Below are 107,822 nucleotides of genomic sequence, written 5' to 3'. Positions count from 1 at the left end.
CGGCGGTGTGACCTGTTATAAGGGGATGCTTATTCCTCCTGAGCGCATGATTCCACCTTTAGTTTGCAAGGGATCAGTATTTGTACCACTCTTTATTTTGTATTCTTTATAAGATTGATGAGATTGATCACTTTTCGTCATGTTCACTTCTTCATAGGTAAAAAGTTGAATATGCATGTAGTGAATATGCATCTTTTAGAGATTGCCAGTATCGCTGCTGTGATTCACTGGACCTTTAAGCTTCAACAGAAGGAAGACACAATATCAAAGGCCCACTGCTTTCTGCGAAGAGTCTAGTAAATTTCCATTTTTATCGCCCCTTCTAGGAAGAGAGGCATATTGCTTTGCACCTGTCGGTCAATTCGTCGTTCGGTAGATTATATATGTTGTCCGCTCAATATCTTGAGAACTATTCACTTGACCGTAATGCTATTTCATGTGTAGGTTGGTTATGAGTAGTAGAGGACAAATTGATTTTCAGGTCAAAACGTCAAAAGTCAAAGGTCAATCTGCTCAGATACTGCTTGCTCAAAATTTTGACAATCATTTGCTTGACAGATATCAATCTTTTTACACTGGTACATCCTAAGGAGTAGATTACCCCTGTTGATTTATAGGTCACATGGTCAAAACTCAAGGGACAACTGGACATAGTAATGAAAGATGAAGATAACGAACACTGATCAATCAATCTCATAACTCTAATAAGCAATAAAAATAAAGAGTAGGGCAAACACGGACCCCTGCATATACCATAGGTGGGATCATGTACCTAGAAGGAGTAAGCATCCCCTGTCGATCGGTCACCCCCGCCGTCAGTCCTATATCTTGGTCAGGTAAACGGAGTTATCCGTAGTCAAAATCAGTGTGCCAAGAACGGACTAACAATCGGTACGAAACAAGTCAGACAGCATTTGACCTAATGATAGGTTGTATTGGCAAACTATATCGTTATAACAACCATACAATTTGCAAAATTCTGAATTTCAAACGAGACTGTTGAAACCCCTGCATCATCAAATTATTTGTCAATATCTTCTCTCGATTTAAAAAACTGACCATATACAGAACAAGCTCTTACATATTGTATCAGTTGAGAGATATAAACATCATATGCAGGTAATAATGGAATATTGCTACATAGATATGGGAAATTGACGATGGAGAACCTGAAATCATCCCGTGTGTCATAAAGTTGAGTTGCTAGTTTGCCATTGATATATATTTCCAATAAAATATCTAAGTATGTAGCGGAAGTGGACGACTCTGTGGTGTCCTTCATTTCACAGAGACATATCGAATCGACATACAATTTATGAATGAAAATTATTATTATCATTCAATGTATTTTCTCTTGTATTTGCTTGATTGGCACCAAAAAGGAGTAGCCTATCCCTATTGATTTCAGGTCACAAGGTTAATCAACTTTAGACATAAGGAGACATTGTCTACTCAATATCTTGAATCGTCTTGACAGTACTGTCAATGAAATTTTGCATTTTTATAACCCTTTTCAATTTAGCACCACCGGGGCATATGATTTTCAAACATTTCTTGTATTGAAGTAAACTTAATCAGTAGATATATATCACTATGTTAAATCTATACTAGTATTTAATAGGAGGTCAGAAGTATAAGAATATGCGTCTGCATAAACTGAAAGCGGGATCCTCGTTTACTTTAAGGGATCTTAGATACCAAGAATTACTTCAATATATCATACATGTGCAATAACTATTTATTGAGTGGCGGGAATGTCTTTTTCCTCCTGTTTTTTTTTTTTTTTTTTTTTTTTGCATATTTCCTACATTTTGTATCATCGCAACAATCTGATTGATCTCTTTGCATTTATTTTAGCATGGCAATATCTCCTGAATGAATCTTTACTCGAACAATGTAAATTATATTCTGAAACAAAAGGAAAATATATCAGAAATGAATTTATGTATACAAACTTACACTCCATATTGTTCGTTTTCAGCAAATAATCTCCAAACTCTTCATCTAAAGAAAATCTATTGATCCGATAAGCACATGCGTCGAAGATGACAGAGAGTTGTCGTACCTGCCATAGTTGTTGGCTTTGATTTTTGATTCGGGTTAGAGATCTTAAATGGTAAATTTTTGCGCAGTCTGGATAATCCCCATATTTCTGTAAACTCCCTTAAACGTTTGGATGTTCGAGTGATTTTTTTCGGGCTTTATTGATATTCAGGTAAAACACTGATTGGCTAGTTCAAAAGGGTAATTGAAACTATACTGTACTTTTACGCGCAATAAAGATTTTCTATTGAAAGATAAAAACAGATTAAGCGTTCTTTCCTTCGGGATATTGAAATCATTACCCGTACCTTTTGTAGAGCAGTTCTGTAATTGATGCATGCATTGCTTCATGTTACAGTGAGATGTAGGAATCTCGTAAACACCTTGTCTAAAAATGCCGAGCTTTGGTTTGGGGAATGCGGACATAAGTATCGCCTCAGTCTCTAAAATGATAAAAAGTTCATCGTTAAGAAATTTCTTATTTTCAAAGACAGCATCTACAGCAAAGTATTATTTACTTATGGAGTTGTTGTAAATGTTCACCATTCATTTTGTTCTCACTGGTACCTGGGCAGTTGACAGAAAAACAATCTGAAATTTTATAAAGACAATTGATGTAAAGCCAGACAAATATTTTGTTTTCTTCATTTTAGCCATACGTATTTCTACAATTGTCAGTTTAATTTATCAAAACAAAGGGATGAAAGTCTTACCTTGAAAATAAATTGACTTTGGTCGTTTGCAGAATTCCTGTAACTTATCAATGCTTTCTGTGCATCGTGCTATATCAATTGACATCGTCATCATTGTCCTACACAATGGCCGCTGGTAAGCGTCGTGAATGATACACTTTTTGATTTCTTCCAACTGCATGTCGTCATATGAGCATGAAGACTTCCACACATATATAAATATACCTGTATACATGTATATTGAAATACATATCAATGCAATACTATGCTCTTGTTCCTGTTGTTGTCATGCAATGCATTCTCAGTAATTGGTAATATCTTTATTATGAGTATGACATACCTGTATACATAGTGTTTGTTGTGTTGTCGCTGATTCTAAAACAAATATCCTCTAACGTCATGGGACTATTGGTATCGGTGTGAATATACGAGAAACAACTGAAATATTGCAATTCTAAAATTATGGTTATTGAGTACAATTGCATAGCAGGTGTATGAAACAACGCTCTTTACAAAAAAGAACTGTGCTCTTATAACATTATTATACATTGGAGGATTTTAATTTTTTATATAATGCTTTGTTAAAGTATTCAAAAAGCGTAAGGCAAATTTTTAAACGGTGCCTGTGAACATTCTTCTGCGTATGAACAGGACTCACCTGACAGACAATGAAGAATATCAGCAACAACACACCTGTTGATTTGGACAGTAATGTGTTGTTAGTTTGTTTCAGAATACGCTAATTGATGTGGAAATTTGAAACAGTAGTTACACTCAAATTTATGATATAAAGAATGCCCGGGGCACTATCCCTTGTTAATTGAATGAAGACAGCGTTGATAAATCGATCCGTGTAGAAATATTAGCGATCAGTAACGGCATTGCATTTCATATTTTATCAATTTACCATTGTGTAATATATATTGCATATATTACTTCTATATGACACACGTTCAAATAAAATAAGCGGTATGCGTAATGAAATGAATATCTATACTTACAGTACACAGAGGAGGTCTTCTCCATGGATAACATTGATAAAAAATTCACTCTTACAGTGAAACTGTTAATGGTTTATCAACCGAGTGGTAGATGAAAATCATGTCAATATTTTCAAACACTGACAAAAATAGTTCATTGAAGTGGTTTTATTTCATTTGAATTTCCTGGCAATGACCATCATCATAATAACTACAACCGGGTTTTTGTCATGGAGGAGACTTTTTGTTTATGTCTATTTCCTGTATTTGTGAGTGAAAAAACATTTTTAGGTAGTAAAGTTATTTTCCAAAAACGCCAAATGTTGAATTAATATAAGTATTCCAATGTTATATACGGAAGCCGATAGACACCAGGGTATAGAATATTCATTTAACTGGCCGTCGCAATTTCATTCATGTGGCGGCTGCAACTTGAATTATCTGGCGGTCGCCATTCAATTTATACATGGCGACTGCCAATTTCTAAAACAATTTTATTCAAATTGCTGAGTGATTATTTTGGAAAGATTTAGAATAGTACGCAAACACGTAGCATCGGTTTTCAAAGTGTAGGGATCCCGAGGGGATCCGGGTTAGAGTAGGTCCTCAGTATCCCTTGCTTATCGTAAGAGGCGATTAAATGGGGCGGTCCTTCGGATAAGACCGCAAAAACCGAGGTCCCGTGTCACAGCAGGTGTGGCACGATAAAGATCCCCCTGCTCAATGGCCATAGGCGCCGAGCATGGACCGAAATTTTACAGCCCTTCACCGGCAGTGGTGATGTCTCCATATGAGTGTAATAGTTTCGAAAGGGACGTTAAACAATATTCAATCAATCGATCAATCAAAGTGTATGGACAGTCGGAAAATTGTCTGCTACAATTGTTGACAAGCAGACAAGGAACCTAAAATGCTTCTTTTTTTTTGCCCAAACTTCATACTCCTACACTGGAGGTTGGGGGCTCCGTTCGTCCTTCAGTTCATTCCTTAATACATGCTTACCATTATGTGCTACCACTAAAGGAATGGTGTGGGGGCCAATCCGGCAATTAATCTTATTTCACATGTGAAAATAACTTACTTTGCATATGAAAAATAAAAGAAACGAACGATGTCAAAAAAGTGAAGGGTCAGCACCCTGGTTCTACGTGCCTGATACGCTGGTATATTAAGTTAGGTTCAGTTCAGTTTATCAACACAAAACCATACGGTTTACAGGCATAAAGACTTGCTCATGCGCGAATCTGTCGATATTTTATATCGTGAACATTTATATAAAGTTGTAAATTAACAGCACAATCGCAAATCATCAATGCTCTTAATTGTATATCACATACACATTACTAAGAATTGGAGAGGGGGGTTACAGGGATTACATCCCTTTGGTTTACAGAGAGAGAGAGAGAGAGAGAGAGAGAGAGAGAAGAGTTGAATAACTGGCAGCAGAAATATAAATTAAGTGGTGTCCACCAGTTAATTTATGTGGCAGATAAATTAACTGGCGGCCGCCAGATAAAAAGTGGCGGTCGTCATATAGATTAAGTGGCGGCCGCCAGATATATTAACTTACGGTCACCAGATAGATTAATTGGCGACCTTCTTTTATATTGCGACCGCTAGATAATAAGTGGCTGTCGCCAGTTAGATTAAGTGGCGATCACCACATGAATTAAGTGGCGGCCGCCAGTTCCAATGTATATTAATTCTCTACTCTGGCACTTATCGGCTTCCGTAAAATTCAGAATTCTGAATCTTGAGGTATCATTTGCGACTCAAAGACAAGTATTTCATATGTACACGATCAAACATAAGGCGAAAACTGCATAGATTGGTTCTCCTATGCAATAAGTATGCAGTTCTTCTCAGCTTCGTGGGAAAGCAAAAAGCGTCGTGAAGATATATCATATTGTATATGGAATGAGAGTACCAAATCCCCGTATGCGTAACCCGGACGCAGTTTACCCAAGATTGAGCGGAGGTATAAATGTCTAGGTGTTGCGTGATTGGCTAATATCAAGAGTGATATTATTTGGAATTGAGAGAAATGTTATAGAGGTTCAAATTAATTGTCAGGATGAAAAATTATCGCACAAAATCGAGAAATGACTGCGGAAATTACCATGGTAGGGGCGTGCTTAAAATGAAGTGTGTAATTTACTGCAGATTGCTATGTATTGTAAAAAAAAAAAAAAAGTACAAATTTTGCCTTTAAAAGGCACGGGACCCTATATATTTTTTTGTCATTTTTTATCAACACTTGGAATGAACTTTGAAATGTTTGCGGTCATTTGTTTAAAATAGATATATAATTAATTAGTGAGAGGGCCAAAGGTTAACATTGAGGTCTATGGGAAATGAATTGGTACTCTTTTCCCTATAGAGGCCTCATCAGGTAAGTTTTCAATCCGCAAATAATGCTTATTTCACTTTATTTGAAACCAGAATCACGTTTTTCATACATTTTTATGAAAATTGGATCACACAAGAGCCATTGGGATTGAGATCACAAAATTTCAGTTTTTCGAAGTTCTATAACGATAAATTAGTATGGGGTTCTGAAAATATCCCAGTAAAGGGGGAAGGGTAATACCAGAGAAGTACCAGGTGCCGCGCATAAAGTACAGAGATGCCTCACCAGGTGTTAGTATCTTTCATATCAACCATTTCTGTCATTAAAGGCTGTGTATCAGCCTGGAGATCCTGCTTTGTCTCGGAGGCAGATTTCTACGGAAGGGGGTGGGGTACAAGTTTTATAGATCGGGAAAGTTGGCTACTAGTAACCAGCGACTAGTAACTGGCTACTTAAAACGAGAAAAGTTGGCTACTGGTAGCCAGCTACTTGAACCAGGAAAAGTTAACTACTAGTAGCCAGTTACTTGTAGCCAGCTACTAAAAGTATGAAAAGTTAGCTACTCGTAGCCAGCTACTACAAAATATAAAAGTTATAATTACAGATAGCTCGCTACCAGATAAAGGTTAATGAGTTTGAAAATTATTATCGATCAGATTTATTTCTAAATAGGACGGGGAGTCGTATGAAATTTCATGCTCAATTATCTCCAATTACATAACGTTGCAATGTAAAATACGAATAAATTTTTTCAACTGAGTGTTTACTTTTAAAGTGATACGGATTGAATTCAGACCTTCAATCATTTGATATACCATCCATTTTGAGATATCTGCTACTTTTACAATTTGATTCGAGTTACCCTGAAATTTCAACATAAGTGTGAATACCGTAAGAAACTTTATGTTTGTATTAGATATCTGACGAATTTACGACTATACATATGGCAAGAAGTGATAGATGGTGTTTAGGTACTCCACGAATTTTCAGATATCGCTCTTTAGGAAATCTGTTACTTATACATTTTGATTATCGGTACAATGAAATTTGAAGATCCGTGTGAATACCTTAAGGAACTCCGTGTTTATATCATATATTTAACTAACTTACAACGATACGTATGGCGAGTAGTGATATTGGGTATCGTGATATGTCATCAATTTTCAGATATCACGCTTAAGGAAGTCAGCTACATATACCTTTTGATGGCAGGTAAACTGAAATACCAAGTTTTTCGCAAATATCTTAAGGAACTCTGTGTTTGTATTAGATATGTGACTAATTTACAATTATCAAAGTGAAGAAGAGTGATATTAGGTATCTTGACATGCCATAAATTTACAGATATCATGCTTAAGGAAGTCAGCTACTTATACATTTTGATTCCTGGTGTCCTGAAATTTCAAGTTTTTCATAAATATCTTAAAGAACTCTGTGCTTGTATTAGATATCTGACTAATTTACAACTATCCATGTGAAGTGGAGTGGTACTAGGTATCTTGATATGCATTAATTTTGAGATATCACGCTTAAGAAAGTCAGCAACTTATACCTTTTGATTGCAGGTAACCTGAAAATTAAAGTTTTTAGAAAATATATTAAGGAACTCCGTCTTTGTTTTAAATATCTGATAAATTCTCAATGCACATATGACAAAATCTGATATTAGGTATTTTGATATGCCATCAATTTTTAGATATCACGCTTAAGGAAGTGAGCTACATATACCTTTTGATTCCTGGTAACCTGAAATTTCAAATTTTTCATAAATATCTTTTAAAAATATGTATTTGTATTAGATATCTGACTAATTTACAACTATCCACGTGAAGAGATGCGATATTAGGTATCTTGATATGCCAAGAATAATCGGATATCATACTTAACGAAGTCAGTTACTTATACCTTTTGATTCCAGGTAACATGAAATTTCAAGTTTTTCATAAATATCTTAAAGAACGCCTTGTTTGTATTAGATATCTGACTAATTTACAACTATCCATGTGAAGTGGAGTAGTATTAGGTATCTTGATATGCCATCAATTTTGAGAAATCACGCTTAAGGAAGTCAGTTACTTATACCTTTTGATTCCAGGTAACCTGAAATTTCAAGTTTTTCATAAATATCTTAAAGAACTCTGTGTTTGTATTAGATATCAATCTAATTGAAATTAGATGTTGGATCCGCTGGCATACTCGCTACACAAATATCTAAAAACATCCTATAGAGGGTCACGTCAGAGGTCAAATTCGGTATCACTCTAGACTTATCGGCTTCAACAAACATTCAATGATTTTGCGAGCGGTGATTTCATTGGTCAATCGAATTTGACCTCTGACGTGACCCTCTATGGGATGTTGTTAGATGTTTGTGTAGCGAGTATGCGAGCGGATCCAACATCTAATTTTGATTAGATTGTATTAGATATCTGACTAGTTTACAACTATCCATGTGAAGTGGAGTGGTGCTAGGTATCTTGATATGCCATCAATTTTGAGATATCACGCTAAAGAAAGTCAGCTACTTATACCTTTTGATTGCAGGTAACATGGAATTTCAAGTTTTCTACCAATATTCTAAGGAACTCTGAGTTTGTATTAGATATCTGACGAATTTACAAGTATCAAAGTGAAGAAGAGTGATATTAGGTATCTTGACATGCCATAAATGTCCAGATATCACGCTTAAGGAAGTCAGTTACTTATAACTTTTGTTTCCTGGTATCCTGAAATTTCAAGTTTTTCATAAATATCTTAAAGAACTATGTGCTTGTATTAGATATCTGACTAGTTTAAAACTATCCATGTGAAGTAGACTGATATTAGGTGTCTTGATATATTATCAATTTTTAGATATCACGCTTAAGGAAGTCAGCAACTTATACCTTTTGATTTCTGACAACCTGAAATTTCAAGTTTTTCATAAATATCTTAAGGATCTCCTAGTTTGTATTAAATATCTGACTAATCCGCAAGTACATATATCTGCGATTAGAAAAATAGTTACGGACAGAATTGTGGTTGAGAAGTACTTGCTGCTACGAAACTGTAAATATGATGAATATGAAACTCACTGGCAGAGAATATGTGAAAATCTATGTTAGTAATTAGGTCTATTTATACTTTTTCATCAAATAGGTTTGTGCTTCTTTTTTGTGTTTGATCAATAGATATATTATATCTAGATCTATTATACTTATCAAAATTTGTTACCAAGAAAATAATACCTTATGTACCTCTCTCTCTCTCTACCTACCTCTCTCTCTCTCTCTCTCTCTCTCTCTCTCTCTCTCTCTCTCTCTCTTCTGAAAAAGATTTTTACATCATGCATATACTTACATAAAAGAATAAGGTAAATATGAAATGTAGACAGTATATTATTGAGTTCGTATTTTAAAATGAATTTAATATGTTGTGAAAATATCCATGTAACATATCTCCCACATGTATGCAACAGTGTATGTATGAAGTGAAAATTTTGTAAATAAAAAAATTATAAAAAAAAAAAAAAAAAAAAAATCTGACTAATTTACAACTATCCATGTGAAGTGAACTGATATTAGGTATCTTAATATGCCATAAAATTTTAGATATCATGCTTAAGGAATACTTTTGATTGCAGGTAAACTGAAATTTAAAGTTGTTAGAAAATATTTCAAGGAGCTCCGTGTTTGTTTTAGATATCTGATTAATTTACCAATGCACATATGACAAGATGTGATATTACTTATATTGATATGCCATCAATTTTCAGATATCACGTTTAAGGAAGTCAGCTACTTATACCATTTGATTCTAGGTAGACTGAAATTTCAAGTTTTCCGTACATATCTTAAGGAACTCTGCGTTTGTATTAGATATATCATTAATTTACGATCTCACATATGACAAGGAGTGATATTAAGTATCTTATTATGATATAAATTTTCAGATATCACGCTTAAGGAAGTTAGCTACTTAGACCTTTAGATTCCTGGTTACCTGAAATTTCAAATGTTTTGTAGATATCTTTTAAGGAACTGTGTGTTTCTATTAGATATCAGACTAATTATCTACTATCAACCTGAAGAGGAGTGATATTAGGTATCTTGATATGCCATCAATTGTCAGATAGATGTGTTAGATATCTGACTAATTTATCTTTGCCGATATTACAGAGCTTTATATGAACTGTCTTGATATGCAATCAAGTTTGAGATATCACGTTCGACGAAGTCAGCTACTTATACCTTTTGATTCCAGACATCTTGAATATTAAAGTGTTTTGTATATAGCTTAAGGAACTCTGTTTCTGTTAGATATCTGACTAGTAAACTACTATCCACTTGAAGAGGTATGATAATAGGTATCAAGATACCTAATATCACTCCTTTTCACGTGGGTGGTTGTAAGTTAGTCAGATATCTAATACAAACGCAGAGATCCTCAAGATATTTACGGAAAACTTTAAATTTCAGGTTACTTAGAATCAAAAAGTATAAGTAGCTAACTTCCTTAAGGGTGATATTTGAAAAATGATGGCATATCAAGATACCTAATACCACTCCACTTCACATGGATAGTTGTAAATTAGTCAGACATCTAATACAAACAAGGCGTTCTTTAAGATATTTATGAAAAACTTGAAATTTCAGGTTACCTGGAATCAAAAGGTAAAAGTAACTGACTTCCTTAAGCGTGATATCTAAAAATTTATGGTATATTAAGACACCTAATATCAGTCTTCTTCACGTGGTTAATTGTAAATTAGTCAGATTTCTAGTACAAACACAGAGTTCCTTAAGATATTTATGAAAAACTTAAAATTTCGGGTTACCTGCAATCAAAAGGTATAAGTAGCTGACTTCGTTAAGTATGATATCCGAAAATTGTTGGCATATCAAGATACCTAATATCACACCTCTTCACGTGGATAGTTGTAAATTAGTCAGATATCTAATACAAATACATAGTTTTTTAAGATATTTATGAAAAATTTGAAATTTCAGGTTACCAGGAATCAAAAGGTATAAGTAGCTGACTTCCTTAAGCGTGATATCTAAAAATTGATGCCATATCAAGATACCTAGTATCAGATTTTGTCATATGTGTATTGGTAAATTAATCAGATATCTAAAACAAAGACGGAGTTCCTTAATATATTTTCTAAAAAACTATAATTTTCAGATTACCTGCAAAAAAAAGGTATAAGTTGCTGACTTTCTTAAGCGTGATATCTCAAAATTAATGCATATCAAGATACCTAGTACCACTCCACTTCACATGGATAGTTGTAAGTTAGTCAGATATCTAATACAAGCACAGAGTTCTTTAAGATATTTATGAAAAACTTGAAATTTCAGGATACCAGGAATCAAAAGGTATAAGTAGCTGACTTCCTTAAGCGTGATATCTGTAAATTTATGGCATGTCAAGATACCTAATATTACTCTTCTTCACTTTGATGATTGTAAATTAGTCACATATCTAATACAAACTCAGAGTTCCTTAAGATATTTGCGAAAAACTTTTTTTTTTTTTTTTTTTTTTTTTAAACATACACACAGTATATATATATACATACATTCTGCAAAGAAACTTGTACAAAATGTTTATAAGAACTATCAAAGGTATATGTATATATTATTTTCTGAGAGAGAGAGAAAGAGAGAGAGAGAGAGAGATGAGTTCAGTCATTATTTAATATATTTTAAAAGGGTACATATATATTGAAATTTATAAAAAAGATAATTTTTAAACAAAAAATAAACAGCAACAGCAAACAAACGCTCAATGAAATAAATGATTCCAGCGGTTCCAGCAGGTGTCAAACAAATCTTTTTCACCATATTTGCGAAAAACTTGATATTTCAGTTTACCTGCCATCAAAAGGTATATGTAGCTGACTTCCTTAAGCGTGATATCTGAAAATTGATGACAAATCACGATACTCAATATCACTACTCGCCATACGTATCGTTGTAAGTTAGTTAAATATATGATATAAACACGGAGTTCCTTAAGGTATTCACACGGATCTTCAAATTTCATTGTACCGATAATCAAAATGTATAAGTAACAGATTTCCTAAAGAACGATATCTGAAAATTCGTGGAGTACCAAAACACCATCTATCACTTCTTGCCATATGTATAGTCGTAAATTCGTCAGATATCTAATACAAACGTAAAGTTTCTTACGGTATTCACACTTATGTTGAAATTTCAGGGTAACTCGAATCAAATTGTAAAAGTAGCAGATATCTCAAAATGGATGGTATATCAAATGATTGAAGGTCTGAATTCAATCCGTATCACTTTTAAAGTAAACACTCAGTTGAAAAAGTTTATTCGTATTTTACATTGCAACGTTATGTAATTGGAGATAATTGAGCATGAAATTTCATACGACTCCCCGTCCTCTTTAGAAATAAATCTGGTCGATAATAATTTTCAAACTCATTAACCTTTATCTGGTAGCGAGCTATCAGTAATTATAACTTTTATATTTTGTAGTAGCTGGCTACGAGTAGCTAACTTTTCATACTTTTAGTAGCTGGCTACTAGTAACTGACTACTAGTAGCTAACTTTTCCTGGTTCAAGTAGCTGGCTACCAGTAGCCAACTTTTCTCGTTTTAAGTAGCCAGTTACTAGTAGCTGGTTACTAGTAGCCAACTTTACCGATCTAAATTTTATCATATAATCTAATCTGCAGGAAACCAGGTAATACCCATTTTATTTATTGGGTACCTATATAGTGAAAGTTTCATAATATAGTAAAAGTATGCATAATTCTCCATTTTCTACTTAATATAAGAGTATATTTGAACAATTTTTGTGGAATTTTCAGGAAATTTGGGGTCATTCTCAAATTCCGGGTAGAATCCACCCTGATGAAGATATGAACAAAATTTTATCTTAAAATGATTGTATATTCTATTACAAACAAATCACATGCGATTTACAGATATAATATTTATTACAGTCGTAAGCTAGATGACGAACTTGAGACAGGTGTCAGAATCATTCATTCCCTGTAATGGCACTGTCAGCAGACGGTACACTTGTTAAGGGGTTTCACAATACCCTTCACATTGAAGTTTCAGAACTAAATTTTCATCCATATACACTCTAGTATGTAAAGTCTTTGAAAATAACAAATTTGCCTTATTTTAAGGTCGTTAACATTATGAGTATAGGAATGAGAGTACCAAACCCCGTATGCGTAACCTGGACGCAGTTTACCCAAGATTGAGCGGAGGTATAAATGTCTAGGTGTTGCGTGATTGGCTAATATCAAGAGTGAAATTATTTGGAATTGAAAGAAATATTATAGAGGTTCAAATTAATTGTCAGGATGAAAAATTATCGCACAAAATCGAGAAATGACTGCGGAAATTACCATGGTAGGGGTGAGCTTAAAATGAAGTGTGTAATTTACTGCATATTGTTATGTGTTGTAAAAAAGTACAAATATGGCCTTTTTAAAAAGGCACGGGACCCTATATATTTTTTGTCATTTTTTATCAACACTTGGAATGAACTTTGAAATGTTTGCGGTCATTTGTTTAAAATAGATATAGTTAACTAGTGAGAGGGCCAAAGGTTAACATTGAGGTCTATGGGAAATGAATTGGTACTCTTTTCCTTGTAGAGGCCTCATCAGGTAACTTTTCAATCCGCAAATAATGCTTATTTCACTTTATTTGAAACCAGAATCACGTTTTTCATACATTTTTATGAAAATTGGATCACACAAGAGCCATTGGGATTGAGATCACAAAATTTCAGTTTTTCGAAGTTCTATAACGATAAATTAGTATGGGGTTCTGAAAATATCCCAGTAAAGGGGGAAGGGTAATACCAGAGAAGTACCAGGTGCCGCGCATAAAGTATAGAGATGCCTCACCAGGTGTTAGTATCTTACATATCAACCATTTCTGTCATTAAAGGCTGTGTATCAGCCTGGAGCTCCTGCTTTGTCTCGGAGGTAGATTTCTACGGAAGGAGGTGGGGTACAAGTTTTATCATATAATCTAATCTGCAGGAAACCAGGTAATACCCATTTTATTTATTGGGTACCTATATAGTGTAAGTTTCGTAATATAGTAAAAGTATGCAGAATTCTACATTTTCTACTTAATATAAGAGTATATTTCAGCAACTTTTGTGGAATTTTCAGGAAATTTGGGGGAGTTATCCGTAGTTAAAATCCATGTGTCAAGAACGGCCTAACAATCGGTATGAAGCATGTGAGACAGCATTTGACCCAATGATAGGTTGTATTGGTTAATGTACTAGATACAGTGCCATTTTATATGTTTTGGTAAGTAGTTATATAGAAAATTGAAGTGCAATCCTATTTTCATGGCTAAGTTTCCTAGGGCAAAACTTAAAAAACGCTCAAGTGTTCTTTAAATTACAACATGTATTTCCAACCTTTACAGGTTGAAAGAAGAAATGTACGCTGATGTTAAAGCTGACATGAATTCATAAATATAGTATAATTGTATATGCCCGCCATATTTCTTTGCTAATCCGCCATATTAGTTGGAATTTCTATTGTTATATGTATCGGGGTTCGCATGGTATATAAGAGGACGAGCTTTGCTACGCTTCACTTCACATCAGTGTCTTCGATTTACCTGTGCGGGTAGCTTCGACAGGTAACACGTACATCTCCGATACTAATTTATAGGACATCAAGAAGAAATGAAATCACGTTTTGGAACACCACGCAGTGCTCAAAATTATAATAAACATATCGTACAGTAGTAAATCAATCTAAATATATATATTTGAATAAATATATATAGAATGCATTTTCTTTACGTGAACGTGCGTACATTTGCAGTAAATATGTCAAAACTATACAAAAATGAGGAGAAATATTTCATCTTTTATCTATTGATAAAATGGAATAAGCAAAGAGTATACAATCTATACCATTCACAATTACTTCAAGTAAAAGGCAAAGACATAAATACTACTGTACTTATAAAAATGGCATGTATGCTCGCCATGAAAACGCATCGAATGCGGATGTCTATATACCTGGGCCTACTCGTAATATCTGTAAAGGACCGCAGATGTACGTGTACACTTGTCGAAAATACTCTTAGTAGTAGTAAAATTCCCTTTATTTGCATAATCCATGAAACAAAACAATAAACTCCATTTGCATTCCAACAGTAAACAACATTGTCCATTGTACAGACACACTTAGCCCGTGCCGATCAGCTATCTTCAATCAGGGGAAGTATCAGAGTATAATATTTACCCTGTATTGTGCATGAATCCTTATACCATATAATTTACTGATCAGAGTATTGCAGATTTATAAATCAGGAAATCATTTAGGTACATAAATTTGCATATACAACACTGTACAAGTGTATGGGATGAGAGAGAGAGAGAGAGAGAGAGAGAGAGAGAGAGAGAGAGAGAGAACCGATGATCTTGTAATAATCGTGCTCTTATTAAGACAAATGATATCGTTAATTCAATAAAAAGAGAACAGTACTAGTAACTCAATATTGCTCTCATTAACTGATAATACAGATTTATTTGATTCATTAATTAAAAATTAAATATATTTTTAAATAATGTTATTTTCAATTACTTCATTTTAAGCTAATTTGGCGCTCAATAGATCTTATATATCTATGCCATTTTGCGTTATTACATTCTGTGTCGAACTCGACGCAAATTGTACTAATGCAAAATGTAATAATCGAGTTTATCATATTATGTGTCGTTATCAAACATCAAGGGGAGAGGACAAGAGTGTCTGTCACCCACCTTTAATAACAATATCCATTTTTGTTAGCTTGTAATGCAAATAAAAGATACATTGAGTGACAACCCCTCCCCACTTACCCCAGTTTGAAAGTTCTGATATAATAGTAGAAGACACACACCACCACCAATTAAGAAAATGAAGTTATGAGGCACTCATAGTAGAGGACTCTAACCACCCCATCCGACCCCCAACGATTGACGAAAATGAAGTGTAGGGGGGGGAATTATTGAGGTAGTCAAAGTAAAAGACTCTTTAACCCTTCACCCCACATTAGGACTTTGAACATCGGACAAAACATCTTGGTTTGTTTGGGTGTTTTGTTTTATTTTATTGCTGTTTTCGTTCATCTTTTTTTATTATTATTTTGAATGGCAAGAAATTTTGAAGAATCCAATTTTCCATTTTCCCCCTGTTGTAACCCCCCCCCCAACCCAACCCCAACCCCCCCCCCCCCCCCCCCCATGAAAAATGACGATACATGTCTGGTTATTACATGTACATTTTGTTTTGCAACACATGCATGCATACTAATTGTATGGTGCATGTAGAATTGCACCCTTTACCAAGTTTTTCTTCATTTACACAGTGTTAGGAATGATAAACCAAAATCACAGAACAAAATGCATAAAGACCAAGATATTTTCAAGCATAGGAACTTCATTCATGAATACATGAATACATAAATACATGTATTCAGAAAAATCGCATGCATGCATTGCAGGACTATAGCATTTGTGTGTTTTAACGTTTCTGTAACATGCCATAATGATTACTTTGAGGCTTGAGTGTAGTTTATTCATAAATATTTTCATTTCGTAGATCTGGCGCAATGGCCATACCGCTGTACGTAGAAATTTCAAATTCAAATGTATTCGATAAGATGTTAGTATCCATAAATCAGTAAAATTCGTGTTGAGCTTTTATTTGATATGATACAATGTCAATATACTGTAATGCATTAGTAGGATATGCAGAAGGCAAGAGTATAAGCATTTTCTTTTTTCATTATCAGTATCAGTATCTATATTATCACGAAACAACATTATATAATTTATATCCGGATTCATTTATACCGATTTAGATATCAATAAAAACAAAGCTGCATAGTTTGGGAGAGGGGTTTCTAATGAGTCTGATGAAATTAAAAGAAGGAACCCACCATTTGCATTCAAACTAGATATACTTCAACATGAATTCATTTCTGCTCTGACTGAAAGCATGGTTCTAAATTCGGGAACGAATCTTGCATACAAAATAATTAAATGGGGAACACATAAATTCGAGCTCCTTTGGAATTTAATGAAATGAAGATATCCACCTTTCTTTCAACATGAATTGATATGTTGTTTCAGGCACGAAAACAGGGGGTTGAGGTGGGCAGGAAGGCTAGCCTGCTTTCCCCACTTTTTTGACAATTTACTTTCTTCCCGTTATTCTAACATACAAAGTCAGTATTTTCTACATGCACAGTTCAAACTAATATTTTTTTTTAAATTTGTAATTAATTTAATTATAAGCATCAACTCCTGTAAGTTTTCAATATATTGTCAATCACAAATTTTTAAATAGCTGGAAATTTTTAATGCTTGCAATTGAAAGCTTACATTTATATAAGTGATCAATTTTCTTTCCTTCTGTTAAATGATATATTATAAATAGAAGTAGGACTCTCTCTCTCTCTCTCTCTCTCTCTCTCTCTCTCTCTCTCTCTCTCTCTCTCTCTCTCAATGAATATGGACATACAGAGACCGTAAATAATTATGTGGTTCCAAAAGAAACAACAAAACTATATTTTCGTTTATAAATTTCCTTTCATATGTGTCTTTGTGTAATGAACTGTTTATTATGGATTGCAAATGTAATACACGCATTTGCACACAGATGTATATTTTCGATCATTATTCCCTTATTTGTAAATCCAAGTTTGTATATGATCATCGAGAAATTTTGAATTGTGCACGCAATATATCCAACCAGATATTAGATTCTCCATTTCTATAAACTGCAAAACCTCGACCAGACAAGCATTCAATACAGGAAAAATTTTCGACGCCGACATCTCCCCTGATTGAAGACACACTGTTTGGCACGGGTGAAGTGTGTCGCAGTCTGTATAATGGAATGAGAACGTTTTGTAAAGTTCTAACGAGATACAAATGGAGTTTATCATTTTGTTTCGTGGATTTATCAGAATAAAGAGAATCTAATATTTTCGGTAAGTGCATATCTCCGATACCTGTTGAATAGACGCCCGTATTTGATACTTTTTTTGGCGATTATACCTTGTGCATTGCATATTATGCATATGGCATGCACCTTTTTTTTGCAAGAATTGATATAAATAATATATTTTATGCTCTTTGCTTATTCCATTCTATTAGTATGTAATTAGCAAATGATTTATCAGCATTTATTTTATTAGAAAATGCAAATACTTGCATGCACTTACAAGTATGCAAGAAAAGCTTTTTTTTTTCTTTCTTTCTTTTTTTTTTTTTTTTTGCATTTTTGTCTAACTTATCTAAACTTCCAGAATGTTGCATTAGTATACAATCAATATTTTGTGATTTTGAGCAAAGCATCAATGTTTTAAAATGTTATTTTATTTGTTTCTCATTCCCTATATATTACTATCGGAGATGTGCACTGGTCGAGTCCACCTAGAAAAATCACTCAAGTGAGACAATCATATTTGGGGTATATACGGGTAGAGTAAATTAGGGTACCTGAAAGAAATATGGCGGATAAGATGAGAAAGGTGTACGTATTTATTAATTCATGTCAGCTTTAAATATCCATATCATTTTTCGGAATCCTTTTCTTCATTTCTTCGGTAGAGCATTTGTCTAGTTTACATTGTTTCATGGTGCAGTGAGATGTAGGAATTTTGTAAACACCTTGTCCAATATTGCCTGTCTTTGGTTTGGGAAATCCGGACATATGTACTGATATATTCAGTCTCTATAAACATGAACGATTCATCGTTTTCAAGAAGGTTTCTGATTTTAAAGGAGGAATTCTACACCAGAGAGATGTGGATGAAAAGTCGAGGATATGTGCAACAATACTTTGAAATTGAAAACTTTCGAATTTCCTTTATTTTGTTAAAAAATGCAGTTTTATCAGAAAATAACCATTAAAACCCCGCTGAATTCGAACCCATGATTTACAGTTCAGCAGTTGACGCGCTAACCTACTAAGCTACTCAGCTATGCAATGATATTTGAAATGAATAGACAAATATTGCTGCTGTTTATATTTTTAACCATGACGATGTATAGTACTTCCTTAAAGAAAACATTTACAACAAAGTATTATCTGTTTATGAAGTCGTTTTAAAAGTTCACCATTTATTTTCTTCTTATTAGTACTTGGGCAGTTGACAGGAAAACAATCTGAAATTATGAATGATCACTGACGTAAAATCCTTTCAGTATTTTTTTTTTTTTTTTTTGCTATCGTAATGTATTCTTCACTTGAGCAATGCGTATTTCTGCAGTTATCAGTTTAATCAATCAATGCAAAAGAATTAAAATCTTACCTTGAAAATAAATTGATTTTGGTTGTTTACAGAAATGCTGTATTATTGCAATGGTTTCTGTGCACTGTGTTGTATCGATAGACATCGTCATCCTTATTCTACACAATGGTCGCTGGTGGGAGTCCTCAACAATATACTTTTTGACATCTTCTAATTGCATATCGTAATATTTGCATGAAGACTTTATCACGTCTAGAAATATACCTGTATACATGTATAAGCATATTGAAATGCATATCAATGCAATGCTATGTTTTTGTTCCTGTTTTTGTCATGTAATGCATTCTCAGTAATTGGTAATCTCTTCATTATAAGTTGACATACCTGTATACATACTGTTTGTTGTGTTGTCGCTGATTTCAAAACAAGTATCCTCTAACATCATGGGACTCTTGGTATCGGTATGAATAAATGAGAAACAACTGAAATATTGCAGTTCTATTGCTATTATGTGTACATTACAAAGCAGATGTATGAAACAATGTTCTTTAAAACAAAAAGGAATATGCTATTATGAGATATCTATACATTAGAGGAGTTAAATGTTTTGAATGTATGAAATTTATATCATTATGATTTGTTAAGGTATTCAAACAGCATAGAGCAAATTTTCATTCAGTGTCTTTGATATAGTACGTACCTTACATTCTTCTGTGTTTGATCAGGAAGCGCCAGACAAACAATGAAGACGATCAGTAACAATACACCTGTTGAAATAGTTAGCAATGTGATGACAGTTTACACTTCTGATAAATTAGATAGAAAGGTGCTGTAATGTGTTTTAGAATATGCTAACTGATCAACTATGTGCAAGACCTTGCTAAGAAAATTAACATTTATCATATAAAGAACATCCATGGCGCTATCCCATGTTCATTTGATGAAAACAGTGTTGATTTATCAACCCTTTTAGAAATATATTAGTGACAAATAACGGTATTGCTTTTTATATTTTTCAATTTACCAGGTGAATATGTTACATATATTGCTTGTATATATGACACGCGTTCAAATGAAACAAGAGTTATGCGTAATGATGTGAATATCTATACTTACGGTACACAAACGAGGTCTTCTCCATCGATAGCATTGATAAAAATAGATTATTAATGCGAAACATTCAATGGTTTATCACCCGAGTGGTAGATGAAAATGATGTCAATATTTTTAAATACTGGCAAACATAGTTCATTGAAGTTGCTTTTATTTCATGGCGTATTTGAATTTCCTGGTAATGAATTTCGTCGTACTAACTGCAACCTGACTTTTGTAATGGAGGAGACTTTCTTTGTTTAGGGTGGTTCCCTGTATTTGTGGAAAAAAAAACGCATTTCTAGGTAGTAAAGTTATTTTCCAAAAACACCGTGTATTGAATTGATACCAGTATTCTAATGTTATTATAGCTATTAGCTATGCATAGTTTTCACTTCCAAAATCGTAAACATAGTGATTAAACGTTCGTTTTGGATATCCTCGAATCAATGAGAATTAATATAGTACGACTTTCGCAGCTTCAATCCCTTAAACGATTATTAGTTGCCAAAATTACTTTATGCAAAAAAGCACTACCTTACAATTTAAGAAAATGATCAAAGAATATGTATACTAAATCTATGTAAATGGTATGCTGATTTTTCACTGGTTGGGTTGTAATGAATTTTAGTAGACCATTATATGCAATATGATTGATTGATTGTATCTTATTTAACGTCCCACTCGAGAATTTTTCAATCATATGGAGAAGTCACCATTGCAGGTGAAGGGCTGCAAAATTTAGGCCTATGCTCAACGCTTATGGCCTTTGAGCATGAAGGGATCTTTATCATGCCACACCTGCTGTGACACGGGGCCTCGGTTTTTGCGTTCTCATCCGAAGGACCGCCCCATTTAGTCGCCTCTTACGACATGCAAGGGGTGCTGAGGACCTATTCTAACCCGGATCCCCGCGGGATATATGCAATGTGCATTGTACACACACACACACACACACACACACACACATATATATATATATATATATATATATATATATATATATATATATATATATATTGTGCGTGCGTGTGTGCGTGTGATGGGAGTTCAAATGACATCGCTAGTTCTCCTAGTAAATATGTAAATATATTCGATGGAAGTTCAGAATGCTGAATCTTGAGAAATTATTTACGACTCAACATCAGGTATTACATGTGTATACCAACAAACACTTCCGATTGGTTCTCCTATACATTGAGTATCAGTTCCCCTCAACTTCGTGGGAAAGAAAGTAGCTTTGTCAATATACTTCCTATTCTATATGCGCGTTAATAGCATAATAAGTATCAAAGAATTCAATTTATTTGTTTTGGTCTGAAGAGTTACAGGAAATATACATACTTTGGTGCAGAGAGAACCACATTTTATGTCTAACGATATTTAATTGAGATTTAATAATTAAAACCGTGGAACACATATTCTGTTTCTAAATTTTAAAAAAATGAAATCATCAAAGAAGAAAAATAGAACATTTTCATTGTCATTCATCCTGCGCTAATACGATTTCGTGAAAAGAGTACACCGGACATTATTCAATAATGAACACGAAGGCATGGTTTGTGTTTTCAGAAATATAATTTTCACTTGGTATGTACAACAGAATTATCATTTCTATCCTTCGTAATCATATAATGATATCCTGGTTACAAATGATGCATGATGAAAGATAAAGATAACAAACAGTGATCAATCTCATAACTCCTATAAGCAATACAAAATAAAGAGTTGGGCATAGTCTGGATATACCAGAGGTGGGATCGGGTGCCTAAGGAGTAAGCATCCCCTGACTCTGGAAGTAATATACTAAGAGTGACGTAAATTCAAAAGGTAATATGCATTGTTTTACTTGCGGAATTCATGATGGCCAAATGAACTCAGTTTAGAGTATTAATATATGATGGTTTGTCAGAAATAAACTTTGTGTCAAGTATGACCTTCGAGTGCCTATCCATTACTGAGTAGCATTTAGGCCAGTGATAATGGACCCCTGACCTAAAGGTAGTGACATCTTGAGGCTGAAGTTCAGAAGTCAGAATTTTAAAGACTAAGTCATTTTTAAAGCTTCGGTACGAAGCAAATGTGGAAGACTCATTGATGTCTTTTATTTCGAGTTCACTGGGATATATCGAATATACAGTATAGTAGTATCAATATATCCCAGTGAAATTGAAATAAAAGGTATAACAGTCTCCCACATCTGCGTCATAATTTGACTCCACTTTTTTTGGCACGCTGTGTTTGGCTGTAATAGCTCTAAAACTTCATTGTTATTTTGGATTTCAAACATTTCCGTTGAGCATCACTGAAGATATATTATTTGTCGAAATGCGCATCTGGTGCATCAAAATTGGTACCATATAAGTTTTACATTATGACCCCTGGGTCGAGGCCTCTGCTGATGGACTGTTAGGCCCCGAGGGTCTCTACAACCTAGTAGCTAAGTACTTCGTTACTAGCTTGAAAATACGGATGTATATTTAATTGCTGTTATAAAATTTAGAAATTCATTTCAAAATTAAGGATTATCTCCCTCATGCATAGCTCTTATCCTTAGACGAATTTGACTCCACTTTTTTTTTTTTTTTGACACGCTGTGTTTGGCTGTAATAGCTCTAAAACTTCATTGTTATTTTGGATTTCAAACATTTCGGATGAGCATCACTGGAGAGATATTATTTGTCGAAATGCGTATCTGGTGCATCAAAATTGGTACCGTATAAGTTTTACATTCTGATGTTGTTTTTCTGCTTTGTTTTATTTTTAATGTTCAGTATAATAAAACAAATATATGTATAACGTGTCGGGTGTTTAACGAGTGTCTAGGCTCCTACCCGGTTTACCCGAGTTTTAATGAACAATGATCAATATGATAAATTCCACCTATCTGATGTTTATCTAAACACACGAAGTACAAGTTGCAATATATACAAGTATTCTTCACACCTGTCTGGTGTTTAATGTTTAACCCCTATGCACAACTGGCACGTGCCACTTGTCAGATCTATGCCTGTTTGTAGCCACTGGCCTCACCATTTGTATCTGCCAGTTGCAGATGCCTCCTGCCGTAACAACTTGTGCTTGCCACTTGCATACACAATTTATGAGTAAACCACTTGTCTATGGCTACTTCCTTTAATGTGCCACTGATGATTGCTCAGATATTAATAACAATGTCAATTAAATTGACACTAGAGAATATAATGAGCATCAATGTGGTATAACATATGTGTGTGTGTGTGTGTGTGTGTGTGTGTGTGTGTGTGTGTGTGTGTGTGTGTGCATACCCGTATCAACAGGCTATAAAGTTTTCCGTATCATAATCTAATTAGGACTATAAAGTCTTCCTGACCATTCACAACATGTATAACTATTTTTGTTTGTCTTTTTATTTTATAATATCAATTCTTGTGAACTCTATTTAACCAATTCATATATTAATTACAATATTTACATTGATTTAATTCCATATAGTCAAAGGGAGATAATTCACTGTCTGTTTCATATTTATTGCATGTAGTTGAGGGTAACATTGAAAATTTCCACCCCTCGAGAAACCATTGTTATCCTCCACTAGCTACGCCTTGGTTGTCAATTGTTTTCTCAGGGTGACAATTTTCAATGTTACCCTTACTACATGCAATATTTATGCATTATCACGTGTTTATGTTTCTCAACTTATTCGATATGCGAAAACATGTTCTGCATGAAAGGCGAAGATAACGAACAGTGCATATAATCAATTTCTAAATCAAGACGGGCTACTAACAAATTAATTGATGTTACAAGAGTTTTAAAAGGCTCTCTTAACGTAAGTACTTCGCAAACTCTATGCTCGTTAAAATGATCAGATTTACAAATACAGCCTGTCATGTGGTCGAATGTGGTCTGACGTGTTTCATAATTGTAAGGCCGTTTTTATATACTGGTTGTTACTACGAATTACTCTGTTTACTTGGAGATATAAAACTCACGGCGGGTATTACCGGTCATCGGGGATGTTTATTCCTCCTAGGTACCTGATTCTACCTTCAGTCCGTCCACGGATCCGTGTTTGTCCTACACATGATTTTCAAAGAAGATGAGTAAACTTGGCGAACAATAAGCCTATTCATGATTGGGCACCGGTCGCGAATCGGGAGTTTAAAATCCGCATTGATGGTATACGTAGTTATAACAGATACAGTACCGTATTAATACGCTGTCCAAAATATTTAGAATTCAAAACAAATATATAGGTCATACTTCAAAGAATATTTAATTAAAATCATCATCAGAATTTGTTCCACGGGCAGAATCATGTATATCAGACATTAAGCGGATTTTAACACACACATAATTACACTGATGCCTGGAGTACCTACTTAAGGTACCAAAATGACACTGCATATGCTCGCAAAATCCAACAGTACGTACTCCGCATTTCCATTGACATACAAGTATTAACTGTTGTGAATGAGAAACCTCACGTTTTGTGGTGTAAATGAAATGTGGAATAGCGTTTTCTGTAAAGTGAAGTATTAATGCTTTGATTTGGATTAAGTTTTTTCCCCAACAAATGTTTTTGAACAGCATTTACAACCTACTGGTACCAATTCCTCGAATATAATGAAGGCATCAGTTCTCGCCTCTTTTTGGTACAACTCTGAGGCCGGTTATACAGTTACAGAACGCACCTTTGTTGTTAGATGTCCAGGTAAACACAAATGGGACAGAAACAGACACTTGATTTGCTTTTGTTTTTCTACTGAACTGTAGTTCACTGTGCCTTTTAGACAGTCTGCACTGGTTGCATATTTGGCTTTTGTCATAATCTATTCAAGTGACTTCTTAAGCATTGCTGAAATTGTTCTCTTTAACTTCCCCATAAGTTGTCGTTTACATAAACAACATCCATACTTCACAGGAGACCCCATACTTGTTTACATTTATTCGCTAGCTGCATGTTCAAATCAATTACTTGTGATCGTCTTTAAGACTGCATGCTATGAGTAAAACTTAGCATATAATGCCAGAGACAAATAATTATTAGTACATGTTTCACACCTCGACCAAAAGATCTTTGTGTGTACCAAATAACTTGGTTTATGTTCTAATTCGTTCCACTCAAACGAACATAAATTATTTACAATATAACAACACACATGTTAAGAGAAAGAAGCGCTTATATGCTTGCATTTATTAAACGTACAAATATATTACAGTTTTCATTTCAACTTCCTCTGTAAAAATGCATATAAGTAAAAGCACATGATACTTTCATACCTAAAACAATATCGTAACTTTGTGCAAACTGTGAGTGGGAGGGGGTGTAAATGCGGCAAAGAAAAGCATTCGAATGAAGAAGATCGTGCTTTGCTTGAATACCTGTTTTACAGGTTGAATGATAAAATTAGTAACCAATGGTAGTGACTTTAATTTTAGTCATAACATAGAACACGTGTTCTAGAACATATGATAAATTAATATACCCCAAGTCCAAGCTTCATGGTTGGGTAGCCGTGCCTTTGTGGTTCTAATTATTAAACCAATAATTATCAATGATTAGTAACAATCAAGGAAGGGCGTCACGCTTTCTGTATACGGTGTGTCAGTTACCAGACTTAGTATGGAGCATTGAATATCATAACAACAACACAAAAATGTGGGTGGCTTGGGCAACCAAGAAAACAGACATCCTCTATTTAAGATATACTCTCTTTGTCTCTCTCTCTCTCTATTTCTCTCTCTCTCTCTCTCTCTCTCGCTCTCTCTCTCTCTCTCTCTCTCTCTCTCTCTCTCTCTCTCTGAGGTATCTGTTATGCTCCATCACTAACACTTCCTGATTCCTGAAAATAGTATAGGATGGGTACTCACCATCTTGTGTTCAGGCTTTCGTCACAAAGCAATGCATCCAGCAATCTATCATTTGAAACAACTTTAAAATACACAGGGACAGTTTTATATCACTCTATCAGCATATCTGATCCGTTTGTGTTGGTCACCCAAATAGTCCGTTTTCAAGATGTTTGTCAGAAATGATATCTAGGAAATGCATGGAAGTATTTTCTATCATGCCCGAAAATGTCCAAAACAATAGTTTTAGTAATTTCGTAACTTAAATTCATTTGAAAAGACATGACAGACACTCTTGAAACATGGATGAAGATGTATTGATATACGAAAAACCTAATAATACTTGAAAACTACTCACTGCGCACCCTCACCTGGCTGTTGAATACAGGTAAACTCCTCTTGAGGGCATACATGATCAAACCCAGTCACTACAAATTACACCAATCAAGATAAATGCTGATAATCTTGATTAAAGGATAAAAAATATGGAAGGGTTATAATAAATCAAATAGAGACCACAAAAAGTTTTAATTTCTCGTGTGAAACATGTACTAAATATGTTGTTAAACTTTTCTCTCGCCGCTCAATTTGGTCCCTCGTTTCGCTCGGCACCAAATCTCTTGGTACCCGAGGAAAGTGTACAAACATATACTGGGAAGTCTAATAATTCATACGAAAAAAAATAGGTAGGAAAAATTGGTATTCGAACTACAGATATGCAATCTGGGCCTGTCAAAAACTTTAGTGAGACTTCCACTGTACCAGCTCGGTTATCCATCCCATGAAGAATTTCCGAATTTCAAGCTTTCTAAAGTCACCCATCGTGGACATAGAAATTTTCTTGATGATGCGACAAACGTTATACACAAGAGGTATTTTTTTCATAGAGTGGGTCAAGTCTCCATACTTTTACTTACAGAGCATTTTACACCTGAACATGTACTAACCTATTTCACTCAGTTCACAATGGAGACTTGACTCACTCGATAGGAAAATCTGTTTGGAAAAGTCAAATTTACTGTTATTTTGTGCGTTTTTCGCGTATACGTAATTTTCAATAGGATTTCTCAATGTTCTTTTGAAATGGGCACACCGAAAAAGCGTTTTTGGAAACTATGGATTGATTGTTTTAACTAGAATGCATATTATTCTTTTTCTGGAGAGTTTCAATTTTAACTTTGATATGTGTCCTTCTGTGGGTTCTCGATTCGACAAAGTCACCCATCTTCAAATTTGCATGAAACCATAAGGAAACTAAAAACAGTGAATTCTTTTCTCAAACAATGTAACTAATAGATTTGTAACTATAAATGTACTTCTTCAACCAAAAATGAAGAAACAAAAGAAAAATATCACGATCAAAAATGAATTTATGCATGCGAACTTACACTTCTGTTCATCCACAGCAAATACAGTGTGCGTGTGCTCCGTACTCTTCTTTTATATAAAAAAAAAATATATGTTGATACAATAACCACACGTGTCGGAGGAGACGACAGAGAGTCGTAGTACAGTTTAGCTGCCGCAGTTGTGGACTTTGATTTTCGAACTGGGTTCGGTATATTAGATTGTAAAATTTCGCGTATGAGCGAACGGATATTACGGTCTGGATCATCCCAATCTTTGTGTAAGCCTTTTTTTTTAAATCTCAAAGCGACGCTTAAGATATTCTGGTAAAAACAACCACACTGATTTTCTAGTTGAAAAAGTAATCGAATCTACTTGCAAGATAACTTCAGGTATCTTAGCATGCATTTTCTTTTAAAAACAGATAAAGTGTTCAGAGCATCTTTCCTTCGGGATATCAATATTCTACAATATTCTCATGCTTAATAGAATTATTACCTGCTGGATATTATTCACTATTTGAGTTTATTTCATAGCCATACGTTTTATATATGCTGGGAAGTTTTATATCAAAATGATGATATTTCATTTTTTAAAAATTAGAATACCATATCATATATTTTGTGATAATGAACTGTAATCAATGTCATAACTCCTATAAGCAATACAAAATAGAGAGTTAGGCAAACACGGACCCCTGGATATACCAGAGGTGGGATCAGGTACCTAGGAGGAGTAAGCATCCCCTGTCGACCGGTCACATCCGCTTTGAGCCTCATATCTTGATAAGGTAAACGGAGTTATCCGTAGTTAAAATCAGTGTGTCAAAAACGGTCTAACAATCGGTATGAAGCATATCAGACAGCATTTGACACAATGATAGGTTGTATTGGTTAATTTGCTAGCTACAATGCCATTTTATATGTTTCGTAAGTAGTTATATAGAAAATTGAAGTGCAATCCTATTTTCATGGCTAAGTTTCCTAGAGCAAAACTTAAAACACACTCAAGTGTTCTTTAAATTACAACATGTATTTCCGACCTTTACAGACCACTTCAGAAGAAATGTACGCTGATGTCAAATAGTCATACCATTTTTCGTATTCCTTTTCTTCATTTCTTCCGTAGAGCAGTTGTCTAGTTTACATTGTTTCATGTTGCAGTGAGATGTTGGAATTTCGTAAACACCTTGTCCAATATTGCCCATCTTTGGTTTGGGAAATCCGGACATACTGATCGCTTCAGTCTCTATAACCATGAACGATTCATCGTTTTCAAGAAGGTTTTTATTTTAAAGGAGGCATTCTACACCAGAGAGATATGAATGAAAAGACGACGATATGTGCAACAATATTTTGAAATTGAAAACTTTAAAATTTCCTTTACTTTATTAAAAAATGCAGTTTTATCAGAAAATAACATTAAAAACCCCGCTGAATTCAAACCCATGATTTACAGTTCAGCAGTTGTCGCGCTTACCTACTAAGCTACTCAGCTATGCAATGATATTTGAAATGAATAGACAAATATTGCTGATGTTTATATTTTTATCCATGACATTGTATAGTACCTCCTTAAAGAAAACATTTACAACAAAGTATTATCTGTTTATGAAGTTGTTTTAAAAGCTCACCATTTATTTTCTTCTTATTGGTACTTGGGCAGTTGACAGGAAAACAATCTGAAATTATGAATGACCACTGACGTAGAATCCTTTCAGTATTTTTTTTTTTTTGTTTTTTTTTTTTTTGTTTTTTTTTTTGCTATCGTAATGTATTCTTCACTTGAGCAATGCGTATTTCTGCAGTTATCAGTTTAATCAATCAATGCAAAAGAATAAAAATCTTACCTTGAAAATAAATTGATTTTGGTTGTTTACAGAAATGCTGTATTATTGCAATGGTTTCTGTGCATTGTGTTGTATCGATAGACATCGTCATCGTTGTTCTACACAATGGCCGCTGGTGGGAGTCCCCAACAATATACTTTTTGACATCTTCTAATTGCATATCGTAATATTTGCATGAAGACTTTATCACGTCTAGAAATATACCTGTATATAAGCATATTGAAATGCATATCAATGCAATGTTATGCTTTTGTTCCTTCTCTTGTCATGCAATAGGAATAGGAATAGGTATCTTCAGTACTAGATGCTATACCTGTATACATAGTGTTTGTTGTGTTATTGCTGATTTCAAAACAAGTATCCTCTAACGTCATGGGACTCTTGGTATCGGTATGAATAAACGAGAAACAACTGAAACATAAGGAGGTTTTATCTTTTTTATGAAACCTAAAATGATAATGTTACTGAAAATACATAATTTGATGATAGAAGTTTTGTATGAGGTATTTGATAAAGAACGTACCTCACATTCTTCTGCGTGTGAACATGACGCGGTAGACAAAAAATGAAGGCGATCAACAACACTGCACCTGTTGATTAATACAGCAATGTCATGATAATTGGCATTTTGTCACTTTTAAAAAAAAAATCACCATGAATAAGTTGCAATTAGAAATGAGGCTTGAATTGTTTATATAGGCAAATGCGTGCAATTTTAAGGTGACCACAAGGACATCAGGCGAATGAGAATTTCTTGTCAAAATCAAATGTATATTTCTAGGTTTCATACAGTTACCTTTCCATGTTTAAAAATATCACTTGAGTTGGAAACATTTATTCAGATCACATCACTTTAGGGATACCTATCAAATACTAGTATTAAAGCCAGTCAAGAATAAAGTACTCAGAGTAATGTGTGGGGATATGTGTATACCAATACTTACATGTACAACACACGGAAGGTAAGTCACCCATGGAGACTCTTTATATGCTTTTCTTCTTTGTGGGAAAAGTCAACAGTTTATCCTTCGAGATTCAGTATAATGAACATTCTGTGGGGAAAGTTCCTGGTGGTAAAATATATAATTTTGCTCTTCGTTTTTTATGCAATAATAATTCATTTTATACATTGCGTGTCCTTTATTTCCGAATTTTCATGTCATCGGAAAGAGACAGTTAATTGTTTTTCGATGAAATAGCAAATTGTACTATTATCAACATCAGTTCTATCAGTTAAAATATCTTTCTTTGAAATAATTCAACGACTGTTTTAATACATTGGATGTTTACTTTAATTATTCAATCAGTAGTATTCAGATAGCCAACTGTGCATGTTTAACACGTAATAAAACAAAATTTTACAAAAATTATTTTTAAAACATCAAACAATGATATCTCCGAAATTTCTGATTAGCTGCCCTCAGAATTCAAAATAAACGGAATTTCAACATAAGCATCTGCTTTTTGAATTTTGATAAAATTAGAATGGCATACATCAGAGCCTTAAACAGAATCACAACCGCATTATGAAATGAATAAATTGATTTGTATAATCTTTCGCGCTCAATATCAGAAATAGCATCTGCCAATATAAACATTAAAAGAAATTCTGTCCTACTGAGACTTCATAAGAATCCTGTCTGTTTGTTTTATCAGATCATCATCAGATATGTCGCTATAGATATCCAACTGTAAGTCAATATTCTGGGTTTCCACCTTTCTACTTCCAAGTCCTAAATATCATTCATTATACTATCAGTGCCTTACTCTGTACGTTGGACTCCTCTAAATTTGCCGTGGATTATATATATCTTCGTCTGCCAAGGACTGAGATGATGTATGCAATTGCTTCACAAACTCACTAGTCAATGAAAGAAGGGAGTGTTCGATTGGACTTTTGTATAATGGCACTGTTGGATTGATTGGGATGGATGTTATTGCGTTTCCACACTGTTCAATACATTAATAGTTCAGTGCATCTTTGAGGTGCAATGTTTTTTGGGGGTTTTTTGTTGTTGTTGTTGTTGTTGGGTTTTTTTTTACATCAGATAATTAACTTAATGGTGTTGAATAGAAAACATTCCCTTGTTGGATCATTAAATTATCGTCGCTGTTACGGTAATGCGCCCCATTCATAGGTCTTTACCTATAGCTTGCGGAGTCTTTATGTGAGTGAAAAAAATTGAAATTGACGTAAAACAATCAAATGTATTGTAAATGAAACACTTATATCTACAAAACATCAAAACACAGGCTGTGAAGAGATGTAGACAATATGATACAAATAAAACGTAAAATTCTCTGAATCTGACTTCATACTAGCGAAACAATGTAGTCTTGTTTAAAAGTCTCATTTGTTGATTTAACTGACGTGTCCATAAAAAGATTAATGGATGTATCATGAAGACATGCAGCAAATTGAAATCTTTCGTTCCGTAATAATGGGAAGTAAATCGTACATGACTGTTAAAAAGCAGTGGCTCTAGCATATAGAAATAATTTAGCGAACAAAGTAACTGGTATTTTGAACAAAGTAAGTTAATATCGTGATAAGGAAGCTTGTGTTATGTGGTACCGGTCTATAGATGTTATGGATTAAATGACTGTGGGTAGTAATATGTCAGAATGTGTAACGGAACTTAACAAATCTGCATTTTGGGAATGGATTGGCCACTTCAGTTTTCATTGTTAAACACCAATAAGCTTCGACATTAAATTAATCATTTTCCATCGACAATAAATAAGCACTTTCCTTCCTGTTCGTGACGAAGATAACATCTAACTGTGAATTTTTGCTATCAGAATCAACAGCTGTATAACACTTTTTTGAACGTTAAAGGGTTTCACTGGAAATGGATGTTTGTTTTCGAAAGCAAAATTCTTATAACAAATGTTCTATTCCCACTTCCTAAAACACCAGTGTCAGAAAGGGAAGTATATACAAAAAGTAAAATGTCTTGATGTATTCCACGTCAACAAATACAATATTGCTCAGAAAACGAACTACGTGTATAGATATAAGATATATTGACCTTTTGATACTAGATACCACAACTAGTACAGCATTAATACTTAAAGCGCATAAAGATATCCCCCATGGACCTTTTTCATAATGTTGATCAAAATTTCAAAATGTGTCCTATAAGCTGATGTAATTTGACCAGTGCAGTTTACGTAATCCGCGAAGCGGATTATAAGAAGAGTAAACTGCACCAAGTTACATAATATCGTATAACATAATTCGAGATCTTCATCATTCCTTATAATATACTGTATAAATACAAAATTACACTGAACAAGTCTTCATTTTTTCAAAAAAGTAATTTTACCGTGAACAAGAGGCCCAGGGGCCTTATAGGTCACCTGAGTATCATGTAACAACCTTCCAATGTTTGAATTAGGTTTGTGTTTAAATATAAGAATTTTACTTTTGGATGGAAGAAACATTGAATAGCTATGTGGTCAGCCCCGCCTTTGCACCAGAACCCCTGACCCAGGGGCCATAAATTTCAGTTTTGAAAGAAGCATCCTTGATCATCATTATCATACTATTAGTTTGTCTACTTAATACCCAGCAGCAGAGGAGAAGATTTTCAAAGAAATAAAATGCATTTTCACTATATGATCAATAGGGCTCCACCCTAATACCAGAACCCCTGACCCAGGGGCCATGAATTTCACAATTTTGAAAGAGGCATCCTTGCTCATCATAACCAAGTTATTGGTTTGTCTACTTAATACCCAAGGACAGAGAAGAAGATTTTCAAAGAAATAATGCATTTTCACTATATGACTTATAGAGCCCCACCCTAGCACCAGAACCCCTGATCCAGGGGCCATGAATTTCACAATTTTTAACAAGAGGTACTGTGAGCAATGCTCACTAAGAATACCCCCCGCTTACCCCAATCTCCCAAAGGGTGTTGGTAATAGGTATAAGCTATCTCTTTTCTGAGTGTTGCTACTTCGATGTCCAGTGCGCATGACCTTTGACCTTTTGACCCCAAAATCGATATGGAACATCTTCACCCCGTGGGTAGTTCATATGTATGTTATAGTGACTGTAGGTGGAAAGGATAACGCTTTAGAGCCCGGAAACCATATTGCTACTTCAATGTCCAGTGCGCTTGACCTTTGACCTTTTGACCCCAAAATCGATAGGGAACAATTTCATCCCATGGATAGTCCATATATATGATATGGTGACGGTAGGTGGAAAGGATAATGCTTTAGAGCCCGGAAACCATTGCGTCTACAGACGGACAGACGGACAACCCGATTCCAGTATACCCCCCACACACACAACTTGTTGCGGGGGGTATAAAGAGGCATCCTTGCTCATCATTACCATGCTATTAGTTTGTCTACTTAATACCCAGAGACAGAGAAGAAGATTTTCAAAGAATTTCTACATTTTCACTATATGACCAATAGAGTCCCACCCTAACACAAGAACCACTGCCCCAGGGGCCATGAATTTCACAATATTGGCAGAGGGCTCAACGCTCCTTATAATTATGCCCACAGTTTGGCTTCTTGATGTCCAGGAGTAAAGAAGAAGATTTTTTAAAATTACACTCATTTTGATGGTTTTTGCCCCACCCCTCACGTCCCAGGGGGGCAGGGACCACGATTTTCACAATTTTTGTTCCCCTCCACCCACAGATGCTATATGCCAACATTGGTTGAAATTGGTTCAGGGGTTTCAGAGAAGAAGCTGAAAATGTTCAAATGTTAACGCACGACGCACGACGACGGACAAAAACAGATAGCAATAGGTCACCTGAATAATTCAGGTGACCTAAAAATATAAATCACTTGCACTACCCAAAGATTTACTTAACAACAGATGACAAAGCGTCGAGCGAGAAAACCGCTATCTTGGCTCTTCGTATAGCTTGGGCATGTATACCTTTAAAGCCATACAACCTGTAACTGACGGTATTTTTTTCAACTACCCAGGTGTGCATCAATTAACTCCTATCAGTATAACTGATATGATCCCCAAGATCTGAAGGAAAAAAAATGAGAAAAATAAACAAGGCAATACTAGATTTTGAGAGGATACCTACAATGAGCGTTTCGTATTTAAACCGCCATTGCGTTGTATACACGGAAATGAGTACGATGATTGCCGAATATAATCTGGTTGCTGAGACCGAGGTTACAATACAGAGATGGAAACTGAAGTAACTACACGTTTCTTTTGTTCGAAATACTACATCGTTTCATGAATGACAGGAAGAACTGTAAGTGTAAGAAAGTAATAATTACTCAAATGTGTCACTGAAATGAAATTTTGTTAGTGAATTTTCTATAAAATTGGCATGTTAAATTGTTTACAAATCCGACACGTACCCAGTGCCTCTCTTTCCCTTTTTTCAGAACTGGTGACCTCCAAGGTCAATGCACATCGGAAATTACGAGTAGAAATCATTGACAGGATGACAATGAATGAACATTTTCTGCTAATTTGAGGGATTTATTGCTTCAGATTCACTCTGACTCTTTTAAACTATATGCAAGGTGAAGATAACGAACAATGATCAATCTCATAACTCCTATAAGCAATACAAAATAGATAGTTGGGCAAACACGGATCCCTGGACACACCAGAAGTGGGATCGGGTGCCTAGGAGAAGTACACATTCCCTGTTGACCGGTCACACCCGCCGTGAGCCCTATATCCCGATCAGGTGAACGGAGTTACCCGCAATCAAAATCAGTGTCCAAAAAACGGCTTAACAATCGGTATGGAACACGTCAGACAGTATTTGACCCAATGAAAGGTTGTATTGACGAACTAGATCGTTATAACGACCATAGAATTTGCGAAATGCTTACTTAAATCGAGACTGTTGAAACCCCTGCACCATCAACTTGTTTGTCAGTAGCTTACATCGATTTAAAAACTGACTATACGTAGAACAAGCTCTTGCATGTCGAATCAGTTGAGATATATAAATACCATATGCAGGTGATAATGGAATATTGCTACATAAATATGGGAAGTTGACGATGGAAAAGCTGAAATCATCCCGTTTGTCATACAGTTGAGTTGTCAGTTTGCCGTTAACGTCTACTTTCAATAAAATATCTCAGTATGAAGCAGAAGTAGACGACTCTGTGGTGTCCTTTATTTTGAGCTCACAGGGATATATCAAATCGACATATGCATGAAAGTTATTATTGTTAATAGACAAAACGTCATCGATATATCTAAATGTCGAATTGAAGGCCACAGCGAGAAAGTTTTTTCTTCTCACGTAGAAGCTTTTGAATAAATTCTGCTTCATATGAATATAGAAACAGGTCAACTAACAAAGGAGCAAAATTCGTGTCCATGGGAATTCCAACAGACTGTTGGAAAATCTGATCACCAAAGACCACGAAGATATTGTCATTGAGGAACTCTAGCATATTTTTTATTTCAACTTCAGAGTACTTGTCCGTGGAATCAGAATGGTGTTTAACAAAGTAAGTTTTTGAATGACTGATCACTAGATATGAATATTTCCGTTTTCTGTTTTTGTTGAAGAAGCAACTTTTTATGATGTCCAAAAGTCTAGTCTTTAATTTATCATGAGGAATGGTCGAGGTCATAAGTTTTAATGTTATTGATTTGGGAGAAATTCTGCGATTTCAAGTTGATTAACACCACTTCTGGCATATGTTGTCGCACAGGAACTTTGCAGTTTCTCCTTCACAGCTGTTAATATTTTCGTGAGGAGGAAAGATAGGGGCTTGGTAGAGCACTTACTGGATCCAGCAATGTATCTTTGTAAGGGTTTTATGTAGTTTAGGAATCCAGTATATATAATCAATCACATATGTGTCAAATATTTGTACTTTTGTTTTTCAATTTATTTGCCGTCAGTTACAGCTTGTATTGCTTTAATCAAATTAGATTTGAAAATGCAAGGTAGTGTTTGCAACATATCTTGATAACTGAAGATATGTATTACTATATAGGTAGGCCTAATGTTTACTGCAGAGCGCAAGATCGACTAATGAGTCGCTCCGACAGAAAGTACCGGAAAGTTGTTTCTTATCTATAAATCTAAATCTGACATCACATAGAATACATCATGCATCAGAAAATATTACAGTATTTGTATTTTTTTTCCCTTTATACGCGTATTAAATTAAATTAGAACTTACCATTGCATATGCGGCATTGTCATCTATTAAATCCGACACAGTAAAATGTAAACAATTCACAGAATGCGATCCTTATGTCAATCGATTTGGCGTGACGTCATCTGGTACATTTTGCAATACATTACGCATTATAAGCGTTCATAGGTGGATCAAGTAATCCCCAAATGAAAATATATTTCATAATCAAATGGCAGAGTTGCAAGTATTTGATATAGGCTTACCATTATTTCGAAAATGATATCGTTGCCTCAGAGTTAGTATCGAGTTTTTACCGTTAATGTTTTGTGTACTTACATGTAAAAAAAAAAAAAAAAAACAATACGCCTTTTAAAAAAGTCAAACAAAGGTATTTTATTGTGCACGTTTGTTCCGTTGATTTTCTATTTCGTTGAGGGCCTATAACTTAACGGTGTTGCAACGTAAAATAAAAAAGTAGTGCTATTTGGATTGTCAAGGGGTCGTGTCCCTATACCAAGTTACATTTTGCACTATAAACTAATTTTTTCAGTGTGCTCAGCCAATAAAATTGCGTGTTACAAGTGAAATTAACTTATAATGATTAAAATTTCACGTATCAAACTGTAATCTAACTACAAAAGGATGCAGAGAATATTATGACTTGTTCTCCAAATGAAGATTGTTAAACATAAACAAGTACTCTGAAGTTGAAATAAAAAATATGCTGGAGTTCCTCATTGACAATTTTTTCGTGGTCTTTGGTGATCAGGTCTTCCAACAGTCTTTTGGAATTCCCATGGGCACGAATTGTGCCCCTTTATTAGCTGACCTCTTTTTATATTCCTATGAAACAGAATTTATTCAAAAAGAAAAAATCTCATGCTGTGGCCTTCAATTATCGACGACGTATTATCTATTACCAATAATAATTTTCATTGATATGTCTATTTAATATATCCCAGTGAACTGGATGTAAAAGATACCACAGAGTCGTGCACTTCTGCTTCATCCTTTGAGATATTTTATTGAAAGTAGATATGACGATAAACTAACAACTCAAATTTATGACAAACGGGATGATTTCAACTTCTCCATTGCCAAGTTCCCATATTTATGTAGCAATATTACATTATCACCTGCATATGGTGTTCATATCTATCACCTGATTCGATACGCGAGAGCTTGTTCTGCTAATGGTCAGTTTTTAAATTGAAGCGGGCTACTGACAAACAAGTAGATGATGCAGGGGTTCCAACAGTCTCGTTTAAAGTCAGCATTTTGCAAATTCTATGGTCGTTATAACAATCTAGTTTGCCAATACAACCTATCATTGGGTCAAATGCAGTCTGACGTGTTTCATACCGATTGTTAAGCCGATCTTGGCACACTGATTTTGACTACGGATAACTCCGTTTACCTGATCAAGATATAGGGCTCACGGCAGGTGTGACCGGTCGACAGGGAATGCCTACTCCTCCTAGGCACCTGGTCCCACCACTGGTATTTCCAGGTGTCCGTGTTTGCCCAATGCTCTATTTTGTATTGCTTATAGGAATTATGGGATTGAATACTGTTCATTATTTTCGAATTCACCTTTATCTATAAAAAATTCTTTAAAACATTGTCATTCTTCTTTCGACTAAATCCCAAGTATAAGAAAATGAAACTAATGAAATTCAAAAACTTCGTAAGAATTAAAAATTAATGGACATTGTATTTTTGTATTCAATACCCAACCGGTAGTAAATGCGATTATACTTTGTCAGTTGATAATGCTGTTAACTACAGGAAAATGATAGCATATATATATATATATATCTGTTTTGCTAGGCGGTGAGTGCCGTAGGTCGCTGGTTCGACCCCGGGCTGGGGTGATAATGTTCAGTACCTAGTTGTGATTATTTAGTGCTTTATATATATTATATATATAATTACTTGATTATCACATGTATCGTTTAGATCCTAGGGGTAAACGTAAGGTTGGGTGTTATAATTGTTTGTTTGTGCTTTATATTAAATATTCTATACAATTGCATCGAGAGATCCACTCTTCTTATAAAAATATCTTAAACACTGAATGACACAGCGACTGTGTGAGATTGCATCAGTGTGTATAAGTAGCGCTTTAGGAGCATAACAAAACTTCCTTTCTTAGGGAAGTCGTTGTGGCCGAGTGGACTTACGCACTGTTTTGAAAGTCTTGCTAGGCGGTGTGTGCCGTAGGTCGCTGGTCGACCCCGGGCTAGGGTGAAAATTTTCAGTACCTAGTTGTGACTATTTAGTGCTTTATATATATATATATATTTTTTCGAGGTCCCTCGGACTTCGAGATAGAGATATATTACTGTATATATATATATATATATATATATATATATATATATATAATCAATAGGTAAAATATTTTAATGTATCAAGTTCTTTTTTCATATTCAGCCAATCGTCTGGCATAATCTTCGTCAGAATTCACAATAGCGATGAAGTTCTATCGGCAATTGAAAGATTGAGGTTATTTGTATTTAGGACCTTTTAGAATAAGTGATTTGAGGTCCTCGTTTTAAACTATATCAACATCACTAGTAATGACATTTCTAGCTGGACTATAGTTGTGATGTGAACTCATCAATCTTATCACACACATGACGTGTTTTATAACAATTGTTAGGCCATTCTTGGCACACTGATTCTGACAACGGATTACTCTGTTTACCTGATCAAGATATATGTCTCACGGGGGATTTGACCGGTCGACAGAGGATACTTACTTCTCCTAAGCACTGATTTCACCTCTGGTATATCGAGGGTTCCGTGTTTGAAAACTCTTAATTTGTAGTCCTTATAGGGGTTATGAGTCGTTATCTCCACCTTTTCATACATAGAATGAAATGTTATTTCATCAGTGTGTTGGATATATAAAGCGAGAAATGGGATACAATGTTTAATGCATTGTCAAAATATAAAGACATATATAACCAATATTGTACATTAAAGATTGAGCATCAACAAAACAAAATCAAATAAAAGATAAATGAAATACAAATTGCATTTACTTCTGTAGTAGTGTCCATGAATCCCTGTGTATCCATTTACACTGCTGGATGGAAAATGTACGGACAGTGTCATTTTTTGCTGATAATTGTTAATAATCACTGTTATTGTGTTGTGAATGCTGATAATTACTGATATTTTTGCTGCCAAAATTTACTAATACAAGAAAATCGTGTATTGTATCACATTTGTGGTACATGTGATACATTACACAATTTTCATGGATGAATGAATTCTTGTAATCTCAGACGGCATAATAAATCAGTGAGAGGATTTGTCTGGTTCGTAACAGACGTTATTGAAATTGCATTTGAGAAACAGTACTATTTGAATCATTTGACTGATCATGAATGTCGTGATCGCTGTCTGTGTACGTGACCATTTTCTCGGCATCACAACCCTCCTCCTTCTGAAGAGTGTGGTACACCTGGGGTGAATCTTCTAAAATGATTTTTACTTCTTGCAATTTCTCCACTCTTTCATCAAACAAATCAATTGATTCAGCTTTTTCATTTTGAATTCTTTTGATTTTACTCATTTGGACAGGACTTTCGTATGTTGAATAGTGTTTACTCTTAGTATCCAGAACTGTTTCTAACGTCTTATAGCTTTCGGGATCTTTCTCAACTTTCATTACACAACTGAAAAGGTCCAGATTCATAGAATTGTCCTTATAATCCCTGTTCAAGGTGTGATAAACCTGAGAGTTTTCACCATTCACTGATTCTTTAGATCCCCTTTCCGCATTCTTTGGTGATAGTTGTGATGATATACTACCGTTCTCTTACACACTTGAACTACTTTTTGGACTTTCACTATAACGCTGCTCAGGATGATCGTCAGATAATGCATTGCTGACGCTATGTACAATAGCTTTAGCTTTTAAGTGACCCTGTGGGATTATTTTGTTTTTTATATTAATTTTGTCATAACATATGTAGTATGTATACATTGCACAATCTCATTTATATATTAGTAGGGAAAAATCTAACCGTATATAAAATGACTAACCTTTGTAAAAGTAATTTATCTTTCAAAAATTTATTTTTATTTCATTTTCTTCCTCTTCAAAATTATTCACAGTTCCTTTTGGAAAATGATAGTAAATGTTATGTTGGAAAAGAGTTTCGAATGGAATAGTATTACTAAATGACCAGTAACTAACCGGGATGTTGGTGATGTCATGATACACAGGTTCTCCCTCTTTTGAGTGAATCGATGATTTCCGTTCCGTCTCAGTTAATAGGAGAACATTTTGAGTGGAAACGGATACATCGTCCACATTTCTGGAAAATAGAAAACAATAAATACAGTATATTTCGTTCATAATTTCTAGCATCCTGAGAGAGAGAGAGAGAGAGAGAGAGAGAGAGAGAGAGAGATTATTCAAATTAACTTCTACCATATAACGGGTATTTTCTGGGGTTGTATATATTTTGCGGGTAGGAAATATCCGCAAAAAGTTACAATCGCAAAATATATGCAGGTACATATAGGAATAATGTAACTCCAGAAAATAGAAACGCAGAATATAATATGCTGCCATTTATGGATCAAATCGAAAAAATTTCCAGTTGCAAAAAATACCCGTTATACAGTAATTTGTTAATAACGTTTTTGAAAATAGAATATAATACATGTATATAGTTCACTTCATGGTGTGTAAATGGATGTGGAGTACTATGTAAATAACACTAACCTGCAGTGTCCTTTACACTTCTTCACAAGGAGGCATGCAATGGATGTGGATAAAATTCCAACCAACAGTCCGCCACCCGCACTTCCAATGGCGAAAAGTGTACACGTCTTAAATAGTCTTGATGTTTCTGTGTTATTTATTCTTGATTCTACTAAATAAAAGAGAATTAAGAATCAATTCTATCAAAATCCTAACAAGCAACTGTGAATTTCAGAGAGAATAACACTTGCAGCTAAATACAAATGTTCGTAGGTATCTCCAATATCAGATCCCTGTTACAAGCAGTATACAGTGTATACATATCTTTGAGGAAATCCGGTACTTAAATTTAGTTCCCCCTAAAAAATAACGTGTACTATTTACATTGACAAGAAAGATCAAATTGAGAACAAAGGTATGCAGTAACTTGAGATACTGACAAGATAAAGTTAAAAAATTATCTATATCTCCTCCGCGAATTTCATTAATAATTTTTTATTGGTAATTTAAAAGGGAGTGTTACTAGAGTAAAAGAGAGATGTTATATTTCTAATTGGCACACTTTCAATAAAGTTATTTATAGCAATGACATGGTATTCTAAATGCGTTTGTTACGTTCTAGGAAAACTGTCAATACCGATTAAAAGAATCACAAAGCCAATATAACCCCTTTTGATTAGTAATAGAACAAATTAGTCATCCTTGTAATTACCACATCATTCAAGAAAGGTCAAAAACTCATACCTGTCTATACCGGAAATTGAAGGAATTGGATGATATAGCGGTATATTAATAACAAAGGATAGCCTCTCTTGTGTCTCTGTCCCTATATTTGTAGATTTCCTGACTGGATACGGTTCATTATACATGTACTATTCGATAGAAGTCAAACTTTCATGACAATACGTGTTTATATGCTGGGATTTTTCCCCCCAAAATGATGTCATTTCACTTAATGTTCTTTTTAAAAAATACCACGTCAACTGTTTGATATCTAATTTAGTAGCTACAGTGTCAATTTTTAAAAAATATTTTGATAGGTAGATGTAGCCCTACTCCCATGGCTAAGTTCCTAAGGGCAAGGCTTATAAAACGCCTAAAATGTATTTTCAACCTTTAAGACCACTTCAAAAACAATGTATGCTAATATTCACTGACCAGTACCATTCTTCGGAATCCTTTTCTTCATTTCTTCAGTAAAGCAGTTGTCAAGTTTACATTGTTTCATGTTGCAATCAGATGTAGGAATTTCGTAAACACCTTGTCCAATATTGCCCATCTTTGGTTTGGGAAATTTGGACATAATTATCGCTTCAGTCTCTGTAAACATCAAAGATTCATCCTTTGAAGAAAACCTCTGATTTAAAAAAAACCCACATTAATATCAAAATATAATCTGTTTATAAGGCGATTTAAAAGGTTCACCATTAATTGTGTTCTCATTGGTACTTGGACAGTTGACAGGCAAACAATCTGAAATCATAAATGACCATTGACGTACATGTATAATCGTATCATTACTGCTTGGCAATCATAATCTTTTCGTAAGTTGAGCCATACGTATTTCTGCAGTTATCACTTTAACGTATAAAAAAAAATGATGAAAGCCTTACTTTGAAAATAAATTGATTTATTTGATTCTTTGCAGGAATGTTGTAACATCGCAATGGTTTTTGTGCATTGTGTTATATCGATGGACATTGTCATCGTTGTTCTACACAATGGCCGCTTGTGGTCATCGTGGATAATATACTTTCTAATTTCTTCCAATTGCATGTTGTGATATTTGCATGAAGAATTGCTCACAAAGAAGAATATACCTGTATATATATATATACATATCAATGCAATATGCTCTTGTTCCTGTTTTTGTCATGTACTGCATTCTCAATAATTGGTATAATTCATAATGAGTATGACATACCTGTATACATAGTGTTTACTCTGTTGTCGATGATTTCAAAACAAGTATCCTCTAACGTCATGGGACTATTTTTATTGGTATGAATAAATGAGAAACAACTGAAATATTGCAATTCTAAAATTATGGTTATTGAGTACAATTGCATAGCAGGTGTATGAAACAACGTTAATTACAAAAAAGAACTGTGCTCTTATAACATTATTATACATTGGAGGATTTGAATTTTTTAACGTAAGTTTTTTATATAATGCTTTGTTAAAGTATTCGAAAAGTGTAAGGCAAATTTTCAAACGGTGCCTGTGAACGTACCTTACATTCTTCTGCGTGTGAACAGGACTCGCCTGACAGACAATGAAGACTATCAGCAACAACACACCTGTTGATTTAGACAGTAATGTGTTGTTAGTTTGTTTCAGAATACGCTAATTGATGTGGAAAATGAAACATAGTAGTTACACTAAAATTTATGATATAAAGAATGCCCGGGGCACTATCCCATGTTAATTAAATGAAGACAGCGTTGATAAATCGATCCGTGTAGAAATATTAGCGATCAGTAACGGCATTGCATTTCATATTTTACCATTGTGTAATATATATTGCATATATTACTTCTATATGACACACGTTCAAATAAAATAAGCGGTATGCGTAATGAAATGAATATCTATACTTACAGTACACAGAGGAGATCTTCTCCATGGATAACATTGATAAAAATTTACTCTTACATTGAAACTGTTAATGGTTTATCAACCGAGTGGTAGATGAAAATCATGTCAATATTTTCAAACACTGACAAAAATAGTTCATTGAAGTGGTTCTTCTTTCATTTGGATTTCCTGGTAATGACTTTCATCATAATAACTACAACCGGGTTTTTGTCATGGAGGAGACTTTTTGTTTATGTCTATTTCCTGTATTTGTGAGGGAAAAAACATTTCTAGGTAGTAAAGTTATTTTCCAAAACGCCAAATGTTGAATTAATATAAGTATTCCAATGTTATATACGGAAGCCGATAGACACCAGGGTATAGAATATTCATTTAACTGGCCGTCTCAACTTCATTCATGTGGCGGCTGCAACTTGAATTATCTGGCGGTCACCATTCAATTTATACATGGCGACTGCCAATTTCTAAAACAATTTTATTCAAATTGCTGAGTGATTATTTTGGAAAGATTTAGAATAGTACGCAAACACGTAGCATTGGTTTTCAAAGTGTAGGGATCCCGAAGGGATCCGGGTTAGAGTAGGTCCTCAGTATCCCTTGCTTGTCGTAAGAGGCGACTAAATGGGGCGGTCCTTCGGATGAGACCGCAAAAACCGAGGTCCCGTGTCACAGCAGGTGTGACACGATAAAGATCCCCCTGCTCAATGGCCATAGGCGCCGAGCATAGGCCGAAATTTTACAGCCCATCACCGGCAGTGGTGATGTCTCCATATGAGTGTAATGTCTCGAAAGGGACGTTAAACAATATTCAATCAATCGATCAATCAAAGTGTATGGACAGTCGGAAAATTGTCTGCTACAATTGTTGACAGGCAGACAAGGAACCTAAAAATGCTTTTTTTTTGTCCAAACTTCATACTCCTACACTGGAGGTTGGGGGCTCCGTTCGTCCTTCAGTTCATTCCTTAATACATGCTTACCATTATGTGCTACCACTAAAGGAATGGGATGGGGGCCAATCCGCCAATTAATCTTATTTCACATGTGAAAATAACTTACTTTGCATATGAAAAATAAAAGAAACGAAAGATGTCAAAAAAGTGAAGGGTCAGCACCCTGGTTCTACGTGCCTGATACGCTGGTATATTAAGTTAGGTTCAGTTCAGTTTATCAACACAAAACCATACGGTTTACAGGCATAAAGACTTGCTCATGCGCGAATCTGTCGATATTTTATATCGTGAACATTTATATAACGTTGTAAATTAACAGCACAATTGCAAAACATCAATGCTCTTAATTGTATATCACATTTTGAGTGGAAATGGATACATCGTCCACATTTCTGGAAAATAGAAAACAATAAATACAGTATATTTCGTTCATAATTTCTAGCATCCTGAGAGAGAGAGAGAGAGAGAGAGAGAGAGAGAGAGAGAGAGAGAGAGAGAGAGAGAGAGAATATTATTCAAATTAACTTCTACCATATAACGGGTATTTTCTGGGATTGTATATTTTTTGCTGGTAGGAAATATCCGCAAAAAGTTACAATCGCAAAATATATGCAGGTACATATAGGAATAATGTAACTCCAGAAAATAGAAACGCAGAATATAATATGCTGCCATTTATTGATCAAATCGAAAAAAAAATTCCAGTTGCAAAAAATACCCGTTATACAGTAATTTGTTAATAACGTTTTTGAAAATAGAATATAATACATGTATATAGTTCACTTCATGGTGTGTAAATGGATGTGGAGTACTATGTAAATAACACTAACCTGTAGTGTCCTTTACACTTCTTCACAAAGAGGCATGTAATGGATGTGGATAAAATTCCAACCAACAGTCCCCCACCCGCACTTCCAATAGCGAAAAGTGTACACGTCTTGATGGTTCTGTGTTATTTATACTTGATACTACTAAGTAAAAGAGAATTAAGAATCAATTCTATCAATATCCTAACAAGCAACTGTGAATTTCAGAGAGCATAACACTTGCAGCGAAATACAAATGTCCGTAAGTATTTCCAATATCAGATCCCTGTTACAAGCAGTATACAGTGTTACATATTTTTGAGGAAATCCGGTACTTAGTTCCCCCTAAAAAATAACGTGTACTATTTACATTGACAAGAAAGATCAAATTGAGAACAAAGGTAAGCAGTAACTTGAGATACTGACAAGATAAAGTTAAAAAATTATCTATATCTCCTCCGCGAATTTCATTAATAATTTTTTATTGGTAATTTAAAAGGGAGTGTTACTAGAGTAAAAGAGAGATGTTATATTTCTAATTGGCATACTTTCAATAAAGTTATTTATAGCAATGACATGGTATCTTAAATGAGTTTGTTACGTTCTAGGAAAACTGTCAATACCGATTAAAAGAATCACAAAGCCATATAACCCCTTTTGATTAATAATAGAACAAATTAGTCATCCTTGTAATTATCACATCATTCAAGAAAGGTCAAAAACTCATAACTGTTTATACCGGAAATTGAAGGCACTGGATGGTATAGCGGTATATCAATCACAAAGGATAGCCTCTCTTGTGGCTCTGTTGATTTTGTTGCATGCAGATGAAAGTGCCCTTATTTGTAGATTTCCTGACTAGATGTGGTTCATTATACTATTCGATAGAAGTCAAACTTTAATGACAATACGTATTTATATGCTGGGATTTTATTTTTCAAAATAATGTCATTTCACTTAATTTCCTTTTTAAAAAATACCACGTCAACTGTTTTATATCTAATTTAGTAGTTAAAGTGTCAATTTTTAAAAATATTTTGATAGGTAGATGTAGCCCTACTCCCATGGCTAAGTTCCTAAGGGCAAGGCTTATAAAACGCTTAAAATGTATTTCCAACCTTTACGACCACTTAAAAAAAATGTATGCTAATATTCACTGACCAGTACCATTCTTTGGAATCCATTTCTTTATTTCGGCAGTAGAGCAGTTGTTTAGTTTACATTGTTTCATGTTGCAATGAGATGCGGGAATTTCGTAAACACCGTGTCCAATATTGCCCATCTTTGGTTTGGGAAATCCGGACATAACTATCGCTTCACTCTCTATAAACATAAAAGATTCATCATTTGAAGGTTTCTGATTTTTAAGGAGGAATTGAACATCAGAGAAATTTGATATGGATGAAAACGAGGAGGATGTGTGAAACAATATTTTGTAATTGAAAACTTGAAATGTCCTTTATTTTGTTTTTAAAAGTTGCAATTTTATTAGAAGGTAATCTAAAAAGAAAACCTGCTGAATTCGAACCCGCGATCTACAGTTCACCAGTTGACGCGCTAACCTGCTAAAGCTACCCAGCTATGTAATGATATTTGAAATTAATAGACAAATATTGCTGATTTTAATATTTTCCCATGTTTTAAAAGGAAGTCAGTCATTTTAACAATGTATAAACATTTACAACAAAGTATTATCTACTTATGGAGTTGTTTTAAAAGTTCACCATTCATTTTGTTCTTATTGGTACTTGGACAGTTGACAGGAAAACAATCTGAAATCATAAAGTACCACTGACGTTAAATCATTTCAGTATTTATTTGTTTGTTGTTGTTTTTGTTGTTGTTGTTTTGCTATCATAATGTATTCTTCAGTCCAGGCATACGTATTTCTGCAGTTATCAGTTTAATCTATCAAAACAAAAAAATGAAAGTTTTACCTTGAAAATAAATTGATTTTGGTTCTTTGCAGAAATGTTGTATTCTTGCAATGGTTTCTGTGCATTGTGTTGTATCGATGGACATTGTCATCACTGTTCTACACAATGGCCGATGGTGAGAATCCTGAACAATATACTTTTTCATTTCTTCCAATTGTATGTCGTGATATTTGCATGAAGACTTCCCCACGGATAGGAATATACCTGCATACATGTATATTGAAATGCATATCAATGCAATGCTATGCTTTTGTTCCTTCTCTTGTCATGCAATAAATTCTCAGGAATAGGTATCTTCAGTACTAGATGCTATACCTGTATACATAGTGTTTGTTGTGTTATTGATGATTTCAAAACAGGTATCCTCTAACGTCATGAGACTATTGGTATCGGTGTGAATAAATGAGAAACAACTGCAATATAGGAGGTTTTATCTTGTTTTTAAAAATTAAAATGATAATGTCACTGAAAGTGTATAATTTCATTATAGAAGTTTTGTGAAAGGTATTTGATATAGTACGTACCTGACATTATTCTGCATGTGAACACGACTGGTCCGACAAAGAATGAAGGCGATCGGCAATGCTACACCTGTTGATTAATACAGCAGTGTCATGTCAGTTGGCATTTTTCACTTTTGAAAAAATCGCCATGGATAACTTGCATTTAGAAATTAGGCTCGCATTGTTTATACAGGCGAATACGTGCAATCTTAAGGTGAATACAAGGAGATGAAGCGAATGAGAATTTCTTGGGAATTTCTTGTCAAAATCAAATGTATATTTCTAGGTTCCATACATTTACCTTTTCCTGATTCAAAATATCACTTGAGTTGGATACATTTATTCAGATCACTTCACCTCAGGGATATCCATCAAATACTAGTATTAAAGCCAGTCAAGAATAAAGTACTCAGAGTAATGTGTGGGGATATGTGTATACCAATACTTACATGTACAACACACGGAATGTAAGTCACCCATCGAGACCCTTTATATGCTTTTCTTCTTTGTGGGAAAAGTCAACAGTTGATCCCTCGAGATTCAGTATAATGGACATTCTGGGGGAAAGCTTCTTGGTGGTAATATCTATACTTTTGCATTTCGTTTTTATGCAATAATAATCTATTTATACATTGCGTGTCCTTTAATTCCGAAATTTTAATGTCATCGGAAAGAGACAATGAATTGTTTTTCGATGAAATAGCAAATTGTACTATTATCAATATCAGTTCTATCAGTTAAAATATCTTTCTTTGAAATAATTCAATGACTGTTTTAATACATTGGATGTTTGCTTCAATTATTCAATTAGCAGTATTCAGATATACAATGGTGCATGTTTAACACGTAATAAAAAGACAACATTTTATAAAAATTATTTTTAAAACATCAAACAATAATATCTCCGAAATTTGGACGCTTTCTGAATAGCTTTCATCAGAATTCAAACTAAACGGAATTTCAACATAAGATGCTTATGTTGAAATGCTTTTTTAATTTTGATAAAATTAGAATGGCACACCTCAGTTCCATCCAGAACAGTCACAACCGAATCATGAATTGAATAAATTGATTTGTATAATCTTTCGCGCTCAATATCAGAAATAGCATCTACAAAATGCCAATATTCCTTGTTAACTGTTTTAACATCAAAAGAAATACTGTCCGACTGCGACTTCATAAGAATCATGTCAGTTTGTTTATCAAATCATCATCAGATATGTCACCATAGATATCGAACTCTAAGTCAATATTCTGTGTTTCCCCCTTTCTACTTCCAAGTCCTAAATATCATTCATTGCACTATCAGTGTCTTACTCTGAACTTTGAACTCCTCTAAATTTGCTGTGGATTAAAATATATTTTCATCTGAATCCATGCCTGACAAGGACTGGGATTATGTATGCAATTGATTCACAAACTCACTACTCCATGAAAGAAGGGAGTGTTTGATTGGACTTTTGTATAATGGCACCGTTGGATATTTGATTGGGATGAATGCTATTGTGTTTCCACACTGTTCAATACATTAATAGGTCAGTGCATCTTAGAGGTGGAAAGTTTTTTTTACATCACATAATTAACTTTAGTGTTGAATAGTTTAGAGAAAACATCCCCTTGTTGACACGTTAAATTATCGCCGCCATTACGGTAATGCACCCCATTGATAGGTCTAACACTTTACCTATAACCTGTGGAGTCTTGATGTGACTGAAATATTCTTAAATGGACGTAAAACAATCAAATATACTGTAAATTAAACACTTATATCTACAAAACATCAATACACAGGCTGTGAAGTGATGTAGACAATATGATACAAATAAAACGTAAACATCTCTGAATCTGACTTCATACTAGTGAAACAATGGAGTCTTGTTTAAAAGTCTCATTTGTTGATTTAGCTGACGATGTCCATAAAAAGATTAATGCATATATCATGAAGACATAAAGGAAATTGAAACCTTTCATTCCGTAATAATGGGAAGTAAATCGTACGTGGCTGTTAAAAAGCAGTGGCTCTAGCATATAGGGATAATTCAGCGAATATCGTAACCGATATTTTGAAAAAGAGAAATTAATATCGTCATAAGGAAAGTTGTGTTATGTGGTACCAGAATATAGATGTTATAGATTAAATGACTGTGAGTGGTAATATGCCAGAATGTCTAACGGAACTTAACAAATATGCATTTTGGGAAATGGATTGACCACTTCAGTTTTGATTGTTAAGCACCAATAAGCTTCGACACTAGATTAATAATTTTTCATCAACAATAAATATGGACTTTCCTTCCTGTTCGTGACGACGAAAGCATCTAACTGTGAATTTTTACTATCAGAATCAACCGCTGTATAACACTTTTTTGAACTTTAAAGAGTTTCACGGGAAATGGATGTTTGTTTTCGAGAGCAAAATTCTAATAACAAATGTTCTATTCCCACTTCCTAAATAAGCAGTGTCAGAAAGGGAAATATCTACAAAAAGTAAAATGTCTTGATGTATTCCACGTCAACAAATACAATATTGCTCAGCAAACAAACTACGTGTATAGATATAAGACATATTGACCTTTTGATACTAGATACCACAACTAGTACAGCATTAATACTTAAAGCGCATAAAGATATCCCCCATGGACCTTTTTCATAATGTTGATCAAACTTTCAAAACGTGTCCGATAAGCTGATGTAATTTGAGCAGTGCAGCGAAGCGAATTATAATAAGCGTAAACTGCACTAAGTTACATAATATCGTATAATATAATTCGAGATCTTCTTCGTTCCTTATAATTTACTGTATAAATACAAAACTACATTGAACAAGTCTTCATGTTTTTCAAAAAAGTAATCTGACAGTGAAAAATAGAAATCACTTGTACTACCCAAGGATTCACATAGCAATAGACTGACGATGCGTCGAGCGAGAAAACCGCCATCTCGGTTCTTCATATAGCTTGGGCATGTATACCTTTAAAGCAATACGAGCTGTAAATGACGGGGTTTTTTTCAACTATCCAATTATGCACCAATTAACTTCTATCGGTATAACTGATATAATCCCATAGATCTGAAGGAAACAAATTTGCAAAATAAACAAGGGAATACTAGAGTTTGAGAGGATACCTTCAATGAACGTTTCGTATTTAAACCGCCATTGCGTTGTATGCACCGAAATGAGAACGATGATTGCCGAACATAATCGGGTTGCTGAGACCGAGGTTATAATACAAAGATGGAAACTGAAGTAACTACACGTTTCTTTTGTTTGAAATATTACATTGTTTCATGAATGACAGGAAGAACAGTAAGTGTAAGAAAGTAATAATTACTTAACTGTTTCACTGAAATGAAACTTTGTAAGTTAATATTCTATAAAACTGGCATGTTAAATTGTTTACAAATCTGAAGGGTATTCAGTGCCTCTCTTTCCCTTTTTTCAGAACTGGTGACCTTCAAGGTCAATGTACATCGGAAATTACGAAAAGAAATCATTAACAGAATGACAATGAATGGACATTTTCTGCTAATTTGAGGGATTTATTGCTTCAGATTCACTCTGATTCTGTTAAGCTATATGCAAGGTGAAAATAACGAAGTGATCAATCTCATAACTCCTATAAGCAATACAAAATAGATAGTTGGGCAAACACGGACACCTGGACACACCAGAGGTGGGATCAGGTGCCTAGGGGGAGTAAGCATACCCTGTTGACTGGTCACACCCGCCGTGAGCCCTATATCCCGATCAGGTAAACGGAGTTATCAGCAATCAAAATCAGTGTGCCAAGAACGGCTTAATAATCGGTATGAAACACGTCAGACAGCATTTGACTCAATGATAGGTTGTATTGACGGACTAAATCGTTATAACGACCATAGCATTTGCGAAATGCTGACTTAAATCGAGACTGTTGAAACCCCTGCACCATCAACTTGTTTGTCAGTAGTTTATGTCGATTTAAAAACTGACTATACGCAGAACGAGCTCTTGCATATCGAATCAGTTGAGATATATAAACACCGTATGCAGGTGATAATGGAATATTGCTACATAAATATGGGAAGTTGACGATGGAGAAGCTGAAATCATCCTGTTTGTCATACAGTTGAGTTGTCAGTTTGCCGTTAATGTCTACTTTCAATAGAATACCTAAGTATGAAGAAGAAGTGGACGACTCTGTGGTGTCCTTTATTTCGAGCTCACAGGGATATATCAAATCGACATATGAATGAAAGCTATTATTGTTAACAGACAAAACGTCATCGATATATCTAAATGTCGAATTGAAGGCCACAGCGAGAGATTTTTTCTCCTCACGTAGACGTTTTTTAATAAACTCTGCTTCATATGAATATAGAAACAGGTCAGCTAACAAAGGAGCACAAATGGTGTCACACCATCGCACTTTGGCGTGTCAGACCATCGCACTTTGGCGCATGAGTGTGGACCATCGCACTTTGGCCTGTCACATCATCGGCGTTTGGCGCAGACCATCGGGGTTTGGCGTGACCATCGCACTTTGGAGTCCCATCGCACTTTGGAGTCTTACATATATAAATATGTATTATATATTACAAATTTCTATTTAGTTACAAATAGAAATTATTCATTGAGCCTATGAATGAGAGAGAGAGAGAGAGAGAGAGAGAGAGAGAGAGAGGGGGGGGGGAGGGGGGCTGTAGCTGTATGTCAGCTACTGTTGGGGGTACAACCATTATGCAAACACTATGGCCAAAGAAACTTTGCAGACATCTCCTGGAGGCACTTCCTGTGTATATCAAATCTATACACAACAGTGTGATATTTTGGCCAGGTAAATACATGTAACAATGACCAGAGATAAGGCCAAATAAAAAATATATGTGTGATTGCGGTTACCCGACTATCCCTAGTTTTTTACCCCCGACCCTAAACTTTTTTTTTACTATTTCCAATATCTGTTACCGTAATTTGTCAAATATAATGCACACTTTTTTCATGTTTAACGTCCCTCTCGAGAATATTTCACTCATATGGAGACGTCACCATTGCCGGTGAAGGGCTGCAAAATTTAGGCCTATGCTCGGCGCCTACGGCCTTTGAGCAGGGAGGGATCTTTATCGTGCCACACCTGCTGTGACACAGGCCTCGGTTTTTGCGGTCTCATCCGAAGGACCGCCCCATTTAATCGCCTCTTACGACAAGCAAGGGGTACTGAGGACCTATTCTAACCCGGATCCACACTTTTTTAAAGATTTTCTTTTATGAGAAGGGGTGCATAATATATACCACTATACATATAGGTTTTTGACCCGTTTTCCTTCAGGTAAAGCTTGACTGTAAGTTTATCCATAGCCAATATATAAATACCGCTAAAATGCTAAGCTGTAAACACTTACTACAGGCCATCTAACATTAGACAGAAAGTGACTTAGAACTAAAGAGTGTTTACATAGACAATAGTGCATATTTCAGGTTGTTTGAATATACTGAGCGAACACTCTCCTTATTTTTTAAAAGGTTGGATAGATTTAAAACTTGCAAGGGCTTGAAAACAGTACTCTGGTTGAAATATCCATCTAAATAACTATATATATATATTGTCAAAAATAGGGTGATCCCTACCAATATTGATAGGTACATATCACACCATATATAAATGGTAAATGTAAAGAAGTGAAAATAAATTGTGTTTCCATCTAAAATCTATCATTAACAAGAATACATATTTAAAACATGAAATAAAATCCCTAATTACCTACCCTATTTTTCAAAGAAGTGTAACCGGAACCACACATATTATTTTATTTGATCTAAGCCCTGGCCACATCTAGTGATCCGTGAAGAAACCGTACGGATGTTGGGGGGTTTTTTTGGGGGGGGGGGTGCAGAGTTTTAAATATTCTTAATATTTTAATTCGAGCATAGTGCAAAACAAAACCCTTAGCTATTGATCTTAATCATAGTGTTTTATTTTAATAATTTTACAGATATAAAATCTTATGCCATACTGACATTGACTTCCATTTAATTGTGTTTTATTGTTTTATTCCTCTTCTTATAATTCGTTTTTTATAAGGTGCTGTATGATTATCATTATTATTATTATCATTATTTCAGGTACGTAGACTGCACTGTGGCCCCCATTTTGTCAGCGATATGTTTATCAGCTTCACAACGACCCTCTTTTTCATGTCCAATACTTTTTTTTCTAAAGTGCTTGTACTTTAAATCCCCGACCCCCTACCATAACCCCAAAATGCTAATTCCCTGAGAATTCTTGGTTTCAAAATATTTTACCATATTATCATATCATGTTACCAGGTGTTGAATCTCATATAAAATTGTTAAACAATCTTAACAAATCACCAATAAATGGTGATATGTATGTCACTGATATTCTTCAAAAGAATACATATACACTCTTTGGCATTGGATAAAATGCATTCAATCAGATTCTGTCTTTCTTGTGGACTTTGGTATTTTCAAAATTGTTGGGTTTGTTAACAGTCAACGCTGTTGAAGAATAAAAGAACCAGATAGAGCATACATAGAGAACTTTATTGAAGTAGCGTAGGTTCAATTTGAAATCCTGTACAATGGATACAAAATATATCCCACTTGTCTGAATTTCGCTGCTGACCTAGAGAAAAACCCATCGGATGACATGGACTGATAAATGTTCGAGTAAAAATAAACGGAAAATCGCGAAAATGGTGACGTATACGTTTACAATTTAAGACCATTTGACTTGAAATTCGATAGGCACAAAGTTAAGACATTATTAGTTATATAGACAAAGGGGTATTACGAGAAAATATGAGGTCCTTGAAAAAACAATCATATTGGACGAGACGTAAGCCGACCCCGATATGTATTTTCAAGGACCCCATATAATTCCGTACTATCCCTCTAAGTGTCTATGCATATTGAATTTATCCTGTCGATGATTTTACGTATACATTGATTAAAGGCATATTAACATTATTCATTCTTAATGCTTTTCTAATGTACAGTAATAATAATTGACTGCAATGATGCATTCTTTAGACATTTTATCAAACGTTCTAAACATCATTTCGGATCTCTTAGAAGAATACGACAAGGATGTCTCCCTCAAAATATCTCGGATCGGGAGTGAAAGCACTGAAATATATCCCCTAACACCTGTCAACGTGGTAAAAGATTTTGGGTAAGTCATTGTTATATAGTCATACACTTAAAACCTAGAGGTTAGAGCGTTCGCCCCGCATGTGGAAGGCCGGGTTTCGAATCCCGGCCGCGACAGACTTAAGTCGTTTAAACAGCTAGGGACAGTTCCATCGCCAAACGCCCGGCATCAGGTATGAATGTCACGGGTCCTCGGAGATGTCCTTAAAAACGGATGTCCCGTGTCGCAGTAGGTGTGGCACGCTAAATAACCCTCAATGGCCGTAAGCACCGAGCAAAGGCCTAAATTTGAAACCCTTCATCAATTAATCAAATTGTTAAAAATATATTGTAATAATTCACTCACATCGATACTGATTTTGAATAGCTATCGAAACACTTCCATGGTAACATGGTGTGTTTTGGTGAAGACTCATGTATACTCTGTTTAAAGGTTTAGGATTAACATATTTTAGATACAAATCCATGTCTGCATGGGTGAATAAATTGGAGTCTGATCAGGATTCCAACAATAACACAGCTACCCAGGGGAAGAATATATTCTATGAATTGAAGGTCACTACTAGATGTTACACACATAGGTTTATATAGTTTCCTACTTCATTTGATTTTATTAACGTTTTATTTTCTAATAGGGTCAACACAGATTTTTGATATCAATATCCTTTTATTGTGGAGACTCAGATGTGACCAATTGTGAATAATTCAGGAGACTTTAAGAAGATTTTGCTATTGTCCGTCTCATATTCCAAGCATCTCTGCTTGCAGGAAAACAAACTTCCACACGGAATGCCAAGAAGCTAAGAAACTAATTAAATACTCTGTCAGTTATGCACTGAATCCAAATAAATGCTTAACATTTTTCATTGTGTGGATTTCTATTTTTTAACATTTTATTTTTTTTTTAAAAATACACCCATTTTCCAAATTTATTTTTTTTATCGACTCGTCTCAATACTTTTGGAACTTTTTTTTTATTATTTTTATTTCATCCTATCGACTCCAATATTTTAGAAACAATTCCCGTTAAACAGAAAATGAAAAAAAAACTCTGGCCTCAACAATGAAAAAGTGACTGCAACATTTAAACCATCAACAACGCAATAAAACAAGTTTTTTCAACAAACTGTAAAAAAAAAAAAAATTAATTCGTTTGTTTTCGTATACCTATGACGCCATATTATGCGCTCACTACTTTCCAATGACAGGGTATACGTATTCTCATGACATAGTACACATATGTCGTCAGTAAACCACGTGTAAGGGGCATATTTGAAATATTAGGTTAGTATATAAGAGGTATAATTTCGTTGTATATAGTATTCATTTCAGCTAATGAAACTCCAAGAATTTTATCAAAGGCAGGATAATGTCATAAAAACACTTTAGCTATTAATCTTGATTATAGTGTTTTATTTTGGTAGTTTTGAAGATATAAGATATTATCATACTTTATGACTCTTCTTACAAAGCGCCTTAGAGTAATGTGTTTTATATAAGGCGCTAAATGAAAAGCGGAGATAACGAACAATCTCATAACTCCTCTAAGCAATACAAAATAAGAGAGTTGTGCAAACACGGACCCCTGGACATATCAGAGGTGGGATCAGGTGCCTAGGAGGAGTAAGCATTCCCTGTCGACCAGTCACACCCGCCGTGAGCCCTATTTCTTGATCCAATACACGGAATTGTCCGTAGTAAAAATCAGTGTGTCATTCTATTCGTAGTCAAAATCAGTGTGCCAAGAACGGCCTCACAAGCGGTATGAAACTAGTCAGACAGTAATTTACCCAACGATAGGTTTCACAGTACCCGCAACGTTTTTCTTGACATTCCTATCGTGCGTGTATCCTATCTTACCCTGCTTGTATCCTATCATATCGTGTTTTGCGATTTTCAGGTCTATTGTGTTTTGCGTGTTTCAGGTTTTCTGTTTATTGTGAAAATCGTTGATCGTGTAGCTTCGGAAACTATCGGGATCGTATATTAAATCTAATGGAAAAAGTACGATACTCTCCGAAAGCTTTATTCGTTTTGTTAAAGAAGCTATTTTTAGGAATCGTGGAAATACATTACATTTGAAGGAGAACATGAAGCTGGCAATTTTTAGGCAGAAGAAGAGCTACTTGTCTGTCCAGAGAGGATGAAAATTTATCACAATATCATTCTAAGTAGTCTGGAAAGTAGGCAGTTGTTTGCCGAGCAAACCGAGGACAGTAAATCTGAAAGCTCCTTCATCTGAAGTTCATGAACAGTTGCTTGTCTAGAAACCATTATTTGTAATTAACTCTAACAGAGGAATAGGAAGTTCCGATTTAAAAACAATCAGTCAATTGTTTATAATATATCTTTTGATAATGGCTGTTTTTCTTCCGATTTTTTCCATCTGTACCAACTACTGAACTTGTGCTCGTCCTTGAATCTGATTCCGTGTATCATCCGTGTTTGATAGCAAACATTCTCAGGGACATTGCATTTCACAGTTTTAAAAGGGTGCAAGGGTGTTGCATCTCCCAAAAGTCTGCTCAACTGATCACGACTCAGCTGCCATCGATGTTTTTTTCTTGTACATACACCTATACCATGTGCCAATAGTCGTACGGATAGATACTGGAAATTTCTTACATGGGTTGTACATACATTTTTTTGTTTGCCAGTTTTGATGATTATTTGATTTTTTTTTACATACTAAACACAAAACCTTTGAAGCGTTTCAAAAGTGCGAATTGATAAAAAGCCGAGTTTTCTTTATTCTTTTTAAAATTATTTATTCATGTTTTGTTATTAAGATATCAATTTCAATAAATGTGTTCCAATTACTTATGACTCATAGTGTAGGAATGTCTAACGTATGAAGATAGATACAGCCGTGGATTAAAAAAATTATTTACATTTTTTTTTCAATGTGCAAATTTAGAATACCCCATTGTAATGCCATAACATTATGTTATCGATATTCAAATATTTCCAATCATTTCAAAGAAATTCCAACATACACATGAAATGCCATATTCGAATTTTATATTGCAAGTCTAGAGAAAATTTTACGACGACATAGACGAGGTTGGAATTTGCTTTTGGCTAAAGTAATTGCATGTAAAATGGAAAATATGGTTACGCTCCTATAAGCATACTCTCACGACTATTGGTGACACAGAAATAGAGACGGAGAGAGAGAGAGAGAGAGAGAGAGAGAGAGAGAGAGAGAGAGAGAGAGAGAGAGAGAGAATTATCCAGTTCTGAAAATCTTAACAGTTTGTATTTTGCATTAAAACTCACCCAACCTCTCCCTCTCTCTCTCTCTCTCTCTCTCTCTCTCTCTCTCTCTCTCTCTCTCTACAAATCAATTAAATATTGTTGGAGTTATAATTTCACACCCCTGTAGATCCACTTAGTCGTATCAATTTACATGTACTTGTATCGGAAGGAAGCGAACTAGTTTCGATGATTAATGTACGAAGTAAAAAAGGGGTTGTAACAAAAGTGGGAAAGGCGGCTAAGTCGTTGATTGATATACGTTTTGCAAAAGGGGTAGGGGCTTTATCATACACACCCCGGTTCCGAAACCTACATTACACAGTCAACAGAATTAAAAAAAAAAAAAAAAAAGAATGCAGCATTTTAAAACAAACAACGGATGAATGCTCCAGTTTTCACTGTAGTGATTGTAGTCTGCAAGTTTTGTCTGCACTTTAAAACTTCATATATGAATTCCTCAAAATCGTCAACTCAAATTCAATTTCCTACGCTTGTGCGGATCTTTATCTACTTGCAGTATATGCGTAAACAAATAAAATATCCGTTTGCCTTCAAATTAATAAATGCCTTTCCAACTTACGATATTTCCACTGGTAAGAATTAATTTGCTAATGTTTATATACTTCGGTGTACGATGAGGAATTTCATTCTACTAGTGGTGAAAATTTCATGTTGAAGTCAATGCTCATATTCAATCAAAATTCTCAGTTGCGACTGAAGAAAGAATTAATGATCTTTGCAAACAACACTGTTGAATACAAACAATTGCACACAAAATATTGGCATTATTTATGCAAACACATACATTACCTTCCAATTAGCTTTTGGATATACGTGTTACGTATGTAATGTGTATTGAAATCCTTTAATATTATTAACAACATAATGTTATTATGTTGAATCAATCAAAATTTCTTTCTGTCTAAATTGTTTCTAAAACTACATTTCTATGAGGTTTTCCGTTTAACCCGCTTTGCGTTTCTATCGTGATGATCATTTATCAGATTTGGCGTTTATCGTGAAGATCGTTTATTGTGTTTTGCGTTTATCAGGTTGATCAGGTTTACTATTATCATATCGTATCACGCATGTGTGATGAACTATTGTAGAGTGAATTGAAACACACTTAATGATAGACCAATTAGATGGTGTAATTCTTATCCAATCAGCATTGTTTAGCCATCCAATCATAATCTTAAGTAGTCAATCATTGTTGATCAACCTAAGACCAAAGGGTATAAATAGAACAGTCCTTTCATCTTCAGTTAGTCTGTTGGTACTCGAACTCGATTGAGATCTTTTGACTGGTAGTATTGAGTTGGTACTCAGGACAAGCAACGTAATTTTTAGCTAGGTCACTCAGTTCCTACCCTTGGTCCTTTGTGACTTTACAATTGTGTCTTAGTGACTTGTATCAGGGATAGTGTCTCGGTGACTTTCCCGGGTGATAGGACGGTAGAGAGCTTAGATTAGGTGGCTGCAGACTGTCGGAAAACAATAGAATTGTTAAGTTATATTTGTGATTTCTCGCATTGATTAGTCTCATTATGTTTTATTTTAGCTCATGGTTTGTTTAATGATCATCCAAGTAGGACCAAGGGAAATATTATTCCGGGCTTTAGTCAGTTAGCCTATCCTGGTTTATTTATTAACGTTAATGTTATTGGTCCTGTTCGTCTGCAACGAAGATAGATACGTAACAGTAAGTGTATTATAATTGAACTTAATTTCTTAGGAAGGAAACCTAAGCGACCTCATATGATTTTCTAATCATTTGTTAGGTAAATACGTTACACATGTACCCTATCGTATCGTGCGTGCATCGTGTTCTATTGTTTATCAAGTCAAGATTAACGTTGCGGGTACTGTATTGGCAAATTAGATTGTTATAACGACCGTAGAATTTGCGAAATGCTTATTCTCAACCAGACTGTTGAAACCCCTGCATCTTCTACTTTTTTGGCAGTAGCCTGCCTCGATTTAACTGATCATACGCACAACAAGCTCCTGCGTATCGAATCAATTGAGGTATATAAACACCATATGAAAGAGATAATGGAATATTGCTACATAAATATGAGAAGTTGACGATGGACTTTAATATTCCTCTTACACTTTTAATCTATTCTGACAATGTATCAAGTTCTTCTTTTTTCATATGTAGCCGATCGTCTGTCATAATCTTCGTCAGAATTCACAAAAGAGACAAAGTTCTGTCGCCAATTGAAAGATTGAGGTTCTTTGTATTTAGGACCTTTTAAAATGAGTGATTTGAGGTCCTCTTTTTCAACTATATCAACATCACCAGCAATGACATGTCCAACTGGACTAAAGTTGTTCTGTGAACTCCTCAATCCCTTCACATACATAAAGTGTTTCATACCAATTGTTAGGCCGCTTTTTGGAACACTGATTCTGACAACGGATTAGTCTGTTTACCTGATCGAGATATAGGTTTCACGGTGGATTTGACCGGTTGACTGAGGATACTTACTTCTCCTAAGAACTGATTTCACCTCTGGTATATCTAGGGACCCGTGTTTGAAAACTCGTAATTTGTAGTCCTTATAGGAGTTATGAGTCGTTATCTCAACCTTTTCATACATAGAATGAAATGTTATTCCATCAGTGTGTTGAATATACAAAGCGAGAAATGGGATAAAATGTTTAATGCATTGTCAAAATATAAAGACATATCAAACCAATATTGTACATAAAAGATTGAGCATCAACAAAACAAAATCAAATAAAAAATAAAATGAAATACAAACTGCAATTACTTATGTGGTAGTGTCCATGAATACCTGTGTATCCATTTACACTATTGGATGGAAAATGTACGGACAGTGTCATTTTTTGCTGATAATCACTTTTATTGTGTTGTGAATACTGATAAGTTCTGAAAATTACTGATATTTTTACTGCCAAAATTTATTAATACATGAAAATTGTGTAATGTATCACATATGTGGTGCATGTGATACATTACACAATTATCATGAATGAATGAATTACCGTCAACTCAGAGGGCATAATGAATCAGTGAGAGGATTTTTCTGTTTCGTAACGTTATTGAAATTGCATACTATTCCATTTGAGAATCATAACTATTTGAATCAACTGACTGATCATGAATGTCCTGATCGCTGTCTGTGCATGTGACCATTTTCTCGGCATCACAACCCTCCTCCTTCTGAAGAGTGTGGTACACCTGAGGTGAATCTTCTAAGGTGACTTTTACTTCTTGCAATTTTTCCACTCTATCATCAAACAAATCAATTGCTTCAGGTTTGTCAGTTTGAATTCTTTTGATATGACTCATTTGGACAGGACTTTCGTATGTTGAATGTTGTTTACTCTTAGTATCCAGAACTGTTTCTGACTTCTTGCAGCTTTCTGGATAGTTCGCAACTGTCGTTACACAACTGAAAACGTCCAGATTCCTAGAATTGTCCCTATAATCCCTGTTCAAGGTGTGATAAACCTGAGCTTTCTCACCATTCACTGATTCTTTAGATCCCCTTTCCGCATTCTTTGGTGATAGTTGTGGCGATATACTTCCGTTCTCTTGCACACTTGAACTACTTTTTGGACTTTCACTATAACGCTGTTCGGGTTGATCATCGGAAAATGCATTGCTGACGCTATGTACAATAGCTTTAGCTTTTGAGTGACCCTGTGGGAATATTTTGTTTTTTATATTAATTTTGTCATAACATATGTAGTATGTATACATTGCACAATCTCATTTATATATTAGTAGTGCAAAGCAATGAACATAAAAGTCTAACCATGCATGAAATGAGTAACTTTGGTAAAAGTAATTTTTCTTTCCAAAATACATATCTATTTCATATTCTTCCTCTTCAGAATTAGTTCCTTTTGATAGTAAAGGTTTGTGTTAAAAATCAATTTAGAATGGAATAGTATTACTAAATGACCAGTAACTAACCCGGATGTTGGTGATGTCGTGATATACAGGATCTCTCTCTTTGGAGTGAATCGATGTTTTCCGTTCCGTCTCAGTTAATAGAACATTTTGAGTAGAAAAGGATACATCGCCCACATTTCTGAAAAATAGAAAACAAGAAATACAGTATATTTCGTTCATAATTTCTAGCATCCTGAGAGAGAGAGAGAGAGAGAGAGAGAGAGAGAGAGAGAGAGAGTGTGTGTGTGTGTGTGTGTGTGTGTGTGTGTGTGTGTGTGTGTGTGTGTGTGTGTGTGTGTGTGTGTGTGTGTGTGTGTGTGTGTGTGTTCAAATATATTCTACCGAAAAACAGGTATCTTCTGGGGTTGTCATTTTTTACCGATAGGATATATTCACAAAAGATTACAATCGCAAAATATATGTACATGCATACAGCTAAATGTAGGTTTAATGCAACCACAGAAAGTGGAAACGCAGAATATAAGTTGCTACTAAGTACAGATCAAATAGCAAATATTTACAACCGCAGAAAATACCTGTCATACAGAAATTTGTTTAAAAAGTTTTTAAAGACAGAATATATTGTATAGTTCACTTCATGGTGTGTAAATGGATGTGGAATACCACGTAAATAAAACTCAGACCTGTAGTTTCGTTTACATTTGTTCACGAAGAGGCATACAATGGATGTGGATAGAATTCCAACAAGCAATCCGCCAGCCGCACTTCCAATGACGTAAAACATACACTTCTTTTGTCTGGGTGGTTCTGTGTTATCTATTATTAGAAGAGAATCAAGAATTATTTCTATCCTAAAGTTAAGCCTCAATCAATGATAATGGATACATCCAAATTATGTACTTTTACAATATTATTTTTTTAAAACTAGAATAAGGTCCCATCATCGCATCTATGAAATCCTAACAGATCACCTTGAATTTCAGAGAGAACAACAATTGCAGTTAAATACAAATGTTCGTAAGTGTATCCAGTATCAGCGCCCTGTTACAAACAGTATACACTGTTATCAGAAAGTCCTGTACTTAGATTTAGTATAAGAATAACTTGCACTATCTACTTTGACAAGAAAGATCAAATAGAGGAAAAAACAATGCATTAACTGTGAGGTATTGACAAGATACATTCAGAAAATCATGTATATCTTCTCTGTAAATTGTACTAATAACTTTGTTTTTAAAATACAATCGTTACTATGATAATAGAGATATGTTATTTTTCTACTACTCAATTGCAACGCTCAATGCAGTTACTTAAAGCAATGACATGATACATGAAAAGAGCTTGTTAATTTCTAGGAAAGCTGACAATACCCAATGCATTATGTATCTGGAAAAGAATCACAAAGCCAATATAACCCATTACATTAGTAATGAAATAACTTCGCCATTCTTATAACTATCAAATCCTTCAAGAAAATACAAGAATTCAAATCATTTAGAGGACTTGTATCTATGCCGGAAATTGAAGGCATTGGGTGTTATATATCAATCATGAAGGATAGGTTTCCAATTCCTCTCCTGTGGCTTGCTGCATTGCCACTTTGTAGCATGCCGATTTACGTACCTTTATCTGTGGATTAGCTGACTGGATATGGTTCACTCAGTTTATTCCATAACAATACGTTTTTATATATGCTGGGAAGTTGTTGTTTTTTTCTATTAAAATGATGTTATTTAACTATTGAAACATTATGAGTAGAATACCATGTCAACTATTTAGTTATCTAGTTTAGTAGCTACAGTGCCAATTTATATATGTTGGTAGGTAGTTGTATATAAAACCGAAGTTTATCCGTATTTCCATGACTACGTTCCCAGACATAAAGCTTACAAAACGCCCACAACATATATTCCCAATTTTCCCAGACGACTTCATTACATATCTATGCTGATGTTTATTGACCCGTACCATTTTTTGGAATCCCTCTCTTTATTTCTCCCGTAGAGCAGTTCTCTACTTTACATTGTTTCATGTTGCAATACGATGTAGGAATTTCGTAAACGTCTTGTCCAATATCGACCACCTTTGGCTCGGGAAATCCGGACATAATTATCGCTTCAGTCTCTATAAACATGATAAGCTCATCGTTTAAGAACTTATGGCTTTTAAAGAAAACATTACATGAACGTATTTTCTACTTATGAAACGGTTTTAAAAGTTCACCATTGATTTTGTTCTCACTGGTACTTGGGCAGTTGACAGGAAAACAATCTGAAATCATCAATAAATCTTTGACGTAAGATCATATTAATATATTTTTGTTATGTTTTCTTCATTTAAGTCATACAAATGTATGCAATTGAACAAAAGTTACCTTGAAAATAAATTGATTTTGGTTGTTTGCAGATATGCTGTAATTTATCAATGATTTCTTTGCATTGTGTTGTATCGATGGACATCGTCATCATTGTTCTACACAATGACCGCTGGTGGGAGTCCTGAACAATATACTTTTTGATTTCTTCCAATTGCGTGCCTTTGTATATGCATGATGACTTCCCCATGTATAAAAATATACCTGTAAATAAGCATATTCAAATGCTTATCAAAGCAATGGTATGTTTTGTTCATGTTGTTATGCAATGTATTCTCAGTAACTGTTAATCTCTTTATCATAAGTATGACATACCTGTATACATAGTCTTTGCTGTGTTATTGCTGATTTCAAAACAAGTATCCTCTAACGTCATGGGACTATTGGTATCGGTGTGAATAAACGAGAAACAACTGAAATATTGCAATAGCTATTGTCTACATTACAAAGCAAATGTATGAAACAGTGTTCTTTAAACAAAAAAAAATATATGCTCTCTTGGAGGAATTTATTTTTTAATATAATGATTCGTTATTATAAGTATCGAAAAAGCATAATGCAATCGTTTGATATACATATAGTCCGTACCTTACATGATTCTGTGTGTGAACAGGAAGCGCCAGACAAACAATGAAGACGATCAGTAACAATACACCTGTTTAATTAGTAATGTGCTGTTTATATTATTCCAAATACGCTAATTGATAAAGTAAGCGTGGAAAATTGAATCCGTGTTTTCCCAACTCTCTATTTTTGTATTACTTATAGGGGTTAAGAGAGTGATTACTATTCGTTAATTCACTTTCATATCGTAGTTACACTCCAATTCATTATATAGCTCTGATCCTTAGATGAATTTGACTCCAGTCTTTGGCACTCTGTTTTTCTTTTTAGTTCTTACAAGTTTATTGTTATATCGGATTTCCAATATTTCGGCTTGAGCATTACTGAAGAAACATTATTTGTCGAAATGCGCATCTGGTGTGCCTATTAGTACCGTTTTACTTTTTAAAAAGTGCCAGTGGCACTATCCAATGTTACGTGAATGACGACAGTGTTGATATATCAACCCGTGTAGAAATATTAGTTTTACGTATCGGCACTACTTGTCATAGTTTGCAATTTACCATTTCATCACGTGAATATATACTACATATATCATTGCTATACGACACGCGTTCAAATAAAACAAGAGTAATGCGTAATGATGTGAATATATATACTTACGATACACAGAGGAGGTCTTCTCCATGGATAGCATTGATAAAAATGCACTCTTACAGTGAAACATTTAACGGTTTATCAACCGAGTGGTAGATGCAAATTTCGAATAGTGACAAAATTTGTTCATTGAAGTGACTTTTATTTCATGTCGTATTTGAATTTCCTGGTAATCACTTTCATCACACTAACTGCAACTTGACTTTTGTAATAGATGTTATTTTCTTTGAATAGGGTAATTCCCTATATTTGTGAAAAGCATTTCTAAGTAGTAAAGTTATTTTGCAAAAACGCCGCGATAACGTGTATTGAATTGATACCAGTATTTCAATATTATTAGCTAGTTGTGCATAGTTTTACTTACAAAATCCTAAACATAATGATTAAACATTCTTTATGGATATCCTTCAATCAATGAGAACTAATTAATGTACTAAGACGTTCGTAGCTTCAATTTCTAAACCGTTTATCATTTTAGACAACAAGAGCACCGCTTTACAATAAAACAATGATCAGAGAATATGTATAATAAATCTATGCTTTGTACATGTAATTGATATGTTGATTTTTCACTGATTTGAGGCGTAATGGATTTTAGCAGACCATTCTATTCAACATAATTGGTTCTCCTATACGTAAAGTATGCAGTTCCCCTGAACTTCGTGGAAAAGAAAGTAGAGTTGTAAATAGACATCCTATTGTACATGTGCATTAATAAAATAATAATGATCACGTTGACTTCGATTGCTTTGTTTTGGTCTGAAGAGTTAGAGAAAGTATACATACTTTGATGGAGAAACTTTCAAATAAATCAGGACTATTCAGACTCACGTAATTCAATGTATGATAGGGTGAAAATATGACTTACCACTATTAGGTTACTTGAATATACATGTACCTGTTTGTCAGTTAAAGTGCATTGTAGGTGACGTGTCGTCAACTTCTAAACATTCTTAATTCTTTTTCCAAACTACTTGACAACTTGTTAATAAATTTAGAGTTGAAAAGATCCTAGGAAAAGGGGGAACACAAACCGAATCTAATCGTCACTGACCTAGTGGTAGAACTAAATCTCTAAAAATGACGTTGTCTTTATTGATTGATTGATTGGTTTGATATTGTTTAAAGTCTCTTTCGAGAATATTTCACTCATATGGAGATGTCACCAATGCCGGTGACATAGTCTTTGACAATCTTACTTCTGAACTTCAACCTCAAGACGTCAATATATTTAGTGTCAATGACATCTTTAGGGGTAGGGGTATGAAAAAGTACATTCCATGATCACTGGCCTAGCTGTTACACAATGAATAAATGTTCGAAGGTTATACTTGACACAAAGTTTATTTCTGACAAAGTACCATGTCAAAACTCTAAACCAAGATAATTTGGCCAGGATGAAGTGCACCAGTAACACATTGTAATTTCTGTCTTAAATTTACGTCACTCTTAGTATACAACTTTCAAAGACACTTCATGGCATCTTTTGTAACTAAGATTAGTATATGATTACGAAGGATAGAAATTATATTTTACTGTGTATACGAAATGAAAATTTGATTTCGGAAAAAGCAAAACATGCCTTCGTGTTCATTATTGTTTAATTTCCGGTTTACTTTATAAACAAACTCGTATAAGCCCAAGATGAATGACAATGAAAATGCTATATTTCATAGTATATACTCTTTTCTTTGATTGATGATTTCAAAGTCTCTATATTTAGGGATAAAATATGTTTTCCATGGTTTAACATCCCCCATCATCCAAATGGAATCTGCATTAAATATTGTTACATGCAAAATGCGGTTCTAGTGATTGAATATATATCATAAAATACAAAATAGACTCATTGAGATGATAACAGAGAGGGGGAGTATAAAGATCATGACAGTGCATTAATCATCAATGCACTTTAAAATGAATTTAACTTAATTACGTGCATCTTTATACTTTATTTTCCGGTTCTGATGTGAAGATGGAAGGCTGGTAACACCAATTTCTTTTACCCTTTACTACTCCAAACTATTTGAAAACAAATATGTCAGTATCATTCAATAACATACTTTACTAAATCAATATCATGTATACTAATTTCTCCATGTATTTCTTAATTGACGTTATGAATCAAGGACCTCCCTATACTCTGTGCTTCCTATATCGTGGGATATCCAGGGCTAATCTTAAGAACAAAAACCGTTATATCAGTCATTTAATTGTCTTATCAGTATTTCAAAGTTTTCCTGGGTTTTAATGTACTGACTCCATGGTCAAATGCTGCGGAGGGATTTTAATGCCAAACCCTTGTCTAGGCACTTGCAAAATAAAATCACTTCCCATTTTTAAAATCTTGGATATTGGCACAATAATGGTCAGGATTTAATGTGTCAATTGTATCATAAAAATGGATCAGTATTACCGAAATTGTATGAAAATCAAATACAGTGAAACTGACACAATCCACATGGGGTACAAATATAGAATCAACAACGTCCAGAATCATGTAATTCATATCTAAAACCTAAATAAAGAATTCTATCCATGACGATATCATTCTACTTGCTCAAAGAATTGTAAATGACGGACATTTTTTTTTTAATTTCTCTCTTTACAATCAGTGATATGTGTTGTGTACTCATTGATGAGAGTACTTATATATGTACTCCAGAGTTTTCATGTTTGCCATTTTGAAAATTTGGGTTACTCAATGTAAACATCCCAGATACTCTCTTTACAATCTTTGATTAAACGGACTTTTTCGTATTTTTATGAGACAAAATTTATCCAAACACTTCTACAAAAGAAAAATTCTTGCCGTGGACTTCAACTAGACATTAGAATATATCGACGACGTTTTATCTATTAACAATAATCATTTAAAAAAGACAACAAAGTCTTCCACATCTGCTACAGATTTGGATCTTCATTGACGGCAAACTAACAATTCCAGTTTATGACAAATGGGATGAATTCAGTTTCTCGATATTCAATTTCCCATATTTAAGTAGCAAAATTCTATTATCACATATATATGGTGTTTATGTCTCTCAACTGATTCGATATGCAAGAACATGTTCTGCGTATGATCAAATTTCAAATCAAGACAGGCTACTAACAAATACGTTGATGTTACAGGAGTTTGAACAGTCTGGCTAAAAGTCAGTATTTCGCAAACTATGTGGTCGTTAGAATGGTCTGATTTACAAATACAACCTGTCATTAGATGAAATATGGTAAAAAGTGTTTCATAGCAATTCTTAGGTTATTTGTTACATACTGGTTGTTGCTACAGATTACGCTGCTTACCAGATCAAGATGTACATGTAGAACTCACGGTGGGTGTGCCCTTTTATAAGGGGATGCTTATTCCTCCTGAGCGCATGATTCGACCTTTAGTTTGCAAGGGATCAGTGTTTGTACCACTCTTTATTTTGTATTCTGTATAAGATTGATCACTTTTCGTCATGTTCACTTCTTCATAGGTAAAAAGTTGAATATGCATGTACTAAATATGCATCTTTTAGAGATTGCCAGTATCGCTACTGTGATTCAGTGGACTTTTTAGCTTCAACAGAAGGAAGACGCAATATCAAAGACTACTACTTTCTGCGGAGAGTCTAGTCACTTTCCATTTTTATCGCCCTTTCAAGAAAGAGAGACATATTGCTTTGCACCTGTCGGTCAATTGGTCGTTCGGTAGATTATATATGTTGTCAATATCTAAAAACATATTAAGCGTTCTTTCCTTCGGGATATTGATATTTTGAAATATGATACTTATTCAAATCATTGCCCGCATCTTCTGTAGAACAGTTTTATAGTTGATACATGCATTGTTTCATGTTACAGTGAGATGTAGGAATCTCGTAAACACCTTGTCGAAAAATGTCCATCTTTGGTTCGGGAAATGCGGACATAATTATCGCCTCAGTCTCTAAAATGATAAAATGTTCATCGTTAAGAAACTTCTTATTCTCAAAGACAACATCTACAGCAAAGTAGTATCTACTTATTGAGCTGTTGTAAATGTTCACCATTCATTTTGTTCTCACTGGTACTTGGACAATTGACAGGAAAACATTCTGAAATTTTTAAAGACAATTGACGTAAAGCCAGACAAATATTTTGTTTTCTTCACTTTAGCCATACGTATTTCTGCAATTCTCAGTTTAATTTATCAAAACAAAGAGATTCAAGTCTTACCTTGAAAATAAATTAATTTTGGTCGTTTGTAGAATTGCTGTAACTTATCGATGCTATATCGATGGACATCGTCATCATTGTCTAACACAATGGCCGCTGGTGGTCATCATGAATGATATAAAAAAAATTATTTCCTCTAACTGCATGTCGTCATATGAGCAAGAAGACTTCCCCATATATAGAAATATACCTGTATATATGTAAATTGAAACATATATCAACGCAGAACTATGCTCTTGTTCCTGTTGTTGTCATGTAATGCATTCTCAGTAATTGGTATAATTCATAATGAGTATGACATACCTGTATACATAGTGTTTGCTGTGTTGTCGATGATTTCAAAACAAGTATCCTCTAACGTACTGTGACTTCTTTGATCGGTATGAATAAATGAGAAGCAACTGAAATATAGGAGGTTAATTTATGTCTTGTTGTAAAATGATGTCACTGAAAATATATGTTTTCATTATGTAAATTTTGTTTGAGGTATTTAGTATAGTAGGTACCTTACATTCTTCTGCGTATGGACAGGACTCGACTGGCAGACAAAGAAGATTATCAGCAACAATACACCTGTTGATGTAGACAGCAAGATCATAACAGTTGGCAGTTTGTTACTTTTGAAAAATTCATCGAGGAAAACCCAGGCTTCAATTCCTTGTATTGACGAATCCTTGTCATTTTAAGGTGACTATATGTAATACGTTTTTAAACATCGAATAAGAATTTTTGTAAAACAAAAAAAAGGCTTTATACATTTACTTTTTTGTTTTTTCCAAAATGAAAGTTAAAGAAAACGAACATTAATCAATCTCATGAAACTCTTACTTCAGTTGGAAAAAAATTATTCAAAGTTAAGTCATTTCAAGGATATCTTACATCAAATATTCAAGCGTGTCAAAAATACAGCAGTTATAGTGAAGAATGGTGATATGTTGTATGTTGTTTAACGTTCCTAGAGAGAATATTTCACTCATATGGAGACGTCACCATTGCCGATAAAAGGCTGCAAAAGTTAGGCCTATCCTCGGTGCTTACGGTCTGAGCATGGAGGGATGTTTATTGAGACCTCGGTTTTTGCGGTCTCATCCGAAGGACCGTCCCATTTAGTCGCCTCTTACATGTACGAAAGGCAAGGGGCACTGAGGACCTATTCTAACCTGGATCCTCGCGGGATTTATTGTGATATGTTTACCAATACTTACATGCACGACACACTGGAGGAAATTTACCTATGGAGACTCTTTATATCCTTTTCTTCTTTGTGTGGAAAATTTAGCAGTTTATCCTTCCATATGCATCACAAAGGCTATATGATAAGTGTTTCAGTAATTTGGAAAATTCTTGTGGTAATTATAACAGTTATGATTTTGCACTTCGTGTTTTGTAGGCCAGAATGATTTATTTATACATTGCGTTTCCTGTATTTTCAAATTTGCAATAAGTGGTCAGAAAGAGAGAGGTGGGAATGTTTTTTGATAAAAAAGCTAATTGTACTTTTATAAATAGCAGCTCTATCAGTCCAAAGGTCTTTCTCTTCTAAATTATTTCAATAACGCCATCAATTGTTATGAATTGATACTATTCAATCAATACCATTTGAAAATATTAATATCTACCTGTTTACCAGTTGGATATTTATCCACCTGCCGATCAGTTGCATATCCAAATATCCAACAATACATGGTTAAAAAAACAACGTGTAGAACAATTCATTTCCAAAACACTAAAAAAAAAAGAGTAACTCCAAAATTTGAATACCTTCTGAATAGCTTCCATCAGAATTTAAATTAGAACGAAATTTCAACAAAAGCATGTCTTTTTTCTCTTTAAGCTTTGAACAACATCACGAATCGAATAAAATAACAGAATATCTAGATTTTGAATCTGGATAATTTTTTTTTTTTGGCAATGTGGATAACCTTTCGTATTAAACATCACAAGTAGCTTATGTAAAACACAAATATTCTTGTCTTTCCATCAAAAGAAATACTGTCTGAGACTCCAAAATCCTAACAGTTTACTTAACCAAATCATTTTAGATTTGTCACCAAATATTTGTTTTCTTTCTGCTTTCAATTCTAAAATATCATTCAAAACACTATCAGTGTCTTCCCCCATATCCAGACCTCTCCACTATGTATGAGAAATGTTTCTACGTTTGAATCTATGTCTAACAAGCTATGAAATGATGTAACTAATTGGTCTACAAACTCACTAGTCCATGAATGAAAGGAGTGTTTGATTAGGCTTTTGAATGATGACACTGTTAGATATTTATGGATGCATGAATGGGTCCAAGTTCGGGTTCAGTTTTAACATGATATACACCCCCTCTAAGGGCTTGTTTTATCGAAACAATTCAACACCATCTAATTTATCTATTTATCACTCATCTTGAACGCTACGGGGCGCGGTGTCTCATTAGTGAAATGAAAGGTCAAGATAACGAACAAGCGATAAATCTCATAACTCCTATAAGCAATACAAAATAGATAGTTGGGCAAACACGGACCCCTGGACACACCAGAAGTGGGAGCAGGTGCCTAGGAGGAGTAAGCATACCCTGTCGACCAGTCACACCCACCGTGATCCTCATATCTTGATCAGGTAAACAGAGTTATCCGTAGTCAAAATCAGTTGTGCCAAGAACGGCCTAACAATCGGCATGAAACGCGTCAGACAGCATTTGACCCAATGACAGGTTATATCGGCAATATAGATCGTTATAATGACCATAGAACTTGCGAAATCCTGACTTTAAACGAGATTGAAGGAATCCCTGCACCATCAACTTATTTGTCAGTAGCCTGCTTCGATTTAAAAACTAACCATAAGCAGAACAAGCTCTTGCGTGGAAGTTGAGGATGGAGAAGCTGATACTTCGCTTTGTGGCCTAGTGACCGTGGCTTAGAGTTCCAAATGTACCGTGGATGTGTCATAAGCATGGTGTGAAAATAAGTAATGATTTTCTTTTGCCAAAAATTTTCCTTTTAGAAGTTTGAATTTTAAATTGAGCCTGTTGGATGAGAACTTAAATTCGATGGGATTGGTACGTTTAATTACTGTCCCGTGGTGATGGGTTATACATGTACATGTTGAAAAGATCCTCCGTACCCCTTTTGTGTCGATAGAGGCTACTAAATGTGGCGGTCCTTTGGATGAGACCTCGAAAACCAAGGCCCCATGTCACAGCAGGTTTGCCCCGACCGAGATCCTTCTCTGCTAAAAAGCCGTAAGCGCGGAGGATAGGCCTCAATTTTGCAGCTCTTCACCGGCAATGGTGACGTCTCCATCAGAGTGGAAAATCCTCGAGCGAAACGTTAAACAGCAGCCGCTGCTACGACAATGGGTTCCATGCTTATGTCCAGTCTTTACATACCACTGATGACGCCTTAATTCTCGAAGGGATGTAAAACAAGCAAATGTACATTAAACCAAACGCTTATGGTAGTTCAGCACAACAAAATTTTACATGTCTATTTAATGACTCGTTAAAACACCTCTCATGAAATATGAATTCACCATCGAGTGAAACAAGCTCTCAATTATTCCATAAAAAAATGTGATTTTCCCCGGAATGATAAAAATAGTGTTTTGTTTGCAGATAAGACATTCTCTCTGTGATTTGATGCATGATATAATGTCTAATAAATATACCTAAAAGACTAAATATAAACGTTGTAATTGTCTAGACATACTATTTATGAAAATTGAAAACGTTATCTGTTGATATTTTGAATCCACGGATAAAAATCTTCAAAACACATGGCTGTTAAAAACAAGAGATATCGAAGATATGTATTTTAAAAACAAATTGAAATGAAATTATCAAACCTCAGATATTTCATATATTCAGACGAGAGAAAAGTACTAATCCCGATCAAAGTTGATAGAAATTACTAATCATATTGGTGCTAACATTCTGCACTTTTCTTCAAGAAAGTAGTTTTCTTTATAAATGCAGGTCATTTGTAAACCATTTTACATCATGGGAATGTAGTTTTCTGAGTACAATGTTCTTTATGACTACTTTTTTATAATTCTTAGACTTAGTTCAAATTTAGAAAAAACTTGTAATACAATGTACTTCTGAATTTTGACCATTAAATCTCAATTTCTTTTTAAAATATTATATTCTTTATGAAATATATATCTTTTTTCTAATTGACATATTTTTGAAGATTTTATCCAAATATCTAAAAAAAAAAAAATATATTAGCAAACAAGGTTTTCAATTTTCATAAATATTTTTTATTCAAAAGATCAGAACGTCTATCTGAGTCGTCCAGGCAATTTTCTTAGATATTGATATTATGATGAATAATGAATATGAGTATCTTATCTGCGAACAAAGCACTTTTTTATCACTCCGGGATAAATCACAAAAAATCATATGAAATACTTGAGAACGTGTATTACCTTTTCGACAGTGAAATCATATGTTTAACGAGTCATTAACACAATTTTAGTGTAATGAGTTACCTTAATCTACAAAACCTCAATATACAGGCTGGGAAGAGATATAGACAGCTCAACTGTATGACAAATGGGATGATTTCAGCTTCTCCATCGTCAACTTCCCATATTTATGTAGCAATATTCCATTATCACCTGCATATGGTGTTTATATATCTCAACTGATTGGATATGCAAGAGCTTGTTCTGCGTATAGTCAGGTTTTTAAATCGAGGTAAGCTACTGACAAACAAGTTGATGGTACAGGGATTTCAACAGTCTCGATTGAAGTCAGCATTTCGCAAATTATATGGTCATTATAACGATCTACTTCGTCAGTACAACCTCGCATTGGGTCAAATGCTGTCTGACGTGTTTCATACCGATTGTTAAGCCGTTCTTGGCACACTGATTTTGACTGATGATAACTCCGTTTACCTGATCAGGATATAGGGCTTACGGCGGGTGTAACCAGTCAACAGGGGATGCTTACTCCTCCTAGGCACCTGATCCCACCTCTGGTGTGTCCAGGGGTCAGTGTTTGTCCAACTATCTATTTTGTATTGCTTATAGGAGTTATGAGATTGATCACCGTTCGTTATCTTCACCTTGCATATAGACAAATGTGATACACATAAAAGGTAGTTGGCTTTATACTAATAAAGATATTAAGTCAAATATCCCTGTTGAAACTCTCATTTATTCACTTAACTGACAATGTCCATAAAATATAGACATTCATAGCAAATTGAAACCTTCAATTAGATTGTACGTAGATGTTAGAAATAAATAGCTTTAGCATGTAGGGATGATTTAGCGAACTAATTTTAACGTAATGGGTATTTTGAAAAAAAGTTAATATCGTCATTATGAAGTTTGTGTTATATGGTACCGGTCTATAGATGCTATGGATTAAATGACTGTGGGTGGTAATATGTCAGAATGTGTAACGGAACTTAACAAATCTGCATTTTTGAAATTAATTGTCCACTTCAATTTCGATTGCTAAACTCCAATAAACAAAGCTTCGACATTAAATTGATCATTTTCCATAACCATAGATATGCAGTTTCCTTCCTATTTGTGACATTAAACTGTAAATTAGTACTAAAATAACTAACAGCTGTAAGACCTATATTGAGAATTGAATCACGTTTAATTGATGGGGGTTTTCGAAAGCAAACTTCGTAAAACAAATGCTTTATTTCTACTTCCTAAAAACCAGTGTCAGAAAGGGAAATGTATACAAGAATTAGAATGTCTTGATGCATTCCATGTCAACAAATACAATATTGCTCAGAAAACAAAGTACATATTGACCTGTTGATAGCTGATACAGCATCAATGCTTAAAGCACATTAATATGTCTTCAATGAATCTCTACTCTCTATTTTGTATTGCTTATAGGAGTTATGAGATTGATCACTGTTCGTTATCTTCACCGTTCATACTGTTGATCAAACTATCATAAAGTGTCCGATAAGCTGATATATTTTGATTTCAAATTACTTCAATGGGCAGTCCACTGTATTTATTACTGCAATCATCAGAAGGTGATTAATTCACAAGGCATTACAAACACGATTTGGCCTCCGACATTTACCACATTATGCTTTACGCTAAACATAGTGTTTTATACAGAGAATTGACACTATCCAACTATAATTTACAACAGAGATTAAATTGGTAAAAGTTTATTTACACGATTAATTTACTAAATCAGAAAGGAAAGTCTTTGTTATGCAGCTTGGTATTTTTCACAAATAAATTGCATTTTTAAATCATTTTTGTGAATTTAATTTTACATTTTAGAATCACAATATGTATGGGGTGTCCAGGTAGCGCAGAGGTAGCGCTCTCACTTCTCACCGCTGCGACCCGAGTTCGATCCCCGTGATCAGCAGTGGTTGTATGTGTGAGGGTATGGAGGTCGCCCGCTCGGTTACGTGGGTTTCCTCCCGGTACTCCGGTTTCCTCCCACATAAATGACCCGCTAACGCAAACATCCGTGCATCAAAGGACCCCATTGGAAATAAGCTTTCGAGTTTCCATGGGTTATCCTTGGTATTTATGTATGTATGTATATACCGAATAAACATTTATTTATATCTGGAACAACATCAAGATACGTATAATAAGCAAGCAGGGGGTAGAAGGTTGACTCTTATCACCTTAGTAGCTTTCCTCAAATAAATGCTTGACTGAGAATAAACCTAAAAAGTAATTTCTTAAACTTTACGAGAATCTAGTTAAAATACAAATTGGATGTTTTCTTTTCAAAATAATTAAGTGCAGTTTGTGAAAACATACACATTTGTATTTCTATCTCATCAAAACTATATGACATAGATGTATTAAATTTGTACTTGTCTTAACTCTTCGTTTTATGTTTATTGGAAGGAAAATAACTAGCAAGATTATGTAAGATTACCATCGAAAACACGAGGGAAATAGGAACTAATGTCATACTAGTTTGGTCAAATCAAGAATAACAACCAAATTATTTCTGGGTCCCTGTCTAAAGCACACTTCATTCTGAGACAAAGAGCACGACTGCAAATTTTGCAATGGCGTAGTCATGAGAAAGAAGCTATGCAGTCAACCAATGCATGATAAAAACAGGGAAGGGAGTATCATAATAGAATCTGTACCTGGTGCAACTTTTGTGCTAGTTATTTCTTCACGTTTACATCCTCCCTTGTAACACAATCATTATATTACAAGAATACATTAAATTACATATACCAGGTGTGTAAGGAACTATGTATGCAGAATTCCTACATTTACTAGTAACTAATACATGGATACAATAAGAGAATTTCAGCCTTGGTTTGTAATACGTTTATCACTGGTTGTTTCTGTAATGACGTCACAAATACGGCGGTGAAATGGGGATACGTCTTGAGATCGGAAGATAAATTCTGCATTAAAGCAATTTCCGGGTACTTTTGCATGCATTTATAAAATTTACTTTTCAAGTTTATTGTTTTGTATTGTTTTGGAAATTCCTTACACTTCTGTAACCTACTTGGAAAATTTAGGAGGCGAAGTGGTATTTGACCCCGTTGTCCCATTCACTATATATGTACACTTTTTTATGAACTTGAAACAAATACTTTTGAGGTGACAAAAACTCTTAAAGAAACATTTCTACTATCCCATCGTCGTTTAAAAAACAACTCGCACTGTTTTCCAGCAACTTTTAATTGCAATATCCATGTCAGTGTACTTGATTTAGTTAATGAAAATTTGCAATTTGCAATACATTGTGTAATACTTTCAAAATACTGTTGCAGGACCAAGCGAAAAAAATCATAGCACGTGTATTTTTGTGCAGAGAATTCCACTCTTATTCCTGTTATGCGTGATCATAGGTCTCAGGAAGTGACCAAATTCGTTCATTTCATAACGCATTTTCTCGATTACAGTCTATGTGGTATAATACTTTAATTGCGTAAGAATATATATTTCAATGCAAAAGAAGTTTGAATGTATATTCATGGCATTTCAAATACATGTTTTAAGTCACTTCAGAACAAAGCAATGAGGAAGTACGACGTAAATATATGTAGCATCTTATTTTCAAACCTAATTCTTGTTTTAAAAATGATTGTACATGGTATATTATTTTTCTATCGTGTAATGATATATATTTCAATGTCAAAAGAGGTTAAAATGGTCGACAGGGGATGCTTACTCCTCCTGGGCACTGATTCCACCTATGCAGTCTGTAGAATGGTCGACAGCGTATGCTTTCTCCACCTGGGCACCTGATTTCACCTCTGCTGTCTGATATGTCCAGGAGATCGTGTTTGTTTACCTCTTTATAAGAGTTATGAGATTGATCACTGTCCGTTATCTTCACCTTTCATATGCATTGCACTTCAAATATATGTTTCAAATCACTTTGAGATAAAGCAATGTAATATGCAAGCACACCGAAAATTATTTCCGGACTTATGGCGTTTGCAATTAATGGGCATGATTTCTCAAACATTATCAATAACATTTTATACAATGAACATTTGTTTTATCATCTCAGTTGTAGTGCTAGTGGAAGACATCAAATCGATTCATTGTTTGAAATTACACGTACCCATGAAAGTTTATATATAGTCAATATCCATATATATTACCAACTTTAACTAAAGTGTCAAATACTTTAAATTCTGTTACATGTAAGTAGTTTGGTCAATGCAGCTTCTTCCCTATAGTGCCAACACTTACCATGACCTTTGATTATAATGTGTGTTCCAAAGCCAATAAACTTACACTTCTTATTCGCAACGCTTGGCAAAGATACAATAGTTACCTATATTAAAGTCAGTTGTATTATGGTTGAGGCTCCAACAAGCAACCTCCCCATAAGGCAGTATAATTTACACGAATTTTAAATGAATGTATAAGTACTCAAACGAAAAACATGGTGATATACACAAGGGTAGAAATATATTGAGTACATTATGACAAAATAGAATGAACTTCATGCATGGTTTGAATCAGAAAAAGAGGAAAGAGAGAACACATTTTATTACATCATGTATTACATATACAAGCATATATTATAGTTAGTCGAGCATGACAGATCAATGCACTTGCAGTTACAAAATATACGTTTTTAGTGATTTTCAATGTTGAATTTACACATGATCCAAATGTAACTATCATGCCTTCTATTCTGTATACATTTTCCACCAATCAATTATTCTTTACGAGTACAAAATAATTATCTGATTCTGAATTGTCATTGTTCAGACTCTTTAGGTTAAAGCCAGTCCGCTCATCATCCTCAGGCAAAGCAGAATTTTGTGTCTTCCCCTCTTCATCAAATACCTGTTTAGCATGGCCAGCATTTTGTGTTTTCCCCTCTTCAACAAACACCTGGTTATCACGCCCTGCACAGATTTCGTGTGGATTGTCATAATTGCTAATTCCAGACTCCTCAACTTTTTCGAAAAGGTGATTATACACACTTTCCTCTTCCTGTTTATTAATTCTGTCATCAATAGGAGCAGATGGTGTTGGTTCAACGACATGGTACATACTTTCTGACTACAATTCCAAGCAGAAAAAATAACACTTCAGTTTGAATTTCAATGTAACATCAAAATGTCAGCTGAAAATTAAATACAGTACTCAGGAAATATTGAAATGATAATAAAAGCTTACATACATTTAGTACCACTTCTTTGCTGATGTTATTCTTTTCCTCCACACTTCCTATTTGTTCATAGGTATCTTGTTTTGAAACCACTTCAAGTCTTTCTTCATAAACCCCATGTCTACCCTCCTGTGATTTTCCCCTGGAATATCATAATTAAATACTTAAATTTGTGTATATAGTTTACAAATCCTTGAGAGCTATAAAAGGAAGCATCGTACAATATGAATGTCTGCATTTACAAATGTCCCTAAAATGATATTTAAGCAAATTACGTGTCACAATCTTTCCTAGTTCTGCTCCTCTTCAAAAGAAACATCACACCTAAGGTCGTCATCACACCAATGATCACGCCAGTCACTCCTGATCCTACTGCAGCCCCAATAATAACCGTATCTAGATGAAGAGGGGACAAACATGTTATGTTGCACAAACGTTAAAATCTACGTTTTTTAATTCATCTAAGTAAATTCACTGTGGAGAATAAGGTTGGTTCTTATTATTCCAAACATTACGTTCTACGACAATTTACAAGTAAGCAATAGCCTATTGACCACAACAACTGACACAGTCAGGAGTAACACATGTAGGTGATCTTATTCAGAAGAAGGCATGCTTTCTTGTGAGAGTCGGAAGTTAGTCATATTTTTCAAAACAAAAATTACTTCATCATTTGTTTACAATAAATACAATAATTTGCAAGGATTGATATTCATAGGAGCTCATTTAATATTTTCAATAATTTTATGAGCTGAAGGAGAAGTTTCTAAGTATCGGTACTAATTGAAAACAGTAAAAATTATCATAAGATATGGTAAATACTGAAAATTGTTATACACATCCATTCAATATATTTATAATGAAATATTAGCGAAGGATTAAGTATCTAACTATACTAGTGGGCGGTACTGTTACTGTGTAGCTCAACTTTATCTTTCTAAATTTTGTGTTTGATTTTCCTGCATGTCTAACACTTTCCTCATTCTGATTTGCCTCATCTGAATGACCTGAGTGAAGTCAGACTTTATTCCGATCAGCCTTTGGTTAATTTTTTTATGTTACGATGGTACAATACATCGGGATTTATTTCATGTAAGAATGAATTTCAAGACTTTAAGTAAATCAAAAACATTAATTCTTGTCGTGATGTTTCACTTTGTCAAGACTTTACCAACATAGTTTTAAAAGATACATACATTTTGACTGATTTAACTGAACGAATACAACAGATACTCTACCAGATGTCCAGCTGTGATAGCTGAAATGCATACCTTCTGATTCACTTTGCTGCATTTCTGGCCCTCCAGTTTGTTTGACATCTTTCAATTTAAGAATATAATAACATTCAGTAAGGTAGTTTTTAAAACAAACCTTTCACTAGCTTGAGAACGGTGTATGAAACGTTTATATTTCATAATCAAGGTCGTCAAATGTGACAAAACTGCGATATTGAACGTGTTAAACATCTAAAACAACTATCAGAAATTCATTTCAACAAATAATTACAGATCTGGAACGAGAGTAAGATGTTGGCCTTGAGTGGATCAGAAGCAGAGAGAATTGGTGGTGAATTATTCGGCGCATATCTCGACTTTCTTTTCCGATATTAATCAAGGTTCTGGTATGACAACTCTGACTGTATGAAGCTTTTGTTTTGTTATTTCCACTAAAGACCAATTGAAATTACAATCGCAGCAATTCTACATGTAGAATAACCACAACATTTAATCGTATATATCGTGATAATAATATCGTGAATTGCATACCTTACCAGGGCAGAATTTAAAGTTATAATATTATACATTTTTCTCTATCACTACCTTTTATACATGTGTATGTGCTGTCATCATAAAAATATCCTGGTGAACAGACACAACGCTCATTTGTATCACAGATTAGCGGAGACGGAGACCCAGAACACTGGCGTGATATCATACATGGTGTGCCGAAGTTTAGTCCATCTGAAAATGGAATGTGCAGGGTGAAATAAAGAATTGTAGCTGTGTTCAATGTCTAATGATCATACCTTATATCTGATAAATAATTAATTTCAGCATCATTTTGAAGGGTTCATCAAATAGAAATATTACTGCATAGGAACTTACAAACCTTTTATTACTTCTTGATTTATTTCCCCTTAAATATTACATTGAAGTATATCTGAAGAAAATGTTTTCTTAAAGTATTCTTAAAAGACATTGTATATTCATACAAATGTCTTGCTAAAAAGTTGTATAAACATTCTTTTTCATGAAGGTATACGATAGTATTAATCATTTACAACATACTCGTATGATTAGAAAATTTCATTTTTCTTAATTTTATCAAGGGTGGATAACTCTTCTAAAAAAATGTTAAAGTGCAAATTGATCGGCTTCTAATTATTTATCAGCCATGTGTATTTGAAATATTTCACTTTCATCATAAAACAATTAGCACTTGATGTCTATTTACATCGTTCAAATTGTTAAATCTCCTCTCGTTGTACATTGATCTCTTATCATTGCATCGAAGAAATAAATTAAAATAACAGAAAAAATATCACAAAAACTTTTACCGTTTACAAGTAGCCATTACAAACAAATATCAAACAACTTGCATAATTCATTAGTTGATTTTTAAAAATATTTTTTCAATACGCTGAATTGCTATATTAGAAATAAGGCTTTACCTTTAAGACACATTCTGTGTGACTGAATATATCCTGTTTTACAAGCACACTTTCCAGAAGAACACGTCATGGAGGTATTTGTTCCACCACACTGCCGCTCTGAGGTACAGTCATCACCAAGTTGTGGGTTCCATGCTTCAACAGAGGAATTGTTCTCTTATCATTTATTTCTTCCGAAGTAATGGTGGTTTTAATTAACAGTTTTATTATATATTTTCTCTATCACTACCTTTTATACATGTGTATGTGCTGTCATCATAAAAATATCCTGGTGAACAGACACAACGCTCATTTGTATCACAGATTAGCGGAGACGGAGACCCAGAACACTGGCGTGATATCATACATCGTGTGCCGTAGTTTAGTCCATCTGAAAATGGAATGTGCAGGGTGAAATAAAGAATTGTAGCTGTGTTCAATGTCTAATGATCATACCTTATATCTAACAAATGGTTGATATCAGCATCATTTTGAAGGGTTCATCAAATAGAAATATTACTGCATAGGAACTTACAAACCTTTTATTACTTCTTGATTTATTTCCACTTAAATATTACATTGAAGTCTATCTGAAGAGAAAGTTTTCATAAAATATTCTTAAAAGAAATTGTATATTCATACAAATGTCTTGCTAAAAAGTTGTATAGACATTCTTTTTCATGAAGGTATTGGATAGTAATAATAGTATTAATCATTTACAACATACAGTGTATATGTTCAGAACATTTCATTTTTTCCCATTTTCATCAAGGATAGATAACTCTTCCAAAAAACCATAAAAGTGCAAAATTAATCGGCTTCTAATTATTTATCAGCCATGTAAATTTGACGTATTTCATTTTCATCATAAAACAAATAGCACTTGATGTCGATTTACATCGTTCTAATTGTTAAATTTCCTTTCGTTATACATTGATATCCTTAAGTTAATATTATGATTTTATCTCTTTTATCATTGCATCGAAGAAATAAATTAAAATAACAGAAAAAATATCACAAAAACTTATACCGTTTACAAGTAGCCATTACATACAAATATCAAACAACTTACATAATTCATTAGTTGATTTTTAAAAATATTTTTTTTTTAGTTTTTTTTTTTAAATATTTTTATAAAAATATTTTTTCAATGAGCTCAATTGCTATATTAGAAATAAGGCATTATCTTTAAGACATATTCTGTGTGACTGAATATATCCTGTTTTACAAGAACACTTTCCAGAAGAACACGTCATGGAGGTATTTGTTCCACCACACTGTCCCTCTGAGGTACAGTCATCACCAAGGTTCCATGCCTCTACAGAGTTATTATTCTCTTCATATCATGGTGGTTTTTTATTGACAGTTTTACAATACAATTTATGTTGTCTAGAGACATGGATTTCTAATTTCAAGGCGATGAATAAATTTAGTTGTACATGTAAGAATTCTGTTTTAATTTATGAATAAACTTCATAATTGAATTGAATTTTCTGCACATACCACGGATACATCTGTTAATATCCCGGCTGTATTTATAATCACCAGGACAAGAACAGCTTCCGTCGCAGTATCCTCCGCGATACGAACATTGATCGTTCAACGTGCATTTATTGCCAAATGACAAATTAGATGTTTTACAAATTAGACGTGCTATAGCTTGATGATGTCATCAATATACAGTTACATTTACTCAATCTGATAACATACATAGAGTGAAATGTTATTCCATCAGTGTATTGGATATATAATGGGAGAAAATATTTAAATTGTCTATTATGTTATTAAAATATAACCTAAGACGTATAAGGACATGTAAAACCAATACTGTACATAAAAAATGCGCATAGACATGTTCATGGACAAAAGAAAATATAAAATGAAATAAAAACTGCATCTACTTTTGTAGCATCGTCCATGTATTTCTGTATACCCATTTATGTGTGAACATTGATTTTCGTAGAAAGTTGCACCACATTGGTCATCATAATAAAAGCTTTCTTCTAGCTTGTTTATTACAATTCAAAGTTACGAAGATACGATTATCACTTAAAGTAGACAAATTAGAGTGTTTTGATTTTGCAATGAATGGATTCCTACTGCAATGACCGATTTATAATGTATGTGTAGAAGCTCAATGACTGATATAAAAAGTCTTCATTGCAATTTCTCCATCCCTTATTATTTTCTAAACAGGTGCATCCCTCATGCTCTCCAACAAGGTGCGACATCTGCCATGGTTTTGTACCCAAAAACATGCGTTGGTGACAAAAAGGGAAAACAAATGAAAATGCAAAATAAAGCGGAGTATTGTTTCTCTTTCCTTAATCCAAAACGTGATATTATATAATGTTAAAATTGTAAGCAGGGTTTTACTACATTTCAAAAACATTCTTTGTTTTCATTTTGGAATATGATATATAAATGGACGTTTTGAATTTTGTTTACTGATGTGCACAAGTTCATATATTGAGAGCACCCTAAGCCAGAAACAAGGTAATTAGACATTGTACTGCAGGAACAGGTATCGCTTGTTGAGAATACTCCTCCAGCAAATGTGCATTGAAAACTGTACAAGCATTGCGTACGATATTCAATACTAAGTGTTTTAACAATAATTATGAAATGTTATTACCGCAATACTTATCATTATTACTAGTATTATCATTATTGTTATTTCTATTATCGTTTAGTATTACCAAAATTAAAGAAACAAATCCTACAGAACTGACGATTTTGATGCACTTAACGTTTTTTATCTAACGCTGCTGTTTTACACGTCACATTCGCTTATCGTTTGTTTGGTGTGGGGTTTTTTTGGTGTTTTTTTTTTACATATTTTGTGTAAACATTAGACATATGCATAAAATTAGTCCCAACACAATACACCATTAAGATAAATGCGTGTGGTTAAATAATGTATCTTTTGCAAACATACCCCTCAAACATTGTCCTCTGTATTCTATATACCTATCTGTACATGAGCAACGGCTTCTTAAGCAAGTCAAGGGAAAGTCTGGATCATTACATTGTTTCTCCAAAATGCATCTTTCTCCCAGTTTTAAACTGCTTCTACCTATAATTGGAAGAATACCATGAAATTAAATTTATTCTAGTATGTTTCTTTCTCCTTCTCTGCCTTTCTTCTTCTCTCTCACTATTGTGTCACTCTTTTACACAGAGAGAGAGAGAGAGAAACCGGTTACGGTAGTCTATTTATAATGTAGTGGTCTGTTAAGGGCGCTCGTTTCGCACACTAAAGGTCCCAGGTTCGATTCTCCATTCCAGCGCTACCTCTAACCGACGAAGTTTAACATAGACCGTAGTAATTGTTTCCTCGCGAAGCGCTAGGCATTGTAAGAGAGAGTCACGGGTCTATCGGAAATGACCTTATACACAGATGTTAATTCCGTCTTTTAGTTGGCATGATAAAGTAACATCATCACTACAGGTTTGAACGTCACGCAGAAGTTAGGATTTGTGACTGTTTGCCTACAGCCGGTAACGTGTCTGTATCGATAAAACAAAACTTTAAAATACAAACAGAAACAAATAAAACATAAATAAATAATATGTCCTGCTGTGGAAAACAATCTAGGCATTTGATTGAACGACAAGCCGGCAATACCAGGCCAAATACATTGCCAAGAATAAATGGGATACAAAATGGCTTCGATAGATCTATATACTTAACCGCTTTGTAAAATAAACATTATTTTAAAGAAATATCTAAATCCGTCTTTTATTTTAGCATTTTCAGACTTTTTACATTTTATTGTAAAATTGGGCCTACATTTATTAATTATATAAATGATGAAAGTACATGTAATGGTGATATAATAACGATGTTTACCAAATAATGTTTGTTAACAGTTAAATATCCATCTCATCTTTAGCTGTATGCCAATGCTTATCCAGCCGTGAAAAGAGAAACCATGGGAGACACTACTGCTAACACTATTTTTGCCAGACAATCTACATCAGCACTTCCCAACATCCATTGAAAAACACAAGTTATCATGCCACCATCAACTCAAACTCTACTTTCACTTCGCACACATTTACCTGTACAAAATTCGTACCTCGATGGCAAAAACCTCGATGATATTTACCCGATTTTGGACGATCTTTTTATCCAACAGCGACAATTAAATGTTCCATCCTTGCAGGGATGCACAATTGACACGTTTAGTGCGTGTGACGTCACAGCTACTTTGGCACAGTTTGGGTTTAGGCTTACATGTTTTAAAAGGCCTATATATTATTGATAACTTCCTCACATTACATGTAAATGCAAAGTTAAAATTTAAAAAGATAGATGTGTTTTCGTTTTAAAGTTGTTTGTTAAAACTATAGTTCAAAAATGTATGAAAAATTTCTTTGAAAAATTCTTTCATTTTTGTTTACAGAACGCACCCCCCCCCCCTCTTCTGGTTTGTACGATTCCTACATTGACTGCTCTACAGTTGGACATATTGTGTACAGTATATAGACTCGCTTTCCCTATCAAAGTATATTTAATGTAAACTTTGACGGGGAATGTGGATCCATATACCCTGCCAGGAATCCATATACTAATAATGCTTCAATGGATTATGCTTACTTTATACGACACATAGGGACGATACGTACTATATACATACTATATACATACTGACGATACGTACCGTATACTGTATAATCACACCGTCCTTTAATGCTAACAATTCTTCCTGAGTTTTCGCAGCAGAAGGAGAATTGTTTTGACCAATCAAGCTGACCTTCCTTGTCAATGGAGTTGGAGATTTTACTATCATCCGTGGATTGACATTGAGAAGTACAATTGCTTGTGGACCTGATGGAACCCTTAATGTCACAAGTTACCAGGCAGTTTCTCTCATCTTCAACATAAACAATATAGAACAAAGTATTGATTGCGAATATCAAATACACATGATTACACTGTGTATATATACAGTAAACAAAACCATTGTTGTAGCTTGTCAGTGAAACTGTAGATTTATGATTTGACAACAGTCTTGTATACTTTAGTCTAGTAAACATCCCTTTAAGAAAGGCTGATTTTATTTTGATTATTACACTATTAAAAATGGCATTAAGGCATATGATTGATGATTGACCATGACTTTAAATCAACATTTCTGGATAAGAAAGAATACATTAGAGAATATTCAGGAGTGTGTATTTCATAGACTGAGTAAACCATACGATAGTTACCTATACTTCTAAATTAACAAATTTTGCCAATTAACTCCGAAACGCTTGCTTCAGAGTTATGGCTTGCACCTTTAACATTCTTCCATATGTGATGTGAAGTCCGCAAGCTATAATCAAATTTTATTTTATTAGTAAATGTCGTAATATTAAAGAGACACTACAGCTCATTTTGCGCAAAAATCATGAAATGACAATTTTCCCAGCGCTTTCTCAATTTTTGTTGCATTGTTGAAAGTATGAACTTTACGAAAATAACACTTATCTAAAGTTAAAAATTATCGTTTTAACGTAAAAATTAATACTTTTTGATGGCCTATACAAAAAATATCGAATCTCCTCCTTTTAGTCTTCAGACGCATGTGCATAGACAGTAAACAGTGCAGCATGTCGTCCAGTGAGAGAAAGTGTAGTTGATAAATCTAGAATTTTGACAGATTCTGTGAGAAAAGAGGTAAAAATAGAATGAGATAAAACTCATGCGTGAAATAAGATTTACCTTGGGATCAGTATGACCGTTGGAAAACAGAGAGCTCGGAGAAACGCATGTAACGCAGTGGCGGATCTAGGATTTCCGAAGAGGGGTGTGAAAGTCAAAGATTAGGCAAAGTAATCGACCATTCGGGTGCAAAATTTGGATTTTCATTCACAATCTGTCGCGTAAAAAGGGAGGGGGGATACTGGCCCCTAAATCTGCCATTGAGACTAGCTGCGAAGACACTACGTTTGAAAGTAAGTGCTATTTTTATCTGAACACGACACGTGTTAGTTGTAAAAACATCGGTCAATGGGAACATGGAAGGGTTTCTGTTGAAATAATGATTTATAATTAATTATTATAAGGAGCAGCGAATAATCTTATGTACTTGAAAGGTGAGTGTGGACTCCCTTGAAGGGGAATTTAGATAAGTTCCTACACAACACCTTTGCTGTCATTCAAAACCACGTGATGTAAATAAGCATTCAAAAGTCCGAGTCAGCATGAAGAAATCTTTGAATTCCGGACGATCTTCAAAGCGCAGTTGAGAGTAAATTGATGCATCCCAATTGTTCAAAATTGTCAGTATCGATGTGAATTTTATCATTTTATCAATATATGGTTTAAAAAACACTTCATTAAAATGTGGAAAATGAGCTGTAGTGTCTCTTTAATAAAATACCTACTTTCGTTTTCGATAAACTGAAATAGCAAAAATAAGAGTACAGTGGGGGACATGCTTTAGCGGATCTAAGCCAGTTTTATTCTTTTTATTTTTGATGACAACTTAAGATGTAAAACTTATACGGTACCAATTTGATGCACCAGATGCGCATTTCGACAAATAATATCTCTTCAGTGATGCTCAAGCTAAATATTGGAAATTCGAAATAACAATAAACTATAAAATAGACTGGAGTCTTATTCGTCTAAGGATAAGAGCTATACAAGAGCTAACGGCGGGTGTGACCGGTCAACAGGGGATGCTTACTCCTCCTAGGCACCTGATCCCACCTCTGATAAATTTTCAAACAATTATTAAACATATTCTTAATATCACGTTTCATACTTGAAGGCAAATTGAAGCTACACTGGTAAAATTACAACATATGTTTAACATGTTAAACATATGATTAACATATGTTTTGAAACAAATGATAATCATATAAAGGATCACTCAAGGTCAACGTATGTTTTGAAATATGTTTATACACATGTAATATGAATAACATATGTTTGTATTACCTTATGATAAACATATATTTTGTTGATATATACGTCGTGTAACGTCTACCCAAAGAACATTATTAAAATATGAGGAAGTAAGTAGCATATGCTTGATGTGAAATTTTAATTGACAGGTCCGAAATCTTCCACACTAGTCTGACTTTCGCTGCTGTCATAGGTAAAAACAACGACTCAGTGGCCTGGACCGGTAAATATCCTAGTAAAAACGAGAGAACGATGACATATATCTTTGTTATCTTAAGAACCTGTGGCTTGAAATTTGGCATGCAAGTAGTTGACACATTCTATACAAGGAAAACGACAAATTATGCATAGCGTACCTAGTTTAAGATTTTCTAGGCATGTGAAGCGAGTGGTTAGTTTTTTTTATCTGGGTCAGAGTTAGACCCCTTTCTATATTTATGGTATCACACAGTTCGGGCCCAAAACAGGCTTAGCCCCTGTGATTGCACGGGCTTTATAAACAGCAAGTGTCAAGCGTGTAAATTACATCGACGGATATAATGACAAAGCTGTTTTGCAAGATTTTTTCTCCGCGAGCGAGAAACGTAATTCAAAATAATTTTACGTCTATTTGGTATGATATTTTGTACAGATCAGGGCCACATCATACAACAGAACCTACGGTGTCCAAACAGTCTCTATTATTCTATAAAACCGGTTTGCTCAGATTGTGTCAACATTTTGTGATTTATTGATAAATGTGACGAGTTTTTAAACCAATGTAACTTTTTTGTCTTAGTTGTAAGTTCTTTTGTAAAACAGGGCCTAGGCCCATTGTAGCGACTCTGAGGGGTGGGTGGGTGGGTGTGTTCCAACAAACAAAAATATGTATAAAACATAAACCCCCACTACCTTTTTGATCATACGTTAATCATATTTTCAAACTTTCATATGTTTATCATATGTTGAACGTATATTAAACGTATTAATTTTTCACCTTGGTGTTAATATGTTTGAAGTTTGCAGTATGTTCAACATATGTTTCAAACGTACGTGAAACATACATGTATGTTCAAAACATATGTTCAAAACATATGTTCATCATATGATGATAAAATCATATGTTTAACATATGTTAAACATTATGCATATCCAATCATATGTTAAACATATGTTGCAATTTTACCTGTGTATAGCAGCCAATAAGAAAGTTTATCCAAGTACTACGAGTATGAATGCCAATAACACCTTAATCTTTTATGGGTCCGCTAAACGATTATATAGGTAAGGAAGGGGACCCATAAGGCTATCATTTTCCACCTTCAGTCTGGGGCTGAAGGGGTACCACCTGGGGCCTCTCTAATAATTGACTTTAAAGCGTTGGAATAAAACAAAACTGATAAATGACCAGAGGACAATCAAATCAAACATATAGAACCCTATAAGCCTCTTTTGTGATCATACATGATGTAAAATCAAGAACTTTCGGGTGAGCTCATTTGCCCTTAAAGACCTATATGACCCCTTTTAAGGGTTTATGTGTTTGACCTCGTTGTTTTCTAATCGTTTATTAGTTTTGTTTTATTCCAACACCCTGTAGTCAATTATCAGACAGGTCTGAAAAGTGGCCCCCAACCTTGGGAGGCCCCGGGTGGTACCCCTACAACCCCAAACTGAGGGAGGGAAATGATACCTGTAGGGGACATCTTTACCTGCATAATTGTTTAGTGGACTCTTCAAAGATGAAGTTGTAATTAGTCTCCATTATGACCCAACATGATGCAAAATCATGAACTTTCAGGTGAGTTTAATTGCCCTTAAAGGCCTATATGACCCCTTCAAGGGTTGTTTGTGTTTGAGATAATTGTTCTCTAGTCATTTATCAGTTTTGGGTTTATTCCAACGCCCTTTAGTCAATTACCCTTACAACCCCAAACTGAGGGTGGAAATGATAGCTCTAAGTTTCTCCTCTCTTACTTGCATAATCGTTTAGTGGACTCTGCAATGCTTAAATTGTTATTAGCCTCCATTATGACCCTACATGATGTAAAATCATGAACTTTCAGGTGAGATCACTTGTCTGTAAAGACCTATATGAGCCCTTATGGGATTCTAGATGTTTGTCTTGATTGTTCTCTAGGCGTTCATCAATTTTGTTTTATTTCAACATTTTATAGTCAATTATTAGTGAGGTCTGAAAAGTGGCCCCATCCTTGGGAAACCCCAGGTGGTACCCCTACAGCCCAAGACTGAAGGTGGAACATGATATCCTTATGGGTCCCTTCCTTTCCTATATATTCTTTTAGCAGACCCTTCAAAGATTTGTTATTATCCTTCATTATGACCCCAAAAATTAGGAACTTTCAGGTGAACTCAAATGTCCTTAAAGGCATATGTGACCCCTTGGAAGGGTTATATATATTTGACATCATTGTTCGCTAGTACTTTATCGGTTTTCTTTTATTCCAACACCCTATAGTCATTTATTAGAGAGGTCTGAAAAGTGGTCCCACCGTTTGGGGCCCCAGATGGTACCCCTACAGCCCCAAACTTAAGGCGGAAATGATAGTCCTAGGGGTCCACTTCTTTGCCTGCATACATCTTTAGTGGACTCTTCAAAGATTAATCTGTTGTTAACATTCATTATCCCCCTATGTGACGTAACGTCAGATACTTTCAGGTGAGCTCAATTGCCTTCAAGTATGAAACTCGGTAATTAAAAATTTGTTGCTTAATTCTTCGAAAAATTATAAATTTTGATTTATTATGTGTTACTTTTTAGTATTCCGTCTGTATTAAATGGGGCCTCCAAAGGGTGGAGCCACTTTCCAGACCTCTCTAATGATTGACTATAGGATCTTAGAATAAAATAAAACAGATAAAGGATTTGAGAACAATAAAGTCAAACATATAGAACCCTTGAAAGGGGTCACATAGGCCTTTAGGGGCAATTGAGTTCACCTGAATGTAGTACTTTGATGAACTTTCTTATTGGCTGCTAGCTTCTATGGCCTTATTGGCTGCTGGTTAGTGGCTGCTTGCTTCAATCTAGTTTATAATAAACGTAAATAACAATTTAATATTTGAAGAGTCCACAAAAGGAGTATGCAGGCACGGAATACAGGACTATCACTTCCGCTCTCAGTTTGGGGATGTAGGGGTACCACCTGAGGCCTCTCAAGGGTGGAGTCACTTTTCAGACCTCTCTCTTCATTGACTTTAAGGTGAATGGATAAAACAAAACTGATATACGTACAGAGAAGAATGACATGAAACATATAGAACCCACAAAATAGGTCACACAGACCTTTAACTGCAACTGAGTTCCTCTCAACGTTCCACATTTTGCATCATGTAATGTCATAATGAGGATAATGACAACTCAACATTTGAAGAGTATGCAGGTAAGGAGGAGGATCGCTAGGACTATCATTTTGAGCTCTCTGTTAATACCACATGGGGCCTCCAAAGGGTGGAGCCACTTTCCAGACCTCTCTAATGATTGACTATAGGATGTTAGAATAAAATAAAACAGATAAAGGATTTGAGAACAATAAAGTCAAACATATAGAACCCTTGAAAGGGGTCACATAGGCCTTTAGGGGAAATTGAGTTCACCTGAATGTCCATGATTTTACATCTTGTAGGTTCATAATGAATGCTAATAACAACGTAATCTTTGCAAAGTCCACAAAAGGAGAATTCATGCAAGAAAGGTGGCCCTTAGGACTAACATTTTCCGCTCTATGTTTGGGGCTGTAGGGTACCACCAGGGGTCTCCCAAGATGGAGGCACTTTTCATACTTCTCTAAAGATTAAGTATAGGGTGTTGAAATCAAACAGAACTGATAGAGGGCTAGACAACAATGACGCCAAATACATATAACACTTACAATGCGTCAAATAGGTATCTAGGGGCAAATAAACTCTAATTACTCAATCTTTAAAGAGTGCACAAAAGGAGTATGCAGGCAAGGAAGAGGACCGATAGGGCTATCATTTGTCGCCCTCAGTTTCGGGCTATATGGGTATCATCTAAGGCATCCCAAGGGTGGGGTTTCTTTTCAGACCTATCTAATGATTGGATATTGGGTGATGAAAGAAAACAAATTTGATATAAGGGTAGAACAACGAAAGCAAGCATATAGAACCCTTAAATGGGGTCATATAGGCATCTAAGGGTAATTGAGTTCACCTGTATGTTCATGGTATCCTTATAACAACTTAATCTTTAAGTGTACACAAAAAGAGTATGCAAGTAAGAAAGAGAAAACCTAAGACTTGCATTTTAGCCCTCAGTTTGGGACTGTTGGGGTCCCACCTGACGACATCCGGATTCTCGAGCCATTTCCCAGACCTTTTTAATGTTACTTTATCGACATCTAACTCCAGACCACAGACTCTATGGGTGATTTTCCCTGCAGTGCGCTGATCTGCCACCATTTTGTTGGGGTCTTTCAATTTAGTGTTTTTCAATTTGAATCAGTTTGACGTTTAGTAATTATTTCTAGATGCACAGAATAAATTAATTAGACATTTTCTAATCACAATTTAGTAACTGTACATTTTTGTGTATAAATGTAAAACTTATACGGTACCAATTTTGATGCACCAGATGCGCATTTCGACAAATAATGTCTCTTCAGTGATGCTCGACCGAAAATGTAAATGTGATGAATTTGTCTATGGATGAGGTATGTTCTGTGTTTGGCTTATGTCCCTTCCCGGATACCCCAAAGATTGGGCGGCATAACCTCACATCCCCATACTTACACATGAGTGGGTTAGGAGGCAATGTAGGGGTTAGTTTAGACAACCCACAGAGTGGCATAATAGGTCGTAGGTTAGAGTTGTTTTCTCAGGGAACATCAATGGGTGATTATTTCAATCCGTCCTTACTTTTTTCTGTGAGGGAGGGGTGGAGGGTTCAGTGGCGCTAATGGTAGGGGTGAGATTTACTGGTACCCAGTTTAGTTCTCAGAAAATTGGTAGTTTAGATTTTAGATTCATATTGTAGGTGCGACTCCCCGGAGAATTTATTTAGTTTCGCTTCACTCAAGAAATGTTCTAGCTATAGTACTCAAAAATTTAGGGGCTCAGTTGACTGACGACAACCCGTCTCCCATGGGGGAAGGGGTCAGTTATACCCAATGTCCCAGTGAGGCCTACTACAAATCTACAGTCGGGGTTAGATACGCAGTTCTGAGTTTCTCCCAGAATATCATACCCGGTCACTGCATCCCTTCATTCCAGTGTTTGGGAGATCAGCCCACCCACCTCGCCAAGAGGGTGATGAGTAGACACCAGGTCAGTTCAGTCGGGGTTTGTATCAGGGGTTCAAGTCAGCGCCAACATATCCCTAAACCAGGGTCATATCCCCTAGTTGCTCTATTGTTGGAGCTGGAGGTAACCCCTACTGGCCCTTCACAATGCTGTGCAGCTTCACAAAACCTACGCATCCCCTTTTCTTGACTGGGTATGGGAAGTGCCCAGTACGTCTAATCCTTGGTATCCCCCATGGTTGGTAGCTATGCGAACACACATATGCACCACATTGTTGCCATGACCGTCCCCTATTAGCAGCAGGGGCCTTCTGCTCATTTTCAGACACACCCTGTCACTACTGATTGTAGGGGTAGGGAGAAGGCGTAGAGTAGCCCACACTCGGTCCCAGTTAGGTGAACCAGATTCACATACACCATTCGCTGGTAGTGTGGGACTCTTGGCTATTTCAAGAGAGACTGTTTGGCGTTCAACTGCAAGGATACACCCAGAAGGCATGAGGCAACCCTCAAGCCTAGGAACACTTGAGACTCAGGCGCGGGGAGCGATGATCACACTACCATTGGCTACAAGAGGGGTCTATCCACAGGGATATATGGATTTTGATACCTGAGCGCTCTGCGCAAATACCCACGATATTGGTATCGGACACTGGCAAGACATAGAAACGCTCATTGGACAAGTCATCGGGTAAAAGGGAAACCCATACACTCTCTTATATAGGTCGTTTAAAGAAAGTCAGGTCCCGGGTTCCGAGTCCCGTTTCAGGAAGCACAAGAGGAGGATGAGTAATCTGGGGACTACATCAACGAGTGGGGGAGGACAAGTTTCATGAACGAGTCATGTGTCCTAGATAGGTTCGAATTCCCCTATGATATTGCAGTGCCAGAACTGAAAGGGTTTGGTACAAGGGACCTGGAGGATATAACAGATCAGGGGGAGGACGTGGATAATCAGAAGAATAAGAAATGATCGGAGGCAGCAATGCAGGAAGTTTCTCAGCCAGAGGAGAAAAGTGGGTTGGAGGTTTTAGACCAAGCAGAGGAGGAGACGGATAACATGCGCTACCAGCATTCTTCTGGGTCCTACAGATTTATCTGTATCTATTGGGCAATTTCACCCGACCACAAGATTCATGATATAAATGGCAATACAGGGAGTGCACCTGCAAGCAGTGGTCGACACAGGTACAGAGGTCAATGTTCTGTCCACCATGGTCTATGAGCTTGAACCCATGTTGCCATAAAGCAACATGTCACCCATGTGCAGGCTGAAGAGAATGTAAGAATGAGAGGGTTTATCATTGGTACCGTGGATATACGCCCAACAAATGTAGAATACAGTTTTGATCTCTAAGTGGCTCTTTTAAAGGATGAGATTATGTGGGAATAGAGTTCGTGCATCAGCAGAAAGTTAGTCTGGATTTGGAGCATGGTACTAATGAGAGAGGAGATAGTCCCCATGACGTTCGAGTTCTCTGGGGAGAAACAGGAGTTCGAAGTATCTGTGGACAAGAAAGACTATGTTTCATTTACTAAGTTGCTATTCGCCTTCGTTATGACCCTACATGAAATAAAATTGGGAACTTTCAGGTAAGCTCAAAAGGCCTATATTACCCCTATATTACCCCTTTTAAGGGTATTATATGTTTGCCTTTGTTGTTTTCTACCCGTCTATTTATTAACCTTCTTCTTTTTTTTCATCGCTCAATATTCAATTATCAGAGAGGTCGGAAGTCAACCCATCTTCGGAAGACCCTCGGTGGTACCCTCACAGCACTAAACTGAGAGCGGAAAATGATAATCCTAAGGTGGGTTCCTTCCTTGCCTGCATATTCCTTTTGCGGACTGTTAAAAAATAAGTTGCCATTAACCTTCATTATGACATTACATGATGTAAAATCATGGAACTTTCAGGTTATTTCATTCACCCTTCAAAGCCTATGTGACCCCTTTTAAGGGTTCTCTATGTTTGATGTCATTGTTCTCTAGTTCTTTGTCAGTTTTATTTTATTCCAACACCCTATAGTCAATCCTTAGAAAAGTATGAAAAATGGTCCAATCCTTGGGAGGCCCCAGATGATATCCTTAGAGCCCCAAACTGAGAGTGAAAATGATAGCGTATCCCCCTCCCCTCCTTACCTGCATACTCTTTTTGTGGACTCTTCAAAGATAAACAATACACAATCAACCAATCAAAGATCAGGTTGTCATTAGCCTCATTATGACATTACCTAATGTAAAATTCGGAACTTTCAGGTGATCTCAATTGTACTTAAAGCCTATGCGACGTATTTCATGGGTTCTATATTATGTTTGATTTCATTGTTCTCTATCCGTATATCAGATTTGTTTTAATTCATCACCTTGAAGTCAATTATTTGATGCCTGAAAAGCGGCTCTACTCTTCAGAGACCCCATGTGGTACCCCTAAAGCCCCAAACTGAGGGCGGTAAATCATATTCCTGGGGTCTCCTTCCTTGTCTGCATACTCCTTTTATGGACTCTTCAAAGATTAAGTTGTTATTAACATTCATCATCACCCTATGTGATGTAATATTTGGAACTTTTAGGTGAGCTTAAATGCCTTCAAGTATTTGATAATTAAGAGCATGTTTATCAATTATTCGAAAAATTATCAATTTTGATTTATGTGTTAGTTTTTTAGTATTTTGTCTGAGTACTCTCAGTACTTTGATGAAATTTCTTATTGCCTGCTAGCTTCAGCCCAGTAGAGTAAAATCAAGAATCGGTAACGTTTTGATGCAGATAAAAAATATATTTACCTTGAATCCTATTATTTACAATGATATCCGTCTCATCTGTTACGTCACATGGAGATGAGCTTAGATGCTGAAGAAGAACTAAGACATCTTCAGAGCACAACCTGACAAGAACGGAAACATTAATGATTAAAGCTGAGTTATGTCTTCAGAATGAAATACATAGCATGTCGTTTCTACGATTTAGTAAATGATCATTAAAACGACTTTCAGGTCATCTTATCTGTTTTATCATTTCTTCTTAATAACTACTCTTCCAATTCTTTGGGCATTATAAGATTTGATCACGTGACCAACTTCATGACACGTCCCAATGAAACTCTAAAAATGATATTTTATTCCTTAATTAAGAACACGTTTTGTTTGTTACTGCTGCGGAATATTAGTATTTAGTTTACATATGCAAAACAGGAACATCATTTTAGATTGCATAGCCCTTGGGTCTATTGATATTTTCAAATAATACTCAGGTGACCGATACATGTAAGACCTGTGGGTCTCTTGTTAAAATCGTTTATATACGCTTTACTATAAATCGTAGAAACGACTTTTTGAATTAATTACTACGTTGATTTTCTAATATTGTTTCAACGATTTATTTATTTTCTGCTAGGATAAAATGGCAAGAATAAATGATAAAAGTAGAAAAATATTCCTTTTTGTTAAATGTATGTATGTAAGTGCAGGAAAAGGTTTGGCTTCTCGTAAATTGGAGTTTATACTATACCCGTACAAGTTTCTGTATAAAATTCACTTCTTAATTAAATCCCATAATTCAATTACCTACCCGGTAGATATTATCCGGGGAAATACGCGGAAGTGAATTCTAGCGTAAAAATGTTGTAAAATATATTCTCAATAGTCTCTGTTATTTTGGAATACCGGTAAATTGAATGTATGTTGAATTCTCTTACTTTTGTGATTGAATCTCGTTGGCTTCAATACAGTAGCGAGCCTCAAGAAACAGTATACACAACACCAAGGCGATGAGAGAACCTGTATTGTAAACACATCATTATTTTCATATGGATGAAAAGAGAATTTTTCTTGTTTAGTATGGCCACTTCGTCCGTTGTTTGGTTTAGTGTTCTATTTAAAACATTCACCGTCTTCCATATCAGAACATTTAAATAAATTTAACGGTATATAATTACAAATCCTGTTGTATATAACTGTACTTCACCAACACATTCGCAATGTACATGCAACATGCTTAAATACTAACAAGGTACAAGCATTTTCTGAAACTGCAGATACTAAAATTCAAAACACAGAATAAATTCATTTTTTCAAAAAGCTGTTCTCACCCGATTTTGTCGTCCTCAGTCCATCCATTATTTTCTGAGTGTTCACTTCCTCGTTTCTATATTGTCTGCAAAGCTTGGGAAATTATACACCCGTCACAATCGAGAAGTTCAGCAGTGTCCCGTTTAAAGTTTTCATGCGTAGGCTTAATTTCTAAAATATTTCCGACTATAGAAAATTATACAATTTGCCGTCCTTTAAAAAAGGTGTATGCAAGACATGGATCATAGGCAATTACTTCTAAATGAAACGTGAAATAAAAATGTGTTTTAAAATAGGTTTTCTTAAACATCTTGAAGCATTTAAATATTTTATTACATACTAAAGCTGAACCAATAAAATTATCAGTGTAATGAATGTATATGAAGTATTTGCAGCTTTCAGAATTAAGAATCAGCCTTCTACTTGATCTGGACCTTTAAGTTCAAATTCAACAGGGGACACCATCAGGTCTAGATAATAACGTTTGGGTTTCATACCTTAATTCACTGATATAAATCTAACAATAAAATACCTTAATTCAATTATCAATCTAATTAAAATAAGATCCTAATGTAGTGGCGCCGGAATTTATTCCGGATTTGGTTCGGTTATTAGATTGTTTACAGTTTGATCCGGCATAGGCCATGCTTGTTTTTATAGCAAAAGTTGATTTGTGTTTGGTGTTTGTGCCCCTAAAGAGTAAGTACAGTGTATATTTGTTGTCATATAGCGTGTAATTAGTTATAACACATATGCATTTATGTTATTAGTTAAGCTCATGACTGTTTTCATGATTTGAAATGTGCGTTATTATTTTTGTTCGAGTATGGTGTGCCATGAATGTCATTATTTTGTTGTTTTGATATTCAGCGTTAGCGTGTTGATTGAATACTGTCTTGTGATATTGTAATATGTAATTAATATTGTTCTTATATGTATGTTTCAGTTTCCACCCTCGGTGAGAGAGGTTTGTGAGCACTGAGCTGACCAATAAACATTTTCTCAAATTTTGTTGTGTCATACGCTTACAGTGGAAATCTTCGGCACAGCTTTGCTCTCTCTTTACCATGGCCGACGGATTTACTACAGAAACCAATCCAAAGAAGTCCCATGACTTACGGAAACATCGAGAACTCTCCGAACTCGGATCAGAACAATACAGCCAAACTGTTCAGTCATTTACCAAGAAACTTTCAAAGTCCAAAGGTGAAATTGATGACATTTGCGAGTTTGTCACACAGAATCCAGTGCATCTTAGGGAAGTGAACAGCATCATTAGCAAACTGGAACAGCACGTTAGTGAGTTAGAGAAATCATATGTGAAATTCAGCACTTATCTTCAGAAAGTAAGAACACCAGACAGCATAGAAGAGAACTCTAAATGGAAAGCACTTGTAGACAGTACAAAGACTCAAGTATGTGATGTTATCAATCGCATTAAGGTTCCAAACAAGCCTCTGTCTGCTAAGACATCTGGGCGACTTAGTCAACGCTCAAAGTTCTCAACCTTTCTCTCACAGGAAGGCACTAAACATTTAGGTGAAGCTGTGCTGAAACATTCGGAACGCCTCTCCACAGCCAAGGCTTGGCTCAAGTTTGCAGCAGAAGAAGCCACACTCCTTAGACAGGAGGCAGAACTCAACGCTAAGAAGATGATGCTCAGCACGAAGCGTGAAGTTGAAGAAGCCAAGTGCAATCTTGAAGCGTTATATGATATGTCAGATCTTGGAGGGAGCTATGCTCCACCGTCCATTGTTGATGACAACCCATCTGAGACCGACGCTGGACTTCAGCGTGTAGAATCTTACATTGACTCGCAGCAAGATGATGCATGTGTACCAAGTCAAGACCATCCTCCTGCTGAGGGTATACGTGAAACTAGACTACCCCAAAGGCAGTTGAACGTAGAAGCAGAGCCATATAATCCGCAAGTCAACGCAGCATACTCAACTTCCTATTCAAGTCCTTCTGTGAATGGTGACCGAACAAGCACCATGAACACCACACAGTTCAATCAACAAACACCACAGATAGGGCTTACTGATGTGAACACATGCTCAGAGTTTGCCAAGGTCTTTGCTAAGAAGGACTTAGTTTCAAAGATACATGTCTTTGATGACAATCCAGAGAACTTTTCCTCATGGAAAGCCTCATTCAAATATGCAGTGAGGGAACTTAGTCTCACACCTATGGAGGAGATGGACTTGTTAATTCAGTGGCTTGGAAACACCTCATCAACGACCCAGGCAAAGAGCATCAGAAACGCTAATGCAGCAAATCCAGACCGTGGGTTGCAGCGAATATGGGATCGTCTTCATGATCGCTTTGCTAATCCGGAGGTTGTAGAGTCTGCAATCAAGAGAAAACTTGCGAAGTTCCCTAAGTTAGGAAACAAGGACAACTTAAAGTTATATGAGCTCTTTGATATTGTGTCAGAGATTGATTCCTTAAAGGAAAACCCTACCTACTCAACATTGCTCGCCTATTTTGATTCGTCATCAGGTGTGAATCCCATTGTGGCCAAGTTGCCTCACTACATCCAAGAGAAATGGGTGACCGAAGCGACAAATTACAAACTGCGAACTGGATGTCCATATCCGACATTTCCTGTGTTCGTCGCATTCTTGAAGAAGATCACGAGGATGAAGAATGACCCTAGTCTACAGTTTGACACCTCAAACGACACTAACAAAGGTGAACAGCTGAGGGTGTACCCAGGAAAGCTACCAAGCCGTAAGAGCAACTCTACAGTGTCTACGTTTAAAACACAAGTACAGAGTTCTGGAACTTTACTTAAAACAGTGCTTCTATTTTGGATGGGTGTCCTATTCATGAAAACTCTAAACACACATTGAATGAATGTCATTCATTTCGCACTCGACCATTAGATGAGCGGAAAACATTCATAAAGGAAAATGGCTACTTCTTTCGTTGCTGTGGGCCAAAGAAACATATGAGGTCAAAGTGTCATGAGACTGTCCTATGTTCCATTTGTAAGGGCTCTGATCACCCATCAGCCTTGCCCAAAGACTCTGGTATTTCCTTAGTGGCCAAGAAAACCCATGAGGGGGAGAAGCTCCCAGTTGTTAGTTCTAGCTGCACTCAGATCTGTGGGAAGCCATTCAACACCAGCAAGTCTTGTGCGAAGATTGTGAAGGCCATCGTGTACCCACAGCAAAAACGCGACCTTGCTAGATATATCTACTGCATCATTGATGATCAAAGCAGCAACACTCTCGCCACCTCCAAATTCTTTGATTGTTTCCATGAATACGGTCCAGATCACCTGTATACACTGAAATCATGTTCCGGTGAATCTATAAACAGTGGACGTAAAGGCTGTGGATATATGATAGAGTCCTGTGATCGATCTCAAATGTTTAGATTACCAGATATCATAGAGTGCGACGAAATTCCGCAGAATCGGAATGAGATACCATCTCCAGTGGTTGCAGCTAGCTACCCTCACCTCAGTGATATTATGGACTACATACCTACCATTGATGATGACATTTCTATTGCACTACTGATTGGTCGTAACCTTATTGACACTCATATAATGCTTGACCAACGTGTTGGCACCCCACTAGCTCAGAGACTACCCCTCGGATGGGTCCTAATTGGTAACTCATGTCTCGGAACAGTTCACAAACAGACAGTCGTCACTGTCAACAAGACCTCCATTCTAGCAAATGGTAGGCCAACCTATCTGGAGCCCTGTGACAGTTCCTTTCATGTGAAAGATGACCCTGTGTTTAAACAGACAGCATACGACGAATGTGAAGGGCTGTCTTTGGAAGACCAGGCTTTCTTGGATATCATGGACTCAGGATTCCAAATGTCTGAGAGTGGTAAGTGGACAGCTCCTTTACCATTTCGGACCTGTAGACCCATTCTACACAACAACCGAGAAGCTGCAATGAAACGAGCTATTTCATTCAAGAGCAGTCTTACGCACAACCCGACCAAGGCAACACATGTGTGTGAGTTTATGCAGAAGATACTTGATAGACAACATGCTGAACCTGTTCTCGAAACAACCAGAATCACAGAGAAATGGTACTTGCCGTTATTTAGTGTCTATCATCCCAAAAAGCCCAACAGTGTGAGGGTGGTCTTCGATTCTTCTGCTAAGTATCATGGCTATTCCCTGAATGACGTTCTACTGAAAGGACCTCCCCTCTACAACAGTCTTCTAGGAATCCTGCTTCGATTCCGGAAGGAAGCAGTTGCTGTCACTACTGACGTTGAGCAAATGTTCCACAACTTCCTTGTTACAACAGAACACAGAGATTTTCTTAAATTCCTCTGGCACGAGGACAATGACATTTCTAAACCTTTAATAGACTATCATATGAATGTTCACGTTTTTGGGAACAGCCCATCCCCAGCTGTAGCCACCTACGGGCTACGCAAGGCAGTTGAGAAAGCAGAGGCAGATGTCCAGGACTTTATTTACAGGAATTTCTATGTTGATGATGGTTTGATTTCCTGCCGAACATCCGAAGAAGCTGTTGATCTGCTTGTTCGGACACAACGCACCTTGCATGATAATGGGAAACTTAGGTTGCACAAGTTTTCATCCAATAACAGGGAGGTGTTGGACTCATTCCCACAAAGTGAGCTAGCCAAGGATCTCTGCAACCTTGATCTTTGTAACGACACATTACCAATGCAGAGAAGTTTAGGACTCTCTTGGGACATTGAAACTGATCGATTCACGTTTTGTATATGTAAAGACAAGAAGCCATTCACCAGACGTGTAATATTGTCTGTGATAAATGGACTTTACGACCCATTGGGCTTCGCAGTACCAGTCGTTCTGAAAGGCAAACTTCTGATGAAAGAAATCCTGTCCAGTACAAACTCCCTAGATTGGGATGACCCAGTTCCTGAGTTGTTTAAAAAACCCTGGGATGTGTGGGTACAATCCCTATTTGAACTAGAACAAGTGTGTATTCCTAGGCAGTACTCAGATCACTCATATACAGATTCCAATGTTCGTCTCGTGCATGTTTTCTGTGATGCATCCAAAGATGCAATCGGTGCTGTTGCATATCTGCAACTCTTCAGACCTGCTGGCCCAGAGCCCACTCTCAGTTTTCTACTTGGAAAGGGAAAACTTGTACCTAAAGGTGGCAGCACCATTCCTCGGATGGAACTGTGTGCTTCAGTTCTTGGAGTCGAAGTTGCAGACATAATCGAGGAACAACTAGGTATTCCATCAGAATGTTTTCGATTCTACACAGACAGCCAGATTGTCTTGGGTTATCTGACAAACACTACACGCAGATTTTATGTTTATGTGTCAAACAGAGTGAAACGCATTCATTCAGCTTCATCCTCAAGACAATGGACACATGTTGCCACAGAGCAGAATCCAGCTGATCTAGCAACAAGATCAGTAAGTGCTACTCAACTTTCAAACAGTATGTGGTTGACTGGACCTCCATGTGAGATATTGACTAAAACATTGCCAGAGCCACTCTCATGTTTTCCGTTAGTGGAACCACAAAATGATTGTGAGATTAGACCTGAAGTTACATGTATCAAAGTTCAGATGGATGATGTGAAACCTGTTAATCACAAGATCGGGTCAGAGAGATTCTTAAGGTTCTCAACATGGGAATCTCTTGTTCGAGGAATCAAGATCCTGAAGCAGTTCATATATAAATTTTTGAAACAAAGTGACATTGACTCTAGTGAAGCATATCAACAAGCAGAACATTTTGTGATACAGACATGCCAAGGAGAAGCATATGGTGACACCATAAGATGCATAAAAAATGGACGTCCCCTGCCGAATGGACATTCACTAATTGCCTTATCACCATTCATCGACCAACATGGTGTGCTCCGTGTGGGAGGTAGACTCGACAAAGGGCAGAAGTTCAGGCAAGGAGACGGCGATCATCACCCTGTGATTATGCCCAAGAACCATTATGTCACCAGACTACTTGTGCGCAAATTCCATCACCAAGTGTTACATCAGGGACGACTGCTGACAGAAGGTGCACTGCGTTCCGGTGGATTCTGGGTAGTTGGTGCCAAAAATCTCATAAGATCTGAGATCAAGTCCTGTGTCACATGTCGCTTGTTAAGAGGAAGTTTTGGATGGCAGAAAATGGCTGATCTACCTGAGGATAGAATGCAGCCAGCTCCACCTTTCTCTTATGTAGGTGTGGACACCTTCGGACCTTGGCTTACCACGCAACGACGGACCAGAGGGGGAACCGTGAATCAGAAGAGATGGGCTCTGATGTTTACATGTCTTGTATCACGAGCAGTTCATTTGGAAGCAATTGAAGAGTTGTCCACCGCTTCATTTATCAATTCGTTACGCAGGTTTATTGCGTTGAGAGGTCCTGTTATACAGTTTAGGTCAGATCGCGGTACAAATTTCACTGGAGCCGTGCATGAACTGAACATTCCTTCTGATCTGGTGGAAGACCCGATATCTAAAAGGTATCTTGAAGAAAACAAGGTTACATGGATATTCAATCCTTCCCATGCCTCTCACTTTGGTGGGGCATGGGAACGGATGATAGGTGCTTCAAGGAAGATCTTGGACAGCTTACTGTTGAATCATAAGGGACCTTTAACACATGAAGTTTTGACTATCTTTTTGATGGAAGTTAGTGCTATCCTGAATGCTAGACCACTTGTCGCAGTATCAACTGACCCATGCACCACAGGTACTTTCACCTGATATGTTAATTCATCAAAAAACCGTACATACGTCACAGTTAGACATTCCGGTGTTTGGGACTAAGGACGCCCTCAGGAGTTCCTGGAAGCAGGTGCAATATTTGGCGGATCAGTTTTGGCAAAGATGGCGCATAGAGTACATGCAAAGCTTACAGATTCGTCAGAAATGGTTGTCAGAAGGTAGACAGTTCCAGAAAGGAGATGTAGTTCTTATGCGTGACGATTCGTTACCCAGAAATCAGTGGTCCCTTGCGATAGTGATAGAGACCTTTGAAAGTAGTGACGGACGCATACGCAAGGTGAAGATTTTTTGTGGCCGTAACAGAACATCTTATGTGAGACCTATATCTCAGTTGTGCTGTCTCATTGAAGTTGGCTGAGAATTTAAATGTCTCACCTTTCTTTGTTTGGTTAAGTCATTGTGGATTTTTGCTTGATCTTTAATCTTGTGTCAAGTTGTATTCATATATCGATACTTGTACATGCATATCAATTCTATGTTGCATCATTTGTATACACTTTGGTGTTGTTAGGTATAGCATACCTTATTTGAAATGTAACATTATTTTTTATTTTAAATTTGACTTCTTCGAAGCCAGAGGGGGAGTGTAGTGGCGCCGGAATTTATTCCGGATTAGGTTCGGTTATTAGATTGTTTACAGTTTGATCCGGCATGGGCCATGCTTGTTTTTATAGCAAAAGTTGATTTGTGTTTGGTGTTTGTGCCCCTAAAGAGTAAGTACAGTGTATATTTGTTGTCATATAGCGTGTAATTAGTTATAACACATATGCATTTATGTTATTAGTTAAGCTCATGACTATTTTCATGATTTGAAATGTGCGTTATTATTTTTGTTCGAGTATGGTGTGCCATGAATGTCATTATTTTGTTGTTTTGATATTCAGCGTTAGCGTGTTGATTGAATACTGTCTTGTGATATTGTAATATGTAATTAATATTGTTCTTACATGTATGTTTCAGTTTCCACCCTCGGTGAGAGAGGTTTGTGAGCACTGAGCTGACCAATAAACATTTTCTCAAATTTTGTTGTGTCATACACTTACACCTAAGGCCAAAAAAAATATATGAAGGTTTCCACTTTCCCGACCGACCCTAAAAATTTCTGCCGACCCCAACACATGTTTTCCATTTTCACAGATTTTGCGAATGTCACCACTACAGCAAGAGTATATTTATTGAATTATTAAGTTATTTATTATGCACTAGACAGATTCCAAAATACAGAAACAGTTTTTGTTTACAGTACAGTGGAAGAAATGTTTTGATTCATCATATGACTTTTATTTGATTTACGAGATAATCACTATATTTTATGCATAGTAGACTACTTAATCATTAAATAGAATTCAACCTATTAAAAAAAAACTACCTACCTACCGACCCTTAAAAATGTTGAGGTGAAAGTGGAAACCAACATACTTTTTTGGGGCCTAAGATACGCTAACAATCGCTACAATACCGTATACGGTGCGGATCTAAAAAGTCTGATTTTAATTAGATTGTTCAATGATATAAATCTGGCAACAAAATACCTTAATCCAATGTTATAATGCTGATCCTCACAGTCGTGTTCCATCCTTTAGAAAAGCTTAGCACAGCTTCACATATGATGTCCATTCACAATATATCACTTCCTTTGTTGACCGCTGCTGAGGGAGATTTGTTGTCCAGTAACTACATGTGTATATATCTAAATGAAGGAATTAAGACTTCATAATATTATTCAATGGTTATCAAGAAAACTAAAACCTGTTTTTCACAAACCATAAAGAACTCTTTTATCTAATTTCTTATGAAACATCGCTGATTTCGATAAACATGAACTTGTGAATGCGCAAGCTGACTCATACTACCCTATTATGAATATACTGGTCGCGTCATAAAGTTCCAGGGCTGCTTTCAAGATCGTAGCGGCTAGCCTAGCTGCTAGGCTAGATATCTAGGTATATTGAACGCACTGTATAAATTAACTTTTGTTATCCCTACGTAGGGCTAGCCTAGCACATCGTTCAAGATTGTAGCGCTACCGAACCCTACGTAGCCGCTACGATCTTGAACGCGGCCCAGGGCTGCGTTCAAGATATAAGATATGCGTATAAGATATCTTATAAAACATATGTTTTATATGATATCTCATAAACTTTATAAGATATCTTATATATTTTATAAGATATATCATAATTGAATTTAATAAAACGTCTTATATACTTTATAAAGTATAGTATGATTTTTTTTATAACATAATTATCTTATAAAGCTTAGTAGATATTTTGAATGTATTATAAGGCATATCATAAAGTTTATGACATATCTTATAAAATACATTAGATATTTTATAAAGTTTGTGAGATTTCTTATAAAACATATAAGATATCTTATAAAAATAAATTTAAAAGAT

The 107,822-nt window shown here is 35.2% G+C and overlaps 6 protein-coding genes and 1 long non-coding RNA gene across 10 annotated transcripts; all 7 read right to left on the bottom strand.

The window, feature by feature from the left end:
• Nucleotides 1-1,154: 1,154 nt before the first annotated feature.
• On the bottom strand, nt 1,155-2,936 carry LOC130048284 (uncharacterized). Its single transcript, XM_056144867.1, has 4 exons — nt 2,757-2,936; nt 2,587-2,634; nt 2,352-2,486; nt 1,155-1,908 (listed from the first exon to the last, which is right to left on the bottom strand). Exons 1-4 carry the CDS (start codon nt 2,914-2,916, stop codon nt 1,817-1,819), a joined length of 435 nt encoding a protein of 144 aa, XP_056000842.1. The 5' UTR covers nt 2,917-2,936; the 3' UTR covers nt 1,155-1,816.
• A 3,391-nt stretch (nt 2,937-6,327) lies between these two features.
• LOC130048282 (uncharacterized) lies at nt 6,328-30,517 on the bottom strand. Its single transcript, XM_056144865.1, has 7 exons — nt 30,395-30,517; nt 29,974-30,040; nt 29,764-29,861; nt 29,451-29,654; nt 29,235-29,282; nt 27,468-28,849; nt 6,328-6,539 (listed from the first exon to the last, which is right to left on the bottom strand). The coding sequence occupies exons 1-6, from the start codon at nt 30,423-30,425 to the stop codon at nt 28,680-28,682; spliced, it is 618 nt and encodes a 205-aa protein (XP_056000840.1). The 5' UTR covers nt 30,426-30,517; the 3' UTR covers nt 6,328-6,539; nt 27,468-28,679.
• Nucleotides 17,526-20,586, bottom strand: LOC130048283 (uncharacterized). The gene is made up of 5 exons (XM_056144866.1): nt 20,444-20,586; nt 20,028-20,094; nt 19,712-19,809; nt 19,388-19,591; nt 17,526-19,241 (listed from the first exon to the last, which is right to left on the bottom strand). Exons 1-5 carry the CDS (start codon nt 20,505-20,507, stop codon nt 19,135-19,137), a joined length of 540 nt encoding a protein of 179 aa, XP_056000841.1. The 5' UTR covers nt 20,508-20,586; the 3' UTR covers nt 17,526-19,134.
• Nucleotides 30,518-39,494: 8,977 nt separating the features above from the next.
• On the bottom strand, nt 39,495-48,612 carry LOC125654065 (uncharacterized). 4 transcript variants are annotated; one of them, XM_056144861.1, is made up of 16 exons: nt 48,542-48,612; nt 48,114-48,180; nt 47,905-48,002; nt 47,590-47,793; nt 47,377-47,424; nt 46,814-46,975; nt 45,677-46,529; nt 43,897-45,238; nt 43,529-43,595; nt 43,220-43,317; nt 42,909-43,115; nt 42,721-42,768; nt 42,454-42,615; nt 41,317-41,467; nt 40,783-40,903; nt 39,495-40,509 (listed from the first exon to the last, which is right to left on the bottom strand). In XM_056144861.1, exons 8-16 carry the CDS (start codon nt 43,928-43,930, stop codon nt 40,402-40,404), a joined length of 996 nt encoding a protein of 331 aa, XP_056000836.1. In that variant the 5' UTR covers nt 43,931-45,238; nt 45,677-46,529; nt 46,814-46,975; nt 47,377-47,424; nt 47,590-47,793; nt 47,905-48,002; nt 48,114-48,180; nt 48,542-48,612; the 3' UTR covers nt 39,495-40,401. The 4 variants fall into 4 exon arrangements, with proteins under 4 accessions (XP_056000836.1, XP_056000837.1, XP_056000839.1 ...); XM_056144862.1 differs by having other exon boundaries at nt 45,677-45,817; nt 46,820-46,975; XM_056144864.1 differs by having other exon boundaries at nt 42,460-42,615; nt 45,677-46,975.
• Nucleotides 48,613-61,157: 12,545 nt separating this feature from the next.
• LOC125654064 (uncharacterized) lies at nt 61,158-67,063 on the bottom strand. The gene is made up of 9 exons (XM_056144860.1): nt 65,997-67,063; nt 65,358-65,424; nt 65,085-65,182; nt 64,770-64,973; nt 64,619-64,666; nt 64,364-64,519; nt 63,079-63,211; nt 62,456-62,573; nt 61,158-62,179 (listed from the first exon to the last, which is right to left on the bottom strand). The coding sequence occupies exons 1-9, from the start codon at nt 66,058-66,060 to the stop codon at nt 61,589-61,591; spliced, it is 1,479 nt and encodes a 492-aa protein (XP_056000835.1). The 5' UTR covers nt 66,061-67,063; the 3' UTR covers nt 61,158-61,588.
• A 3,430-nt stretch (nt 67,064-70,493) lies between these two features.
• LOC130048281 (uncharacterized) lies at nt 70,494-71,570 on the bottom strand. The gene is made up of 3 exons (XR_008797132.1): nt 71,423-71,570; nt 70,697-70,763; nt 70,494-70,591 (listed from the first exon to the last, which is right to left on the bottom strand). It is a non-coding gene; the product is annotated as an uncharacterized LOC130048281 (long non-coding RNA).
• Nucleotides 71,571-79,162: 7,592 nt separating this feature from the next.
• Nucleotides 79,163-98,865, bottom strand: LOC125655443 (uncharacterized). Its single transcript, XM_056144859.1, has 12 exons — nt 98,715-98,865; nt 98,322-98,403; nt 97,411-97,511; nt 87,127-87,339; nt 85,398-85,535; nt 82,710-82,850; nt 82,481-82,615; nt 81,630-81,770; nt 81,081-81,128; nt 80,085-80,205; nt 79,822-79,951; nt 79,163-79,700 (listed from the first exon to the last, which is right to left on the bottom strand). The coding sequence occupies exons 1-12, from the start codon at nt 98,740-98,742 to the stop codon at nt 79,347-79,349; spliced, it is 1,632 nt and encodes a 543-aa protein (XP_056000834.1). The 5' UTR covers nt 98,743-98,865; the 3' UTR covers nt 79,163-79,346.
• Nucleotides 98,866-107,822: the final 8,957 nt, after the last annotated feature.

Source organism: Ostrea edulis, chromosome 7, assembly GCF_947568905.1.
Source record: "Ostrea edulis chromosome 7, xbOstEdul1.1, whole genome shotgun sequence".
NCBI classification, from domain to species: domain Eukaryota; kingdom Metazoa; phylum Mollusca; class Bivalvia; order Ostreida; family Ostreidae; genus Ostrea; species Ostrea edulis.
Note: the sequence above shows the minus strand (reverse complement) of the source record. Positions and strands in the feature narration are given on the sequence as shown.

Bases quoted from the DNA above. Each gene is read 5' to 3' on its own strand.
- LOC130048283 (XM_056144866.1), bottom strand. From the start codon at position 20,507: ATGTTTCGCATTAATAATCTATTTTTATCAATGCTATCGATGGAGAAG. The intron at 19,810-20,027 runs GTACGTACTATA...GCAATATTTCAG, and splicing joins CAAACACAGAAGAATGTAAG to TTGTTTCTCATTTATTCATA. The intron at 19,242-19,387 runs GTAAGATTTTAA...TCATAATTTCAG, and splicing joins AAAATCAATTTATTTTCAAG to ATTGTTTTCCTGTCAACTGC.
- LOC130048282 (XM_056144865.1), bottom strand. From the start codon at position 30,425: ATGGGTGACTTACCTTCCGTGTGTTGTACAT. The intron at 30,041-30,394 runs GTAAGTATTGGT...ATTAATCAACAG, and splicing joins ACCTTCCGTGTGTTGTACAT to GTGCAGTGTTGTTGATCGCC. The intron at 29,862-29,973 runs GTACGTTCTTTA...CTTATGTTTCAG, and splicing joins CACACGCAGAAGAATGTGAG to TTGTTTCTCGTTTATTCATA.
- LOC130048284 (XM_056144867.1), bottom strand. From the start codon at position 2,916: ATGCAGTTGGAAGAAATCAAAAAGTGTATCATTCACGACGCTTACCAG. The intron at 2,487-2,586 runs GTGAACATTTAC...TTATCATTTTAG, and splicing joins CAGTGAGAACAAAATGAATG to AGACTGAGGCGATACTTATG. The intron at 1,909-2,351 runs GTACGGGTAATG...CTTTTGTTTCAG, and splicing joins ACAGAACTGCTCTACAAAAG to AATATAATTTACATTGTTCG.
- LOC125655443 (XM_056144859.1), bottom strand. From the start codon at position 98,742: ATGGATGGACTGAGGACGACAAAATCGG. The intron at 87,340-97,410 runs GTAAATATATTT...TTTATGTTGAAG, and splicing joins TGTAAATAATAGGATTCAAG to ATGAGAGAAACTGCCTGGTA. The intron at 82,616-82,709 runs GTAGTGATAGAG...CCTCTGTTGAAG, and splicing joins CACATACACATGTATAAAAG to CATGGAACCCACAACTTGGT.
- LOC125654065 (XM_056144861.1), bottom strand. From the start codon at position 43,930: ATGTTATCCATGGAGAAGATCTCCTCTGTGTACT. The intron at 40,904-41,316 runs GTTAGTGTTATT...TCTATTTTCCAG, and splicing joins AAGTGTAAAGGACACTGCAG to AAATGTGGACGATGTATCCG. The intron at 40,510-40,782 runs GTTAGTTACTGG...ATAATCCCACAG, and splicing joins ATGACATCACCAACATCCCG to GGTCACTTAAAAGCTAAAGC.
- LOC125654064 (XM_056144860.1), bottom strand. From the start codon at position 66,060: ATGTTTCACTGTAAGAGTGCATTTTTATCAATGCTATCCATGGAGAAG. The intron at 65,425-65,996 runs GTAAGTATATAT...CTAATTAAACAG, and splicing joins GAAGACCTCCTCTGTGTATC to GTGTATTGTTACTGATCGTC. The intron at 62,180-62,455 runs GTTAGTTACTGG...ATATTCCCACAG, and splicing joins ACGACATCACCAACATCCGG to GGTCACTCAAAAGCTAAAGC.